Source organism: Eptesicus fuscus, chromosome 11, assembly GCF_027574615.1.
Source record: "Eptesicus fuscus isolate TK198812 chromosome 11, DD_ASM_mEF_20220401, whole genome shotgun sequence".
Lineage (NCBI taxonomy): Eukaryota > Metazoa > Chordata > Mammalia > Chiroptera > Vespertilionidae > Eptesicus > Eptesicus fuscus.
Genome location: NC_072483.1, coordinates 43934060 through 44078238, shown reverse-complemented (window position 1 = coordinate 44078238; position 144179 = coordinate 43934060). Strand labels below are relative to the sequence as shown.

The window sequence follows — 144179 nt, the reverse complement described above, 5'->3', positions numbered from 1 at the left end:
ACTAATGCTGATGTTGTTGTTTCCAGACATTACGTGCTGCTGGGAAAACATACATGATCTTTTTTGTGCTGGTCATCTTCTTGGGCTCATTCTATCTCATAAATTTGATCCTGGCTGTGGTGGCCATGGCCTATGAGGAACAGAACCAGGCCACCATGGAAGAGGCAGAGCAGAAAGAGGCTGAATTTCAGCAGATGCTCGAACAGCTTAAAAAGCAGCAAGAGGCAGCTCAGGTAAATTCATCAAATGAAATATGTCCTGTCTCATGATATGATATTTTTTATTGTTATGGTTGTTACAAAAATACTGGAAAGAGAGAGACAGATGATTTGATTGTATTTAAGAGAAGTTGGTAGTAGAGGAGATTAGTAAAGATTTCTACATTTTTGAGCATCTATATAGATCCTTTAGTTTAGTCATTCTACATTGTTTAAAATATTAAACACAATCGAACACTCTCATGCTATTTTAATCAGCTGAATATTTTTAGAATAAAAGGGAAATATGATTTTTGGGTCTTCTCAAGTGAGAGACACTTACTGAATGAGTATACTGGCATTTGGAAAAAATCCTAAGAAATCATCTTTTCTTAGAAAAAAAACTTAATTGTTTATTTAAAAAATTTATTGGAAATTAAAAATTTTCACCTCTTTCTTAGGAGATAGTCCATTCTTTCAATAACCAAAATTATATTGTTTTAATGTGGTTCTTAATTGCCTTTCTTAAGTAAATAAGGAACTCATCAAATAATATAATGTTCTCTGATATAGCAATATCCAATAGTGATATGGAAGTTATCAGTTCTTGTGGTGATCAGGTAACCTAAGGTTTACTTGTTCTTATAGGGAGGTGTCCCTATTCATAGTTCAATAAAATTCCTTTTCTATCACTTCCATCTTTCCTCACTCTTTAGTTTAGCATACACACTCAGTGTCTTTACCCAAGTTGATTGGGTAACATTAATTTACTTGAAGGAATCCCTGTATTGAGTGCACTCTGGAGACAATAATAGTAATCAAACACTGCCAGCTTCATACCAGTACAATCTACAATACAAAACTTTGTTTTGGTCCCATGCTCACATGGCCAGCAGGAACCAGTGTGAGCTGAAGCTGGGGACTCTACTGGGGAAGTGAATGTTTTGTCTTGCTTGGTAGGAACTATTGCCCCTCCCCTCTCTAGTCTTCTGATAGAGCATGATGCAGGACTGAGGAAGGGGTTTTACTACCTTCCATGGATTTTATTGACAATATTTTGAGGATATTGGACAGCACAGTTTCAATAACTGGAGAGAGGACCTCAGCTCTTATCACATTTTTCCTGCCTTTGGATATGACCTCAACTAACTCATCAGCTTTTCTCACAAGTGCCAGTTTCTTTTTCAGAGAAGAGAAGACAGTGCTAAGTAAATACCAATTTTTAGAGTACATGAAATCCCCAAAAGTACAATAAATATCTGTTCTTGTTGATGCCTGATTGATCCTTTTGAATATGTGGTCTGTGAAGCACAACACAGACCCAATAAATGTTAGCACAGAGAACACCAAGTTAACTCTGCAAGCGTTCATTGGGTGGAAAGAAAACATAATTCCCTCTAATAATGGCAGAGCTGCTTCTATGTAAGATCAGCTTGAGTCAGCCAAATGTATTTTTTAAATGTCATGCAAATAGTTGGGCCACTTTTTAAAAAGATAAAGTCTTCTCTAGCGCCATGCTAAAACCATTTCTCCCCAATGTAGCAGGCAGCCACTGTAACCGCCTCAGAGCATTCCAGAGAACCCAGTGCAGCAGGCAGGCTCTCAGACAGCTCATCTGAAGCCTCCAAGTTGAGTTCCAAGAGTGCTAAGGAGAGAAGAAACCGGAGAAAGAAGAGAAAACAGAAAGAACAGTCCGGTGGGGAAGAGAAAGATGAGGATGAATTCCAAAAATCTGAATCTGAAGACAGCATCAGGAGGAAAGGGTTTCGCTTCTCCATTGAAGGGAATCGCTTGACCTATGAAAAGAGGTACTCCTCCCCACACCAGGTATGGCACTACTGAGTTCAATGATGCCCGGATGAAAATGAGAATGCTGAAACAGGGGGAGAATCAAATCAGACTTATGAATCTTCATCAACTGAATTGACTGCTATGTTCATTATACTTAAACCCATCCTTTCTTCACATAGTTATGAGAAAATTATTCTCTATCTATATGGAAGTCTTACAGCCCGGTGTAGTTGAGACAATACTGAGTTGAAAGTGAGGAGCCCTGGATTCTCATCCTAATACTGTCTGCTGCTATTTGTAACTAATGACATTTAGTAGTTCTGATCATCAACTTTTTAAAATTAAATTTATTGGGGTGACATTGGTTAATGAAATTATATAGGTTTCAGGAGTACAATTCTGTAATACATCAGTAAATTGTATTGGGTGTTCACCACCCCAAGTCAAGTCTCCTTCCATTACCATTTATGCCCCCTTTCCTCGGCTTGTTGTTGTTGTTGTTGTTAATCAACAGTGATTTTTAGAGAGAGTGAAAGGGAGGGAGGGGGAGAGAGAAAGAGGGAAAGAGAAACATATATGTAAAGAGACACATCGATTAGTTGCCTGACACACGTACCCAGACCGGGGCTGGGGATCAAACCTACAACCCAGATACATGCCCTTGACCGGGAATCAAACCCATGACCCATTTGTGTGAAGGCCAATAACTCCAACCACTTAGCAACAGCAGCCAGGGCTCCTCAGCTTTTTTAATGAAAAAAAAAAAGTGGATTTTGGACTAGCTAATCAGTCTTTTTGGTCATTTTATACTGGTCCCTCCCCCCCCCCCAAATTTCTTTATAAAACATCATGTGTGCTTCTGAAAATATGAGTCATGGTATACTTTATCGAAAAGTTCATCAGTCTGATTTCAGAAATTTTGACTTCAAGTTCCAAGATATTGAGCCTTATAGATGAAGCAGACATTATGATTAATTTAAAGTGATTTTAGAAAGATGTACTAAAGCAATTTGTGAAAGGTGATGAAATTCCTTGGAAGGAAAGAGCAATGAAAACAAAGGTAGCCTTATTACGGCCATGCTACTGATATTAATCGATAGTTTACAATGTCCATAGTGATATTCCAATGTTTCCTTTTCAATTTGAAAAACGGTAGCTCAGGGTTCTGTTTTTCAATATCTTTAAGTTGCAATCTGTCTCCCCATTCATTAATCTCCAGGACTCGAAACCTTCTCTTATAAAACAAATTTCACTTAATCTGAAAATGCACATAAAATGAAAATGTTATAAAATGAAAATGTTATTAATCAAAAGGAATGAATCATGTTATGTCATGAATGCTAAAATCTCCTTCAACTTAATCTTGCAAATTAAAAACACATTTCAAATGGCTATATTAATATGATTTTACTTATTTTTTTCTATTTGGTTTCCAACTTCAGTCTTTGTTGAGCATCCGTGGCTCCATCTTTTCTCCAAGGCGCAATAGCAGAACAAGCCTTTTCAGCTTTAGAGGGCGAGCGAAGGATGTGGGATCAGAGAATGACTTTGCTGATGATGAGCACAGCACCTTTGAGGATAATGAGAGCCGGAGGGACTCCTTGTTTGTGCCCCGACGACATGGAGAACGGCGCAACAGTAACCTAAGTCAGACCAGCCGGTCATCCCGGGTGCTGGCAGTGTTTCCAGCGAGTGGGAAGATGCACAGCACTGTGGATTGCAATGGTGTGGTTTCCTTGGTTGGTGGACCCTCGGTTCCTACATCGCCTGTTGGACAGCTTCTGCCAGAGGTGATAATAGATAAGCCAGCTACTGATGACAATGTAAGGAAGTTTTAAACAGTTCAGGCATGGCTGGCCTATTACTGCTGCACCAGCCAGTGTTTCTACAGAATGGAACCCCTTGAGAATGATTCCTGGTTGGTCAAGCTGTGAATGCACCTGCATCTTGTAATACCTTTATAGACTAACCGACTAAAACTTAAAGCCTCAACACTCTCTTGCATAACACGTGAATGCACTTACTTATTAAACACGCTAAGGATAAATTAGACACAGTCCTAAGTTAATGGCTCCAGTTGGAGGATTTGCTATATACCCATGCTGAACTTAGATAGTAGGGCATCTTCTAAAGCCTGGTATAAAAGTGAATGGATGATGTCCATGTTTAAGTGTAAAGGGTGTATAATAAATCTTTCCAACAGTGTCTTCAATATAGCCCTGCTTTAGTTTAGAAGATTTTTAAGAACACTGTGCCTAAATACATAGCTTCATTGTCCTCTTAAAATTTCTAGTACTCATATTTGTCTTACTAAAAAAAAAAATGCTGATATAGGCTTTCTCAAAACATCTTAGTGAAAAGAAACAAATAAATGATCAATACAGACAGGTGAAATAATTGTCTGTGTTCAAAGGTATGTTATATGTTTGTAATGCATACCCTGCTGATGAGGAATTTCTAAACACATGCTGCCTCATTAGACTGTTAACTCACTTGGAAATATATCAGCATGATGAGGCATGACTAAGTCAGTATCAGATGACTTATTGCTTTGGTACCCTGGATGAAACTGTTGTCCATGCAGCATGTGTGTGTGTGTGTTCTTTAAACATACATTTTGTGTTGTCAATGACCATCTATGTCTTGTGCCCAGAAACTGAGATGGCAATTACATGTGTTATGATCATTTGTATTTCTTTAAAAATAAATGGCTTCCTTTCTCAAAAGAAAATGCCCTAATCATTTATATGAATTTTTCAAGTTGTTGGTTTTTCACTATTAGTTCTAAAATAAAGGGAACTGTTAAATATGTCTCTCAAGAGATTATCAACTATATCTAAATTGCATCATGTCTCATAAAATTAAGAAATGAGAAGTTTAAAAAAAACTCAGTTTTTGCTGTATGGCTAAACAGTTGACAGTTTGGACACTCCAGGTTAATTATACAATAAGTCAGCAATATCTGCCATCACCAACTAAATATGAAAGTGCATGATGCATGTGTTTCATGCAATTCACTGTGTCACGTTAGTTGTTTACTCATCATATTGTTTAAGTTAATTATTTAATACATCAGCATTTTCTTTACAGGGAACAACTACTGAAACTGAAATGAGAAAAAGACGGTCAAGTTCTTTCCATGTCTCCCTGGATTTTCTAGAAGATCCTTCTCAAAGGCAAAGAGCGATGAGTATAGCCAGCATTTTAACAAATACAGTAGAAGGTTTGTAACAAATTCCATTCAATTCATTTTACTAAACTTGTAGTCTCTTTGAAACAAGTATCTTTATTTGTGCATTGGAAGCAGTATATTCTGGGGAGAATATAGTAGGTCTTATTCAAGAGTTATTATTTGTTATACCTACTAAGAAGTCCTAGAAGCTTTAAAAAAATCTTTAAACTCAGTGATATTGGACCTCTAACAAATGTTTTCCTGTGTGTAGAAAATCCTTGAAAATGCAAAATAAGCATTTCTTTTTTAAAAAGAGTTAATATAAGTTTATTTTATTTTATTTTCAATCTTTATTGTTGAAAGTGTTACATAGGTCCTCCTTTTTCACCCATTAACCTCTTCCAGCCCACTCCCGTCCTCTCTGCCCAGGCCCCCACCGCCCCATTATCTGTGTCCAAGAATTATGCATATATGCATACAAGTTCTTGGTTGATCTCTTCCCACCTGCCTTCCCCTGCCTTCTCTCTGAGGTTCAACAGTCTGTTCATGCTTCTATGACTCTAGGTCTATTTTTTGATTACCAGTTTATTTGGTTCATTAGATTCCACATATGAGTGAGATCATGTGAATAAGCATTTCTATTAGGGGTTTCTAATCCCATTAGTCATAGTGATCCTCTCTTCTGTTCTACTTAGTTTAAGACTTCCAACATCAACCTCAATACTCTCAAGATTGCAAGAGAGAAGTAGGTCATTTTTGCAAAGTAAAAACAAATTTAAAAAACTATTCTTGGCTCATGTTGATCCCTACCCTTTTTCTTACAGCCAGAGGATAATAGCTTAGCCAGATATTAACACAGAATGACACTTCCCCAATCCATGTTTCTATTGAGACTTCATTTAAAAGATGATTCATTTAAGTTAAAGGCTGAGCCACATTATCAATACATACAAGAAAAAAAAACTATTCTTTGCTACATCTGTTCTATGTTATGTCTAAAGAAATATCTTCAGGAGTCTAAATACTTTAGGTTTTTGTTTTGTTATAAGTACAAAAGGGGTTGACTCTGTAGCAATGGGAAACGTGTTGATTTCTGAACAGAAGTCTAGTGTATCTGAAATAAATGTGTGTATAAAATAAATCTTTTGGTGGTTGTTCTTTTTTTTTTTTTCCATTCTAGAACTTGAAGAATCCAGGCAGAAATGCCCGCCCTGTTGGTACAAATTTGCCAACATATTCTTAATCTGGGACTGTTCACCATATTGGTTAAAAGTGAAACATATTGTCAACCTGGTTGTGATGGACCCATTTGTTGACCTGACCATCACCATCTGTATTGTCTTAAATACTCTTTTCATGGCCATGGAACACTACCCCATGACAGAGCAGTTCAATCATGTGCTTACAGTAGGAAACTTGGTAAGCATATTAGAAGGTAAATGTGTTCTGTCTTTGATTTTTTTTGTTTGAGAAACTGTTTACATTTAATAGCTTATAGCAGTCTTTCCACCACACTTCCTACTCCTGGCTCCCAAAAGATAGGAAATATATCTAGCTGGCTACACTATATATTTTGCCAACAATAATAGCCCTTGATGTCAGAGCAAAAAACAGAAATGTAATAGGCATAGGATTATTTGAAAAGTCAATATTGATACAGTACTTATAATATTTTTAAGATGCAGAAACAGTTTAAGAACACACTTTTTGAAATAATATTATCATAGTTCCCCTACCGGTAGAAGACTAAAATAAAATTGTAGATCCTTTTATCTTGCCTGGCCATCATCATTATAAGCAAGAATTTAACCAGTCAAAACATCTCCAGCTTTTCCACTTCCAGGATCTAGGTAGGACATATATTGTTTTATCCATTTATTCTATATCAAAACTATAAAATATTGAAATTGTCCAGTACATTTTGTGTATTATATGATTAACAAGGCCATTTTGGTTGAAGGTTGCCACTTGATTCTCTTCTGTGCTTAAAAAAAACATAAATTATTAATTTGTTTGTCAATTGACTCAACTTAGGAATATTAACTTTTATTTGCTGAAAGAGGGCTCTAAAGTAATGCATGCATTTGCCATATTTGTTTTGAGATTTAGGATTTTTGATGGTAAAAGCAGAACATGTAAAATGTACTGCATTGTAGTATTTACATTTTCAAAGCACTAGGGTTTAGACTATGGAAGTAAATTTATTTTTTCATGTGCTTAACAAATTGATAATAGTAATATTATATTATTATAATGATATTATATTATTATTATATTATTATAATAGATATGCATGTTTAATAACTATCTGATTTGAGGGAAATGAGAATAAACTTATAGATAAATAAAATTGTTCCTGGGCAAAATCTTGTCAGTACTTGTGCTGTATAAAGTCTGGAGAAAAGGCAGGTTGATTTAATGAGTGGAACATTGGTTAAAAATAGATTTTCACTCAAATCTTAGTTTTCCCATTTTCCAATTGTATGTTACCAGGCAAGTCATTGACCCCATCTAAAGTCCATTTTCCTCAACAATAGGTAATTATAATACTTGTCTTAGCCATTTAATAAACTTCTGTGAGGCCCGGCCAGCATGGCTCAGTGGTTGAGCATCAACCCATGAACCAGGAGGTCATGGTTCAATTCCTGGTCAGGGCACATGTCCAGGGTGCGAGCTTGATCCCCAATGTAGGGCCCGCAGGAGGCAGCCGATCAATGATTCTCATCATTGATGTTTCTATCTCTCTCTCCCTCTCCCTTCCTCTCTGAAATCAATAAAAATATTTTTTTAAAAACTTCTGTGAGAATAAAATGAATTAATGTCTGTGAGAGCCTTTTATCAATTATAATTGGGTAAGCTAGCAATAGAATCATTATGGGGAAAGTAGCATAAGCATTTTGTTCTAAGAGCAAATATTGTGTCATTCTACTTTATCATTATTTGATGGAATTACAGTAATTTTGTTTTGATCTTAGGTTTTCACTGGGATCTTTACAGCAGAAATGTTTCTGAAAATTATTGCCATGGATCCTTACTATTATTTCCAAGAAGGATGGAATATCTTTGATGGTTTTATTGTGACCCTTAGCCTGGTAGAACTTGGCCTCGCCAACGTGGAAGGATTATCAGTTCTCCGTTCATTTCGATTGGTAAAAACAAACAAATAAACAAAAATAGCAACAACAAAATCTTTCCAATAACCAGGGTTTTTGCATAACACTATTATAGATTTGAACACACAACCACTAACATTTTCATTTTTTTGTGTGTGTAACATTTGCATTGTCAGAAACTGTTCTTAAATGGATAAAATTTCCTCACTTATTTCAAAAAGTGTTTATTGCAAAAAGTATAGTCATGTAAAGTTTAATATAGTTCTCAGTTACCATTCTGACTAATTATTGTTTCTAGAGATAACTACAGTCAATATTTCTGGATCTAAAAAATATTTATAATGAAAATCTATCTCATTTTAGTAGTAACTTAAAATATAAACACCCCTTTGTAACAATGAATGATGATCAGATACAAGATGTGCAAGCAGAAACTTGTTCTAATTCTACCTCTGAAAAATGAGCTTCTTCACAAAAATCACAGGAAAGAAAGCTGTAGGGTTACTTAACATGCCCATTGATTCACATATATGTTCTTACACATCAGGGAAAGAATTATAATCATGGGAAATATTCCAAATTTTAAAATGCAGGCACATCTAGCTATGGCAGTGCCTCAAAGGAGCATTAATAAATAATAAATACTTTTCTCCACTTATAGTAGAACTCAATATGATGTTACTTTGCATGCTGTTAACAAATAAGTATCAGCAGAAATCATTGCAATTTCTATGTTAATATTAGTGTCAGGCCTAGTTTGGCTTATAACCACCTTCACTAAACAAATTAAGCACATTTGAACCCCGCATAAGCATTAAACATCTACTCTTAGGGAAAATGATCTACATGGTTAAAATATGTAAGAACCAGATTCTTGTTAGAAGGTCCAAAATTACCATGAGCCTGAGAAGGTTCAAAGACAGGGTAGATGTTATAACAGATTCAATATTAATCATAATTTCTTGGTAAATCATAATATATATATAACCCTCTTAAAGGTCATGATAACTTTTTATTTTTTATTTTCCAGCTTCGAGTTTTCAAGTTGGCAAAATCTTGGCCAACATTAAACATGCTAATAAAGATCATCGGCAACTCAGTGGGAGCTCTGGGTAACCTCACCTTGGTGTTGGCCATCATTGTCTTCATTTTTGCTGTGGTTGGCATGCAGCTCTTTGGTAAAAGCTACAAAGATTGTGTCTGCAAAATCAATGAAGACTGTATACTCCCACGTTGGCACATGAATGACTTCTTCCACTCCTTTCTGATTGTGTTCCGTGTGCTGTGTGGAGAGTGGATAGAGACCATGTGGGACTGCATGGAGGTCGCTGGTCAAGCCATGTGCCTTACTGTCTTCATGATGGTCATGGTCATTGGAAACCTGGTGGTATGCACCCATTTAAGATATGTGTTTCAGAAATAGATTAAGAGCACAATAGAATGGTGACATTTTATCCAAAACAAAAACTATGATTAATAATTTTGAAAGTCTCTTACCTTGTATATGCTTATAGTCTCAGTTTGACAACACAGCAATATAGCAGGGACTCTACAGTAATACTCAACACCACTTTGTCAATCATGTCATCACATTTATTATGTGAATTCCTATACAGTATCATATTGAAGACAGGCCTAATAGGATATGTTGGGAACATTCAGAGACAAGAGAAGGAAAAGTCTGGAAGCAATTTAGAGAAAACCCACTCTTACTTGCTAGTTTAGAACTAAAGAGTAAAGCCTTTAAGTTTTCCTACTGATTTTACCATTTTCTTGTCCCTTCATGGCAATAGTAACAGTCACTCTCTGGATTAGCCAATTCTCTAGTGGCTCTCAGTCAAAACAAGGGTTGGCTAATAAGTCCTGAGGTTACCTGAATTGAGTAACTGATCAACTCTTCTCTCTCTTTAAACTTGGAATATTAATTACTTTTTATAGTATAGAAATAGATAATATATTCCAAAGGACATATACATTAGTGTGTCAGTCTTATGGAAATATTAGGGATAAATAGTTCTTCTAATTAATAAACAGTTCTCCTAATTAGTTAATTAATTCAACTAGTGAGGTATGAAAAATGTAATAGATTAAGAAAATAAGTGTCAATGCCTATGTTAAACCCCTAATTCTCATTCTGGGTCATAATGGTCATAATTCAATTAATGTCCAATGCAATATCACTTTCTATCAATAAAGAAACCATAGAATGTATTTAAATTCATAATTGCAAGCATTAGTGATGTTTAAGTTCAGAGCTCTTGTATAAGTACACACATCAATCTGTTTTCTTATAATCACACAGTTTTAAATTTAGCTAAACCTTAGGGCATGTCATTCAACTTCTCATTCTATAAGTGAGAGAACTTGAGACCAACAGAAATCATCTATTTGCCCAACGATGTATGTGTAGGGAAATAGTTATTGAGCAGGATCAAAAACTCAAATCGCCCAATCTCTAATCACTGTACTGTGGTGTTCCTTTCTTGTCTAGTTGTTAGAACTTATAGTTTCCTGTACACTTAGAGGAATAAGTGATGTCCATCTGCTATTCTTTATATTGGGGTGAAATCACAATCATGTTTATATTATTTTTAAGGTCCTGAACCTCTTTCTGGCCTTGCTTCTGAGTTCATTTAGTGCAGACAACCTTGCAGCCACTGATGACGATAATGAAATGAACAATCTCCAAATTGCTGTGGAGAGGATGCATAAAGGAATCGCTTATGTGAAGAGAAAAATATATGAATTTATTCAACAATCCTTCGTTAGAAAGCAAAAGATTTTAGATGAAATTAAACCACTTGATGATCTACACAATAAAAAAGAAAGTTGTATGTCCAATCACACAGAAATTGGGAAAGATCTTCGTTATCTTAAAGATGTAAATGGAACCACAAGTGGAATAGCAACTGGCAGCAGTGTTGAAAAATACATTATTGATGAAAGTGATTACATGTCATTCATAAACAATCCCAGTCTTACTGTGACTGTACCAATTGCTGTAGGAGAGTCTGACTTTGAAAATTTAAACACAGAGGACTTCAGTAGTGAATCAGATCTGGAAGAAAGCAAAGAGGTAAGATTTTGTAGTTGTGGGTAGATATGAATATGTATGTGTATTTAAAATTATATATTTTCCATCTAGATTTTTTTGCCATCATATAAAGTTTTATTTCACTGAGAAATCAAAGATTTAAGACCAGGAAAATGGTTGATAAATTGAAGAATAATATAGTTTTTGTGTGAATTTTCTCATTTTTATTAATGAATATTTGTTAGATGGTGAATAAGTGAATGATCCCAGAAATGAATAAGGGTCATCTGATTTAATACATATGATAACTTTGAAAGGAATGTGTTATTAATTCTAACTTTTCAGATACGAATATTAGCTTATGTAGCTTAAAGTCATATAACTAATGAGGGGTATAGATGAGAATTAAACTTATAGTCTTTGTTTACAGGGTTTGTGTATCTTCCATTGCATCACATTGTCTCATATACATGGAAGAGAACTTAACAAGAAGAAATATCCAATATAGATCCTCCAATTAAAATTATAGTGACCTATGTGTTAATCTTCCAGGATGCCATAGAATATGTCGTACACTGCATGGCTTAAAACCTTTTGTACTTGGATGTCGAGTGTGACTCGACACGGTTAGCATTAGAATAAAGGAATTGAGAAAAAAGCAAGCGAGTGCAAAGGGTTAAGCAACCAAAATATATTCTCTCACATTTCTGGAGACTGTAAAGTTCAAGATCAAGGTGATAGCAGGGTCAGTGTCTGGTGAGAGTGCTCTCCTGGGGTTGCAGATGGCTGCCTTCCCACTGTGTGCTCACCTGGCCTTTCTTTGATATGTATGTGTGGATAGAGAAAGAGCTCTGGTGTCTTTTCCTCTTCTTGTAAGAGCAACAGCCCTGTCGGAGTAGGACCCCACCCTTAGGGTCTCCTTTAACCTTTATCAATACCGCACAGGCCCTATCTCCAAATACAGTCATGCTGGGAGTTAGAGCTACAAGAAATTAATCATGGGGGCACACAATTTAATTCATAGCAACTTAATTAGAAACATTAAGATAAAACTCTAATGGATATGAAAGATAATTCAAAGGAAGTCTAGAATAAAGTGCCTTCACTTCCCATTTATTGTGGGGAAATCTCAAAAACAGAAAAATGCTCTTTAGTGTACATTGTCTAAATTATTTTCCTTTTTACTTAAAATATATTCTTTTATTGATTTCAGAGAGGAAGGGAGAGAGAGAGATAAATAGAAACATCAATGATGAGAGAAAATCATTGATTGGCTGCCTCCTGCACACCCCACACTGGGGATCGAGCCCGAAACCCAGACATGTGCCCTGACTGGGAATCAAACTCTGACCTCCTGGTTCATAAGTTGACGCTCAACCACTGAGCCATGCCAGCCAGGCTAATTAAAAATTTTAATGTTGACATTATTGCAAGTATCTTCCTTTTTCCCTTCCTTTGCCTACCTCAATCCACTTTCTCCTTTCCCTCCTTTGGCCTTCACCACACTCATGTCCATGGGGTTTACATAAGTGTTTTTTTTAACTAATCTCTTCACCTTCTTTATCCAATCACCATCACCCCTCTCCCCTCAGGCACCCACCAGGCTGTTCCATGTATCCATTATTCTGGTTCCACTTTATTCATCAGTTTATTTTGTTCATTAGGTTCCACATATTAGTGAAATCATTTGGTATTTGTCTTTCTCTGATTGGCTTATTTCACTTAGTATAATACTCTCTAGTTCCATCCATGCTAATAGCAAAGGATAAGAGTTCCTTCTTTTTTACAGCCATGTTATATTCCATTGTGTAAATGTTCCACAGCTTTTTTAATCCACTCACCTGCTGATCCGCACTTGGGTTATTTCCAGATCTTAGCTATTGTAAATAATGCTGCTATGAACATAGGGTTGCAAATATTTTCTGGTTGGTGTTTCAGGATTCTTAGGATATATTCCTAAGAAGTGGGATCACCGGGTCAAAAGGCAGTTTCATTTTTCACTTTTTGAGGGAACTCATACTGTTTTCTACAGTGGTTGCATCAGTTTGCATTCCCACCAATAGTGCATTGGGGTCCCTTTTCTCTGTATCCTTGCCAGCACTTGTTGTTTGTTGATTTATTGATAGTAGCCATTCTGTGAGGTGATACATATATTAAAAACTATATAATACTGTTAAAAATTATTACCATTTATTCAGTAAGCACATGCCAAGCATTCCTCATGTGTTATCTGATTTGATCCCTATAGCAACTATGTGAAATAAGGATCATTTTATAAATTAGAAACTAAAGCTTAAGGAATCTAGTTAATTGCCTAAGGTCTATAAAACAGTTATTGTGACTCAAACCCAAGTTTGTCTGACTAAAAAGAGAACTAAACACTTTCAGTAGGCACATTAAATATTTGTTAACTAGAGGTCTGACACAGGTAGGGTCCCTAGGCCTGGCCAGTGATCAGGGCCGATCATATTCCCTGCCTCCCAGCCTCCCAACCTCCTCCTTCCCTCACTTCCTCAGCACCCAGCCGTAGCCGCTGGTCGCCCACCATGTTCCACGCCGTCCCCTGGTGGCCAGTGCATGTCATAGCAAGCGATTGAACTCCCAGTCTCCCAGTTGAACTCCAGAGGGGACAATTTGCATATTAGCCTTTTATTATATAGTACTAGAGGCCCAATGCATGAAATTGGTGCAAGGGGCTTGGCCTCCGCCACGGCGGCAGCTGCCTCTGCCTCAGCCCCTGTCACCGCAGCTTCGTCCAGAAGGTCATTCGAAAGGTCATCAGGAAGGTCATCAGGAAGGTCATCAGGAAGGTGGTCTGGACTAATTAGCATATTACACTTTTATTATTATAGATTATGTTATTTAACTTTAAAAATTAATGTCAAAACACTAGTGACTTTGCTCAATTCAGCAAAATGAATTTAACAATGGAAATTACTCATTTGGTTTACAATTTTGTTTTCTAGCCTGAGGATTATTAATAAATTTTGCAGATTTTTTTTTTTTTTGGTGTCTAACTTATTTGCGTTACAATAATTTCCTGTTGGTCTAATATATGATGGAATGTTATGTTTCTTTTGTTACTTTAAAGCTAATCATTGATACAAAAATTCATGTTAAAAAGCAGAATTTAGAATATATTAGAATTTTATTCCTCCACCATCACCTCTGCTCTGGGCAAGTGTTTGACTATCACTAGATTTCACAATAAGAACAATTCAATATTTAGTAATTGTGAATGATTGTCATTCTAATACACAGATTGATGAAGAAATCACCTGTGTTTTAGGAATGATGTGGAAATTAATGACAATATTTAATCTTTCTAGCTGCTCTGTGAAAATACTAAATCTCTATACAGTATTTTTTTCTTTGATATTATATGGGTGTTTTGTTGAGAGTCTTTAATAGAGGCTATTTTAAATTTTAATATGCTTAGTGTACATTGGAAATATTTACTAATGCACAATATACACAATGAAATATTAATATTGTTGAGGTTGTAGAACATCTCATTTATGTATGACTTACGATTATATATATATATATATCTTAAATATATAACAATAGTGAAAAATTCACCTTTAAAATAGTATATGCTTAGCTTTAAAATTAAGTATTTTTTTCAAAAACAATATATGTAGACACATACATATTCTGTACCCTTTAGAACCCCTAAATTTCAGATTTATTTTTTAAAATATGTTTTTATTGATTTCAGAAAGGAAGGGAGAGGGAGAGACAGAAACATCAATGATGAGAAAGAATCATTGATTGGCTGCCTCCTGCATGCCCCCCACTGAGGATTGAGGTCAGGCATGTGCCCTGACCTGGAATTGATGTGACCTCCTGGTTTATAGGTCAAAGCTCAACCACTGAGCCACACCAGCTGGGCCCACTTTATTTTTAATATATTTTAGCACGTATTATCAATTGAACTTCTATTAAACCCTATAGATAAGCTCCCTCTAACAAACCAAGTCTAAAATAAGAGCAAAAACATCCTAAGATCAAGTCAGAGAACAAGAAAATACTATTTAATCATGTACTCTTAAAATAATATCATGGAGTATTTTATTTGCTTTATTTGTTTTCATACTCAGGGTCAAAATAATTTGCTTCCATAGCAAACATTTTTAAAAGGAAAAAATGTTGCATAAAGCCACTGAGAAGAAAAATGTTCTTACTATCAGGCTTGTAGTTATTAAATGGTTATTGTACGAGGCAAAATGGATGCCTCAGGCACCATGTGTTCCCTGCATTCTCTAGGTTCCCTTGTTAAGTCAACCTGCCAAAAACCCATGGAGAATACAAGTCAGTGTAGACTGTAGTTTAGCTACTGAGAGTCATGTGTGGAAACATACCTGTTTTCGAATAAACTAGCTCATTTGGAAGTTAGTAAATTAAAGGCTGATTAATGGTTTAGTAAACATTAACATGGGTTTTTAAAACAGTCTATTAATCTAAATACTATGAGAACCAGAGGCTTTATTAGGTGAATTTCAAAATAAAATAAAATTTTAATTTAAGAACAAAAAATGAAAAGTTAATTGACCTTATTGGTTTTTAAATCAATAAAACACTTTTTTGAGGATGTTTTATTTTGCTGTTATTCAATTTATTTAGCATTTTATTTGAATGTATATCTAATGTACTAATGTAGAAACAGATTCTTTCCACAAATCTTTCCCTTCTCTTTTTGTATAATAGTGTTATTACCCCAATCAAATAAACTACTCAGAGCAACTTCATCTTTTATTTCAATAATGAGAACTATACGAATATATTGATAAAAGTAATGTGTACTGACTAGAGGCCCGGTGCACGAAATTCGTGCATGGAGTGGGGGTGTCCCTCAACCCAGCCTGTACCCTCTCCAATCTGGGACCCCTCCAGATATCCCTCTCACAATCCAGGACTGCTGGCTCCCAACTGCTCGCCTGCCTGCCTTCCTGATTGCCCCTAACTGCTTCTGCCTGCCAGCCTGATCACCCCATAACCACTCTGCTGCCAGCCTGATTGATGCCTAACTGCTCCCCTGCCAGCCTGTTTGCCCCCAACTTCCCTCCTCTGACAGCCTGGTCACCCCTAACTGCCCTCCCCTGCAGGCCTGGGTGCCTCCCAACTGTCCTCCCCTGCTGGTCATCTTGTGGTGGCCATCTTGTGTCCACATGGGGGCAGGATCTTTGACCACATGGGGGCAGCCATATTGTGTGTTGGAGTGATGGTCAATCTGCATATTACTCTTTTATTAGATAGGATAGAGGCCTGGTGCAGGGGTGGGGGCCAGCTAGTTTGCCCTGAAGGGTGTCCCGGATCAGGATGGGGGTTCCCTTGGGGCATGGGGTGGCCTGAGCAAGGGGCCTGTGGTGGTTTGCAGGCCAGCCACACCCCTGGCGACCCAAGTGGAGGCCCTGCTATCTGGAATTTATTTACCTTCTACAATTGAAACTTTGTAGCCTGGAGCAGAGCCAAGCCTCCTGCTCTCTCTGTGGCCGGCAGCCATTTCTGTTTGGGTTAATTCACCTTCTATAATTGAAACTTTGTAGCCTTAAGTGGAGGCCTGGGCTGGCCAGGGTATGTGGAAAGCTTTGCTTCCTCCATTGCTGGGGGCAACCCTTGCCTCCCGCTCTCTCCAGCTCCATGGCTGCCGCCATTTCTGTTTGGATTTGTTTACCTTTTATAATTGAAATTTTGTAGCTTGAGTGGAGGCTTAGGCCTGTAAGGGCAGGCGGAAAGCTTGGCTTCCTCCGTTGCCTGGGAAACCTTGCTCTCTGTGGCTGTAGTCATCTTGGTTGGGTTTATTTGCATATCTGCTCCTGATTGGCTGGTGGATGTGGCTTGTGGACGTGGCTTGTGGGTGTAGCAGAGTTAGGGTCGATTTGCATATTACTCTTTTATTAGGTAAGATTGTGAGGGTTTTAATAATATTCTTTTAGCCTTTGATAAAACAAAGAAAAATTTTAAAAGGACACTAATAACTTGAATATTATCCTATATAATAAAAGCGTAGTATGAAAATTGTCCCCTTGACCGTGAGTTCATCTGGGAGTTCAGCCAGGGGGTGGGGCCGGCCGAGGGGAGAGAGGCCCTGGCCAGCAGCAGTGGCAACAGGCGACCAGGGGAAAGGAGGGAGGCACTGGCCAGTGGCGGTGGTGGCAGCAGCAGAATGCCAGAGGGAGAAAGGGAGGCCCCAGCTGCCGGCCACTAGGGACCCTACCAGTGCACTAATTTTGTGCACTGGGCCTCTAGTAAATAATAAAAGTAAATATGGTATAAGTGTTTATTATCTCAAAAATTATACGTACAGAGAATTCTTACTTTCAAGTGCCCATGTTACATTTATGTAAATTAACAATATATTCTATCTCAAAGTAAACCTCAATAAATTCAGAATAGCATATACTGTATAGTGTTATTGTCTCCATAAATTCAAAATAGAAGACATCATGTAGGTTATTATCTAATCACAATGCAGCTAAACTAGAAAGTAATAGTGAAAGGACAGAAAAAAATTTCTAACCACTTGAAAATTAAAAGATTTGCTCCTAAACAAATATCGGAGCTTCTCTAATCCATAGAACAGTGGATTGCTTAGTACATGTTTCTGGTGGCTATTTGTGACTTCATAACATAGCAATCTGATTTCACATCTACATTGGGAATTATGGCAAAGGAGTTCATATCGGCAATTTCCCTATTTCGTCTTCCTATTCAATCCCACTTTGCTTCTAAACAAAATCTGTTCATTTCAAAGAGAATTCAAAATCAGTTTATAGTACTAATCCTTTCTTGAGGGGCTACTTATTAGGTACCAAAATTAAAGTGGTTTACTAATTATGTCCATCTCACGCACAGAAACTTAATGAAAGCAGTAGCTCGTCTGAAGGCAGCACCGTAGACATTGGCGCACCCGCAGAGGAACAGCCTGTGGTGGAGCCTGAGGAAACCCTGGAGCCTGAAGCCTGTTTCACAGAAGGTGAAGAAAATGACCCTCATGCTAATCTTCCATTTGTAGAGTGAAGTTTTGTTTTGTGTGTCTGTGTGTTTTTAGCTCTTGATCACCCAAAATAGACCACTCATAACAGGATAGAACTTTGTAGTGGATCTATTTCAATGACCTCTAATATGCTAATGAATTTTCAGTCTGTTATGTTTCAGTTATCTCTGCCCATTATGTGGTAGGGATCATGAATATGGAGAAAAATATTTTAATATAATTAAAATTAGTAAGTAATGTATCATTTTTAAAATAAAATGATTTCACAAGTTGGCATCTTTGTTTTCCCCATGGTCAGATTTTCTGGAGAACTTGAGCTTTGAAGAAATGAATCTGTTTGATATTCTCCCTTCTTCAAAGGCCTGATATCTAATATCTCCCTCTAATTCCTATATAAATTATACATATCACTCAAAGTCTTTCTCAAACTACCTTCATCTGACCATAGTGGAAAAGAGCTCAGCAGCTATAATCAATATGTCCGTTTAACTCTCCTGATAACTAGTCATATATTCTTTTATGAGAGCTCTTCTCTCTTTTGAACTGTAATATGTCTCTTCTCTGTCTTTTTTTCTCTCCCCCTCAATCCCTCTCTCCCTTCCTTCCCTTTCCTTTCTTTTCCCCCTTTTTTTTAGCATACCTGACTTTTTTTTTTCCCCACTTGAGGCAGGGTTCCTGTGTTTATATCTTTTCTTGAAAACCAGGGTATAATATTATTGGGAGCAAGGTCCATCTTCTTTTCTTTCCCCTTCCTTCCTTCCTTCCTTCCTTCCTTCCTTCCTTCCTTCCTTCCTTCCTTCCTTCCGTCCGTGTGTGTGTGTGTGTGTGTCATCCCTGGTGCTTACAAAGTCATTTACAGTTTCCTGTTGATTTAATGCTTATGTTAGAGTGAGTGGAAGCAGTGTAAGAAAAAAAAATGACAAATAAAGCAAGGCCATGCAAATCACACTTTAGTGAACAAAATTAATTTTGAAAATTATGTAAACTCTTCTAGGAACACCACAAGAAAACCTAAACAGTAAGAAATTCAGCATTGTTGGGAGAGATGTAGGTTATTACCCTATATCATCTTTAAAAGAGAAGATTTGTTTATTATTAATTTGTATTTTGAAGTCCTTTTCTAGTAAGAGTGGGCCCTATAAGACCCACGGGCCCTATAAGACCCACGAAATATTTTGGTTTGGCCCTGCCAAGGCATTAGGGGTGAGTCAATTAAATATTTGACCAAATATAGCAGGCTAATTTTTAAGTTGATAATTTTGTATGGCCCTGGAATGATGTTATAAATATCCAAATGGCCATTGGCAGAAAAATAATGTTCCCCACCCCTGCTAGAGACTTTAACAGAGCACAATGGGATGATAGAGGAAAAGGCAAAGCTCCTTGACCTTGATTTTCACTTTACAAAGTTCTTTCTTGGAGAATAACAGTTGAGTCAGAAAAAGCAGATATTATTAGCCAGGGAACCATTTAAAGAGCCTGAATGATTTTATAACTTCAGCTAATAAATGTGCTCTTACTACTCAGGCTTAGAGAGTTATCCTAGCAAGGTAGAACTGGCAATAGGGAAGAAAAGATGGATCTGGGACATGGCAGAAGTTATTATGGAAGCAGCAGAATTATTTTTATCTATTTGAACATTATACTTGCAGGCTGTGTACAAAGATTCAAATGTTGTCAAGTCAGTGTGGAAGAAGGGAGAGGAAAACAATGGTGGAACCTGAGAAGAACATGTTTCCGAATAGTTGAACATAACTGGTTTGAAACCTTCATTGTTTTCATGATTCTCCTTAGTAGTGGTGCTCTGGTGAGTGAATATTGAGCAAAAGTGGTATAATACTAAGTTTTAGAATAATCCAATACTGATGACTTATTAACCCTTTCTGCTGCATTGTTTTAGTAAATGCACGTTTCCCCCTCAACCTTCATTGTACATCCATTTTCATTTCCACAGCATCAGCCATTTAATTAATCCCTAACTATTATCTCTGCTTCTGACTTCTTCCTGAAACATAAATACATTTCTATATCGACCATCCTACCCTTGAACCCATTTCCAAGGCATTTGCAATTACCCCCATTTCATATCTTCCAGACTATAGACTTAATGTATAACTATTTATTTCTGAATTTACTTTTACTATATATATATATATTTCTAATAAGTTATTTAATTTTTGCTTATTCAGTAACCCAAAAATTTCTCCCTCCAGTTTATTTATTATAACCAAATAATATGAATATTTAATTACTTATATTTTAACAAGAAAGTAAGCATGGCAGCTGCAGTGAAGTTAATGATAATCCTGTGATTGGGAATTTATAACTTCTAAATCCTGGTGAATTGTTTTCCTAAATGGTATTATTATTATTATTATCTCTTTATGGACAGTCAGTAAGTCCTTAGGAACCACTTCTCTGACCCTTTTGAATTGTGTAACTATTCTTATGCTATTTAGGAAACAATGAATATTGGTAACAAATATTGGTCAGTGTGCCTAAGTGATTAATTTAAGGATTGGTTTCTCTTTATATGATTCATTTAAGGATTGGTTTCTCTTTAAATTATATAAACTGTAACATACAGATATCATTTTAGAAAAACACTAACACAAATGGAATACTTAAGCCATTAGATAGTTGATGGATAATAGATTGATGATAGATAAATAGGTAGATGGATGGATCTTAACATTTATTTCATGTAAGTTTATAATTAGAATATAGGCCTATATTTTCTGAATATTTCTCTGGTAAAATCAATTTCTCTATATGCTACTAAGACAAGAAATAATATTTTACCATTAAAATAAATGTGACATATATGTGAAATATCAAGAGAGGTTCATATTAGAAGAATATATTGTGGTCTCAATAAGAAGTAATTTTATCTAAATGAGAAGTAATGTAGACTAGAAATGTATCATAGACTTTGTCTCTGCTGAGAAATATAAACTATAAACAAAATGAAGGGGGAAGGGACAAATAACCAAACCATGAAGTAAAATTGGATAATGTGATTATCAGTTACAGTTCTACTTTATGTAAAATATAAGCTTTACTTTTCATTTCTTCAACCTCCTTTCAATGGCAAAAAGCCAACAAGGGGAAGCAAAAGAAATCAAACAAAAGGAATAAATAACTTCAAGCTGGGGTAGTACTATCAGGATATGACATCAAGAACTATCTTCTATTAAGTCAAATTAATTCATAAAAATTTACTTTTTTTCTTTCAGCTATAGTATAAAGAGAGACAATAACTTTTCCCTTGATTCATTAAAAGATATTTAAAAGAAAAAAAAGCAATAGCTATTGTTCCTCTGTCCTCCTATTCCAATTAAATATCATATATATACTAGTGGCCCCGTGCACAAAATTCATGCACGTTAAAAGGGAATTAGTTAGAGGGGGCGGGGACACGAGCCTCACGTATCCGGGCCTGTTGCTGGGGTGGTGTCTTGAGCCTCATGTCTCCGGGCCAGCACAGGGGGCAGGGACGTGAGCCTCACATCTCGGGGCCAGCACATGGAGGCGGGGACTTGAGTCTCACATCCCGGGACCCATTACCAGGATCGAGGACGTGAGCCTCATGTCTCCGGGCCAGCGAAGGGGGTGGGGATGCAGCCTGCTGATCGGTCATTATGTGACGGTGTCCTGACCAATTGGCATATTATCCTATTATAAGTATAGATATGTATATACATATGTATAAGATCAGAAAAAAATAGCTTATAGAGTACAATGGCTTTAGAAATCTAAAATGTATAACTTTTTCTTATAGGCATTTGAAGATATATATATTGACCAACGAAAGACAATCAAGACAATGTTGGAATATGCTGACAAGGTTTTCACTTACATCTTCATTCTGGAAATGCTTCTAAAATGGGTGGCTTATGGCTATCAAACATATTTCACCAATGCCTGGTGTTGGCTGGACTTCTTAATTGTTGATGTAGGTATTCTCCATATCTTTATCTGCCATTTAAGGTAGTTTGTCTTATGTATATGCTAATTCTAAAATAGGGAGTCTCTGACCACTATGTTGGGTTGACGGGATGTGCTACATAATAGTCCCTAAAATAATTCGTTGAGTGTAACTGTTGTTTTTGTAAGAATAGGCTAATTCAGTAATGATTGAGCATTAGAAGGATGGGATTTATGGTGATTATCTAGGAAAAAGCTGAATATAAAAAACAGCACTTTGTAGGGACAGTGGTAAAACTGGGCATGTTGTTTAAATTTCTTATGTTGTGAATCAGGCAGTTGTGCTTGAAGACCGGACCCACTTCTACTTGGTTGTGTGCCAGTGAGAAATGTACTTGGCTCCTAACTCTGTAAAGGATGATATTAGTACATATAGTCTTAAAGGCTCTCGATAAACAGTCATGATGGTGGGAGCTCCTGTCAATTTTTTAAATTCTCTTTGATCTACTCAAAGTTTTTAAAGGGTAGGCTTAAAGAGTATATAATAAACTTCATTATAGGAGGTAAGGTACAGAGTATAGGGAAAATCTATTTCATGCAGTGAAGAGAGTTCCCCTAGAGCCTAGACTATAAACTAGTAATGTACCAGACCTTCACAGATTTCTACACATAATGATTAATAATATGTCATTTGCCCTAAAAGATATTACTGTCCTAAAATTTGTTAAAATTAAACATCATGTTTCATATTATCAATTTGGCATAATTGCAGCTTTAGAAAAGTATATCCAAAATATCACAGATTTCATAGGTAATGGTTTAACCCCAAAAAGATAATCCAGCAGGAAGATGCAGGCTTCTTGTGGAAAGTATTTCTAGGCTAAGAGTCCTGCATATATTATATCTTCTTAATTCTAAACAAAGGCAAAGCCAGAGCTATTTGAGAAGCTTAATAATGTTACTATGAAATTAGTAAATTGAGAGAAAAGCTCAAAAAAATTGCTTCATCATATCATAGAGAGAAATAGTTTCTAATATTGAGGTTTCAAACATTAGAAGTTATATTTCAACTCTTACAATTATTACAAGTTGAGTTTTAATCACCATTTATGATATATTTTAGGAAAATAATTCTATAGAGCATTTTGTAGTTTTGCAATAATAATACTTTTATTTTCCAATGGTTCTATTTTCATTATTTCATAAGGATTAGCAAATCAGTCTAAAAAAACAAAAGGAATTATAGTAAATCTAAAGTAATATAAAAATTACAATAAATATAAGGCAACTTAATTCACTTAAAAATAGAAAATTTTACAAAAACAGTGTCCAGTGTATTTGGAACTGTCCAATACTAGCCATTTTCAAATGAATGAAAACTCTGTTTGGACATGGAGTTTTGGTAAACTCTTTATTTAGAGAATTAGACACCTAACATTTTTATTTCTTAGTCTTTGTATATAAATTTATTTATTTATTTATTTATTTGATAAATATTGATTGGCCATTTTGGACCAGGTACTATAGCAGAAGCTGTAAATTAGTATAGAAAAAAGCTGAGAGTTTCATAGTGAAATAACATTTTAAGTTATATTTACTTACTATAAGAATGAACTTTAAACAAGTGAAAACACAGCGTATTAGCAAGACAAAGCATCCCCTTCCAAAAATAAACAGCAAAATCAATGTGATTTAGCACCTTAATTTAGGAGCGTATCAATTATAGTTAGGTGAACATATGAATGCAGGATAGAGATTTCTTGCTTTTTCTGATACAATAGCAGTTTTTGTATTTTATTTAGCCATAGGCAAAACCCTATATTCAGCAGTGACTTAATAAAATAAAGGAAGGATAGCCAATGGCATTTTCTTACACTTAGATGTCTTTCTTTGTTAAATTAATTTTTATTTAGTTTTTTAAAACTAATTGGTGTACTAACAAATTAATTGAACAATTAATAAATTGTATGACATTTGAGGTATTTTTATTCAACTAGCTTTTAATTAACATCTTCAAAGCTACTTTTTTTTCATTAAACTGAAAATGTTTCCTTAAAATTTTTAAAGGTTTACTGAAAATATGCAACCATTTATCTTCTGAGTAATTATAAGCAAGATCATATTTGTTGAATGACATAGTAACTAAAAATTGAATAACAGTTACCTTTGTTTGTGTTTGTTTGTTTATTGGTGCAGGTTTCATTGGTCAGTTTAACAGCGAATGCCTTGGGTTACTCCGAACTTGGTGCCATCAAATCTCTCAGGACACTAAGAGCTTTGAGACCCCTAAGAGCTTTATCACGATTTGAAGGGATGAGGGTAAGGAAACTGAAAGAACCAGAAGTATTGCCTATAGCCAAAATTAAATTATACTGAATTTTAAAAACGAAAAAACAACCATGCATGCAAAGGAATGGCAAATCCTTGCAAAATTGCTACTTTATCTTTTTATCTGTTGCATATTTACTTCTAGGTGATATGCAAGAGAATTTAGGCCACCCTTGAAATGATACAATATCATTTATCTGCTGTGCTTATTAAAATGACTTTATTTCGTAATCTATCTTGGGAGTTTCCTTACAAACCTGTATGCAAAAATGCAAATGCACTATTAAAAGTACTGTGTGTAATGATACGATAATAATCAACTAAAGTGAATTTGACATCATGTGCTTCTCATTGTGATGATCTAAACTGTACTTTGAGTTTTATTGAAAATAATATGAATCACACATGTGCCTAAGAATAAACATAAAGGAAAAAATAAAAAATTGACAGAGTTTTGTCTGTATAATGCCAAAGCTTGCATTATTGTAATATATTCAATGGTAGATATTAAATATTGACTAAATTTTAAACCTTTTTAAAAAGTTATGTTTAATATAGCCTCAATTTATAATTGTATTAAATCTTCATAATTTTTACAAATAGTAATAGTAACTTAAATATTTTACATATAAATCCACACAATTTTTCATGACAATGTGGTAAAACATTTACAGCATAATGAACAGAAAATGTAATTTTGACTCAGTACATAGATGATTTATAAATTAACCATAACTTAAATATCATTTATCATAATTACACAAAACTTTATATTACTTCCTCTAAGGAAATACTAAACCATTCCCTATGGTTCATAACAGATTAGAAATTTTGCTGTTATTTACTTGTTAATTTTCCAAACCTTTTTAAAAAGCATGAAGCATTTATATATAAGATATATAGCATAGAAAGTAGTTATTTATTAAAAAATCAAATTTTTTAACCAGAACAAAGATTTTTAATTAAGTATGATTTAAATAGAAAAATATTGCTCTTTTATTGACTAAGATTTAGTTATGTTTGTAGAATTTAAGCAGACTTGTCTATTTCCATTTGCATTTTCTAGGTTGTTGATAGCCTTATAATATGTTCTTCTAAAATAAAATTTATTTTAAATGTCACTTTTTAAGAACATAAGACTTGTCTTTAGTTTCCCTAACATATATAAATAGCTCCCTCATTAGAAACAATTTAACACAATATAAATAGTCTTATTTTATTTCTCACAGAGATTCTTATGTTTTTACCAAAATATTAAAGTCAATTCTCTCCAGGGTATGTGAAAATGAAATTTATTTTCCAATTAAATGTCACTTTCTATTGTTTAATCCTGCCAGTGTCAGTTCTGGAGAAAAATATTACTTTAATACATTCTACTTGAAAATTTGTCACCTGAATCAAAGTATTCTTTGATTCAGGTGACAAGTTTTCTTTGATTCAGGTGACATCTCCCTTTTATTCGAGGTTTCACTCCATGGTTTCAGTTATCCATGGTCTGAAAATATTGAATTAAAAATTTCAGAAATAAACAACTCATACATTTTTAATTGTGTGCCATTCTGAGAAGGCACACACCTCCAGCTATGTCCCACCCAAAGCATGACTCATCTCTTTGAATAGTGAGATAGTCACTTAGTAGCCTTCTTGGGTATCAGACTGACTGTCACAGTATCACAGTGCGTGTGTTCAACTAACCCTTATTTTGCTTAATATGGCCCCGAAACTCAAGAGTAGTGATGCTTTACAGAGCATGTTTCCTTTCAGTGAAAAGGGCAGTACAATACAGTAAGATATTTTGAAGAGAGAGACCACATCACATAACTTTTATTATAGTATGTTGTTATAATTGTTCTATTTTATTCTTAGTTATTGTTGTTAATATCCTATTGTGCCTAATTTGTAATTTAATCTTTATTCTAGGTTTGTATGTATAGGAAAAAAACATAGTGTATATAAGGTTTGGTACTACCCATCGTTTCAGGCATCCACTAGGGGTCTTGGAATGCATTCCTCCCAGTTAAGAAGGGACCATGAATCAAATGGAAATTGACCATGAATCAAATGGCCAGATACTCCCGTATTTAACATGTTATTTTTTTTAACAATGTTGGTCTTGTGCGTCTACCTGCAATTTTTACAGGAATAACCTTACCTATACTTTTTGATCAATGAGGCTTTTTATAATATAAGAAGAGATTCGTTTTTGAATCTTGGAATTTCAAAAGCGAAAACTCCTTATAAATACTGATAGAAGATGAACTAATCATTTAAATTAACAGATTTATGAATATGGTTTCTTGCCTCATAATGACAGCCTACACACAACCTAAAATGGCTGATCATTTCAGTGTGTATTTGGCATTGTAGAGACAAAATAATCTGATTACAGATTCTGTTTTTTTTTGTGTTTCTATGTGTTTGGATCTTTTGACTTTTTATAAAATGTAATCATGGATGGTGGTGAGGATGGAGATAATAATGACAATTATAATTGGGAAGTGAGATTTGAATATACGTAGAAACTCTCATTTTATTCTTTTTCCTACTAGCATAAAATCACAATAAGCTGTGTAAAAGCGTAAATCAGCCATTCATTTTCTTTTTGTTGTCTTGTCACATTTCCAAAGCATGTGCTTTTATGCGACATTACCAAGTAAAGCATGTTGCACAATGCTTGATAGGAAGTTAGAAAGTAATAAACAAATTATCATCATGTTGCACTTTATGTTTTGCATGTTTTATGCACATTCTGGCTGAGAGCTTTTCAACATTTATTGTATTTCAAATTTCCAGTCCAAATTTTTCAACTTGTAAAATTGAACTGAGTGAATTGATGTCGTGACTATCTAGAGTAAAATAAAATTTGTACTTAAATTTGTGTTTTTAATTTCCTAATCTAGGAAATGGTAAAGACCTTTTTCAAATAACTCAAGTCTTGATTGATAGGGAAACAGACAGAGAGCATCATAAAAAAAAGTAACACCAAATGTTCTGTCATATCAGATTTCTAACTAATAACAAACTATATATTTCTATTTTATATAGGATAATCTTGCTCCAACTTGGATGGGGTGGAGCGCTGGTTCCTCCCCTCAGCCCTTTATTATGGGTACTGTATTACCCCTTTTGCTACCTTTCATCCTTTCACTGTGACTTTGTGTAGTGGGATGAGGGAGGGATTGGGAAGGGTACCACAGTAGGGAAAATATAGTACTTACATTCTAATTCCCAATTTTCAACTGTCTTGAATTTTCTTTTGAGAAAAGTAGCTTTGAGTATTTATTTACCCTCTGTGGATTTGAACCCCAATTGTTGATATTTTTATTAAGTTTCATTGAATATAGTTTAGTTATGTATATATTGAGCTATCTATTGATGGGGAGATTGACTGATTGGTGATGGTGGGGGACCTTGGTTTAAAAGGATTGGGTGAATATTTTAACTTGTCAAGTTCATGATGCTCTTTGAGACATAAAACCCTTGGCATTTTTTGCATTGGTCTGGGTCCTGAAAATTGCCAGCAGTTGATTCCTTGCCTTGTTGACTTACATGAGCAGATGTGAGGGTACAATATTTCTGGTTTCTTAAGATTGGTATTGACTGTGTGACCATTCTCACTCTTTTATTAAGTGTAAGTTTATAGGGTTACTTTAAAAATGTAACAAGGCAAATATATATTATGAAAGAGTTGAGTAAGCACATGTGATTTATATTTTAAATGAAACTTAACATACAAGGACTTTTTTTAATTACATAAACTAACACACCCACCTAGAAATAAAACACAAACATCTTAGCCTGTGTAGTAAGATAAGATGTTTAAATTAATAAATTTAAATTAAATATTCATTAAATTTAGATGTATTAATTAAATGAATTTAATGCATGAACTCACTCTTAGAATAAATCACTTTGATATCTTCTAAGATACAACTAACTGCTTAGGATCTTAGAAGACATCACAGTAAAAACATAAATGAAAATAAATCTACATTTTATGTATCACTAAAGTTTAGAAATAATGTACAAGGAGGAGAGTTTTTATTTTTGAGGCAGAAAAAGGTTGGAATATTTGCATGGATAATTGATATATCATATCTTTCAAAAATAATAACCTTAATTAAATTCCACAACAAATATAGGCATTAGATTTTAAAAAGATTATCTGACTCTTCTTCATACTTAATAATGTGATTTCTACTTTACCTACTTTTATTTTTTATTCACATAGTTATTTTGTATTTGGATTAGAGAAACATTAGAATCCATGAGTAGTATTGATTTCAAGTTCAAAGGCAATTGGTTCAGATAAGAGGACATTTCTTCATGTATCAAAATTCCTAATATTAATTTGTATATTTAATTGTCAATTCCTCATTTCATATTGATTTAATCAAAACTGCAGATAAGGAACCAAAAACAGAGTTTTTTATAAGAATGGATTGTGCCAGAATAGTGAAATTGTATTTGATGATGTTTTACAAAACATTTGTGAGAAGAAGCAACCTCTAATGTTAATTCATTAAAATAATTCCTTTCTTAGATATCTCATTTTACACAGCCTGAAACCTCAATCCATTCTTTCCAATTTATTCAGGCTAGTGCTGCCTAGCGCCTTTACCAAATGGGAAACAATTACTGCAGTTCCCTGGAGGCTGAAAAGAGTTAATGCACCCCCTTCTGTGCTGAACCAAGAGCTGTCTAGGGGCTCTTGGAAAAAGACAGTCCTTTCCCTCCCTATTCCTTTATTGCCTAATTTAATAAAATTTTGAATATGAATGGACCTTTGTCTAGTAAATCCCCTAATACTAGTGGAATATTTTCTTACATATACTTATTTTACCTTCATAAAAATAAACCTTTTCTCTGGGCCAAATGTATGCCAATATTGTAATTATGTCTGAAAGGCACTGCTGCAGAACACTTGTACCGTAAATTCCATTGGGTTAATTTTAATGCCAAACAAGTCCCCTTTTTCAAAGTAAATCTCTCAGACATATTAACTAACCCTCAATTTTTTGTTGTGCCCAGCTCTTTTTTCTCATTCCATATCCACAATGAGCACTTAACAATTATGCTTTGATCAATAAATGCTAAGCTAAACTTCATTCATTCATTCAATGAACCATTTTTGTATTCCTTTATTCAAAGCACTCTGTTATATTCCTATTTTCATGGCACTCAAGGCCTTGGAAAATTCACAAATATATTTTTCCATCTGAAATTTTTAAAAATAAAAAGCATATCATCGTTGAGGGTTATTAGAATGTAATTAACTCTAATGAAGAGCAATATGAGTACCAGATAAGTGCAAGAACTCTAAGGAGAATTAGTGAAGTTGAGTGCAAAGAGCACTAGATGGTACTTCCTTCTAGTCTCCTTTCTGAACTTGACCTACCTTAGCCTCATTCTTCTCATTTACCAAATGAGAACACAATACTAAATTATTTCTATGGCCCTGACCAGCACTGGAATTCTAATTCTTGAAGTCAGAAGAAGAAACATTCACCTTTATTTTGGAAGCTAAACTGAGGGGGTAAAGTTAGGTTCCATTTTTAAAAAAAAGTTCTGCTTGAAATAAAGCTTGGGAGAAGAAAGAGTATTTAAGTAAAGAGGATTCTGGACAAGAAATGGCAACTCAATTCTAGGGTAATTCTATTAGTTGGCTTGCCATGAAGAGTAGGTGGCTAGCGAATTTAAAACTAGAAATGTAGATTGTAGAGTACTTTTAATATCAAGGTAGGGAAATTTTTGATAATGAGTGGGAAGCCATTAAATAATTTTAAAGTGATACTTGGAGAAGATTAATTCATCTTACATGGATCAAAAGAAGGAGAAATTAGAAGGCTCTAACGATAGTCCAAGTATAAGCTCTTAGAGGCCAGAACTAGGATGGTGGAGGGAAAAATGGAAAAGAAGTGACAGAGGTGATAACGGTTTTGAAGAAGTGTGACACCTATAGATTGATATGGAAAGAAATAGGTATAGGTAACCAGTGCTCTGGTCATTCTCTAAATTGGCTGTTGGTAAAAATACACATTTTAACATGTACTCTCCGGTGTACACAATAGAAATAGCTTTTTTATCTGGATGGTAGGCAAAGTATTTAGAAAAAAGAGGCAAGAAAATAATAACTTGACTTCAGCTTTCAAATTTTGAATCCAAGAGAAATCTAAGTGTATCCATATTTAAAATGAAGTATAAAATAAATATTTTTCAATGAATTATATTAATGTGGAGAGCCAAATGAGATAAGGCAAGGTGCCATGTGTCAATGAGAGTAGGCTGCATAGATGACATCATTCGGATCTGCCTGGATAACGCAACTGATTTACTTTTTCATGCTCATGTCTCCACCTTTGTCATTTGTGGTTTTATCATATCCTTTGGCCCACTTACTACACTATTTTGAAGGCCTACAGTTATTTAGAGACTTTAATAAATAGCTAAATAGCAAGGTTCAGAAGCATCTGGAATTCACTATGTTTTTTCAGAAACTTTGTTCTAAAAATACTCTGACATCATATGGCAGATAGAGGATATTTAGAAGCCTGTTGTTTGCCTTGGACCAGATTGACAAGAATAGTTGAGATTCATAGGTAGAATTAACTTAGCTATTAATGTTCAAGTCTGAGGTGCCATCTGCCACTGAGGAGCATTTTAGGGGCTGCTTTATTTTCCTTCTTAGCTACTCATATACCGTTCCAATGGGAACTGTGGAGGAGAAAGCAAGGACAGTCACCTCTACAATGCTGCCAAATATGAAAACTCAGATTTTGAATTTACGATAAAGAAATAAAGACAAGGGGAGAAAACATGTTTGAGTAGGAAAGAGTAGATAATTAGCACAGAACCTGATGTAATCACATCAGATTTGAGAACTATATATGGCATCCCTTCTTTTCTTATTTTCCTAAGAAACTGATTTCTATTATGTTTCATTTAAAATAAGTTTATTGAATTAAACTCAGTAAATGAAACAACTGACATGACTGGAGCTTGAAATAAAGATGTGATGATCTAATGAAATACATAATGCTAAAGTGTCTTGCTTCTTCTGCAAAAATTATTAGTCATAGCAATGCATGAATAATTAAGGACAAAATTATGTTAGGTATTTAATATTTTTATACTTATATATCTTAATTTTTAATCAATTAGAGTATATTCGTATATTCATCCAAATATTTTAGTTTTGTTTTTTAATATATTGCCTTTTTTTAAGTGAGTTAGTCTGTATTAGGATTCCCTACTTTTTTTATGATTTTTTTTCCCCTAATAAATGGCACATATTCTGACTTCCTCTGGCAGCAAATCCTCTAATTTTGCTTTTTCTTTAACTTTTGAGTACTTACCCTTCTCTATTTTTAAACTTTTTGTTTCTTTGTCATATTATCTATATTTGTTTCCCTAAATGTATTGCTTAAGAAATAATAGATTTTATTGTAAGATTGTTTTACTTTACTTTTCCAGTATAGACTCAATAGTGAAAAATTAAAGACTGGTAGGGGGGTGTCTTATTTTTTTAAACAACAAGAATTCTGACTTTTCTTTTTTTCCATTTGTGTATTAGGTGGTTGTGAATGCCCTTTTAGGAGCAATTCCATCCATCATGAATGTTCTTCTGGTTTGTCTTATATTCTGGCTAATTTTCAGCATCATGGGTGTAAATTTGTTTGCCGGCAAATTCTACCACTGTATCAACACCACAACTGGTGAAATATTTGATATCAGCGAAGTGAACAATCATTCTGACTGCCAAAAGCTAATAGAAAGAAATGAAACTGCAAGATGGAAAAATGTGAAAGTGAACTTTGATAATGTAGGATTTGGGTATCTCTCTTTGCTTCAAGTTGTAAGTGAACATTCTTTTTCTCTGAAATTTGTTTATTGTTTAGAATAATAACAAAGTAATTACATATATCCATTATTTAGCTACTAAAGAAGGAAGTTTATAACATTTATTTTTTCTAATTTTGTTTTATTAGTATCAGTTTATGAGCCCAAGTGGGTGGAAACTCTATATATTTAAGCAATACAGACATAGATAATGGTGGCCAGGTATTTCAGTTCATTCCAAAGGTCTTTTTCTTCTCATATTGCTTTCTCTTCCCAAGTGAAAAGGTTGATTAATACATCAATAAGTTTATTATTTTTTTCTATTGCAATTGAAAAGCTTGTTTCACTGAGGGATCACCTCCCCACCGCCCCACCCCCCACCCCCTTACACACACACATACACACACACACACACACACACACACACGAAAGCACACAGACTCAATACACCTGATTAGACTGACTCTGGTGGGCATTAACTGCTACTGAGTTGTATCATTTGAATTGAAGGTTGGGGAATGATATTTCGGTTTTAGGATCAGATTCTCACAATGAAATGGAAATAATACCAGATAATGCCTGGATACAGAAAAGCAACATAAGCAGCTGTTGTTACACCTCAAATGACCTTTCAATACAATTACTTAAGCCTATTTTATCTTAATAGTAATGTTTCCACTCCTGGGTCTCTAAAACTGATTCATACAAAATAAAAATATAATTTATGAAAATGCAAAAGATGGTGGCCCTTTAAATATTTTCACATGATGCTGCTTTTAGCTGCAGCTGCACATCAACAAAGCAGCGGATAAAGGCCGTGGAAATGCCACTTAAAGTTTTTAAGTTGTATAAGTTCTCCCCTTGTGATTTTACAGAGTTCTTAGGGCAGAAGTCTATTTCTTTTCATCAAGATCATGATTTCAGTTGTTCAGCCTGAAGACCAGACAAGCAAACAAATCTACACTGGTCTCTTGCATCTCTTTCAGAGGTGTCTGTACTACTATTTTTTTTACACCTTCTTGTTAGAATTCTTATTTCTCTTGTGGATGTTGCTGACTTATTCTGAATGCTCATGCAATTAAAATAGGGATTTAAAAAATATGGCGTGTATGATTTATTTAAATATTATAGTAGACGCATTATATTTCCTTGGGCATTTAGCCTAACCGTTAACTAATGGCCATACTTGTAAAAGTGTCTCGCTTCATAAAATTGAGAAAATAGAATTTAAAAACTTGAAGTAATTCCTTAAAATACTAAACAATTCTGAAAATATAGGATAATGATCCTGCACAAAACTATAAAATAAATTCTGCTCTTTAATAAACTAAGTTTTATACTTAGCTTTAAACAGAATTGCCTCTCTGTTGTTTAGTAATTCACTGAAGTGGTTCCTTGAATCACCTTTCCCTGTTTATGTTCCCAATGTGTAATGGACATGTTCTATCATTGACCACAGCCATTGATACATTCAACATTTCCCTCTTTGATATACAAATAACTTCTATTTTCTAGCTAAAAGTCATTTCATGATTTTCACAGCCATCATACCCATATGTGGCTTTCTTCCTACAATAGCCACCACTTCAAAAGTGTTAGTGTTGTGAAAATATGTGTATTGTGTTGCAATACAGATGCTGAAAGCTTAGTTAAAATTACTAGCTAACAATCCTCTCAGGCTCATAGGCTCAAAATTTATTTCCTGGGAAAAATAACAAATGCTATAAGTTATTAGACTCAGGATCCTTCTTGAATTTATGAAAGCCAAGTGTCTACTGTACCTTTTTTCACCTTTCTTACCTATATTAACTCACTCTCCTAAAATAATTATAGAGAACAATGTATTATTTCTGGATGTTATATTCCAAAATTCTTAAAAGGATAGTTGCAACTCTGACTTTATACACAGGGATGGGCAAAAGTAGGCTTAGAGTTGTAATACAAATAAATAATACAATAATTAATAAATAATACAAGAAAAACTCTTTCATATACTCACAACTGTAAACCTACTTTTGCCTACTCCTGTATATCTGCGTGATCTTTAGTGTTACAAATAAAAAGAAATCCTAAACTTTTGGATACTTTGTTCACCTTACAAATAGATTTCAGTAGATGATCAGATCATTGTAATTGTTTTGCTACTACAGACATTGCCAAATGTGGTGGTATTTGTAAAGCTTCTAAAAGTATTCTACCAAATTTTGATAGCACTTTAAATTGTATGATTTCATTAACTCTAAAGAATTGAGAAATATTTGTGATTTCTCAATCACAAATATCACAAGTATTTGATATCCAATGACCATTTTGTTCATTATGTGTTCTAGAAGTGAAAAGACTTACTAAGATATTGTGTTGGTCCAAAACCCATGTCAAATTTGTTTTGAAAGTCTTTTGAAAATGTTCCTTTGTAAAAAATACATGAGTAAGAATATTTATTATAAGTTAGATCTCAATTATTTTTATGCCAAAGTAAAGCATGTGTGTCCTTTTTTATAGGCCACATTTAAAGGATGGATGGATATAATGTATGCAGCAGTTGATTCCAGAAATGTAAGTATTTTGTATATAATATCTTTTTATAATATTTGTTAGGTGCTAAAATTAAATCAGCAGAGTATTACAGCCAAATGGAATGATTCTACAATGATTAAAAAAATAAAGAAAAAAGTTTGACTCAAATTAATATTCAAGTATACCAATGTTTATAAAAAAAGATCTTACAAAGATAAATCAAAACTATTTTGAAAGGCAAACTACATTAACATATTCATATAGTTAATAACTAACAAACATCTTTCTACTAAATATTTCCTATTTTTCTCCTCTTATCTACTAATTATATAATCAGTAATAATTTTGGTGTGCAGGAGCAAATGTGAAAATATATGTGATTGCCAACTACTGTCCAAATATCAAGAGGTTGAAATATATAGTTACTCCCCATATTGAATGGTATGAAAGTTTGAGATGTTGTTGTCCAGGCAACCTTAAATTTCTATAACAGTTACTTTCAAATTAATTCTTTTATATGACTTCAGTATCCATACTTTACTAATGCTGTTATCACTTCTATGGCCAACAGATACCTTTAAGTGTATATCACCAAAGTAGACCTACTTTATTAGATTTCTCCTACCACAACCTCTTTCCGGCCTCAAGAAAAGAACTAATATCCATGCTCATTTCAACTCAAACTTTGCAAAATTAAGGTTTACTAAAAGCCTTGATTTTTTATTCTGAAGCCCAATCAGTTTAGTCTATCATTATAGACTGTCCCGATAATCTTTAAACTGACCTGATAGAGCTCACTTTTATCTTTCTTGATATGTGGCTTTAGTTTTATATTAAGTACCATCCTGATATGCTCCAGAGTTGTGTTATTTCACTTGGTTACTTATTATTTTGTTTTGTGTGTTTAGTTGGCTTTTAACTCTATTGTCTTTAGAAGGACATAAACCTATGAGTGAACTATCCATAATGACTTCTTTACTCCTTTACTAAGTGATAGATAATAGTTCAATGCTAATTTACAATAAGCACAATCTAGATATTAAATTATCAATTGAAGATTTATAAGATGGAGTTCTAGTTATATCTAATAAATCTGAAAAATTCAGTGAATGTTGTAATGTTAAAGATATGATGCTGAAAATCTAAATGAATAACTCAATTACTATTTGCTGAATAAATTCATGTATGCACAAATGGTTGCTTCTAAACATTGTATACATATTAACTCAAGTAAAACTTTTTCACTGATTTTTAAATTGTTAAAATTCAGTACCTTAAAATTTTTTCCAAATTTTGCATACTACTGTCCAAATATCAAGATGATAGTTGTATTTACACTTATAAAAATAGATCCTTAAGTGTCCTGATAACTATATTTTTTTACATGAATACATCCTTAAAGGCCACTTTCAGAGATTTTTTTTAGAGGTAGTTGATTTGAAGAGAAAAGAAGTACTGCTTGAGTATTACTAGAAATTTTCTTTTCTATTCTCATGAAAAAAGTACCAATGACTTCTAGTATCAATATGTATTGTGATATTTTACAAAATATTTTCCTTTGGTAGGTGGAATTGCAGCCTAAGTATGAAGAAAGTCTATACATGTATCTTTACTTTGTTATTTTCATCATCTTTGGGTCCTTCTTCACCTTGAACCTGTTTATTGGTGTCATCATAGATAATTTCAACCAGCAAAAAAAGAAGATAAGTATTTCTAATATTTTCTCTCTCACTAAAGATAGTAAAATTATTTGAGGTATTCTCACCACCAAAGTATACTTTAAGTCAGAGACCAAATGGGTGTGTATAAGGAAGTCTTTTTCTGTATCCTCTCCCTTGCCATATACTGTTCACATTCCTGGGAATAGACTTACAAATCCTCTCTCCCTTCTGTTTTTTTTTTTTTTCTTGATCAGAAACTAAATTTTCTATCTTTTGAAAGAGAATATTAGAAAGGAACCCAGTCATATGCCCTTTTCCCAAAGTCAACTTGTTGTTTTATCTCTGCAACTCCCCTCCTAAAAATATATCTTACAGCTAAAGCCCTTCATTAGTTCCTTTTATATATTCCTACTTCATTCTTCCTAATATTTAATTATAAACTACCAGTTCCCATCTTGAATTAAACAGCTCTTTATATTACTAATTATCATCTTTCCAAATATATATGCATATTATAGAAAATATAGAAAGTAAAGAAATATCATTACCATGAGTAACCACTATTCACATTATACATTTTCTATTCAAATTTTCTCTATACAGATTCTTGTTATTGAAATTATTTTATCTATAATTATAAATTCTCTTTTTACTATACTTATGTATTTTGTTAAGTCTTCATTTATACATGATCATAATTTACTTAACCACTTCCCATTATATTAATGATTTAGGTTGCTTCTAATCTTTAATGATTTAAATAGTGTCTTGTCAAAAGTTTTTGTGGGGAAAAAATTTTAATTATTTCATTAAGATAAATTCCCAGAGTAAAGTAGTTTGCTTCCCCCAAATAACACTCCAAATAACTTACATGGCCAATAGCTATGTACAGGTGTGCCCAGGTCACGGCAGCTTCACTAACATCAAACACTCTTTGTTTTTATTACTTGATATTTGATAAATGGATTTAGTGTTTCATTTTATTTATTTATTTATTTGTTTGTTTTTTGTTGTTGTTGTTGTTAATCCTCACCTGAGGATATTTCCCATTGATAGAGTGAGTGGAAGTGAGGTGAAGAGACAGAGAGAGAAACATCGACGTGAGAGAGACATTCATTGGTTGCCTCCTGCATGAGCCCCAACCAGGGTCAGGGATCGAGACTACATCTGAAGTATGTCCCCTTGACTGAAATCAAACCCAGGACCCTTCAGTCCATGGGCCGATACTCTATCCATCAAGTAACACCAGCTAGGGCTTTTATTGGTAGGTTTTGTCTTTTATTGGTAGGTTTGAATGTGTTTTCAAGTGCTTTTTTGCCATTTATTTTTCTTTCTTTGTGTATTGCTCTTTCATTTCATCTGCTCAGTATGTTTTCTTATTATATAACTAGGCCCAATGCATGAGATTCATGCACTCTCGGGGGTCACTCAGCCCAGCCTGTGCCCTCTCAGAGTCCAGGAGCCCTCAGGGGATGTCCCACGTATGACTCCCCTCTAGGGAGTGGGCCTAAGCCAGCAGTTGGACATCCTTAATGCTGCCATGCTGCTGCTGCTGCACTCCTTCTGTGGGAGCACACTGAATACCAGGGGGCAGCCCCTGTGTTGACCGTCTGCCCCCTGGTGTTCAGTGCACATCATAGGACTGGTTGTTCCACCGTTCAGTCAATTTGCATATTAGCCTTTTATTATATAGGATGAGTCCTTTTGTTATATGAGAGTCTCACTCTTAGAACATTCCTGCCCCATCCATCCCCCCTTTTTTTATTTTTTTTAATATTTTGTATTGCCCTAGCTAGTTTGGTTCAGTGGATAGAGCATCTGCTTATGGACTGAAGGGTCCCGGGTTTGATTCTGGTCAAGGGCACATGCCTGGGTTGCAGGCTCAATCCTCAGTAGGGGACATGCAGGAGGCAGCCGATCAATGATTCTCTCTCATCATTGGTGTTCCTCTCTTTCTCCCTCTCCCTTCCTCTCTGAAATCAATAAAAATATTATAGATAGATAGATAGATAGATAGATAGATAGATAGATATTTTAGAGAGAGAGAGAGGAAGGGAAAGGGAGAGAGAGAAACATCAATGAGACAGGAACATCATCCATCAACTGTCTCCTGCATGTCCCTCATTGTGGATCGAGCCCACAACCTAGGCATGTGCCCTGACCAGGAATCGAACCAGCAACTTCCTGGTTCCTGGGTGAACATTCAACCGCTGAGCCACACTGGCCAGGTCCATCCCCTTTTATTATTACTAATATTATGTTGTAGTCAATATCAGGCCTGAGTTCCAAATCCTCTCTATCTACTGGTCTATCACATACCTGCCATACTTATGATCTCTGACTTATCCCTTAACTCTTCTACCAACTCATCAGTTTTCTTTCCATACTTTTGCACCAATTCTTGGCAGAGTGAAAGTGCCTTTCTATGAGTACTCTAAACCATCTTGCAATATAAATATGCTAACTCTTTACTACATTTGAATAAAAAATATTGTCTTTAACTTCAGGAAGGCAATGTGTATAGTGTAATGAACCAAGTATTTTGTTCCTAAGAATCAAATTTTACCTCTCACTTAGTATTTGGTCTGGAATAAGTTAGCCTCCCAGTTTCTGGAATTTTTTCCTTCATAAAGTAACTAGAGGCCCAGTGCATAAAATTCATGCACTCTGGGGGCTGGGGGGTGTCCCTCAGCCCGGCCTGTGCCCTCTCACAGTCCAGGAGCCCTCAGGGGAGGTTCAACTGGTGGCTTAGGCTCACTCCCCATGGGCAGCAGACCTAAGCTGGCAGTCGGACATTCTTAGTGCTACCCCGGAGGTGGGAGAGGCTCCTGCCACTGCTGCTGCACTTGCCACCCATGAGCCCGGCTTCTGGCTGAGCAGTGCTCCCCCTGTGGGAACGCACTGACCACCAGGGGGCAGCTCCTGCATTGAGCATCTGCCCCTGGTGGTCAATGTGTGTCATAGTGACCAGTCGTTCCGCTGTTCAGTTGATTTGCATATTAGCCTTTTATTATATAGGATAATGAAAATAATAAAGTCAATATTGGATGATTGTGAGAATTAAATAGGATTATAGTACCTAAAGTGTATTTTTAATTTTTCAAATTTTAAGTCCCAGGCATAATTATCCTAACTGGTTGAAGTTTGCATTTCCTTTTTTAACTACCCCTTTCCTATTTTAAGTATATCATTAAAATATTGTGTGCAAAGGGACATAGTTTTAACCAGTTTTGTTTTTTTCTTTTCTATACTTTGGAGGTCAAGACATCTTTATGACAGAAGAACAGAAGAAATATTATAATGCAATGAAAAAATTAGGATCGAAAAAGCCACAAAAACCTATACCTCGACCAGGAGTAAGAAATACCAAATGACATGGGGACAAAATATACCAAAAAACAAAAACTTGCATGGGTTTTCTTACAAGATCGATAGCAGCTAGCATTTCTAGCCTCAAAGATTTCTTTAACTTTTTAAAACATCATTAATTCATATATTTTATGGTAATGGTAAAAATTATTTTAACCCTTTGCACTCGCTTGCTTTTTTCTCGATTCCTTTATTCTACTCGGGATTTAATTTTTTAAATACCCCAGATTTTACAAAGCGCGGTAGTAGAATAAAAAACTGGAGTTTCTTTTCATACAAACTTATTTCTTTGGATTTTTTTATATTTCAAATTATTGATACATTCAATACAATTCGACATACGAGCTGCTACCGATGCTAACCGTGTCGAGTCACACTCGACATCTGAGTGCAAAAGGTTAAAAAAGAGAGAGACCAAAAATAAAAAGAAGGAGAAATAGAAAATGTGCTCTCAATTTCAAGGGATTTAGAATTATACAGTTAGAATCCAAACTAAATGGCAAAGGACACAAAATACTAGTGAACTTTCATAATATGCTAGCCAGCAGTTGCATTCTTGAGAATGATGAGTAATATAAACTTTCCCTTGATAAGCCTCAACAGTGGAAGTAGAAATGGGTCAATTGTGTCTAGGAAAAATGTAAGATAGAAGATGTCATCAGAGTTCCTCAGTGACCTAGGGAAATGAGCCAGACAACGGCCGGCAGTGACTGACAGTGGCAGAACTGGGGAGCAGAACCATGGATCAGTGACAAGGGATGTGAATTTTTTAAAATATCTTTATTGATTTTTAGAGAGAGGAAAAGAGATGGAGAAAGAAAGGGAAACATCGATGTGAGAATGGAACATCAATCAGCTGCCTCCTCTACACCCCCTACCAAGAATGGAGCCCGCAACCCAAGCATGTGCCTTGACAGGAAATAGAACCAGCAACCTTTTGGTGCATGGTAGGATGCCCAACTGAGCACCAGCCAGGGCTGAGGATGTGAATTTTTTACATCAAAGAATAAGGGAGTGCTTTTCTGGTCTGGTTATATCTGTGTAGACTCAATCAGAATTCTGTGTCTGACAATGTCAGCAAAGACTGTGTGGTGGAAGAACATCAATACTGCCATACATGAACTTTAAATGCAAAATGTCCTAGAAATCCCAAGTTCCCTTGAACAGTTCTTTGAAAATAAGACAAATGATTATGTTATTAGATACTGAATTTTGAAATGGATGCATGGTTCAACTGATAATGGGACATTTTGGTAAAACAAAATAAAGCAGATTTCTTACCTTCTCATAAACTTAATACATTAATATGCATTTGTATTACTATGCAATGTTTCTTATCAGAAATCTCCTTTTGAGAAGAGATTGTTATTCTGTGGAATACACATTGGTAAACAGCAATTTAGATAACTGAATTCAAAAAATTAATGTATTGCCCAGTCAGCATGGCTCAGTGGTTGAGCATTGACCTATGAATCAGGAGGTCATGGTTCGATTCCTGGTCAGGGCACATGCCTGGGTTGTGGGCTCGATCCCCAGTGTGGGGTGTGCAGGAGGCAGCCAATCAATGATTCTCTCATCATTGATGTTTCTATCTCTCCCTCTCCCTTTCTCTCTGAAATCAATAAAAATATATTTTTAAAAAGTAGTGCATTATAAACCACCTTTTATAAAATTCAGGGCCAATGATTACTCTGTACAATACTAGAGAGTCAATGGAGAAAGTGCATAATATAAACTTTTATTACATATTACATAGATGTTAATATGTTCAGGAAAACTATTCTGTTGCTAAAAGCGTTTCTGTTTCTCTACAGAACAAGTATCAAGGAATGGTCTTTGACTTTGTAACCAGACAAGTGTTTGACATAAGCATTATGATCCTCATCTGTCTCAACATGGTCACAATGATGGTGGAAACAGATGACCAAAGTGAATATGTCACTAGCGTTTTGGCACGCATCAACCTGGTGTTCATTGTGCTGTTCACCGGAGAGTGTGTTCTGAAGCTCATCTCCCTCCGCCATTATTATTTTACCATAGGCTGGAATATTTTTGATTTTGTGGTTGTCATTCTCTCCATTGTAGGTAAGAAGCATTTAAAGTCTCTTAAGTTCAGCTCAATAAAAGTAAAAGTGGGAACAATCAAGTTTAAATTAGAGGTCATCCCCCCCACTCAGAGATAACCATTAAGAAAATGTTAATGTATTTCATCCAGGTGGGTTTGTTTTTCTTACAAAATGAGGCTCCTGCTGCACATACAGGATTGTATCCTATTCTGTCCGTTTTAGATACTAGGTGTATTATTTGTCAACATAATAAACTTTCATTCATTTGAATTAGAAATGTACTATTAACTAAGATCAATTAGAAATGTACTATTAACTGAGATGTTGAGATTGAATAGCCTATACAATATCTAGATGGCTCTATTGAGAAGAGGACTAGAAATTTAGTCTGGTATTTTAGGAAATACATTGCATCAGAGATATGGACATAGAGCCATCAGCAAGTAGATAGGAGTGGAAGTTGATGACAAGAGAAGGTAAAGCCTAGAGTGAGAAGAGAATAAAAATAAGAACAAAATGTTATCAAATTCATATCACAAGTTCTTTAAGGGTATCAGGTAGAGATTTTCTAGATTACCCTGAAAGGGTCTATAGTAATGATGTACAAGGGAAAGTGCAGGTGGCACGGGACATTATTTGATGTTTGTTCAAAACCCTTCAACAGGTCACATGAGAAATAGCTCATCTTGTTAAAGATACAACTCCAGCTCCAGTGAAACAAAAAAGTCTGTCTGTGGGACTGAAGCATTCACTCTTTCCTAAACCAGATAATATGATTAGGTCAATATTTAACCATCCAATATGGGGCACCTCTATTGGGCAGATTTTTATGTCATTCCCCTCTCTGAAGAAGTTGATTGATATCCAATTCACATTTGTATGTAGCCTTTGATTCCTACACTAATCCCTCATGTAATCCTTTGTGCATACTGAAGTTGTATGTGACCCTCTTCTTATTCTCTCTCTCTCTCTCTCTCTCTCTCTTCTCTCTCTCTCTCTCTCTCACACACACACACACACACACACACATGCACACACACAGATACACACACACACAATTATGTAAGCTTACTTACTCTGTACAGAATGAGACAATGTAACTAAAAGGCACTTGGTTTCTTGAGCTCCGCTTCAATACAACTATTATTTCATTATTTAAATGGTAAGTGGAGAAAGAAGCTTAAAAGAAGAGGGCTGAGACCAGTATCAGCTACAGGAGACCAAAAAGATCATCAGCCTTAGATTCCTTTATACATGCACCAGAGCATCTGTAAATAAATATATAAGAATATTATAGAGAAGATGCAGGAAAGTATTAAGTTCATGGAGAGATGAACATAGCATCACACACTGCAGATGCTTTTAGATGGTTAAGGACTGAAAAGAGGATATGTGGTTTGCCAATTTCAGGAAAAAAACAAAGTATATCCATGTAAATTTGTTCTTATACTGTTGTCCTACATTATTCAGCCAGAATTGAGAATTTTAACTTATTTTTTTAGATTCAGTCTGGAAATTTTAAGTAAGCTAATAAATAGTTTATAAAGTCAGAAGGTACTATAAAATTTTTATTGAACTGAATGTTGTTTTACCTCAGACTGCCATCACAGAACAGATGGCTTGAACAACTGAAATTTATTTTCTCAAAGTTCTGGAGGTTAAACATCCGAGTTCAAGGTGCCAGCATCGTGGGGTTCCGATGAGAGCTCCCTTCTTAGCTTGTAGACAGCCACCTTCTCACTGTGTCCTCACATGGCTGTGGGGAGGGGGGCCTGAAGAGGGACAGAAAGCTCTCTGGTGTCTCTTCTTATAAGGGAAGTAATCCACCATGAAGGTCCAGCCTCAGGATCTGTTGTAAACCTAATTATTTCTCAAAGGCTTTATCTCCAAATACCATCACAGGGAGGATGGTTAGGGCTTTAACATATGAATTTGGGGCTGAAAATATTCCATCTGTTGCAAATATTGAGCTAACTTAATACTGGATGTCATTTGTCATTTTGGTTTATTTATAATCTATATTATATACAATTATATATATGTGTGTGTGTACGTCAAATTTATTATTATGTAACTGAATATCAATACTCTGAACTTTATCTTAGAGCCTTGACAGAAACTTAAGTGTTCTTTTAATAGATAACTTCTTCATTGGTTGACATTCTCATTTTTTTATCTACAGGCATGTTTCTGGCTGAGTTGATAGAAAAATATTTTGTGTCCCCTACCCTGTTCCGAGTGATCCGTCTTGCCAGGATTGGCCGGATCCTACGTCTGATCAAAGGGGCGAAGGGGATCCGCACGCTGCTCTTTGCTCTGATGATGTCCCTCCCTGCGTTGTTTAACATCGGCCTCCTGCTCTTCCTGGTCATGTTCATCTACGCCATCTTTGGAATGTCCAACTTTGCCTATGTCAAGAGGGAAGTTGGAATTGATGACATGTTCAACTTTGAAACCTTTGGCAACAGCATGATCTGCCTGTTCCAGATCACCACCTCTGCTGGCTGGGACGGGTTGCTAGCACCTATTCTTAATAGTGGGCCCCCAGACTGTGACCCTGATAAAGTAAACCCTGGAAGCCAAGTTAAGGGAGACTGTGGGAACCCATCTGTTGGGATTTTCTTTTTCGTCAGTTACATCATCATATCATTTCTGGTTGTGGTGAACATGTACATCGCTGTCATCCTGGAGAACTTCAGTGTCGCTACTGAGGAAAGTGCAGAGCCCCTGAGTGAGGATGACTTTGAGATGTTCTACGAGGTCTGGGAGAAGTTTGACCCCGATGCCACCCAGTTCATGGAATTTGAAAAATTATCGCAGTTTGCAGCTGCTCTTGAACCCCCTCTCAATTTGCCACAACCAAACAAACTCCAGCTCATTGCCATGGACTTGCCCATGGTCAGTGGCGACCGGATCCACTGTCTTGACATTCTATTTGCTTTTACTAAGAGGGTTCTGGGGGAGAGTGGAGAGATGGACGCTCTCCGAATACAGATGGAAGAACGGTTCATGGCTTCTAACCCATCAAAGGCCTCCTACCAGCCAATTACTACAACTTTAAAACGAAAACAAGAGGAGGTGTCCGCTGTTATTATTCAGCGTGCTTATAGGCGCTACCTTTTAAGGCGAACTGTAAAACAAGCTTCATTTATGTATAACAAAAATAAAATCAAAGGTGGGGTTAATCTTCTTGTAAAAGAAGACATGATCATTGACAGAATAAATGAAAATTCTATTACAGAAAAAACTGATCTGACCATGTCCACAGCAGCTTGTCCACCCTCCTATGATCGGGTAACAAAGCCAATCGTGGAAAAACACGAGCAAGAAGGCAAAGATAAAAAAGCCAAAAGGAAATAAACAAACACAGATAAAAATAACCGGGTTACTATTTGTTTACAGCCTGTGAAGGTGATGTATTTTTGTCAACAGGACTCCTTTAGGAGGTCAATGCCAAACTGACTGTTTTTACACAAATCTACTTAAGGTCAGTGCCTACAATAAGACAGTGACCCCTTGTCAGAAAACTGCAACTCTGTGTGAAGGGGAGATGACAGGAGGTTACTGTTCTCACTACCAGCTGACACTGCTGAAGACAAGAGACAAAACGGCTACTCAGAATGTGAGGACCAGTTCCAAGGGGTGCAAACCTATGATTTGGGTTGTCTAACATGAAACACTTTAGTGTAGTAATTGTATCCACTCTTTGCATTTCAACTGCCACATTTGTCACATTTTTACGAAATCTGTTAGTGGATTCATCTTTTTTTTTTTTTTAATCCATATGTTGTTTATTATATGTGACTATTTTTGTAAACGGGGTTTCTGTTGGGAAATAGATTAAAGGACCTCTTTACCAGGTATGCCACCGGGGGTGATGGCAATCACATCTCCCTCCTGACTGAACAAAGACGTGGTTTGCACGGGGGCATGCAACACTTAGAGATCATGCATGAAAAAAGGTCACGAGGAAAACATTGATTTCTTAAATTCCATCCATGTTTCCGGAGCGGGAATTAGGTGATCATTGGAGGTGCTTTGCTCATCTTGTTTTGTGTTTTTGTTTTCAAATCCAGCCCCTAGACCAAGTACATCACTTTGGGGGTGGTAGGCCATTAAATGTTAGTAGGTGCAAACGTCATTCAAATGTCTGGAATCATAATGTTATGTTTTTGTTTATTGTATTAAAAAAATTAAACAATGAGCATTGCTTCTCCCCTGAAGACTGAATTGACCAAAAGAACCCTTTATAAATTTCTGCTTAATCCTGCACTTTGTTTAGCCATCTTCAGCTCAGCAAGATCAACGCTGTATATGTTACTGTAATGCTATTTATTATGTAAATAGTCATTTTACCCTGTGGTGCACGTTTGAGCAAACAAATAATGACCTAAGCACAGTATTTATTGCATCAAATATGTACCACAAGAAATGTAGAGTGCAAGCTTTACACAGGTAATATAAAGTATTCTGTACCATTATAAATAGTTTGGATGCTATAAATGCATGTTTTTATTACCATGCTGCTATATCTGGTTTCTCCCACGGCTCAGAATCTCATTTATGAGAAACCGTATGTCAGTGGTAATTGTTCAACCGACTTCATTTCTTTATGTCATTAAGCAATAGTTTGCAGCACTTTAATAGCCTTTTGGTTATTTTTAAATTTTAAGTGGATAACATATGGTGTATAGCCAGACTGTACAGACATGTTTAAAAATAAACAAACAAAAAAAAAACACCTTGCTTAACCTGTTAAAAATGTGTTTAGAATTTTATAAGCAAATATAAATACTGTAAAAAAAAAGTCATTTTATTTTATTTTTCAGCATTATGTACATAAATATGAAGAGGAAATTAATTACCTTCAGGTTGAGATCACAATCACTTTTCTTACTTTCTGTCCATAGTACTTTTTAATGGAAGAAATTTGCTAAAAAAAAGAAATGAAAACAAGACTGGGTAGTTGTGTATTTCTGCTTTTTATTACATTTGCTAATTTTAGATTATTTCATAATTTTAAGGGCCAAAATGGGTTCACAATTCACATCCAAATTATGCTTTGTAATTGGAAAAGGGTATAAAATTTTATTTACATTTTTTGGTGGCTGATTGAAGATAGTGTTTATTTTTCATTTTTGTCCTTTTTCCTAACTTTTTTTTTATTTCTTTGGACTCATGCTGCTTTAGATTGCGGTAAATATGATGTGGGTTTCACATTCTCCCCCCCTCCCCCACAAAAATAGAGTAGTGAACTTATCTAGGCAATTACATCAGGACATTTTGTGTTTCTTACAGAAGAAGCAAACCGTAGGCTCCTCTTTTTCTTAAAACTACTTAGATAAACTGTATTCGTGAACTGCATGCTGGAAAATGCTACTGTTACCCTAAATGATGCTAACCAACATTAAAAATGTGCAAAACTAATAAAAATTACATTTTCTATTTTATTGTTTGCCCGGGTACTTTTTGTTAAAAGTATTTTATAACAAAATGAAGCTATTTTTATTCAACAAACTGGGGGAAAAGGGGAGCTAAACACACACACATACACACACAACTGGTTCTCCTGTCTTCAGGAGGAAACGTAAGGAAACCCAAATATTGACGAATGGCGACTTAAAGCACAAAAAGAATCCCTTAAATTTGTATTTTAAAAAAGTAAAAGTTGTTGTATGTGAGTTGGATATTTTGTTTGTACACCCAGAGCCACACTTCTCCAAGCTTCTCCACGCTGCTCTGTGTGAGGGTAATTGTATGCATTTCATCAGTCTCATCAATCAATCTCTTACTCTACAGCTCACAACTGCTTTGGCCAATGGGCAGCAGCATCAGGAAAGCACCGATGGGAGAAGAGTGAATTGAGTATTTATCCCCGGTTCCTTTGTTGAGCTGCTCTGAGCTGGCAGTGGCCGCATTTGATAATCTCAGTTATGAAACCAGAAGGGAGAATATGACCTTGACAAGAAAAGGAGCAGTAACGTACAGTGCTTCTCTCATCCTTCTACAGGCTTGTCTTTCCACATCGTAGCCCTAAAATACCACGACAAAAATACTGATTTATCAATGGCTGAAAAGAATTTCCTATTTCCAATCAATATAAATAAGAATTATAGAAAAATTCTTGCCGATTTTTTATATTCCACATTCATACCAGTACTAAATACAAAGAGAACTGGTGAACATAATTCAAAAGATCAACATATTCATTTTTGTATTATTTTGCATAATATTTTTGTACCAAAAAGTAACTTAATGCTCATGTAGACTCTGGAAGAAAGGGCAGAATTGCAAAAGTGCTGGCCAGGCGCCCAAAGACAGCAGCTGAAGTTTTGGAAAGATATCTCAGGTGTGGAGGGTTCCCACTGAGAACTCTGGATCATCATCCCTGGGCAGAGAGCACCAGAACTGAGAAAAGTGCCCACATAACATCTGACTGAAAAGCAGCAGGGATGCTGTCTGTGAGGGAGAGATGGCTGGAAATGCAGGCACCCTCTTAAAGGGCCAACACACAAAAGTTCATGTGCAAACGCTCACGCTCACGAAGCCAGGGTTGAGGGCTCTGGAGTTAAAGCTCAGAAGGCAGACACCACGGTTTCTTGCTGAGTCATTCCCTCATGCTGGAGAGGTCATCTTTCTCGGGAAGACTTTTGCTATCAAGGCAGCTTTTGCCTGGGGGGAAGACAGTTGCTCCACCCTATTGGAAAACACCTTGCCCCATGTTGTGGAGTTTCTAAGGCCCATTAGGAGACTGAGAATGACAATTAGCCTCCAGGCAGAAGCAATTGCCCCAACCTGTTGGAAACCTCTCTCCACACCTGTGGACCATTGGCTGAAGTTTACTCAAGAGTTAATCCAATCAGTCTGCAGGCAGAGGCAGGTCTCTAGAGGCTTTGAGTCTTTGCCTGATCTAATTAGTCATAAACACTGTTGGACATTGTCCTGCACTACAGATTGAGAGGCATAGCAGATCTACCTAATACATATTCACAAATCCAAAGAGGCAGCCAAAATGGGGAGACAAAATCAACCCCCAAGTGAAAGAACAAGAGAATTGTTCAGAAGAAAAGATAAATGACATGGAGATAAGAAATTTACCTGATATAGAGTTCAGAATAATGGTGGTAAAGATGCTCAATAGCATGAGAAAAGTTATAGTAACTATTAAAAAGAACAATCAGAAATAAAGGCTGACATAGCACTAATAAAGAACACATTTGGCAGGAGTAAACAGCAAATTAGAAAAGCTGAGGATTGGATCAGTGAATTAGATTACAGGGTGGTAAAAAATCATTCAATCAAAGAAGCAAAAAGAAAAATCAAAGAAAAAATAGGAGTACAGCTTAAGAGAGCTGTGAGAAAAGGAATTTTTTCAGCCTTACAGAATTTCTCACTAGGGTGCTGTTTTCTAAATTTCCACAAGAGGGTGCTGTTCTCAGAATACTCACAAGAGAGCTCTATAAAAATAATTTAAAAAAATAAAATTAAAAAAAAAGACTAAAATTATTTTTATGTTATAAAGCTCTTTTAGAAATTATGGTTAGAAAAATTTGTAGGGGTTGTTTAATACTTTATTTAGCCAAATTAACTATTTGTGTTTTACTGGTACATGGAATCTAGAAACCACTGGGTTACACAACCACTCATCCTTTTAAGTTAGAGGCTTCTATGTGTGTACCAGATAGTTCAGACATTAGAACTGTATAAACTACATTAAAGACAGAAAAATATGTCCTGTAATTGCAATTCATATCAATGTGCACAGAAATTTCATGTAATTATGTAAGAAAATAAATGTTTCTGATTCACTGTGAATTTATTAAAAGGTTCATAATCAAAAATATTACTTCAATCAGGTGCAGCTGATAATACATTTCTTCCTGGTACATGGGAATAATCTATGAGGTTGTCAATGAATATTTATTCAACCAGTGTGGCAGCAAAGGCACTTGCAGAGGAAAATATTCCAGGCAACCAAGTATTGCTAGGGAAGTTGCATCACCAAGAAATTCTTAACATCACAAATGGATAATCTGCAATGTCAATTTAATGTTTCTCAAGTTCCTCATCATGCCTTCAGAACTCTCATATTTTCAGATAACTGGCTTTTACTTCACCAAGAAACATGAGGACATTGTCAAGAACTTCTTCAACTTCCTTCCTCTCCAATAAAAAATGTCTTCCTTCTTTTCCTTTCCTTTCTATTCCCTTCCCTTCCTTGACACTCTCTTTGCTGTCCTTTCTTTCCCTCTCTTCTTCTGCCCCCCTTTTCTTTCCTTCATATCTTTCCAGAGATCATTTTCCCCCATTCATTTCTTCATACCCTTGTATCTATTCTCTCTCTGACTCTTGATTAATCCTTTTTGTCTTGATTTGCATTTTCAAAACTGTTTTAATTTTATTCTTGCGAAATAATTGCTCAAGTCTGATGCATTTTGACCCACAGTCCCATTATCTCATTCCTTTTAAAAATTACCTTCTAAAATCAGGGTTCTACACTAATCACCTTCTATCTCAGGTAAAATTCAATGAAATATAGGTCCCAATGATATTTATGTGAAAAATTGGCTGTGAATAATCTTATTAACATAGCACTTTGAGTTTTCAAAATGCAATTCTGGCTATTATCCTTCTCAATAACATTAGGAGGAAAGGACTAGAAAATACCAAAGGTGCATATATGAACAAAGATTGTTACCCATGTGAAGCAAAGCTGTACTCTGTTACTGGTTATCATGAATTACGTCTCCCCTGTTTAATGCTTACTTAGAAAGGCAAGATGTTCATAGAGCTATTCAATCTTAACTGCAGCATTTAAAAATTTTTTTTTCATCGTTGTTGTTTGTTTTCCAGGAATGTAACCTTTTTTAAATGAAGATCTAGGGACCAGAAATTTCTTAAAATAAATCTATAGGTAACTATATTTTGTCTAAATTCTTCATGAAAAATATATTGTGATAGAAAATTTAATTTTCTCACTGAACTATTAATGACTTCACTACCCTGTGTTAAACTTGCCACAATATGTACACTGAGTGGTCAGATTATTATGATCTCTGAACGCATAATAATCTGGCCACTCAGTGTATATCCTATATAATAAAAGGCTATTTTGCAAATTGTCCCCTCGACAGGAGTTCGACCAGCAAGCAGGCCGGCCAACCGCCCATGTCTCCTCCCCCTGGCCAGGCTGGCTGAACCCCACCCATGCACGAAGTCATGCACCAGGCCTCTAATACACACACACACACACACACACACACACACACACACACACACACTGAGTGGCCAGATTATTATGCATTCAGAGATCATAGTAATCTGGCCACTCAGTGTATATATTTCATGGGAAATGGGCAAGCATTAAGACACAGGTTTTTCTTCTTTTTTTCAAGCTGTATGAAAGAACTTGTGACTGACAGATTCAAATATCAAACAGATGCTGAATTTTATTCTTCCAAAGCACCTTCTTCCTCTCTTTAATGCTCTCAAATCCACCTCTTACTTCTACCAGTCTACAATTAGCCTAATTCAATCACCTTTATTCTGTTGTCATCATATTTCGTGGATTTTCAGAATTTGATGTTAATGATCATCACCACCTCCTTCATTAAATTGTATCTTCTGCCTGGCTGGCATGTTTCAGTGATTGAGCATCAACCTATGAACCAGGAGGTCAGGGTTCAATTCCCAGTAGGGGCACATGCCCCGGTTGCAGGCTTGATCCCCAGTGTGGGGCATGCAGAAGACAGCTGATCAATGATTCTTTATCATCATTGATGTTTCTCTCTCTCTCTCTCCCCCTCTCCATTCCTCTCTGAAATCAACTATATATATATATTTAAAAATTGTATCTTCCTTTGCTGTCAATAAAACTAAATAAACTATTCTAGGCCTCTTGTATTTTAGATTCTTTGCCTTTACTGCTTGTTAACTTTTCCTCTCCTTTTAGTTTTGTACTGCAGCATTCGCTTTTTTGCCAGGCCTATGTTGCAATTCCAAAGATTGGTCATTTATACTTGAATACTCAGCTATCACTGCCAATTACATATGTGTAAAACTGATCTGACAATATTCTATTCTTCTCAACCACCAATAGCACTAAACTGCTTTCCCAACATCTGTTATGGTTTGGATTATTCTTGTAGCTCAGCAAAAGAAGTAAGTACAAATTTTCTCTATGGGAGAATACAGGGATAGTTATAACAGGGTAAATTCTGATCTAGGTTAGAAGAATCAGAGGTGTAGGGCAGCCCGAAAACATCAGAAATTTTCTAGAATAGCAGTCAAAAGCATAGTCTCTGAAGCTAGATTATCTGGGTTCAAATATCAGTTAAACTAATTACCAGCTGAACAACCTTAAACAGTTTCTTAATCCCTCTTTGCCCCAAATTTTCATCAGAAATGGTAATATTAATTCTTGAGAGCATGGAATGAGTTCATACAAGTGAAGCTTTCAGATCAACAGCTCCAAGCATATACTAATTACTGTAGTATGTGTTTGCCCTGATGATGATGACCAAGGACATATATGAGAATGAGAAGCAGGACGGCATGTTCAGAACATCCACAAACGTTCAATTCTGCTGAAGTGAAAAGCGAGCATTGAGAGTGCCTGGGAGGCAAGCAGGGGTCAGATAATGAAGACTCCTAATGGCAGTTGGGGTTTGGCTTTAACTTATGGTGATGAAGAATCATTAAGGCATTTGTAAATAAATAAATAAATAAATAAATAAATAAAAAATAAACAAACAAATTTGAAGGTGCTGGTGAGAGCAGATTTTTACTTTTAGGAAAAGGAAATAGAAAGCAGGGACATAATTTAAGCAGCTACTGGGGAAACAAGAAAGCAATGATGAGACATAAGCCTTGACCACCCTCCTCATCTCTGTTTCTACCTCCACAAACAAACCCACCTTTTAGGATTCGGCGACAGCTTCCTTGTTTCTTATCACTGGAAGATAATTTTATCTCCTATGAACTCCATGGGATTTTGATGTACATGTCCAACCCCAGACACTTTTGAGAATGAAGGAGAGGACTGTTAATAATTACACTAAAACAGCAGGCATAAGTGCAGACCCTTCTAGGCAAAACAGGACCTCACATATGCCATTTGTATGTAAACTGCCTCTGTGCAGTGGTTGGAATGTGGGCTTCTTCCTCTCATTGCCCTTCTCCTCCACTTCTGCCATGAGAACACACACACCACATAATGTCTGATAATCAGAAACTGGCCTTAAGTACTTTGTATTCTTTACAGTATTTTGTGCACAGGAGGTGCTCAGTAGATAGTTCGTAAATGAGCAAATTAGTTAATTAATTGTTAGCATTGCTTTAAATTGTTTATCTCTTAAGTTATTTACTTCTCTAAGATCTTTTCATCTCGTATACTATATTAGAGGCCTTGTCATTATATGTAAAATATATAAAGTAATAACATCACAAAAGTTACCAATGAAACTCAGCTTTGGTATACTATAGTAATAATGGGTATCTATAATAATAAAAGCATAATATGCTAATTAGACCGGATGTCCTTCCAGATGACCTTCCAGATGAAGCCAGGGCTGCGAGGGAAGCCCGGGTCCCGGGTGCCAGAGGGAAGCTGGTGCCAGCAGCCAGGGGAAAGAAGGCCTACTCTTGCATGAATTTCATGCATTGGGCCTCTAGTACATATAATAAACATTTAAATAAACATATATGACATCCATAAGAACACATACACTTCCTCTCTATTATATAAGAAATAAACATAGTGTAAGTGTAGTTATAGTTATACACCGATATATACATAAATATTTCCAAGGTATAGGAGTCTATATATTGATATTTAACTTTTTGGAACTTAAGGGTTATACAATACTCACCTCATTCTTTGTTATGTGGAACTACTGAACTTATCATTTTAAATTTATTTCTCTAAAAGGAATTAGGGCTTCTGGACCTTGTTTTCTCCTCAGCATCGCTTGGCCTGGTTCTTATCTGCATTATTAATGTTCATTTTTCATCGAGGATGGTGAAGAAATGTCTTGTTCAGCAGTATCTCTGGAAGTCATTGAAAACACAAATTTCTAAAGGCAAGCAGATTGCACCTTTGTTCAACCGCAGTGTTAAGTGCAGCCTTTCGCCTTACCTTAGGGAAACTATCTATTGAGTTATACTGACTGATAACCTGAAACAGGTGCAATGCTCAGGCAAAATATAGTAACCAGAAGATTGTGAACTTACAAATATGTAAGAAGCTAAATAATAGGATTTATGGAGAATGGTCAGAGTACCTAGAAATATTTTGCTCAGAAAAAAAGAGAGTGAGGAAGGACTTCATTCAAAAAGGCAGAGGTCATTCTATTTGTCATATATAATGTTCGCTGAAATAAAACTCATTTGGCAGTTAATAGCATTAAATATAGTATGAAACTAGCCAGGTATGTCTTAGGACTTTATGATATTCTGCTTTCCCAACCAAAACCTAGCTATTTCCATGGCATTCTCCTGGCCTTCCTTTAAAGATCCAAATCAATCCAACCATGACCTCAGTATGGTGGGCCGCAAGTCTCTGGACCTATTATATAACCTCTTTCAACAATCTTAGAACAATTAAAAAAAAAAAAAACTCATCTAATTTAAAAAACCTCCCAGGGCAATATATAAAAATACAGTTCTAAGTATCACCTGAAATTAAATCAGAATCCCTACAAATACATATATACAAACACTAGAGGCCCAGTGCATGAAATTCGTGCATGGTGGGGGTGGGGGGGTGCCTCAGCCCAGCCTGCACCCTCTCCAATCCAGGACATCCCTCTTGCAATCTGGGACCACTGGCTCCTAACCGCTCACCTGCCTGCCTGACTGCCTGATCGCCCCTAACCACTCTGCCTGCCTCCCTGATCACCTCTAATCGACCTTCCCTTCAGGCCTGATCACCCTTAACTGCTCTCCCCTGTGGCCTGATTTCCCCTAACCGCCTCTGCCTCTGCCCCCGCCACCCTGGCTTTGTCCAGATGGAGGACCACATGACGGGAAGATGTCTGGTTGACCTGGTCTAATTAGCATATTACCCTTTTTTTTTAAAAAAATATACTTTTTATTGATTTTTTACAGAGAGGAAGAGAGAGGGATAGAGAGTTAGAAACATTGATGAGAGAGAAACATCCATCAGCTGCCTCTTGCACACCCCGCTACTGGGGATGTGCCTGAAACCAAGGTACATGCCCTTGACCGGAATCGAACCTGGGACCCTTGAGTCCTCAGGCCGACGCTCTATCCACTGAGCCAAACCGGTTTCGGCAGCATATTACCCTTTTATTAGTGTCGATACCTTGGCTGGTGTGGCTCAGTGGTTGGAGTGTGGTCTGAGCACCAAAGGGTCTTGGGTTTGATTCCAGGTCAGGGGTGCATGCCTGTATGAATATCAATGGAGAAAAGATCCTTGGGTGAGGATTAACAATAAAATAAATAAATAAATAAATAAATAAATAAATAAATAAATATCTCAGTGAGTAGCTTGATCATTTTGTGCCTTTAACCATGCTCCTGAGACATTTTCTTCCAGATGAACTTTTCACTTGGATGCAAAAGCATCCAGTTAAAGATTACATTCTTTGATGAGCATGTTGGTTTGCAGTGTTCTCTTCTGCATACCAAGTGCAGATTAATCCACTGCTCTCAATATCAGACCAGCAGCTATTACCACAGACATTTAGCTTGACTATAAATGTTGGAAACAAAAAGAACAATCCTTATGGAAATAATATGTGCTTCCTTGGGTGGAATATCTTTCAAAAGGAAGCCAATGAGAGATATTGCCTGGCCTTGAAGCCTGGGAGAGTAGCCACCCCCTTCCCTCAGGGTGTCACTACCCAATCTACTGGCACCAAGGAAAAGCCAATGTTCATGGACTCACTCCACAACAAACTTACAACCAGACTCATGCACCTATCAATCACACCGACTAAATCAGGTAACACTAGGATCAAAATTTGGAATTCGTGTAAATGACCTCAAAGATCACTGACTACCTCAAATCTTAACTGCTATTTAGAAAATATCTTTAAGGAAAAATAGAAAATCTCTTAGTCCATTATATTTTAATTTAATGTTCTGAAAAAGTGAAGAAACCTACGAGCAGTTAACAGAGTTGCCTGATGGGTACAGACATAAAACTCTGCCTAAAGATTAATTTTATTGCCAACTTAAAATCAGTTGTATCATTTAAAAAAAAAACACAACAAAATAAATTGTTCCTCTCATTATCAGGGCTGTAAAAAAAAATTTAATATTCATTCTAACAACAATCTCGGGATTGCAGCAATGCCTGTGAAGATGAGCCCAAGAAGCGCATCCCCCATACAAATTTGTGATTTTTTTCCGCGCCACCTTGTGGCCAATATGCAACCACAAGTGACACTTACAGGGTTTTTTCCCCCAAGCTGGCCAGGCCTTCAAATAGCCGCATTGCTGGAACCGGCCTCAGCACAAACTTGCCGAAAATGGTGTCCTATCCTGTCACCATAGATGAGACACAGATTGCCCGTTTCCCTTCTTCCTCCCCTATTTTCTTTCTTTTTTAAAAATGATTTTTTATGGATGTTTAGAGGTCCATTGGTTGGGCGTCCTCCCTATTTTCTTTCTTTCTTTTTTAATATATTTTATTGATTTTTTACAGAGAGGAAAGGAGAGGGATAGAGAGCTAGAAACATCGACCAGCTGCCTCCTGCACACCCCCCACCAGGGATGTGCTGCAACCAAGGTACATGCCCTTGACCGGAATCGAACCTGGGACCCTTGAGTCCGCAGGCCGACGCTCCATCCACTGAGCCACACCGGTTTCCTCCTCCCTATTTTCTTTATTCCTTAATTTCATATCCTCGGGCCCGCCACCCACTGTCCTCCTCGGGCCGCCTCTCGGTCCGTCCTCCTTTGTCTTTCCCACCAGCCGTGGCGCCCCCTTCTCCACCCACAGCCCTCCCCGCGGGTCGGGGCTCCCAGTCCCCCCGCCTCCTCCCTGCAATCCCTGCAGCGAGGACCGCCCTCCCCGCGGCAGCCAATGGCGGCGTGGCCCCGCCCCGCCCCGCCCCCTCGCCCCTCCCACCGGGCCCGGGAGCGCGAGCGCGGTTTGGGCCTCGCTGCGGCGCCGGGACCCCTGCTTCTCCCGTGCGGCTCGCGGCCCCGCCTCGGGAGAGCCATGGACTCGCAGGGGCTGAAGGTGAGCGGGCGGGACCTGGACGTGGGGCGCTTCTGGGGTGGACCGGGAGCCGGGGCGTGGGGAGAGCGCGGCCGCCTGCGCCGGGCGTTGGTACCTGCGGGGCCCCGCGCCCAGCCCGGCGCTCGGTCGCCTGGTCACCGCCCAGGCGCTGCTTTGGGAGCTTGAGGTCCGGGCAGCCGCCCCAGCACGGCTTTCCGAACTGCTTGGCCCGCCCCGTGCGCTGTGTGTCCTGTTACTTTGGTGCCCGGTTTGCTCGGAAACCTTGGTCAACACATCACTCCTCCTGCGCCTCCCGGGGTGATGTTCAGTAACTGCCCGCCAACTAGTGTCCGCTCCCCGCTCCCCGCTCCCCGCTCCCCGCTCCCCGAAAAGGGGCGCGGAAAGATGAAATGGGAACAGTGACAGGCACAGGCTGGAACATGGAGGCGTCTCTACGTTAGGGGGGTGGTTTTCTCTGCTTATCACCGGTTCATCGGTTCGGCATTTACTGACAATCCACTTAAGAAATGGTGTGAGCTGAAACCGGTTTGGCTCAGTGGATGGAGCGTCGGCCTGCGGACTCAAGGGTCCCGGGTTCGATTCCGGTCAAGGGCATGTACCTTGGTTGCGGGCACATCCCCAGTAGAGGGTGTGCAAGAGGCAGCTGATCTATGTTTCTCTCTCATTGATGTTTCTAACTCTCTATCCCTCTCTTCCTCTCTGTAAAAAATCAATAAAATGTATTTTTTTAAAAAAAGCAATTGTGTGAAAACAAAGGCATGAGACTTGAAAGTAAGTTGCTTTTAGGATGACGGTGCTCTCTGTACATTTGTGCCCTACATCATCCGTCCAGCAGCAGATAGTGCTGAAGGGCGCGCACACAGTGTGTCCACTGGACCCTGGAGATGGTGATGGGCAGAATGGAGCAGTCCCTGCCTTCACACATGGTTTGGCCAGTGCCGGAGAAAAACCTTAATTAAATTAATGCATTATATACACTGAATGCCTTCCTTGTGTGTCTGGCATTATTCGCTATAAGCCCTGCAATAATAAAATTAGATAAAAGCCTCTCAATCTCGGATTTTACATTTGACTAGGAGACGTTAGACCCTAAATAAGGAAATAAAATGGGTGCCACGTTAGATGGTGGTAGGTGGATGGAGGACAGTTGGGCAGTGGTAGGGAATGCTGCAGTGTCGATATTTTGCCTAAATTTTTTACATTATTGTATCTTCCTGTGAAGCCGACTCCCAACCCCTTAAATTTTGGTCATCACTTGAAATGTAACCTTTGTACTACCACCCAAAGGAATTGTTATAATAAAAACACTTCTCATGCTAAAAACTGTTATGTGGTTCCTCATCACTTAGACTAGAGCAGTGGTCGGCAAACTCATTAGTCAACAGAGCCAAATATCAACAGTACAAGGTTGGAATTTCTTTTGAGAGCCAAATTTTTTAAACTTAAACTTCTTCTAATGCCACTTCTTCAAAATAGACTCGCCCAGGCCGTGGTATTTTGTGGAAGAGCCACAATCAAGGGACCAAAGAGCCGCATGTGGCTCGCAAGCCGCAGTTTGCCGACCACTGGACTAGAGAATCAACTTAATATAAGACACTTCTTGACCCTACTTGCCTCTCCAATTTAGTCACCCAGTAATCCCTGTCTTACTTAAGGTTCTACAACAGGGAATGGAAAACCATGGCTTTGTTCCAATAAATTCTTATTTATGAATCCTGAAATTTTAATTTCGTATACGCTATGAAGTATTTTTCTTCTTTTTCCCTTTTCTTAACAATTTGAAAGCGTACAAACCATTATTACCTTGCCGGCCATAGAAAACAGGCATAGGCTAGGTATGGCCATGTGCCATAGTTGGCCAGTCCTTTCTCTAAATTATGGAATGGCTTTTAGTCGTCTGCATCCCACCCATCCCTACGTTTCATTACTGTGCTGTTGCAGTGCCTCTGCCTCGCTGTACTCCTGTACCTTCCTCACAAATCCTGAGAGGGACACAGGAAGAGTGTGTTTATGTGTGGAGGGGAAGTGGGAGTTTGCAAATCAAGAATCAGTTCTGAAGTCCTCTCCAAGGATCTTTCTCTTAGTTTTACTTTCCCCTGCTACCCACACCCAATCCTCATTCTCCTATATCCTCAAAGCAACTTTTCTTGTATTTAGTACATCGTATTTCAGTTTTCTTAGATTCTGGTCTCATTTGAAAAACGTTAAGTATTTCTGGGCAGGAGCTGCCATGTCTTACTCATCTTCATATTCATAGTACCTCGTCCAGGTCCTGACACTGGTAGGCGGTCAGTATATGTTTGACCAAACAACCTAACCTGAACCAAGGTAGGTAGTGGTAGTATGGAGGGTGGGGATTCTGCTTACTTAGGGGACTGGGCAAAAGGGAAGGGAGGATTCCATGACTTCATGTCTGGCTTGGGCAGTGGGGCAAATGGAAGGATGAATCTGGAACTTCCATGAGAGATCTTGGCTGGACACGTGGTGTTTTATTTCATCAGCATATAGGGTTAGGAGGAACTTTTTTTTTTCCAAATAGAATTCTTACAGTATGATATCTTAATCTTCACAGTGACCTGTAAACAACTAACAGCATTTTACAAGTGAGCATTACTCAGGAGCTAGAAGATGGATCAGAAATTTGAAACCAGGTCTTTTTGTCTTTAAGCCTTGTCCTCCCACCCCCTCCCCCATTTATTGATTTTTAGAGAGAGAGAAGGAAGAAAGGATAGAGAGAGAAAAACATTAATGAGAGTGGAACATTATCAGTTGTCTGCCTCCTGCATGCCCTCTACTGGGGATCGACCTTGCAGCTTGGGCATGTGTGTCCTGACGGGGAACGGAACCAGAGGCCTATTGGTTCCTGGGTGGATGCTCAACTGCTGAGCCACACAGGCCAGGCTGGGGCAGCCATGTCCTTTTTACAATGCCATGCCACTGCCTTTTCAGAGAGTTAGATTCTTAGTGATACTAACTGCTGGACAGAAGTCAAGTAAAATGATATTAAAAGTGTCCTTAGTGCCCTGACTGGTTTGGCTCAGTGGATAGAGCGTCGTCCTGCGGACTGAAGGGTCCCAGGTTCGATTCCATTCAAGGGCATGTACCTTGGTTGTGGGCACATCCCAAGTAGGAGGTATGCAGGAGGCAGCGGATCGATGTTTCTCTCTCATCGATGTTTCTAACTCTCTATCCCTCTCCCTTCCTCTCTGTAAAAAATCAATAAAATGTGTGTTTTTTTTAAAGTGTCCTTAGTGTTGGGAAACTAAGCTCATTTGCTACCCTAGGAAGGGGGCACTGGAGGACAACTGCATTTTATTTAGATGTGCTGTGGGGGGCTTGGAGATGGAGTATGGATCACACTTGCAAGAAATATAGCCAAGGAAGAGACTAGAGAGCAGGAAAAGGCAAAGTAAAAGTTCCAGAGAACATTCGCTTAACAATTTAGAAGAAAGGATTGAAATTATTAGAAAACACCGAGACATTTAAGTAATTTTGTGTTCATTGTGTTCTGTATTCCTTAGTATTGAGTGCTGTGCTTTAACAAGTTTTAGATTATTCAAGATTTTAGATTAATATCTGCGTAGATATTTCAGAACATCAGAATCTCCTTGTAACATTTCGTTCTTATTTCCCTTTAGACTTTGATTAATTACTATTGTCAAGAGAGGTATTTCCATCACGTGTTACTTGTTGCCAGTGAAGGAATTAAGAAGTATGGTAATGACCCCGTCTTCAGGTTTTATCATGCCTATGGTACATTAATGGAAGGTATGTGCAAATTATTAACCGTGCTGCATACATTTTGAATTCTTGTTTTGCACAAAGAATAATTTTTCACATCATAATTTTGACTTTCAGGTAAAACTCAAGAAGCTCTTCGAGAATTTGAGACTCTTGAAAATAAACCAGATGTCTCACTTTGTTCTCTGCTTGCACTGATATACGCCCATAAAATGAGTCCTAATCCAGGTATAGTAGGACAATTTTTCCTACTCAGTTTATTTTTTTTTCTCAATTACCATAGCATTTAGTCTGATCATACTGTATTACCTATTATCTCTAAGTACTGTTTATATCATGTATGTTTTATCATCCCGACGAGATTGTAAGTTCATAAAGCAGAATAAATATGTATCTTACTTTCATACTCCTTATATCCTTCAGGAGAATTTTCATTTGTTTGAGTTATCATAAAGGTGAACGTATATTAGCAATTGTTAAGCAAACAAACAAAAAGAATAGCCCCAAACAGGTATGTAAATAAATTGCTCTGCAACAGCCAACTTTATAACCAGTCATGTTCAAATATATAGCTATAAGCAGTGTCATTCTTCTACTATATCTTAAGCTTCTTAATGGCCTTTATGTCCCCAAGAGGGCTAATCCTTGGAAGATATTCAGTAAATTTTCATCAAGTAATAGTTTGGAAAATATTATAGAAAAACTTTATGCAAAACCAGCAATTAAAATTGTGTGAACTGTCTTTATATAAATATTTATTTATTTAATATTAAACATATAAGATGTGATCCATAACATCTTATATGATCTAGTTGAAAAAAGAAATGTAAAAACCACCAAGATTAGGGGCAGGGGTGGGCTGCAGGGGGTTAATGGGGGGGAAAAGGGGACATATGTAATACTTTCAACAATAAGGATTTTTTTAAAAACACCAAGATTAAATTCTAATGTTACTATTAAATAAAATGATAAATAAAACAAATGAGTCCCAAATTAATGGAAAATAGTATGTACTATTAATCCATAGGAGTCGCCTGGGAAAGCTTCGTGAAAGATAGGAACATAATCTGATCTTTGAAAGACGGGCAGGATTTCAGTATAAAGCATATTTGTCAGACGGGAGAAATCCATGGGCAAACATATGGTATTGGTTCAGGATTCGACTCTTCTGTGGATCCCCTCTCTCTGTGCCCAGGCAGGAGTTTTAAGCTGGAGCAGAGAAGTTTCATAGGAGAGCTGTAGTCAATAAGCCTTTAAAAAAATTAGTACAAAATATTTTCTTCCTAGAATCAGGTTTTCATTTAATTGATTATTCCCAACAGTATTGATTCTGTTGGGAAATGTGATTTCCGGGACACTAAAAACATGGAGGCAGAAATATTGCCGAGGGACACTTGAGTACTGACTCTGCTTTTCACCACATATGATGCTGAGTAGTCTTGAGTCTAGGAGGGGCCCAGAGGTGTGTCAGTAGTGCCTAGAAAAGGCCTGGATTGTTCATGTACATTCTTCCAGCGTTCTGACGTAAGTCCTGAATATAAAAGGGCTGTGATGCAGTAAGAACTTGAGCTGCGAAGTGGCAAGAGCTAACTTTGTGCAAGTGGTGTCCCAGCTAACTGATGCCTCAATAGGGACCCGATGGAAGTCTGGGCAGAAGACTACAGTGCCTGCTCCTGCCCGGATGAGTTCTTTTCTGTCTCCGTATCGTGGTTCTTTAACAAACATTTCTGAAGGGAGGTGGGCAGCAGGCAGAAGCAGTCTTCTTGCCAAGCAAGCTGTAGCCCACCAAAGATGCTTCTATTTCCTAAAGTCATGAAGTGATACCTTGGTAATTCCACATTTAAATTTAAATTTGTGTAATTGGAGCTAAAAGGAAGGGTCACTTACCTTTCCTTGGTAGCCATTTCCAGAAAGGTAGAGTCTATTAGAATCACCGCCCTCAACTTGGACATTTCTTCTTCCTTACTGTATAACTGACCCTGCTCCGCTTTGATCCAGGATTTGGATCTAATTGACATTTGTGTCCTAAGACATACTCTCATATGATAGATTTGGTAATAATGATTAGAGTTGTTGGAAATAGACTATTTAAGGGAGCAATCAGGCAGTCATTAAACTATGTAAGGAACAACCATTATACTACCTTTCACTGGTCTGTTACAGTAGCCTCCCATGTTGATATATTTTAGAAATGGATTAGGGAATTGGGTAATTTAAATACTAGTCCTGGTTTGCCTCTAATAATTACATCATTTTAGAACCATTGCTAATTTTTTCAAGTATTATTTTAAAAGTTGCATTTATAGCCTTTATATCTTGGGGATGGCATTAACTTTAGAAGTGTATATTACAGTGATCATTAACCACATGTGGCTATTGAGCAATGGGGCTTAGTTTGAGGAACCAAATTTTTAATTGAATTCTAATTACTTTTACATTTTAAACTGATACTTGATTCAGCTATTAGAAGTTATGTTTAGAACAATGAGTAAATGAATGTACTTTTTCATAAATTTTATGAAATAGAAGTACAAATTAAGTGTTTCTGTAGAAAATTTAGTAACTTAATGAGATGTGTATATAAAATATATACCACATTTTAAAGATTTAGTAAGAAGAAAACAAAGACTCTCAATGGTTTTCTTATCAAATTACAGGTGAAATAATTTGGATATACAGGACAAACTAATTTTACTTGTTTCTTTTTGCCTCTTTAATGTGGCTACTAGAAAATTTTAAGTTACATATGTGGCTTGCATTGTATTTCTATTTGACAGTTCTGCTATAGAGAGAAGAACTTAATTCTCTCCCCTGTTAATCATCTGACCTATTATAAATACGTGATCTAGAATTTAATTTTCATTCATGTTTTCTTTTTCCATTCAAGATAGAGAAGCTATTCTGGAATCAGATGCCAAAGTGAAGGAGCTGCGTAAAGGAGCAGAACCGAAAGCTTTGTACCACGCAGGCTTATTTTTATGGCACATTGGTCGTCACGAGAAAGCGAGAGAGTACATTGACAGAATGATCAAAATGTCAGATGGTAGTAAAGAGGTAGCTGGTTTTCTTATTGTGAAATAGTGACATTAAAGGAAACATGTTATTTATATATTCAGAGGTAACTGCTGTTTAATTCTTTGTTATTGCTCACTCTATTCTCACTTTATAAATAATAGCTTTATTTTAATATTTTATTATTTTGTAAAGTTGTGGTTCTCAAAGGCTGTTTATTTTTATGCTATTTATTAACTCTGGAAATAATCTTTCCCTGTTCCCTTTCTTTCTTTCTTCCCCTTCCTTCCTTATTCTCTTCCTTCCTTCCCTCCCACTCTCCTTATTGAGCTTTTGTAGGTACAAGGCACCATTATTTGACCTGTTAGTAATACAAAGATAAGGAATGCATAAGCTTTACTATCCTGAATGGATCATGTAGCAGTTGTCATAGGTCATATACCCAGCCAATATGTTGAGAGAGGTGTGATTAAAGTGTGCAGGAAAATAATAGTTGACATTTATTGCTTGCTTGCTTTGTGCTAGGCACTATTTTAGGTACTTAAGGAAAGATAAGATCTGTAAGTATTAGAATGAGAAAGAATTTCTTGAAGTAGCATTTGAACTAAAACCTGAAAGATGGATAGTTTCCATAGGCAAAGATTATGGAAAAGGGAAGTAGATACTCCCAAGGAGGGAAGTAATAGATGGAAATCAGAAAAACAAGGAGACATATCGGTTCTGGGTACAGTGAGACTCTTCATATTTGATGGGAACATGGGGTACATAGATGAAGAGGATGGAAGGAAAATGTGGAGATGTGGGTTGGGGCAAATTGAAGGATCTTGACAGCAAGGTACAGTATTTGTATCTAATTTGATAGGCATTGAAAGACCATCAAAGGTTCTTAATCTCTGCAGTGATGTTATTAGAGTACAGATTCAGCTGATTAATTTAACAATGCTGTATAGGGTGGACTGACCTGGGGGGGGTACTAGAATGCAGCCAAAAGGGTACTGCTTTCTGGCAGAAGACTGAGGGCTGATACTAAAATACTGTAGAGGGGTACAAATTTGAGAATTGTTAAATATCCACAATACTTGTCAACTGCTTGTAAATAATGGGGGGAACATACTGAGGATATCTCAGGTTTTAAGCCTGGACAATTCAGAGACCAGTTAACATGAATGGAAACTACGTTGAATTAAGAAGGTAATCTTAAAGAAAGCTGTGTTTAGCTGAAGACATGCTATATTCCAGGCTCTGGAGAACAGTGAAATAGATAGTAGATGAGCTGTTGGAAAAAGAAAAAATTAAAAGAGGTACTGGACTGCAAGTAAAGCTTGGGAATTATCTATCCAGAGATAGTAGTTGAAACAATTCAAACAAGCACAGTGATCTAGTGAGTAGAAATAGCACTATTTGAGTAGTATTAACTGTCTTTTCAGATGAAATACAGAGAGCTAAATATAATCTCAGTTAAAGATTTATAAGTTTATGAATTAACCTATAATTTTTTGTGTTAATCCTCACCCAGGGATATTTTTCCATTGATTTTTAGAAAGAGTGGAAGGATGGGAAGGGGGAAAGAGAGGAGGAGAGAGAGACAGAGACAGAGAAACACTTATGGGAGAGAGACATCGATTGGTTACCTCACTCATGTGCCCTGACCACAGCCAGGGATCGAACCTGCAACCCAGATACATGCCCTTGACCAGGACTCCAGCCTGAGACCCTTTGGTGCACGGGCTGATGCTCTAACCCAGTGGTGGGGAACGCCCAGCCCTTGGGCTGTATATGGCCGGGCCCTGCCAAGGCATTAGGAGTGAGTTAGTTAAGTCTTTGGCTGATTTTTAAGTTGGTAATGTTGTATGTCCCGCGAATGATGCTATAAATATTCAAATGACCCTTGGCAGAGAAGGGGTTTGCTATCCCAGCTCTAACTTAACCATTTAGCCACACCAGCCAGGGACTATAAATTTGATAAAAGAGCAGATTTCATAATTTTTATTTGAAACTAAAAAGAAAAGTATTCGACTTATGTCCATCTTCTTTTCAGTGCTATAAATCTTGCAACCCATTGGCTCACTAACATTTCTGAAGGTAAACATCCATGACTTCTTCAGTTTTTAATTTCTTGGGCCATATATGCTTGCATTTGAAACTCACTGGACTAGTCACAGATTAAAGAGAACATTGCCACATTATCTTAATTTTTAATATATATGCAGCAAGGCACTCCTGTTTTCCATCTTGGTTCATTTAGTCTGATTGCTCCAAAAGAGGTAACAAATTCTTATTTAGGTCTCAAATTACATTTTTAACTATTATTAATAACAATTTGCTGGCAAAGTCCGAAATAAGAATATTGATTATTTAGCATTAATGGACTTTTTGATAAGCTTCTTCATATTAATATTGAGCAGACTAGTAAGGCTGAAATTCTAAATACTTTTCCACACTCTAGGCTGGCAAGATTTGGAAAGCATTTTTACTGTGCAGTTTTATTTTTCATAATATTATTTGATAGAGTGATTTTTGTTATTAATTACAACAATGAAAAGACATTAGGTTTACTTCTTTTACCCATTTCTCCCCCAAAGAATTGGAAGTATGATTAGAATTTTTTATTTTACAGGGACAGATCTTGAGAGCATGGCTTGATATTACAAGAGGAAAAGAACCTTATACTAAAAGAGCACTAAGATCTTTTGAAGAGGGATTACAAAATGGAAATGATATTTTTGCTCTGCTGGGTAAGGTAAGTTGGAGTTAGGTAAACAAATCATGTTTCAAAATTTATTCATAATATAGTTGAAACCCAACAAAACTAAGTGGATCAAAAATAATTTTCATGTTACTTTTATCAATTCTCAATTGTAGGAGGGACAAATGTTTATACTAGAGGCCCAGTGCACGAAATTTGTGAATGGGGGTAGGGGGGTCTCTCAGCCTGGCCTGTACCCTCTCGCAATCCGGGACCCCTCAGAGGATGTCCAACTGCTGGGATTGGGCCTAAACTGGCAGTCAGACATCCCTCTTGTAATCCGGGACCGCTGTCTCCTAACTACTTGCCTGCCTGCCTGCCTCATCGCCCCTAACCACTCGCCTGCCTGCCTCATCGCCCCTAACCCCTCTGCCTGCCTGCCTCATCGCCCCAAACTGCTCGCCTGCATGCCTCATTGCCTCTAACTGCTCATCTGCCTGCCTCATTGCCCCTAACCACTCGCCTGCCCACCCCTAACTGCTTGCCTGCCTGCCTGTTTGCCCCTAACACCTCTGCCTGCCTATCTGATCACCCCTAACTGCTCACCTGCCTGCCTGATTGCCCCTAACCAATCTGCCTGCCTGCCTGATCACCCCGAATCACTCGCCTGCCTGCCTGATCGCCCCTAACTGCTCGCCTGCCTGCCTGATCGCCCCTAACCGCCTCTGCCTCAGCCCCTGCCGCTGCGGTTTTGTCTGGAAGGATGTCCGTAATGACATCCAGAAGGTTATTTGGTTGTCTGGTCTAATTAGCATATTATGCTTTTATTATTATAGGTAGGACAATGAACAGTAAACTAGAGAAATGTATTCCCTACCAAATTCTTCAATCCTAGATCAATTTTAATTGGTTTTGTTGTTATTGGTGTTGGTGGTTGTGGTTCCTATGTTATTTATTCACCAAACATTTACAGCCTGTCTAATATATGTGAGGTATCACTTTAGATATTGGGGATACCCAGGACACTTCAGTCTGTAGACCGACACTCTATCCACTGAGCCAAACCAGTCTGCGCAGATTTCATTCTTTTTATGGCTAAGTAATATTCCATTGTATGTATATACCACAACTTTTTTATCCACTTGTCTATTGATGGGCACTTGGATTACTTCAATAACTAGGCTCTAGATAAGTAACTCTGCAGTGAACATACAAGTGCATATATTCTTTTGAATTATAGTCAAACCTTGGTTCTCAAATGTCTCCCATTTTCCCACAATTTGGTTCTTGACCCAAAAACTCTTTCATGCTGATCCCTGTACAATTAGTCATGCATCTCTCAGGCGATAAACAAAGGAGAGAATGTGTGAGTATGAGTCAGTTTACTGCTATACCTCATGTTAACATCTCAGGAAATTACGCTGTGACTATTTCTAGTGGGAAAAAAATGATTCGTTTTTTTTTTTTTTTTTTACTAAATTGCTTCTCAAACAGCCTTCCAGAACAAATTAAGTTCTAGAACTGAGGGTCCACTCTAGTGTTTTGGGTTTTTTCAGATATATATACCCAGAAATGAAATTGCTGCCTCATAAGGTAGTTCCATATTTAATTTTTTGAGAAACTTCCATACGATTTTCCACAGTGGTTGCACCAATCTGCATTCCCACCAACAGTGCAGGAGGGTTTGCTTTTCTCTACATCTTCCCCAACACTAGTTTGTTGATTTATTGATGATAACCATTCTGACAGGTGTGAGGTGATATCTCATTGTAGTTTTAATTTGCATTTCTCTGATGATTAGTAAAGTTGAGCATCTTTTCATCTGTCTATTGGCCATCTCTTTGTCCTCTTTGGAAAAGTGTCCATTTAGGTCCTCTGCCCATTTTTTTATTTGATTGCTTTTTTGGTGTTTAGTTGTATGGGTTCTTTATAAATTTTGGCTATTAACCCCTTATCAAATGTTTTATTGGCAAATATGTTCTCCCATTCAGTAGGTTGTCTTTTCATTTTGTTGATGATTTTCTTTGCTGTTATTTTGCTTATTCTTTAAAATCTTATCTTCTTTAGCTTAAAAATAATTTTTTAAAAGGTACAAAATCTCTTAGTTTTAGATGCTGCTTGTGAATACACAGGAAATATTTTATTCTAAAAGGAAACATTATTTTATGGTGTTTCTAAAAACATTTTTAACATTAATTATATTTCTCAGGTATTTAAAAGTGGAATTTAAAACTTTTATTGTTCTGTGATGTTTTAAACTTTTGTTATAAAAACTATTTTTTTTTCTTATTATAAAAGTGATCACTTCCTTACGGAAAAGTCAGAGAACAAAAATATAGAAACTGCTAAACACTAGTTTTCTACCTACTTCAGGATAACTGTTGTGAGAACCTTCGTATATATGATCACATTTTTGATACCACTTCTTTGTTCTCCCTCCCATTAGGCACAATGCCTTGAGATGCGCCAGAATTATTTAGGTGCTTTGGAGACTGTGAACCAAATAATTGTGAACTTTCCAAGTTTCCTCCCTGCTTTTATACAGAAAATGAAACTACAACTGGCCTTGCAAGATTGGGACCAGACGATTGAGATTGTGCAGAGGTAAAGTACAAAAAGGTGACACCCAAACCTTTGGATCTGGTTTTAATTTTGAGGAAAAACAAATCTGCACATAATTTTTCATCGTAGGACTTTTTAAATTTGATTTTTCCAAAAATACGGAATTGAAAAGTTTAATACTGCATTATTTAAAACTGAATTTATTGGTTTACATAAATATCTGACTAGCTGTTCTAAGGCAGACTTTTTTTTTTTTGCAAGCAAATAACCCTGTCCTCATGAAGCTTATATTCAAATGAGAGGAACCATATGATAAACAGAACAAATAAGAAATTATGTAGTATGTTCGAAAGTTGTAAGTGCTATGGGGAAAAGATAAAGCCAAAGCTGGAAGGTGAAATGGGGAGTGGGGTGAGGGAGTAGATTTTATGAGAATGGTCAGGGAAGGCCTCACTGAGAAGATGGCATTTGAGCAAAGGAAATAAGCAATGCAGCTATCTGGGAAAAACTTTGCAGAAAGGAAAAGCAAGTGCGAACACCTTGAGGCCAGAGTATGTGTCCTATGTTTAAGGAATGGGAAGGAGTAACATGACTAGGAGTGAAGTCCCAGCAGGAAGGTCGGAGGGAGCAGGGTGCCCGGTTGTGAACATATGTAAATTTATTTCGACAAAATGTTTTTCCGCAGGTTAATGCTTCAAGACAAACAAAATGTAGAAGCACTAAGAATGCTGGCTCTTTACTATTTGTGTAGGGAAGGGGATATAGAGAAGGTAAGTTGCATTGTGCTAATTAAGTTTCCTATATTCATAATACAGGAAGTACTCTTTTAGAATGTATGTCACGGTAGTTTTTAGTTGATTCTTGAAAATACACCTTAACAAAGAGGTGAGCTTCTTAATTCAGCTAGTAAAGTAAAAACATTATGAAAATTCCTTTGATCATGAATTACGGTATATGTGGTATTTCTGTATAAATCTCCCACCTGGTAATATGTTTGATTAATATACTGGGTATGGAAGAGTACATAGAAAAAATACAATTTATAATATTTCTTAATTTTATTTTAGTTTGGATAGGTTACATGGGCTTAGGATAAAATCCCATTTGACCTTACAGTAAGGTAACATATTTCTCTAGTATCGAACATACTCACTATATACTAGATTACAGAATATCATCATCCAGTCTTAACTAAATAGTATTATAAAAAGTAGTAGATTTGGATTGTGTTGAATTTGGTTAAATTAGTTAATATAACAGTGCCTAATAGGTACTTAGTAAATATTAAAAGAATTTAGTAGAGGCAACTATTCAGTAAATATTCCAGGCATTGAAATTATTTATACTAAGTATCTTAGTGGTTTTTCTATTCGGGATAATTTTAAATATAAGCCAGGCTATATATGTAATCCAAGGGCTGATGTTATATAATATTGGTATTTGTAAATATGTTATTATTCATATCTCATTTGTGTCATGGATTCATTATTTTAGAGGGAGCTTGGCATGTACAGTTAATTGAGTATTATAGGTATCTTTATTTACCCAAAGGTTCCTATTCAATAACAAATATTAAAAAAATACATTCTAAAACTCTGTTCTTTATTGATAATTATTGAGCTTTTTAAAAGAAGTTTTAATACATCTTGCAACATATAAGATTTTATTGGAAGAGGGAGGAATTAGTAAAAGCAAATATCTTTTAAACAATAATAGTATTTATTAGTCTATGTCATATATTGTATTCTTTATTTCTTAGTTTATTTTAAAATTATACTGGTTACTTTTCTTTTAGGCTGCAACCACGCTGGAAAACTTGGAAAATGCATTGGATGCTATGGAACCACAGAATGCTCAACTTTTTTATAAGATCACCATAGCCTTCAGCAGAACTGTAAGAGGGTCCACTATGTACCATAGCTCTGTTATCTACAGCTGGAAATAGAAAATAAGTCACCAAGGTGGAGGCACCAAAGAGCATATGGCCTAGAGTGAAATTATGATATGTATATAAATATGTGATATATTCCTAAGAAGGGCAGTCCAGAGGAGATATGGGTTCCAACTGTAAGAAGCCATCATGAAGGCTTCTTGGAGGAAGTGGCACTTGTTGAACCTTTAAAGAGAGGGAAGTGCCTTCCAGGCAACGGAAATAAGTGCTTAGGATTTATGAGTAGGAATGTTCTTTGTTTTGTATGTTTAAACTATCTGAAAAAAATTTTAATGTGGGTAATAGACTATTTTGGTAGGGGAAATGGTTGGTATCTTACTTTTTTTATAATATTAAAGAAATGTTTGCATTACAAGTACCCAATTTTTAAAAGTTAATCAGGAATGGATTTAAAAAATCAGCAGAATCTTGAAATCAGAACCTGAAATGAGTGGATTAAAAAGTTAATTAAGCTAGGAAAAAGGCACACATGAGTTAAGTAAAATAATTAGTAAATATAAAGTTGAAAGGAAAAATCAAGGATGTTGTTAAATGACATAAATAAACTGAATTTTCTCATTTACAAACAAAGATTGTCAGATTGTGTGAAGTTTAGAGAAAAACAAATTCTGCTATTACAAAAGTTTAAGTTAAGGAGGGTATATTTACCCTTTTTGTTTGCCTGTTGCCAGATACCTGATTAGTTTACAAAAATTCAAGCAGTTTAGTATTTTACTCGTAAAAGTTGTTGTCTTCAAGTGTTATATACTTACTCTAGCAACATTGCCATTTCTTGAAATATTTTTGGAGCTTTTTAAGAAGAAGATTCTAAGGCATAATCTTTTAAAATAGTCTCAGTGGTGCCACCCTTGTCTTTAGGGGGAAAGCCCTACTTTTTTTTCCCCACTAAAATATATATATACAAACTTAAAGCAATAACTTTATTGTCTACTTTGTCAAACAACCATAGGGCACTTTGAAAAGAGGTCTATAATATCCTTGTATGGCAACATCATTAGGAGTTTACTTTTCAAGGTAGCTGTTTTTAAAAACACGACTCAGGATATATAAGTTCTCAGAGGATATAAACTCTTGCTGTTCTGCCTAGATAGTAAATAGAGAAGTTTTATTTTTCTTGGTTATTAAATCATATTGTTTCTTTGCATTTTTCTCCTGCAAAATATTAATAACATATATGTATATTTAGAGAAACAATCCTTTTGACTGGATAGAAGTGTTCTAGTCCAACTTAATCTTTTCTTCTTTTTAGTGTGGACGTAATCAACTCATTCTTGAAAAAATTCAAACATTACTAGAAAGAGCTTTCAGTTTAAACCCTCAGCAATCAGAATATGCTACAGAACTTGGATACCAAATGCTTTTACAAGAAAAAGTTAAGGAAGCATGGAAGTGGTATCAGATTGCCATAAATCTTGAAGAAACTAGTATCACTGCAGTGATTGGTATGACCTCTATTTCTATAAATGTTCTTCATATAGATGCAAGTCATAATTGCTTTTCATATCTGCCATTAAAAATGTTTTGTGATTTTCTAAAATTAAACAATTCTCCACTATCCCCAACAGAAAAAAACACCCATATATCTTTAAAAATAAAGTTTTTATTTCATAATTAATATCTTGAGAGAGTAGGTTTTTATGAGATAGTTCCTATACTAGTATATTATGAATTCCATCATAACAGATTTTATATGAGTACCAAGCCACCCATTTTCTTTTCTTTCACCTTTTCTTTCTTTTTTTTAATGCAAAATTTTCACAGGTTTATTGGTGGGGAAATCCATGTTTTATTAATGTTGTTGGTGTTAGCTTAAAGTTTGCATGCCTAAAACCAGATATGCAAACTTTCTTTTTGTTCTGTTTGGTTTTAGGATGTATCCGATGTCAATTAATAGAAGGGCAATTACAGGAAGCAGATCAGCAGCTAGAATTCCTTAGTGAAATTCAGCAGTCTTTTGGAAAATATGCGGTACGGTATTTTATTTTATTAGATACTAGGTCCCAGCTACTGTTTATAAAATATGAAATTTAAATTGTCTTATTTAGTAATAGCCTTAAAGGGAGTAATATACACTATTTTAATATGTAACTTCATTTATTAATTTAACTCCATGAAAAATTAGGCTTTAAATATTCTCCCATAAAATTCTAAAAATCTAAGCTAAAACTTAAGTATGAACAAATATTTAACATCAAGAGCACTTCTTATACATTTGAAATCTAAATAGAAAGAAATGCCTTTATAACTGAATGGAGTAATTTATAAAAACTACTGTTTTTTCAGGAATTAACATATTTACAAGCAATTCTTGCTATAAAGAAAAATAAACGACAAGAAGAAGTTATTAACTTGTTAAATGATGCCTTGGACACTCATTTTTCACAATTACAAGATTTACCTTTTGGCATACAGTATTTTGAGAAGTTAAATCCTGATTTCTTGCTAGAAATCATTACAGAATATCTGAATTTCTGTCCATTGCAAGTAAGTAATTTGGGGACTTTTGGGAGGGATAGGGGGTAACTGTTAAATTTATTGCAGTCACATTGATTAATAAAATTATCTAGGTTTCAGGTGTACAATTGACACATCATCTGAATATTGTATTGTGTGTTCACTGCCCAAAGTTAAGTCTCCTGTCATGTTGAGCCCCCCTTCCCCCTTCTGCCTCCCACAACCCCTTTTCCTCCTGGTAATCACAATACCAATGTCTGTGTCTATGAGTTTTGTTTGTGTGTTTTTGCTTAATCCCTTCATCTATTTCACCTGGCACTCTAATACTGCCTCTGGAAGCTGTCAGTTTGTTCTCTGTATCTGTGAGTCTGTATAAGTGAAATCATATGGTATTTGTCTTTCTCTGACTGGCTTATTTCAGTTGCAAGGGGAAAGATTTCCTTCTCTTTTTTATGACTGAACTAGAGGCCCAGTGCATGATTGAATCATGCATGTGTAGGGTCCCCTACACGCTTTTGCTTTCGATCGCGGGGGAGCTGGGTGCCTGTCCGCTGGTGCACCAGGCCTTTCAGAAGCCTCCGGCGCAGCAAAGGCTTCTAAAAGGCCTGGTGCCTGAGTGAACAGGCACCTAGCTCCCACGCTTTTGCTTTCGATCGCGGGGGAACCGGGTGCCTGTCCGCTGGTGCACCAGGTCTTTCAGAAGCCTCCGCCCCGCCGGAGGCTTCTGAAAGGCCTGGTGCCTGAGTGAATAGTCACCCAGCTCCCCCGCTTTTGTTGGTCCGGGGTGGGACGTGAGCTCGCTGCCCCAGAGGCCCCTTCTGTGCCGCAGCACAGCCATGGCGCAGAACCTGAGCTCTAGCCGCCGCTGGCGACACAAGCTCAGCGTCCCGCTGGCCCAATCAGCCATCCCGGCCACCCCGAGTCCCGCCCCCCCTGAGCCTACTGGCCAATCGTGGGCATAGCGAAGGTACGGTCAATTTGCATATTTGTCTATTATTAGGTAGGATAGTATTCCATTTTGTAAATATAACACAGCTTTTTTTTTAACCTACTTATCTACTGATGGGCACTTGGGCTACTTCCAAATCTTGGCTATTGTAAATAGTGCTGCAATGAACATAGGGAGCATATGTTCTTTCAAATCAGAGTTTTGGGTTCTGATATAGTCTCAGAAGTAGAATCACTGGGTCATAAGGCAGTTCCATTTTTAATTTTTTGAGGAAGCTCCGTACTGTTTTCCATAGGGGTGCACCAGTCTGCATTTCCACCAACAGTGCACTAGGGTTCCCTTTTCTCCACATCCTTGCCAACACTTGTTGATTTACTGAAAGCCATTCTTTCAGATATCAGGTGATATCTCATTGTGGTTTTAATTTGTATATCCATAATTATTAGTGATATTGAGCATCTGTTCATATGTCTATTGACCATCTGTATGACCTCTTGGGAGAATTGTCTGTTCAGGTCCTCTGCCCACACTGCCTGATATCAGACTATACTACAAGGCCATAGTAATCAAAACAGCAGAGTTCTGGCATAAAAACAGCCATATAGATCAATGGAACAGAACAGAGAGCCTAGAAATAAACCCACACCTATATGGGCATTAATATTTGACAAAGGAGGCAAGAATATACTCTGAGGTAAACACAATCTATTCAATAAATGGTATTGGGAAAATGGGACAGATATGTGAAAATAAAATGACCACCTTCTCACATCATATACAAGCATAAACTCAAAATGGATGAAAGACTTAAGTGTAAGGCTTGAAACTATAAAAACCCTAGAAGAAAACAGGCAGTAAAATGTCAGCCATTTCATGTAGCAATATCTTTTCTGATATATCTCCTCGTCCTTATTGAAGACATTTCCCCATTGTATATTCTTGCCTCCTTTGTTGTAAGTTTAATTAATTATATATGTGTGGGTTTCTTTCTAGTCTCTTCATTCTGTTCCATTGGCCTATGTTTCTCTTTTTGTGCCAGTATCATACATGTTTTTATCATAACAGCTTTGTAGTATAGTTTGAAATAAGGGAGAGTGAGGTCTCCAACTTCAATTTCATTTACTTCTGCTGTGGTCTTTATTATTTTTTCTTCCTTCTACTAACTTTGGGCTGTGTTCTTTCCAGTTTTTCTCTTATAATTTGTTTTTATTTTTATTCTGTTGTGGTTGGAAAAGTTACCTGACATGATTTTAGTGTCCTTAAGCTTTGTGACCTAATATGTGTTCTATCATGGAGAATGTTCATGTGCACGTAAAAAGAATACACATTCTGTCCTAACTGGTTTGGCTCAGTGGATAGAGCCTCGGCCTGAGGATTGAAAGGTCCCAGGTTCAATTCAGGTCAAGGGCATGTACCTTGGTTGCAGGCACATCCCCAATAGGAGGTGTGCAGGAGGCAGCTGATTGATGTTTCTCTCCCATCAATGTTTCTGACTCTCTATCCCTCTCCCTTCCTCTCTGTAAAAAAATCATAAAATATATTAAAAAAAAAAAAAAAAGAATACACATTCTGTCTATCCAAACTGGCTCAGTGGATAGAGCATCAGCCCGCAAACTGATCCCACGTTTGATTCTGGTCAAGGGCATGTACTTCGGGTGCAGGCTTGATCCCAGGCTGTGGTCAGGCCTCAAGTGGGAGACAACTAATTGATGTGTCTCTCTCACATCAATGTTTCCCTCTCTCTGTCTCTCCTCCTCCCTTCTACTCTCTCTAAAAAAAAAAAGAAAAAAGAAAGAATAATATTCTACTATTTGGGGATAGAATGTTCTGTGCATACCTATTAAGTCCATCTAATCTCTGTCACCTAAGACCAGTATTTCCTTTTCGATTTTATCTAAATGATCTATCCATTGATGGAAGTGGGCTTAAGTCCCCTATTACTATTAAGAACCACCTTTATTAGATGTTTGCCTTTACTAGTGAGATTTTTTGTGTGTGTGTGTGTGAATTTTTGGCTTTTTCTTTTCCATTTAAAGAGTTTCCTTTAACATTTCTTGTAATGCCAGTTTAGTGAAAATAAACTCATTTAGCTTTTGCTTGTCTGGAAATTCTTTAGCTCTTCCACAATTCTGAATGATAACCTTGCCAGGGTAGAGTATTCTTGGTTGTAGGTTTTCCCTTTCATCATATTAAGGTATCCCACTACTCCCTTCTGGCCTGTAAAGTTTCAGTTGAAAAAATCAGCTGATAGACTTATGGGTATTCCTTTGTACATAACTAGTTGTTTTCTCTTGCTGTTTTAAGATTCTCTCTTTAACTTTTAACGTTTTAATTATGTTTTGGTGCGGATCTCTTTGAGTTCATTACTGTGCTTCCTGGAATTGGATGTCTATTTCCTTCACCAGGTTAGGGAATTTTTCAGCCATTATTTCTTCAAATAGGTTTTCTGTCCCTTTCTCTCTCTCTCTTTTCCTTCTGGAACCCCTATGATGGGAATGTTAGTAGACCTGATGTTGTCCTAGAGGTCTCTTATGCTTTATGCTATCCTCATTCTTTTAACTTTTTAAAATATCTTTCAATTGGGTGATTTAAACTACCCTGTCTTTCAGATTGCTGATCTGTTCTTCTGTGTCATCTAATATGCTGTTTTCCTCTAGTGTGTGTTTTTTTTCCAGTTATATTCTTCAGTTTTTATTAGTTCTTTTTTACAGTTTTATATCTTTATAGAAGTTCTCCACTTGTCTGCAGAGTTTGATGAGCATTTTTATGACTAGTACTTTGAACTCTTTATTTAGTAGACAGTTTGCTTTTGTTTTGTTCTTTTTCTGGGGTTTTGTGTTTTTGTTTGTTTATTTGTTTGTAACATATTCTTTTGTCTCCTCAGTTTGCCTGTTTCTATGTATTCTGTAGATCAGCTACGTCCCCTGGTTTTATAAAAGTGGCCTTTTTTGGAAGGTGTTCTGTGGGGCCTAGTGGTGGAATCCGCCCTAGTCACTAGAACCAGGTGCTCCAGAGGTGTTCCCTGTCTGGACTACTGTGGCTTCTTGTTGTGGTTGGGCTACAGCTGCTAAGGTCACACTAGCAGGCGAGACTAGCCTCTGGCCCAGCTGGCTGTGAGGCCCAGCCTCAGCTGTAGCAGGCACACTGCTGTGTGCTGGTGCCAACTGAGGCTGCCCACTGAGTGTGGCAGAGTAAGAGCCACTTTGGAGAGATGCCAGTGGTGGGTCCTTAGAGAAATGCCAGGGTGGAATGAAGTGTTAATAAGGTTAATAGAGAATGCCAGAATTGGTTCCTGCCAGTGTCAGACCAGCTAGGTGGAAGGAAAATAAGAAAAGGAAAAAAATGGTGCCCACCATTTTCTGTCCCTGGAAAATGTTCCAACAGCTCATCGGTCCCTGGAAAAAGTTCCAACAGCTCTCTGTCTGTTCAGCACACACCTTAAAATTAGTCAGTATATCACCTTCATGTATGACTCAGATGCTTTTCAAACTCTTGCCCCTGCACTTGGACTCGGAAAGTGTGCCACCTTAGTTTCCTACAGCCCTTTGGCTTTCCCAAATGTAAGCCCTGTTGATTTTTAAAGCCAGATGTTATGGGCGCTCCTCTTCTTGGTGAAGGTTCCCCCAGGCTGGGGCTCAGACCCTTTGTTCTTCAGAGGGATATCCCTCCCACTCGTGGGTCACTGCATGGGGTGTAGGGAGTAGAGTGGGTCCTGACTAGACTGAGTCTCTCTGCCCCCTCCTACCTGTCTCAGTGTGGCTTTTTCTTTGTATCTGTAGTTATAGAAAAGCTGCTAGTCTGTAGATCATTCTCAGAGATAGCTGTTCTATACATAGTTGTAGTTTTGATGTCAATGAGAGGAGGTGAGCTTAAGATTTTCCTACTCCACCACCTTGAACCCGAAGCTGGGAACCTTGGTTTTGAATGCAAATTAAGCCTGTCCTCGAAATGTTGTTTCTTGTGGTTGGTGCCAGTCATTTATTTTTTTATGACAAGTTTGAGAACCCCGGTTGTGAGTTAGAGGATAGCCTTTGTTTTGTCAGTGCCTCTCGTTATGCTCACTATTCCACATATGGATTTGGACTGCAAGACCTCAATTAGATCCTTTTCCTCCCAATTCTGGATTTCCATCCAGGTTTCTTTTTGTGAATCATGTAACAGTCATTAGATCCTCTACTCAATGTAACTTTGGACCCCAGTATAGGACTCTACATTTATCCCTATGAAATTTTATCTCCATGATTCATTCCATAATTCAAGATGACATATCCTTCTAGATTCTGATTATCATCTATTTTGTATGGATCTTATTGTCACCCATCATATGCCTTAAATAGCTCTGAGTAAAACTGAGGATGGAACCCTCTGATTAATTACCAGAGAGTTTATTACAAATTGACATGGATCCATTAGTCATCACTTATTTGTTATAGGTAGTAAGTGGATGACTTAATTATACTCAACTCACAATGCAACACAGGGATGTCATGATGTGCACTATCTTCATTGCTAAAAGCATAGTTCTTAGCATTTTCCCTGATCTACAGCTTGTTAAACAACCAGTGTTGTTCAACAAGGAAATGAGAATAATGAACTTTCCTTGGGGAACCCATGCTGCTTTTTATTAATTGTCATTTTCTTTTCCACACTTTCATAATCTATTTTTTTAAGTATTCCCTCTAGAATCACACATGGGATTGATCTCAGTCTCCCCAGTCATGATCTTAGAAGTCGAAAGCACTTCTCAGTAGTCATGCAATATTCAGAATTCATTCAACAAATGCTTGCAGAGCATCCAGCACTCTGTTCAGAGCTAGGGAAATAGTGGTTTAAAAGCAAACTACAACCCTTGATCTCTTGAGGCATGTATACTATCAGGAGGAGACAGCTAATATAATCAATAGGTTATATAGTATTTTAAAGATCACAGAAGAAACTAACAGGGTAGGGAGGAGTGATTTTAGATAAATGACCTGGATAGGCCTTGTTAAGATGGTAAAATTTGAACAAAAACTTGAAAGGGTCATCTGGAAACTTGGTGGAGAGTGTTTCTGACAAACGGAGTAGTTGTTCAGTGGCCCGAAGGGACACTGGGAGGCGAGTGTGGCTGGGATGGATGAGGAGGAGAGGAGTTGTCAGAAAGAGGTCATAGCACAGGAGACCAGCTGTAACAACTCTGACTTCAATTCTGTTTGTAACTTCTTTGGGTTCAGTTCTGAGTACAGTGGGAAGCCATGAGAAGGTTTCTGGCATGACCATATTCAACATTTTTAAAGGATTTTTCTAGCAGCTGTGCTGAGAGTAAACTATAGGTAGAGCAAGAAATAATTAAGTGGTAGTTGGCTCTCCAGTCCACAGACATCCTATTTTTTCGTAATAACTTCTATCAGCATGATAGAACCTAATTAGCATTTATAATGCTGTTTTCATGGGGAAATATCAGAAAGGCAGACTTGTCTCTCTAGCTCTGTCCCTACTTCTTTGGCCCTTTTATATATACTTTTTTTTTTAATCAAATAGAGATTATCCACAAAAGTCCTGTTTGATTTATTCTGATTCATTCTGAAACTATAGTGAAAACAGTGCTTATTCTGAATAACTAATTCTTAGCAAGTGGCAAATAACATTATGAGAACCGCACCATGTCACCTATATTTTCATTATTTCCATTTGTGCTAAAAAATATGCTTTAAGAAATTTATTCTATATCCATTACTGTGTGAAGGAGTGTAAAATTCTGATATTCAAGAAATAAAGACCCTTCATCCTATAAAAGAGGCGAAACTAAATATGGAACTGCTATAGAAATGTTATCCTATATAATAAAGAGGTAATATGCAAATTAACCCTCACACCCTCACAAGATGGCTGCCTATGACCAGACTGGCAGGGGGATTAGTGAGGGATGACCAAACGACTCAACAGCAGGCTGCGTGGGGTGACCAGGCCAGCAGAGGGGGCAGTTGGGGGCAACCAGGTTGGCAGGGGCAGGCTGTTAGGGGCTACCAGGTTGGCAGGGGGGGGCAGTTAGGGATCGGGCCTAAACCAGCAGTCGGACATCCCCTAAGGGGTCCGGGATTGGAGAGGGTGCAGGCTGGGCTGAGGGGACCCCTCCCTCCCGTGCATGAATTTTGTGCACTGGGCCTCTGATAAGACATAAAATGCTAAATTTTATTCATAGAGTATAAGTGCTATAGGAATTTCAAGAAGTTGAAGTATTTTAGCCACCTGTGGTCATATTCTAAAAATGTTTTTGAGCACACATTTTTGTGTGCTTCAACATAGTGAGATAATGAGACACTTTTTTTTATCAGTAATAATCGCTTGTTGTAGGAGTTATGGTCAGTTAAGAGGCCATTCTCCAGTTAAGAATGTATATGTGTGGGATATAAGGGGGGATGTGGAGGGCCATCCTTTAAGTAAAGGAAACAACATTAATGGGGCAAAGCAGGGAGAATATTTGATATTTAAATTCTGAGATCACATTCTAAGTTGTGAGTGGATAACCACTGAATAAAGATTGGTTGAGTAGGCAACCATGGAAAGAATTAGCAAATGGCTTAGTACTTCTTTAGTTACAATATTCATTATTAATAAAAATTAAAAAAAAGATTGAGGGCCTATAACATGCTAGGCAGAAAAGAGGGAATATGAAAATATTCATTTGGTGGAGTACCATGAGTGTGTTCTACCTTCTGATTCTACTAGAAAACAAAAGCTGAATCCTCTAAAAACTGACCATACAGTACTCTCGGGGGTAGTGTGAATTATTGAATTGAGTAAATCACAGGGAAGGTTTAAAATTAGAACTCACATGGCCTTGACTCTTAATTCCAACAAGAAACACTGACTCTTGGTTATTTTTCCTTTGAACAAGATATGTACCTTTCATATGCTATTGAATGAGTAATTGTATAATTAATAATTATTTGCCTGAACAAAGTTATTATTTATGTAGTCTCTTCATAGGTCTCAGGAAAATAAATTGGTATTCAACTAACAGCAAAGATTTTGGACAATAAATAGAATAAGAAAAATTATAGAAAATATAATATTTTCGGTACTCACATTATAATTAATAAGTTTGTTTTTAGCTAAATTCCATTATAAACTTATAAAATGACCTGCTAATTTGTTTTGTTTAGCCTGCAAGTCCTGGCCAACCTCTTTCTCCACTTCTTAGACGGTGCACTTCAGTCCTGGAGGCTATAGTAAGAGCTGTGCCAGGTCTCCTGCAAGCTGTCTTCCTAATAGCAAAAGTGAAATATTTGTCAGGTAAGGTATACCTTAAAAGCTTAAAAGAAGCTTTATATTCTGATGTTTATTAAAAACAACATAAACAAACTAAGAATTTCACATATATGGAGAATTGTAATATAAAATGCACATTTTTCATGTGCACAAATAACTCAGTTTTATCCAAATTAAAGTTGTATAACTTGTGTTACTGTTTAATTCTTTTAAACTTACTATAAATCTTTTGTGATTCAAGTGAATAGTTGGGAAAATACAGTTTTAACACTTTACAAAAGTCCATCACATAGTACTGGGGCCTCTCAGTGGTAATTTACAGTCATTAATCCATAGTTATTGACTCATCAGCATAACAAAATGTGTGATGTTTACCAGGTTTCAGATCCTAATGGAATTTCTTAATTCCTGTTTAGTTTCTGTAACTGGTTACATACAGCCAAAAACAAACAAACAAATAAACAAACTTGGGGGGGGGGGGGCGCGATATCTGTAATAGTCTCAACAATCAAGATTTAAAAATAATAATAATAATTAATAGATAGATACATAGATAGCCAAACAAACAACCTCCATTATAGTCTTAGCTTTTTAGGACATAAACATATGTACGATATATACATAAAAATAGATGATCACATGGTGCCTATATATGTACCTTTGTTGGTTGAATACTGTGCTAAGTAAATTAAGTTTACAAAGTCCTAATGGGCAGAAACCAACTGTTTATTCTCATTAATAGTTATATCTTATATATAGTGGAAAGAATTAAGAGATTGACTTCACAAATTTTTTGAATGACAGTTTTAACTGTTAAAAAAAAAAAAAAAAAAAGACCTTAGATAATCTCAAAAGCTTGTTTCACCTCTAAAGTTCTCTGGTTGTGAGAAGTGACCTTCTTCTGAGCCACATGATATTTCTTTTTTTTATTTTTTATTGAATTTATTGGGGTGGCACTGGTTAATAAAATTAGAGGTTTCAGTTATACAATTCTACAATACATCACCTGTATATTGTATTGTGTGTTTTCCACCCCAAGTCAAGTCTCCTTCCATTACCATTTATCCCTGCTTTCCCTTCTCCTACCTCCCCGCATCACATGATGTTTGTTTTTTTTCTTCCCAATTACAATGGGTATCACATACTAGTTAATCAAACTGGAACTTTGAGTTCAGCTTAATTTATTATTTATTTTGAAATTTGATATAAATAAGTCTCATCATTGTAATACTTAATTGTCAAAGTCTCTAGGAATAAAAGTCTCAGATATTAACCCATTTTAAAAAGGAGCAGCCTGAAATCATTTGAAATGGTGCTGATGTTGCTAAAATTATCTAAATTCAGATTTGTGTGTCTGATGCACAGATAAGCCAAACACTGAGACACTGGTGCTCAGAGATAGAGAAAGGTTCATTGATTTGGCCAGAGTGAGAGGACAGGAGGGTAAGACCTCTCAAATATGTCTTTCCCAAAAAGCAAAACTGGGGACTTTTTTTGCAGCGAGGAAGTTAGAGAGAGGGGGTGTTTCAGGGAACCGAGGGAGACGTCTGTGTTTCTTCAGTCTCCCTCTCCTGTGACACCTTGTGTAACCAGACTTTTGGGCAGCAGCAGGTGGTCACAACTTTCTTAGAGGCATTCATTCCTTCTGCAGAACAGACTCATAAATTCTCCTTGTGGCCCTGGATTTATCTCCTGCTTGACAAAGAAACAGTACATCAGCAACTTACAATTATATTGTGAGAACAAGGGGTGCTGGGCAGGCAGAGCAGTTGGGGTCTGACTATACTGGCATGTGTCTAAATAGCAGTATTCTTGCTAATTTGCCAGCTGCACCAACTACCTGGATCTGGACCAAACTTGACAAGTGAAGGCCATACCCTCCATCAGAATGCCCTCACTCTAGACCAGAGGAGCCCTCTGCAGCTCAGGGCCCTCTGCACTCTGACCAGCTGGTCCACATTTCAGACTCCCTAGTGCCCCTTCAGGTTGGAGAATTTACCAGAATGACTCCTAGAACTCAGGGAAGCACTATACTTTGAATTACAGTGTTATTATAACAAAGGCCATTAATTTGAACCAGCAAAAAGAAGAGATGCACAGAGTGAGGTCTGGGTGGGTCCCAAATGTGATGCTGCCATTGTCCTCTTCCTGTGGAGTTGGGACACATCAACCTTCTGCCACAGTGATGTGTGACAGTACCTGCGGTACATTAGCAGCCATAGAAGCTCACTAAAGGTCTAATCTTCATAGGGTTTCATTACTTAGGGATGGATCAAATCATTGGCTGGCCTCGTGATTGAATTCAATCTCAGTTCCCCTTCTGCCAGTCAGGTTGATATCACAAGGTTCAAAGCCCCAACCCTCTAATCATGTGGTGGATCTTCATGAGGTGGGCAGCCCCCATCCTGAGTCATACTGTTATCATAAACTCTCAGAACCCACCACAGATAACAAAGACATTCCATGGAATTTGTGAAATTCCAAGATTTAAAGTCTCCCTCTCAGGAACCTTGGAAAAAGGCCAACTACTAGTATATTCTTTATTGTGCAGGACCCTGACAAAAACAGATCAGACAGCAAAGGCTTTCATTGTTCCTTCAAAAGAAATTGGACTGCTCTTACATAAGAATGTGATGTTGTTGTGATCTTTGTTTATATGGTCTTGTGTTTTTTTCCCAACAGTGATGACCAATTTCTCTATTTTTAAATACTTCTGAAATAAGTGGCACATTCTTCCCCTTGCTTTCAAAGAAACAAGATTCTTATCTCAGTTATTCATGCATTCCTCATTTTCTTCAGTCACTTTTTTGCAAATCCTGATTCTTTTCCATATAGTACTTTCTTCCCTTGGTAATAACCTCTTATTTCAAGTTACTTCCTTAATCCTCCTCCTTCCTAAAAGAACAGAGGAATGGTAATTCCCATGAAAATTCATTTGCTTAACCTTCACATTTCCTTTTTTATCTGTTCTGAGTGTCGGATTGCATCACAATTATGCTTGATGGTTAATGGACAAATTTTGACACTATATTTAATAAGTTTTGTGCTGCCTCGGCCAGATTTTTGTTCATTAATTCTCTGTCTCTAAAAAAAATGTTTTCTGTTTAAATGGATTTGTATTATAAGTAGGAATACTGGAGCCCTGGCTATAGCCTTGTCTGTTGAGGTATCAGGTAATGTTAAGGAGAGTAATTGAACCAAAAACAGTTGAGGATCTTTTCTTCTTTCCCCATTCTCCTAGCAAAGCTGAATGGGGAGTTGGCCTAGCTATACTTACCTAAGGCCAATTTATGAGATGGCTAATGCAGATGAGCACATGTTATCTCACATCAGACCACTAGCACCCAGAGACTACTGTTTAGAGGAAGAGCCTCTTTGTACCACCAACCCAGACTAGGCTCCACTCTTCCCGTCACTTTAATCTTGATCATTTGCTTTTTTTAAGACTCCCAGATGTATAGTAGATGTGTTTCCAATACCTTTAATATTTCAGTTGGTATTTAAAGGCATTTTAAATCTAAAACTCATGTTTCTAAATCTCTAGGGTATATCATTATGTCTTTTTGTAATTTTATGGATGGTATTAAAATTTCTAGATTTTTAAAACTTTTAGTCTAGCCGAAACCGGTTTGGCTCAGTGGATAGAGCGTCAGCCTGCGGACTGAAAGGTCCCAGGTTCGATTCCGGTCAAGGGCATGTACCTTGGTTGCGGGCACATCCCCAGTAGGGGGTGTGCAAGAGGCAGCTGATCGATGTTTCTCTATCATCGATGTTTCTAACTCTCTATCCCTCTCTCTTCCTCTCTGTAATAAAATCAATAAAATATATTTAAAAAAAAAACAAAAAACTTTTAGTCTAGAATGATAACTAGACTAAATCCTCTTTGTTACTATAGCATTCTACCTATTTAAATTTCTATGTTTTACATAACTTATTTAAATGAAATTGTAAATAAAATAAATTGACAAGGAAAATGAATAAAGATACATGCATAGGTCTCTCAGTAACAGTGGTGATTGATTCTGATTTTTTCACACTTTCTCTGGTTTGCTTCTTATGACCAAGGTGTGGTCTTACAGGTGTAGAGTACTCTGATTTACATGTAAATTCTTTCATGTGGACTACAAAGAAGAGATTAAATCATGGCCTTACGAACAGAAGACTTCAAACACTGAAACTATCCATAGACTGACTACTTTTCTCCCTCTTCTAAGATCTCCAGTTCTTAATCATTTGAATAAAATGGTGCTTTGTGTCCCTCATTAGGTGACATTGAAGCAGCTTATAATAACCTGCAGCATTGCCTGGAACACAATTCTTCTTATGCAGATGCTTACCTGCTGATGGCTCAAGTTTATTTGTCTCAGGATAAATTTAAATTATGTTCTCAGTCTCTTGAACTTTGTCTGAGCTATAACTTTAAGGTAAGTATCAACCTCCTGGAATCTTCAGCAAATGTTTATATATCAACTTTTAAAAAAAATTTAGCCTTTAATATTTTGCTAATAAATGCATTTTTTAAATTAAAATGATTTTGGATTCATAAGCAGTAGGGGAAGAAATGGAGCAACTGTGTATAGTTAAAAAATTATAGGGACTGGGCAACAAAGATCTGGGGTTAGTGTCTGGTGTTTCCACTTATCTCTCTGAACCTCAGTTTTCTTTTCTATACATCTCATAATACCCTACAGTTATAGTGAGTATTAAATGCAATAATGAAAGTATCAAAAATAATTGTAAACTATAAATATTTTTATGTATTAGGATTTATTTTATTGCCTGTTTCCTTCTTGGACCTTGTTTTTTTTTGTTTTGTTTTGGTGTGTTTTTTTTAAATCCTCACCTGAGGATATGTTTTTACTGATTTTTAGAGAGTGACAGAGCAACATCTATCGGTTGCCTTCCTTATGCTCATTAACCAGAGGTTGAACTGCAACCTAGGTATGTGCCCTGATGGGGAATCAAACCCACAATCTTTTGGTATACAGGGCCTTGGACATGGATTTTTAATAACTTTTCTCTAGATTTATCATCAAAGATGCTGAGTCATTTTGAAACTTAGTATGTGGTTTGAGGATATAAACACACTAGATTTCTACCCAAGGTATTCTGTGATACATATCATATCCCTCAGCATTAGGGGAAATCCAGGTTCAGGTGCTTCCTGAGCTACCTGGAGTCATGGAGGACCTCCTCAAATTTTCACTTGGTTTCACAGCATCTTAAGCCCTGTTATATGAGAACCCATTGATGGACTGGAGAATTAAAGTCCCAAGCAAGGTTTGCAGACGATAGCACCTGCTTCCTAGGATAGTGGTTCTCAAGTCTGATGGGGCCTTGGAACCCCATGTAGGTACTCTACCCCAGTCATTGAGAATCTCCAAGAGAAGAGATAAGCAGGAGTGTTCACAGAGTTCATAGGTGACTAAGACAGAACCACAGCCTTACAGAGGAGTGTAGCTGTCCCAGACATTAAATGGCTGCTACTTCACCTCATTCTGGATTATCTTCTTTGACTCATTCCTCACTCGTTTTTGTCATTTTGTTTTTCTGTATACACTGTTGCTAGCCACAATAAAGACAGAAGCTTTGTTTCATGTTTCTGGGTAGTACCAAATGGTAAGACCAATGTTTGATTAACGTATCCTAAAATTCTTAACCTTAAAAATAAAGAAAAGGGGGAAAACTTTGTTTCTAGAAATCTAATGACTTTAAATCAGTACCAGCAGTCCCAGATAAAGAAACTCCTTTCCTGAAAACTCAAATTATTTTAGAATATATTTTCTAGCCTTACGTACTTTGTTTGCATTTTCTCCTTTGTCATAGTAGAAGCACTTAATTACCAGTTGTTCATCCAGAGGGATGCTAGGTAGTGGCAGATTTCCTGAATTTGATTTAATACAATATTGGATCAGAAAGTTAATAAAAGGACAGAAATAGACCTTATGTATATAATCACAGGCTGTCCTCAAATATCCTATCATTTTAATGTTTGATGGACTGTAAATTATGTGTTGATGTTGTAAGCACTCCAAGGAAGTATTTCTGAATATTATTTTTTTCAGGTGAGAGAATATCCTTTATATCATTTGATAAAAGCTCAGTCACAAAAGAAAATGGGAGAAATAGGAGAGGCCATTAAAACTCTACATATGGCAATGAGTTTACCAGGAGTGAGGAAAATTGGAGCCTCCTCAAAATCAAAATACAAAAATACTGAAGTTGATGCAAGCCATCGTTTATCAATCTTTCTTGAGTTGGTAGAAGTTTACTGCTTAAATGGAGAACAGGTAGGTCAAATTTTAATTCATTGACTCAGATCTGAACTTTTTATTTAAAAAAAAAATATATATTTTATTTAAAAAAATAAATATATATATATGTGTTAGTAGGAAATGAAAAAGCTACCCTGACCAAGTAGTAAAATTTAGGAAATTTATTTCTCACCACTTTTCACCAAATCGTGTACTTTTTGCAGGTCCCTGAAGTTACACATAGTTTGCATGTGGAAGACATTAAGTATCAGTATACTTAGATTGGCTACCATAAAATGTTATAACATAGCATAACATAATATAGCATAATATAACATAATGTGAATAACAATGCAATGTAATATGACATATTATGAAATGTATTAATAAGTATAATAGCATTATAATGTATGATTACCCCAGCTACCATGAAAAGTAGCAATATGATATAGTTATAATTCTGTGAATTCCTAAAGGCTTCACACACATAAGCATACATGTACACACAAGTACTACTGAAATAAAATGAAAATACCAACCTGAAGTTCTAGTACTTGAGGAAACAAAAGAACCAGTGGATGAATAACAACTTTGATAAATTCATAGGACAGCCATAAAATCAAATGCTTTAAAAAATAATAATACAGATGGATGGATGGATGGATGGATGGATGGAAGGAAGGAAAATAGCAGGTAATTCTGAGAAAATTCAAGAAAATGAAGAACTTAATGTCATCGATACCTGGTTTTTGGATTGCAGCAGTTGCTAATTTATTTTTATATTTCAGTGGAAGTTAAGGCTGTCCTATATAATAAAAGGCTAATATGCAAATTGTCCCCTCAACCGAGAGTTTGACCAGGGGCAGAGCCAGCCAGATGGCCAACCACCTGCAGCCCCTCCTCCCAGCTGGCCCTGCTCCCAGTTGGTACCCCCGACCCGATCTGGGGCAGGGCCGTTCCACCAACTGCCCGCAGCCTCTCCCCCCGGCTAGCCTGGCCCGATCAGCCTCAATTAGGGCAGGCCAGCTGAACCCCACCCGTGCACAAATTTGTGCACTGGGCCTCTAATCTACATATATATAAGTCTAATATGCTAAGTGTCCAACCATTAGACCGGTAGCTATGACACACACTGACCACAAGGAGGCAGACGCTCAGCTCACAGGCATGGAAACGTGGAACAGACTGATGAATCTCAGAGGGGAGGGGAACGGGGGTGGGAAGAGATTAACCAAAGATCTTATATGCATACTAGAGGCCTGGTGCACGGATTCGTGCACCAGTGGGGTCCCTCGGCCTGGTCTGTGGGGATCGGGTCGAATCAATGCACCGGGCCTCTGACATCCCCTGAGGGTTCCTGGATTATGAGAGAGCGCAGGCCAGGCTGAGGGACCCCACAAGTACACGAATCTGTGCACCAGGCCTCTAGTGTCTAGATAATTGCCAAGTCTCAATTTCTGTTTCACTAATAAATGAACATAAAATGCATTTAAATAAGAAGAACCAGCTGCCATGCATAAATAGTTGATTCTAAGATATGCTAGTTTTTTCACTTCTGAAATCTGAATGTTCTATAATATTTAAAATTGAAATGGATCTTAAATGACATTTGAGATGAATCTTAAAATAACATTTTAGATTCATTGAGGTACAAATTTGGAAATGAATTAATATGTTCACGTGAGGTATAAGAAAAATGATGTCCTGACATAGGGAATAAAGTAGTACACAACTTAATGAGGAGCCATTGGGTGCAGTGAGTGACCGGACTAGATCGCATCAACGAGGTAGCGTGGCTAAGAATTTAGGCTTTGGAGTCAGGCTGCCTGAGCTTGAATTCTGGTCTATCATTTGTTAACTTCTTAACTCTCTAAATCTCAATTTCCTTACTGCAGGGTAGGGGTAATAATAGTAATTACCTTACAGGTTGTTTTGTAAGAATTAGGTTAACCCTACCAGACCTGAGGCCCTGAACCTAATTGTCCCCTTAAACCACACAAAGTCAATTCGAACACATGGGGGCAGACATTTGCAATGGCTAACTATGAGGTTTGACCACGATTAGTTGGTTATTTTTAGTTTGTGATGCATTTTTTTCACGTACTAAGCAAAGTACCAAAAACTAGGTACAGAGGTATAGCGGCAGATTCGGAAATTACCGAAAAATCGGTACAGCGGTCTGGTTGGGTTAATACAATGCTGGGTGCAAAGTAAATGCTTATCTATAATAATAAAAGCATAATATGCTATTTAGACTGGACAGCTGAACTACCTTCCAGACATCATTCCTGACATCCTTCTGGATGAAAGCTGCCACGGCGGGGGCCAAGGCAGAGGCGGTTAGGGGCTATCAGGCAGGCAGGCTAGCGGTTAGGGGCGATCAGACAGGCAGGCGAGTGTTTAGGGGAGATCAGGCAGGCAGGCAAGTGGTTAGGAGCCAGTGGCCCCAGATTTCGAGAGGAATGTCCTAAACCAGTAGTCAGACATCCCCCGAGGGGTCCCGGATTGTGAAAGGGTGCAGACCGGGCTGAGGGATCCCCCGCTTCCATGCATAAATTTCGTGCACCGGGCCTCTAGTTAAATTATAGTAGTGGTGTCTCTTGTGTAGCAGCTGCTGTTGTCTCAGTTATTTAAACACTTCTCAGCTAACCAGTGTTTATAATGTTATCTGAATTTGGTTTCTGCGTTTAGTTTTAAATATCTGTGCTTTTTAAAAAATCCATCAGTATTTCATGAATATCCTAATTGTGCTAGCATTTATTGTTCATTCTGTTTTCATAGAAAATCCTCATTTCTAATATAATTAGTTGAATATTTTGAATGTTATTTTTATTTCATCCTTACAGCATGAGGCAGCAAAAGTGTTACAAGATGCTATCCATGAATTTTCTGGGACATATGAAGAATTGCGTGTTACCATTGCTAATGCAGACCTAGCTCTGGCCCAAGGAGATGTTGAGCGGGCTTTAAGCATGCTTCAGAACGTTACATCCGAACAGCCTTATTTCATAGAGGTCAAAGAAAAAATGGCAGATATATACCTGAACCATAGAAAAGAGAAAATGTTGTATATCACTTGCTATAGGTAAATGGTTATTTTAATGCACTTACTTCCTAAAATTAATTCCCAATTTTGTTTTACTTCTCTTTTAAGTGTTTTGTAGATACTGTATATATCCTTGCCTTCATGTTCTCACTTCTCCTACCATCAACCACAGTCACTCTAGCCAAGCTACTCTCTCAAAAACATAAAGCATAATACTTAGGATTACTTCAGTCTGTGGCTCATTCTGGTTTCTCAGTTCTCCTCCCTCATCAGATGTTACTTTTAGACATCTTTCTGTTGGGGAAGGGAAAGAACAGTTATATGTATTAATAATTTAAGTCAATTATGTAATGTAACATCAATTCAGGGGCTAGATGGTCATGTTTAATTCCTAATATAATAGACTAAAGGCCCAATGCACGAAATTCGTGCAAGGGGCTTGGCCCTTGCAGCCGCGGTGGCTTGCCTTGGCCCTCGCAGCCCCGGCTTCATCCAGAAGGTTGTCCAGAGGACATCTGGAGGTCATTTGGCTGTCCGGTCTAATTAGCATATTATGCTTTTATTATTATAGATACAGAAAAAGAATTATGGTTTAGTATGTACTACACTAAGGTATAAATTACTAATGTTCCTTGGTGAAAGGACAGGGACTTTAAAAGTTATATGTGGCCCTGGCCAGTGTAGCTCAGATTTTTGAGCGTCATCCCATACACCAAAAGGTGACAGGTTCAATTACCAGTCAGGGCACATACTCAGGTTTAGGGTTCAATTCCCTAGTCAGGGCATGTGTGGGAGGCAAACAATCAATGTTTCTCTCTCACATTGATGTTTCTCTCTCCCTTCGTCTCTCTCTAAAATCAATAAAGATAAATTAATTAAAAGTTATGTTCTGATGCCCTTAGGAGTTATTGGGATATACAACACATACACATGGACATATACACACATGCACACACAGAGGTTGCTTTGACTCTTCTACCTGAACATGCAGGTAAACATACATGCACACACTCCACGGAAGAGAAAATTAACATTTTTATCTCTTGAAAACAGTAAAATACTGATGAATTAAGTGGTCAAACCAAGTCAAATTGGTTCATCTAATATGTATATATCAAGGCTCAGAAATCTGCTCAGATTCTTTTTTTTTTTTTTTGTCTCTTTAGATCCTTTTATTTTTTAATTAAATATTTATTGTTGAAAGTATTGCACATGTCCCCCATTTTCCCCCATTGATCCCTTCTAGCCTGCCCCCATCCATCGACCCATGCTTAGAATCTTTGTAGGTGCTGTGTGATTCAAAGAAAGGGAGCAGTACCCTAGTATAGATAAATAAACTAAAGTTCTACATCACATTTCTTTAAGATGAGCACTAACTATCATCTCTAATGGTGAAAGTATTTCCAAATAAGGTTGATTTGTTTGAATGCAGTATAATATAGGAGTTAAAAGCATAGGTTTCTGTTTCAAGCAGATCTGACACATTAGCTGTAGACAAACTCAGCGTCATCAGTAAAATCAAAATAATAATTCTCTTATAAGAATTTTTGACCAATTAAATGAGATACTATATGTTAAAGATTTAGTATCATGTTCTTATTTGAGTAACTTTGGTATTTTGACCTTTAGTAGTTAAATTTTGCAGGTAAAAAATAAACAGGAAATATTGAAGTAGAAGACTGGATATTTTTTAAAGTAACTCATTTTAGCACATGGTTAATGCCATGAATACCAGAGCTCAAGATACATAGGAGTGTAAGTGGTATCCCTCCTCCAGCCTCCCCGCCCCCCCCCTCCTCCCCGCCCATCCATTTTGGTACCTTTACTTCCATGTCATTTCAAAATTAAACATAACAGAAAATATATTTCTGGATACAATTTTTCCACCTGTACTGTGTTTCCTGCATTTCAGAAAATGCAAAGACTTAATGAAAAACATAAACAGTCTGGTTATGGGTATGGTGGTTTTGTTTTTTGTTAGTGTTTTTCACAGTGTTACACTGTTGGATATGTAGAAGGTACTCTGAAGGTTATTGGTTAACTGAAATAAATGTGCTTACCTTTTACAAGAAAATATTTGTATTCAATATGCTAAATAGTGTTGGTCTGATTTCCAGAGAAATTGCTGAAATGATGCCCAGCCCTCATTCTTTTCTTCTCCTTGGAGATGCATACATGAATATTCAAGAGGTAAATTTCTGATGCTACTGAACTTAGACTTTTAAAAATCTTTGTGATTAGTATAACATCCCAAATGAAAAGGAATTTGGTTTTCTAAATAATGTTTACTTAATATTCAAGATTCAGTCATCACAGTGAAAGGGGACAACCATTACAATAAAAGAACGCTTTTCTTTTCAAATTGAGATCCGGTAATTCAACACTATCATTATTTAAAACAGAGATGGTGTCAGACTCGAGTGAAGAGGCTCCTTTAAACAGAAGATGAAGAGAACTGTTGGCTGTGTGGTGTTTTCTTCACAGGGAAGCAGTCCTCTGACTCTCTCTGGTTTTCGTGATGACTGCCAGAAATGAAAAGTCAACAACTTTTCTCTTACTGCTCAGATTATTATTTATGAAGGCAAGAGAACAATTAACATGGGTGGGAGTATACTGATAAGTTATACCTATGCTAGTGACTGTCACCTTTCTGAAATTATTAACATTTCTGGACTTAAATACATGCTTTATTAATCTTATTAAATATTCCAAATGAAGCCCATAATTATATAAATGTTGCCATTAGTGGGATCCAGCCAAGCTCTTTATCTATTGCTTATTTTTTGTGTCTGTCAACATTAGCCTGAAGAAGCCATAGTAGCATATGAGCAAGCATTAAATCAAAACCCAAAAGATGGAACACTGGCAAGCAAAGTTGGGAAAGCGCTTGTGAAAACTCATAACTATTCAAAGGCAAGTACTTTATAGTTTAAAATATATCTATTGGGTCAATTTTTTCAAAGTCTGCTCTATGAGAGGCCTTCAGCAAGCACCGTTTGTATCTTGATGGTTGTAAAACTCCAAATTGTGTCCACAAGCTGGAATTTGTGCTAAAGTCTTTCTCTTGTCTCACATTCTTATTCACTGCATTTTGCTAAGACTATTTGGACTAAAGTTTACTTCAGGCCTCATCTTACACCTAAATTCTTATCACTAAACCAGTTGCTATTAACATCTCTGTCATTATAGGACAAAGCATAATAGATGTCCTTTCTCTGGAATGAATTTTGATAAGCTATGTGCTTTGAGGGTTGGGTTTGGGTTTTTGTTTTTTATCTTGTTTTTTTGCCTCTTAGAGTAAATGAGTATTCTTTAGTTGCTATATTTTTGCTCTACTCCTGGTAACTTGAACATTTATACAACAGCTAGCAGAGTATTGCATTTGATAAAGTTCACTGGCTTCTGGAATAAAACCATTAATTTTTTTTTTCACCAAGCACTCACTCTATTAATAAGCTACTTATACAAGAAATGCTAGTTGCCTTGTGTGATTTTTGATTCTCTGAGGAAAATGGCATACTTAACTGGTAGTGCAGATACATGCCTAAGCTTCTCCTTGGTTATTTTCAGTTATGTATATGTTTTAAATCTGTGTGTAAATTACCTGTGCTTGAATGCCATTCTCATCGCCTCTTTCTTCCTAACAAAAATGGATTTTGTTTAGGCAATCACTTACTATGAAGCTGCACTGAAAAATGGACAAAATTATCTTTGCTACGACTTGGCAGAGCTTTTATTAAAATTGAAATGGTATGACAAAGCAGAAAAAGTTCTTCAACACGCTCTAGCTCATGAACTTGGTATGAAAATATTCATGATTTGAAAAAAAGTATACCTGATATACCTTATCTTTTCATTTTTGTATTATATAAATGTGTATTTGTATTCCCAGTATTTTATATGTGAAGTTGCTTATTTCATTGATCAGAATATCACTCTATTAAAATAAGACATTTGAAAAATCTGTAACAGATTTATGAAACAGTTAATTGTGTTATAGAAAGATACTTCCCAAAATGATGTAAAGTTCTTTTAAATTGCAATTATGTCTGATGTTTAAACAAGCAAACATTTTTATTATAAGTTTTTAAAAAATATATTTTTATTGATTTCAGAGAGAAAGACAGAAACATCAATAATGTAAAATTAAAGAAATAATTTAAATAAACCACTTCAAACAGACTGGCACAGACCATGTACTTCTTAAATGGTGGAAGAAACATATTTCTGTTAATTAGTATTTAGGGTTCTTTTACTGCTCTTAGATCACAAAGTAATAATACTAAATATTTAAATCGCTCTCAACCACATGCCACACTTTATTTTAATTGCTTTGCATATGTTAACTTACTTTGTACATATTAACTTTAAATATTTTACAACCCTATGAAATAGGTACTATTATTTCCCCTTTCTTACACATGGAAGGGAGGCACAGAATGGTTAAGTACTTGTTCAAGGTTAAATAGCTAATAACTGATGAAGCCTAAATTTGAAACCAGACTGGTTAGCATCACAAGCGATGTTCTTACTGACTACAATTCATAGCCTATCAAATAAAATAATATGTTATTTTAAAAAACAGCACTTCTTCATTACAGTGCAGCAGATATTCTATCTTATCTTTTAATGACTTCAATAAGCAGAAATTTTATATACTTAAGAATGAAAATTGAAATTATTAACTAAGTTATTACATTGTTATTTCTAAATATATGTCTTAAGAAAAACCTCCAGTTTTTACCCAGTTCTTTATTTTTTCTTCCAACCTGTTTGTATCTTTTTTTAAAAAAACAAACATGGCCATTCCTCAGTTAACTGACTGAAAAATTTTTAACTTTGTTCACTATTTTTCAAAACCATTCTTTCCAAAGACCATTTTTTAAACTGGTTGAAAAATGTAAGCATTTGTTTAAAATTAATATTTTCCCCCAATGTATTCAATTCTTTCTTAGTAAATGAACTGTCAGCTGTCATGGAAGATGGACGTTTGCAAATTCTTCTAGCAAAAGTTTACAGTAAAATGGAAAGACCTGGTGATGCAATAACTTCATTACAACAGGTAAATGCATTTGTTTGTGAGGGTGGTTGTGGGTGGAGGATGGATGCAGAAGGAAATATGCCACATGTAAGAGTAAACCAACCTCATTCACAGAAAATAAGTCAAAATGGAAATGATTGAATGCCTGTGGATTGTACGGCTTAAATATATTATTGCTAATTATTATAACAAATAGGGAAGTTGATTTTTTAATTCTGTCTTACAGCTGATAAAGTTTGGTTTAAAGCTTTTGTACAGTCATATGACTTATTTTATAGGTGGGATTTGACATCAGTTTTTTTTTTTCTTTCTTTATTTATATCTTCTTTAATTTCTTTTAATATTTTGTTGTTTTCACTGTAGGGGTTTTGCACACTTTTCCTTTGAACTATTCCCTAAGTAGCTAATATTTTTAATGATTTTTAAATTTCTAGTGTGCTAACAATTTTTTTAAATTAAATTTTATCATAATTCACTTTCTGCATCTATCAGATTACTCATGTGATTTTTCTCTTATTTTTTTCTGTAAATTGATTTGCAGATGTTAAATCCCCGTGATAGCCCTGAAATATGTCATTTTTTTTTATAATTTTTTAAAACAATAACTGGAATTTAAAGATATTAGCTAGTATTTTGTTCAAGATCTGTACATCCATGTTCATGAGAGAGATTGATCTATAGACTGATGCTATTTTTTTAGCATTTGGAACAATTTGATATTAAAACCATTGGGACTTCAAAGCTTCTTGATGGAAGATTTTTATTAATGGATTCAACATCTATAATGGATCTTGGAGTGATCATTTTAAAATTTCGCCTTATGTTAGTTTGGATGGATATATTTTTAAGCAGTTTTTTATTGCATTAAATCGTCAAATTAATTGACATATTTTTTCATTATATCTTACCCGTTGAAAGTCTGGAAATGCTGTAGACATATCTTCTTTTATAGTCCTGATATTGGTCATTTTCCTTCTGTTATTAATGATCAGTTATGCCAGGGGTTTATTATAATAATATTTTCAGAGAACCAACTTTTTCCTTTTCTGGCTTCATTAAATGTTTGCTTTTTTACCTCACTAATTAGTTTTCTCTACTTTCTTTGGATTTGGTTTACTAATCTTTTTCTAGACTATTGAAATAGTCCATTAGGTAGTAACATAGGCTGGGTTAGCCTTTGTTCTTTTCTTATTCATTTAAGGTAATAAATTTATCTCTAAGCATTGCTTTAGATACACCCTACAAGTTTATTATTGTTCAGTTTATAATATTTCCTCACTTCTACTTTGACCACTTTGGGTTATTTATAAGTATAGTGTTTATCCAGGGATCTCACTTCTAGGAACATATCCTAAGAAGACTGAAACACCAATCAGAAAGAATATGTGCACCACTGTGCTCATAGCAGCATTATTTACAATAACTAAGATGTGGGAACAGCCCAAGTGCCCATCAGTAAATGCGTGGATAAAAAAAGCTGTGATACATTTACACAATGGAATAGTATGCAGTAGTAAAAAAGCAGAATCTCTTACTCTTTGAGACAACATGGAAGGACCTGGAGAATATTATGCTAAGCAAAACAAGCCAGTCAGAGAAAGACAAGTCTCACATGATCTCACTTATATGTGGAATCCAATGAACAAAATAAACTGATGAATAAAATAGATCCAGAGACATGGAAGCATACAACAGACTGAAGATTCTAAGAGGGAAGGGGGGTAGGGTGGGTGGAAAGAGATTAACCAAGGATCTTATATGCATACTAGAGGCCCGGTGCACAACATTCGTGCACTCGGCGGGGGGTTGAGAGTAGGCGGGGTGTGCGGGTACCTCAGCCTGGCCTGTGCCCTTTCACAGTCCAGGAGCCCTCGGGGGATGTCCAACTGATGGCCTAAGTCTCAGTCAGACAACCATAGCACTGCCTCAGAGGCAGGCCATTGCGCTCGCCAGCCATTAGCCCAGCTTGTGGCTGAGCGGCGCTCCCCCTGTAGGAGCGCACTGACCACCAGGGGGCAGCTCCTGCGGTGAGCATCTGCCCCCTGGTGGTCAGTGTGCATCATAGTGACGAGTTGTTCCACCATTCAATTGATTTGCATATTACCCTTTTATTATATAGGATATGTGTAATCCATGGACACAGACAAAAGTGGGGTGGAGGTCTGAGGAGGGGATAGGAATGAGAAGGAGGGGATCAATGGGGGAGAGATGAAGGGAACATCTGTAATACTTCCAACCATAAAGATAAATTTTAAATAATTTAAAGTGGCAATTATTGCATATGGAAATAACATAGCAAGCACTTAATATATGGCAGTTATTTTTCACAACCTATAGTTATAAATATAGTTTGAAGTAAAATCTGTTTATGTATCCTATCTAATAAAAGAGTAATATGCAAATTGACCATACCTCTGCTACACCACAAGCCACGCCCACCAGCCAATCAGGAGCGAGTATGCAAATTAACCCAACCAAGATGGCTGTGGCCATGGAGCGAACAGGAGGCTTGGGTTTCCCTGGCAATGGAGGAAGCCAAGATTCCTGCACACCCTGGCCAGCCCAGGCCTCCGCTCAAGGCTACAAAGTTTCAATTATAGAAGATAAATAAATCCCAGATACCAGGGCCTCTGCTTGGGTCGCCAGGGGGCGTGGCTGGCCTGCAAACCACCACAGGCCCCTCACCCAGGCCACCCCACGCCCCAAGGAAGCCACCACCCTGATCCAGGACATCCTTCAGGGCAAACTAGCTGGCCCCCACCTGTGCACCAGGCCTCTATCCTATCTAATAAAAGAGTAAAGTGCAAATTGACTGTCACTCCAACACACAAGATGGCTGCCCCCATGTGAACACAAGATGGCCGCCACAAGATGGCCAGCAGTGGAGGGCAGTTGGGAGGGACCAGGCCTACAAGGGAGGGCAGTTGGGGGTGATCAAGCCTGCAGGGGAGGGTGTTAGGGGTGACCAGGCAGGCAGAGGAGGGAAGTTGGGGGCGACTGGGCCTGCAGGGAAGGGCAGTTGGGGGGGACCCAGGCCTGCAGGGGAGAGCAGTTGGGGGGGACCAGGCCTGCAGGGGAGGCAGTTAGGGGGGACCAGGCCTGCAGGGGAGGGCAGTTAGGGGGGACCAGACCTGCAGGGAAGGGCAGTTAGGGGCAATCAGGCTGGCAAGGGAGTGGTTAGGGCGTGATCAGGCTGGCAGGCAGAAGCGGTTAGGGGCAATCAGGAAGGCAGGCACGCAAGCAGTTGGGAGCCAGCAGTCCTGGATTGTGAGAGGGATATCCGACTGCCCTACCAGGATCGGGCCTAAACAGACATTCGGACATCCCTCGAGGGGTCCCAGATTGGAGAGGGTGCAGGCTGGGCTGAGGGACACCCCCTACCCCCATGCACGAATTTCGTGCACTGGGCCTCTAATAAAAAATAAAAATAATAGTGTTCAATTTCCGGGCAGTTCCATTTATTGTTATCTTTTTTCATAATTATTTACTAGAGGCCCGGTGCACAAAATTCGTGCACAGAGTGGGGTTGTCCCTCAGCCCAGCCTGTACCCTCTCCAATATGGGACCCCTCAAGGGATCGGGCAGTCGGACATCCTCTCACAATCCAGGACTGCTGACTCCCAACTGCTTGCCTGCCTGCCTTCCTGATTGCCCCTAACCGCTTCTGCCTGCCAGCCTGATCACCCACTAACCACTCTGCTGCCAGCCTGTTTGCCCCCAACTTCCCTCCTCTGCTGGCCTGGTCACCCCTAACTGCCCTCTCCTGCAGGGTTGATCACCTCCAACTGCCCTCCCTTGCAGGCCTGGTGCTTCTCAACTGCCCTCCCTTGCAGGCTGGGTGCCTCCCAACTGCCCTCTCCTACTGGCCATCTTGTGGTGGCCATCTTGTGACCACATGGGGGCAGGATCTTTGACCACATGGGGGCAGCTATATTGTGTGTTCAGTGATGATCTATCTGCATATTACTCTTTTATTAGATAGGATAGAGGCCTGGTACAGGGGTGGGGGCCAGCTGGTTTGCACTGAAGGGTGTCCCGGATCAGGTGGGGGTTCCCTTGGGGCGTGGGGTGGCCTGAGCGAGGGGCCTGTGGTGGTTTGCAGGCCGGCCATGCCCCCTGGCAACCCAAGCGGAGGCCCTGGTATCTGGAATTTATTTTCCTTCTACAATTGAAACTTTGTAGCTTGGAGCGGAGCCAAGCCTGGGGCTCCCTCTGAGGCCGGCAGCCATTTCTGTTGGGGTTATAATTGAAACTTTGTTGCCTTAAGCAGGTGGGCCCCGCCAGGGTGTGCGGAAAGCTTTGCTTCCCCTGTTGCCGGCAGCAACCCTGGCCTGCTCTCTCAAGCTCCATTCTGCCGCCATTTGTTTGAATTTGTTTACCTTCTATAATTGAAACTTTGTAGCTTGAGTGGAGGCTTAGGCCTGGCAAGGGCAGGCAGAAAGCTTGGCTTCCTCTGTTACCTAGGAAACCTTGCTCTCAGTGGCTGTAGCCATCTTGGTTTGGGTTAATTTGCATGCTCGCTCTGATTGGGTGGTGGGCGTAGCTTGTGGGCATGGCTTGTGGGCGTGTCAGAGGTATGGTCAATTTGCATATTTGTCTATTATTAGGTAGGATAGTTTAATTTCACTGTGGTCAGACATGGTTTGAATGATTCAGCCCTTTGAAATTTGTTAAAACTTGCTTTATGCCCTACATTGTAATCAGTTTTGGTAAAGTTTCCATGTGGATTTAAATGATGTTGTTGACTGGGTCATTTGTTAATTGATTTGCCCCACTTCTTTGCTGAGCTTGAAGTAGAGCATCTCACTATTTTTGCTTTCTAGAATACCACTCTTTTGACCTCATTTTCATGTACCCAGAAGAGTTCTGCATTCTGTGCAACTCATTTATCAAATGTTTTGGTTTTGAGCTTTAGCTAACAGAAGTTCTAATTCTTTAATTGCAAGAAAATTCTAGGGGAAATCACTTTTTAGCAAATTATCTTTTCTGTGAAAAAATATCTAAATAAATCAGAAATAAAGAATCTATATGCCATAAAGCACTTAACAATTTTATAATTCTATAAAATTATAATTGATAAGTACAGACTTATATTTGGTTATGCTCTTTTCACTTAATATTCATTTCTGTGGATTTTACTAGCATGTCTATATAGCTACATCTTAATCATATAAAAGTAAAATTTCATGGAACAGTCTTAACCTTCACCATATGCTGCATCTAATAATATTCTCTAATCCATTCTCTTCCATTTCCAGAAGAATGCTTATTATAATGTCCTAAATTAATGTTAGGACTTGTGATTCCCAAACACACTCAGCTTTAGACCATCTTCATTAAACACCAGTTGTCAACCAACATTTTGACAGGGGTCTCCAAAAGGGCTCCCTGTGTGTAGCATAATGTGTGGCAGATGGTGAATATTCACTGTTTGTTACATGAACGCATGAATGCATTAGTGAATGATTAGCTCAAAGTTAAATTTTATTGTGCAGGCTGAAAGCACAGGAGTTCTCTGTCACTTATTAAAGGAAGGTCTCAATGTGTCAGAAAACATATCTGTGGGTGGAAAGGCTAATGTTCTTCTAATTTAGCCACCTGCTCTACATTCTTACCCTGAGGAAGACCCCTGCCTTCCTCCCGGTTGTCTGTGCACAATGTAGGACCATATGTATGTATACACCAAAAATTGATTAGCCATTTTCCATTCTTAGACATGGGGCTATTTCAGATATTTTTTCGTTTGTTTTTGTTTTGCTTTTGCGGTTTCTTCGTTTTTACAACAAATAACAAAATGTGTTTTTTTCTTTATAACAAATAACATGCTTTAAGTCATTTCTTCAATACCTTTCGACAAGTGGAAGATTTTTTCAAAATATTGGTTTTATGGTTGCATTGTTCCCTAGTGAGCTTCCTGTACATATCCTTATAACAGTGGGAAAGACTCAGTAATTTTTAGTACTTCAGTTGGAAAGTATAGGCATGCTGGCTCATTTGCAAACAAGTGCATGTTTAAGACCTCAACTGAGATATTTTCTTTGGGTCAGGCTTTGTTAGCTCGGGGGCCAAAAATGCTTTAATAAATCTTCTGTAAAGTTTATGCTATGTGTTCACTATTGAGAATTGTTAGTTTCTACTTATTTTTTTTTAAATCTTTTTTATCCTTATTTTTTCCTAGGCTCGAGAATTACAAGCTCGGGTACTAAAACGTGTTCAGATGGAACAACCAGATGCAGTTCCTGCACAGAAACATTTAGCAGCTGAAATTTGTGCAGAGATTGCAAAACATTCTGTTGCTCAGCGAGACTATGAAAAAGCAATTAAGTTTTATAGAGAAGCGCTTGTTCATTGTGAAACAGATAATAAGGTCAGAACCTTCATAAAAGTTTAAGCACCTTTTATTCCAGATGTCATCTAATTTCTCCAAATGTAAAATTCTTATCAGCTTATTAAAGATTTGAAAAGAAATATAACAAAAATACAAGTTAAAAATTAATACTGTGTCTAGAAATCCTTCAAAATACTTATGCCTTTAATAATACTAGAATCTAAAAATCATGATGGAATAAGTGATTTAAAGTAAATCTGTAAGCTCTTTGATGTTCAATATTCATTTGTGTTTTAATAATTACTTTAAAACAATTTCTCAGTCTCAATTATCTGGCTCTAGATGACTCAATTCATCTTACTAAACAGCCCTTGTACACCTCTTTTTCAATTACTGGATATGCAGAAATGACTAGATTGAATCTCTTACCTCAAATGGCACAGTTTGGGAGTAAATGTAAAGATAATATTGATGTAGAAAACATATATAAACTAAAAGTGTAATTTTTCAGATGTTGATAGGTGATTAGATATTTTTCTTAGAAATCTCTAAAAATAGCTAAAACTTAAATAAGTGATATAGAACAAAAGGCAATTTTATTCTAGAATTTAAAGTTTAGGGTTGAGCATTTTGAAGTTAATACAGTTCTTTCAGATGTAAGGCAAAAATAACCTTTATTAAGGCATTACCAAGTAGGCACTTGGCTTTGTGATGGCTGAAGGAGCTATAATTCCAGTTTCAGTGTAAAGCATATCTTGGGAATTGTCTGCTTCAAGCTTTTTATTTTACAGCACTGAACCAGAGGCCAGTGCACGAAATTCGTGTATGGGGCTGGGCGGTCCCCTCAGCCCAGCCTGCACCCTCTCCAATCCGGGACCCCTTGGGGGATGATCCCTGGGATCAGGCCTAAACCAGCAGTCGGACATCCCTCTCACAATCCTGGGCTGCTGGCTCCTAATAGCTCACCTGCCTGCCTGCCTGGTTGCCCCTAACTGCCCCACCTGTCTGCCTGATCACCCCTAACTGTCCCCCCACCGGCCTGATCGCCCTAATTGCCCCCCCCCCCCCCGCTACCGGCCAGATCACCCCTAACTGCCCCCCCTGCTGGCCTGGTCACCCTTACTGTCCCCCCTCCTGGCCTGGTCGCCCCAACTGCCCCCCACCCTGCTGGCCTAGTCGCCCCTCACTGCCCCCCCTGCCAGCCTAATTGCCCCCAACTGCACCCCCCGCCGGCCTGGTCTCCCCTAACTGCCCCCCCCCCCCCCGCCAGCCTGGTCATCCCTCACTAACCCCCCTGCCGGCCTGGTCGCCCCACGCAGCCTGCTTGTTCAGTTGTTTGGTCGACCCTCACTAACCCCCCTGACAGCCTGGTCACCCCACACAGCCTGCTTGTTCAATCGTTTGGTTGTCCCTCACTCACCCCCCTGCCAGCCTGGTCGCAGGCAGCCATCTTATGAGGGCATGATGGTCAATTCTCATATTACCTCTTTATTATATAGGATGAGAAAACAGGTTCCGAGAGGTAAGAGAGACTTGGCCCCATCATGGAAAAGCTTGGACCAGAATCTAATTTCCTGATTTAAGCAAGTGTTCTTTACACATTTTGTGACTCTCTTCAAGTGGGTTACCACCGTTTTTCCTTTTTTTTTCCTCAGGTATAAGAGAAAAGAAAGATGAGTGTGCCTATAGTTTTCCTATCTATCATGCTTGGCATTTTTATTCCCATAACTTTGATCAACTTAAGTTTAATGTGTATTCAGACAATTTCCTCAGTCACTGTTTATTCTAGTCTCTCACTAATCTTGCCCTGTTTGTCCATAGATAATGTTGGAGCTGGCACGATTATACCTGGCACACGATGACCCTGAGGCCTGCCTGCGGCATTGTGCTCTACTTCTCCAGAGTGACCAGGACAATGAGGCTGCCACCATGGTTAGTCCTAGAGACTTCAGTGCTGTAAAGGCGGCTGTGTTTTAGGTTCCACACAAAACCAATGCTAGATGAGAGGCCTGTCTCGTGTTGGCTTTTGGAAAAAGTAACATTTTTAACATTATTGGTACATTTTACCAAAGAAGACTAAGATTCTTTTTTTATTTTATAAAAACGGTAAACCTGTTTTTCTAAATAAGGCCTGATTTGCTGTCTTGGGCCTAGTTAAATTTTCTTTATGCGTAAGAGGATGCATGGTCAGTCATGTGGTAAGTCATAATTTGCTAAAGACTGACTTTTAAGTACTTACTCAGACATGCTGGACTAATTTATAAGTTGCAGTGGGACTTTTGGAGTTACATAAAAAACTTCCTTTATTGTTTTAAGATGGTGAGTTTTAAACAGAAAATTTTTTTTCTTTTTCATTTTTACTGGGACTGAGGTATTTGTTAGCTTTTCAAACAGCTATATAGATGACAGTTTGTGAGGTTTATTCAAAGTTACTACAAATGTAACTAGAAATGTAAGAACTCTCCCTTTAAAACATATGATAAGAAAACCTCAGTAGGTCTTGCTTATTTGAAATTCCTTTGAAATATTAAGAATTTAAAGAGTGTTGTTATTTTTTTAATCTTGTCATTTTAGCAAGCCCAATGAGGCATCTTTCTATAATGGCACACATAGAGTGTGCAGTTTCCTAAAATCTCTGCTTTTAAAATAACCTCTTGAAACATATTTTCTGCTAAAATACAGTTTGGGAACAGAGCATTCTGTTCACGTCCCGATAACCTTCTGATACACTGATCTCAGGGCTAATATGTGTAAGGGGCTCCTTTCTGTAAAACTTCCCTCCTGTTCTTCAAATGTGTCTTCCTATGCTAAATCTTGATAGGAGGAATATGCTTTGTCAAATATATGGCCATATTTTTAGAACCAACTTTTATTTTTATAGATGATGGCAGATCTCATGTTCAGGAAGCAGGACTATGAACAAGCAGTGTTTCATTTACAACAGCTTTTAGAACGCAAGCCAGGTAAATATTCATTGATTGTATTGGCTAATGCACTCAACTCCTTTTCTCCTCTTGGCTGTTATGCCATTTCTGCCTTGGTTCTAGATTCTGTTTTGTCTCTTTCTTCTTTTCTGAAAGACCGTTTAAGGTAATGTACATAATATTTTCATTTTATCTTAAGCTGTTCCCATATTGCAATATTTCTCTTCAAGCCAATAATCCAACCTGATGTCTTTAAAAAACAGACCTGTCCCCTTGTGAGTACATGTGTGTGTAAAAAGCAGACCTCTCCCCTCATGTGTGTATGTGTGTAATATGTTTTTATTGATTTTAAAGAGAGAGAGAAACATCAACGTGAAAAACATCAATCGGTTGCCTCCTGTACGCACTAACTAGGGATTGAACCCACAACAATTTCAGTGTATGGGATAATGCTCCAACCAACTGATCCACCTGGCTTGGGCCCCTTGTTAATATTTTTAAGCCATTGATGACAATTTTGCCCTCACGTGAAAGATTTGAAGAAATGCTCATCTAGAAGATGAATTTTGTCTCACCCAGCATCTCTCCAAAATGGCAATAACATAATTGGCTTAGTAGACTGGCTACTTTGGACTGTTCATAAGCACATATAAAATGAATTATTTGTAAGTTCAGTATAACAACCTTGTACTGTAGAAGTACCAAGTGACACACAACCACACCTCCAAGCCTATACACGGTTTTTTCCTTTTGCCCATAATGAATTTTGCCTTCCTCATTCTTCTGCTATGTCTTTCCCCACACGTAATCCAAAATATACACCCTTCACTAAATAAAAATCCCAACCCACTGCCACCACCTACATTATAAAATATCTCATGTGAAGCTGAGTAGGGTGACCACCTACCTTGATTTGCCTAAGACTGAAGGGTCTCCGCGAAGACAGGGCTTTCAATGCTAAAACTAAAAAAGTCTCAGCAAATCGGGATGAGTTGGTCACACTAATAATGAATCACTTCACTCAGGCCTCTTTATCACAGAATTCTATTATTTTGCTAAAAGTATTTGTGCATATATTTGTCATCTCCATTAAACTGCAAACTCCAAGTTTGCAGGGATCATCTCACATCCATCTGATATCCCCACCATCCAACACGTTGTGGTGTAAGGCACACAGATGGTACGAAGTAAACGTTTATTGGTTGAATGGATTGGTGAATGGCTGTGCAGTACTAAGTCATTTAAAAATGCAAAATAAGTAAGTTTTTACTGCCTATCTGATATTTTATGTTTTGAATCTTGTGTTCTATTTGATTTCTAATAGGACTTTACAAACTCATCCACTGATCTGCTTTGTAAGAATTATTCTAAAACCTATGATCTACTTATTTTATGTGTGCATTATTGCTCACCCTCAGTAGCACATTTAATACTTTAAAGTAAGGCTGCGTTTTAGCTTACTTGAGAAATGTACTGTCCAATTTGATAACCTAGCTGGTTAAAAATTCTCCTTATAGATCTAATTATTGCTCTCTTGACAGATTACACCTTTTCACTCATAAAATCTCCGAATCTTCCCAATTTCTCCCCTGTCCTCACAGCAATTGATTAAAAAGTCCCATCAGTTGAGTCTGTTTAATAGCTAAGTGTCACATCCAGTCTATCTTCTCCTAGCCCACGGCTCTAATTAAGGCCTGTGTCACTTCTCACCCACGTTAGTGCAATTTCCCTACTGATCTTCCAGCCTCTAGGTTCTTGTAGCTCTGTGTTATGGTAGGACTGCTGTTAATTCTAAAAATCAAAAACCATCCCTCTGCTTAAAATTAAGGATGGCTGTCTAGGGTAAAGTCTAATATAGCATTATTTTGATAATGTGGCCCAGATGATCCTTCCATTCATATTTCTTATCCTTCCTCCAATGTATGGCTAGTAACATCAAACTTAGCAGCAATCATGTTCTCTGCTCTGTCTTTGCACATGCTGTCTACCTCTCGGAATGCCTTTGTCTAGCAAAATCCTCCTCTCCTTCAGGTTGCTCAAAGGTCCAGTCCTAGATGAAATGTCTCCAGCTTCCCCAAAGCAAAGTTAGGAATTCTGTACATTGTAATTCCATAACACTTCATTCATGCCTTGTCACATCACAGATATCGCCTCACTATCCATCAATAAATATGGACTATGTTTTTTCAGAGTGCCACATATTTCAGTTTTCAGTAGATTCCTTAAAGTGCAGAAATTTGCCTTCTGTCAAATTTCATGTTTAACTAAAAAAAACAAGTTAATGCAATTTAATCTATCACTGGTAATTATAATTTGAACTAATAATGAATACCTTTCAGTAGTATTGTCTGCAGGCTGACTCTCTATCCACTGAGTCAAACCAGCCAGTGCAAGGAATTTTTACAAATCCCCTACTATGAGTCCTGTGCTAACTGAAACTTGAGAGTCCAAACACCTAAAAACACAACTACAGAGAAATAAAATGTGAGCCATCAATAATTATGCATCCATATTAAAATTATGTTTTGGAAGAACATTTAATGACAATTGAGAAATGTTCACTGTGTAATGTTGAATCAAAACCCCAAGTGTGGCCCGGCTGGGGTGGCTCAGTGGTTGAGTGTTGACATATAAACCAGAAGATCATGGTTCAATTTCTGGTCAGGGCATATGCTCAGTTGCAGGTTTGATCCCTAGTAGGAGGTGTGCAGGAGACAGCAATCAATGATTCTCTCATCATTGATGTTTCTATCTCTCCCTCTTCCTTCCTCTCTGAAATCAATAAAAATACATATATTTTTTAAAAACCCAAGTGTGACTTCAATTTTGTATATATGTAAGCAAAAAAAATATTCATTTGCTTATGTTTAAGTATTTATAGATTGTTTTTCACTCATAAATATATAAAAGGAAACCAAAATGTGGTCATCTCTAGCTTGTGGGAATATGAATGTGTTTTTTCTTCTTTATATTTTTTGTATTTTTCCAAATTTTCTAAAGTTTCCATACATTATTTTTAAAATCTTATAAAATATTTATTAAATTAGTCTCAAAACTGGATAGAATTGAGAGAAGAAGGCTTTCTAGGAGTGTGCCAGAAAATTATACCTGAGACCAAATAACTAAATTAATTATTTTTCCTTAGAAGAAGGTAAAATAGGATTAAAACACTGGGACTGATATCCTAAAGTTATAGTATGGTGAGCTAGTGTCTAATATGCATGGACATACACATATGAAGGAAAGGCTGGAGTAAATTTCTAATTGCCTGCCCCAAACTATTGTCATCAGAATGTACTGTTCTTACTCCCTTGCGTGCTGCAGTAAGTGGAAAAGGTTGTCTCATAGACAGACTTGCCCTGCGCAATCACATCAATCCTTCTAAATTTTACAGTGGGAGTTTAGGTTATCTGCACAGAGACTGTTTCTAGAATATTTTGGTCCTAGGAATGATTGAAAAGTTAAGTTACAGCAAATGTGCATTTTTGTCTATTTGCCTATGTATTTAGAACCTCTCTCACTGTGATCAGACCAACCCACCCTTTATCGTTTGATTGATCATCAAGTTATTCACACAGTCTCTTTAGGGATTATAACCCCAAAGGCATTCCTTTGTTTAAATTGTATTTCATTTAAAGTAAATTATACTTTAATAAAGTAGGATTATAACTATTAAAACAAAAGATATAAAATGTGTATATATCTGAAATATTCTTTGTTTGTAGATAATTACATGACATTATCTCGTTTAATTGATTTCCTAAGAAGATGTGGAAAACTTGAGGATGTTCCAAGATTTTTCTTAATGGCTGAGAAACGTAACTCCAGAGCAAAATTGGAGCCAGGATATCAGTACTGTAAAGGACTGTATCTTTGGTAAATCTATTGGCAAATAAATCCAACATAATAATTTTTTCCCTCATTGTGAATAAAGTAGAATATGCATTTCTTTGTTTTGAAAAATATCTACATTTTAGAATATGTTTATTTAACAAACAAACTATAAATGACTTAAAGTTTGTAGTCAGTGATTGAAATAAGTTTTTGCTTTTTTTTAATATTTAACCAGGTATACTGGAGAACCAAACGATGCCCTTCGACATTTTAATAAAGCTCGGAAAGATAGTGAATGGGGCCAAAATGCCCTTTATAATATGATAGAGATCTGTTTGAATCCAGATAATGAAACTGTTGGAGGTGAAGTGTTTGAAAATCTAGATAGAGACCTGGGGTGAGTAGTGTTTGACAAATTACTCTTTTTTAAGAAACACATTGAGGATAATAAACAAGGATACCTTACAAAAGAGAACTAAATTCTAGGATAGCACTAATGAAGGGTTAGATTAAAAACAATCATAGCTAGAATAACTGTTCTCTGTAGTAAGCATGTATTACTTTTAGTAGGTTTCCTAAATCAGAAGGAACTTACAAAGACACTCCCCTACTCTATGAAAAACAGGTACATTATAGAATTTGATTACTTTCACAAAATTTATCACCCAATAATAGTAACTCTTTAAGAGATGGTGGTTATATGCCATACCCTTGTTGCTGTATACTGCCTTGTCTTATTTATTCCCTACAGCAGTATTGTGAAATTAGCTCAGAGTTAACTTGTCTAATGTGATAGATTAGTAAGTGGTGGGGGCAAGATTTGGGCTGAGTTCTACCTGACTTCAAAGCCACTGTGTGCACTGCTGGTAAGTGGTTATATTTCTCTGAACCTGTATTTATTGCTTGTCCTCTCCTCAAATTGAGCAAGTTATGGTGGGGGATGCATAAGTATGTAAATATATACTAAGGTATAGGGGTAGTTTCTGCCTTCAGAAACATGTAATTTACCTAGGAGACAGGACAGTATCTGAAAGCATTCAATCTCCGACGAAACAGATCTGAAGTGTTGCAGGAATTCATAGAACTCATAGCAGTGCAAAGCAATCAAGGGGAGATGCATAAGGGAACGGGAGTAAATTAGAACCAGACTGCTGAGACATTTCAATGACGGATTTGAAGGCTTGGATTCTAGAGACCATGGCAAGTTTTAGAGTAGGGAGAGACACGTTTGTCTTATGTTTGTTTTGAAAAGGCTAAGGTAAACTACTGTTAGGTGTCTGTAGGCTATTCTTCAGCAAGTAGTTGAAAATATAAAACTAGAACTCAGAAAGGAGGCCATAGCTAGAGATACAGATTTGGAGGACATGTGTACAGAGTGGATGGTTGGAACCCCATGAATGGCCTCTTTGCAAGTAGAATGTAGTAAGAGAAATATGAGAACTAAATTTGGGGCATGCTAACATTTAAGGGGACTGGATGAGGAAGGGAAGTCAGAAAAGGCCAATCAGTGTGGTGGAAAGAGAACCAAAAAACGTGTAATGTTACAGAGCGAAGGGAGGGGAACTTTGAAGAAGGTACCCAACAGTGTGACATTTTTTCGAGAAGATAAAACGTAAGCCCTGAGAAAATGACCAGTGACTTTATTGAATGGGCTTTGAGAATTTAATTTTCTTTTATTAATTCATATATATATATATATATATATATAGAGAGAGAGAGCGAGAGAGAGAGCGAGAGAGAGAGAGAGAGAGAGAGAGAGAGCACACTGGGTGTGGATGTGTATTTAAAAAATAAGAAAAATGCTAGTACATATTTAAACTGTCATTGCACTTACAATTTACAGCCTTTTGACAGATATATAGTTTCTGAGCATCTGATAAGCAACTGAGTGAGGAAAGTAAAATAGACTTTTTATATGTCTGACAAACTTAGATTCAAATCCCAGGTTTACCATTTATTAGCTGTGTGACCTTTGACAAATTATTTCACCTGTTTGGGCCTTAGTTTTCTAACATATAAAATGGATTCAACATAGATTGAATGACATAATCCAGTGCTTAGCACATAGTAGGTGCTTCAGTGATGTTAGTTACTTTTTGCTGCCTCTTTACTTTTTCTGAATAAGTATACCACTGATGATAGGATGATTCTACTTATTCTTAATTCTAGTTTTATATTAGCTGAAATGAAAACACCACATGTAGATATTGTCCAAATTTTGTCTTTACATTAGAGTGAATACATGTTTAATGCTATTTTATTGAAGCTATATTAATTTTGTTTAAAAAAAATGCATTATAACTGCACTTTGTGCTAGAAGAGAATGAGTGACATTCTTCAAAAGGATTACTTTTAAATTGGTGACAAAAAATAAACCATGTGTACCATAGATCTCATTCCATTCTCAATGACTTTGACTTCATGTGTAGCAGATATAAGAGATTTATTTTTCATTGAATACAGTAATTCAACTGAGAAGCAAGAGTCTATGCAATTAGCAGTGAGAACAGCAGAAAAACTCCTTAAAGAACTGAAACCTCAGACTGCTGAGGGTCACGTACAGCTTCGAGTACTGGAGAACTATTGCCTGATGGCTACCAAGCAGAAATCTAATGTTGAGCAAGCATTGAATAAGTTCACCGAAATAGCAACATCTGAGGTTCGTAGATCTTCTTTTTCAACTTCATATGTTACGTTTCTACTAGAGGCCTGGTGCACAAATTTGTGCACAGGTGGGGTCTGGCCCGCCCAGAAGGAGGTGGGGGGGGACCGTGGGAGGTCAGCTGGCCCCACACCCAGTTGGGGTGGGGGGGCAATCAGGGGTCCAGGTCGGCCGGGAGGAGGGGCCACAGGAGGTTGACTGGTCTCCCGGTCCTTCTGGTCATTCCAGTCACCTGGCTTTTATATATATAGATGATGGTATAGAAATATGTGTTTTGATTAGTTTGTTTTCTGAAAATTGAATTAATTACTTACTAGTATTAAAAATTAGGCATATAGCCCTGGCCCACCGGTTTGGTTAATTGGGCATCATCCAATGCACTGATGGGTCATGGTTTGATTCCCAGTCAGGTCATATGCCCAAGCTGCATGCTCAATCCCTGGAAAGGGGCATTCAGGGGGACAGCTGATCAATGTTCCGCTCACATCAATGTTTCTCTCTCTCTCCCTTCCTTTCTCTTTATAAAATTCAATAAAAATATTTTTTTAAAAAATTAGGTATATAGTTTGGCATAATTTTACACAGTGTACCTTTGTCTCCAGAGAGACACTTCACTGGTTTTATGTGTGGTTGATGTATTTGTCCCTGTTGGGATGGTGAATTCTGGAGAAAGGAAATTCTTCAAAAGGGCATAAAGTAATTCTCAAGGGAACAGCTTTATCCCTGGAGAAGTCCTGCATTGTAGATGTAGCCTAGGTTAACTTACTAAGGGAAAATAAACACCTGGCTGCCTGCATTGCTCACCTTTTCACTTACGTGAATTTGAAAATTTTCCAACTCTAAGGCTAAGTGAGATCAATACTGACAACCTATATCTTGCAAATAATGACATTGATCTCTAGCAACACTGAAATAATCCCATTATTATTATCATTATTATTGTTATTATTATATTAAAGGCTTCCTCTTTTTACCCGTTAGACCTACCTTCCTTCTCATGCTCTGGTGTTCTTTTTTCCTTTCCTCAAATGGTACTGTATTTCTTCAATTACTTGATATTAAGGAAGGAACTCTAGGCACCCACCCCATTAGCAGTTGGTAATAACTAGTTCTAAGCATACTTCATTAGGTTTCATGTTTTTCCACTCAACAATGTTGTAGGCCACTGGAAACTCATAAGTTTGTGTCTGTCATAAGATTTACAGAGTTTTGCTTTGTCTTCTTGTGGTTCAGAAGTCACAGTGGTAATAATAAACCACCAAGGACTCCTACTGTGCCCCTTTCCCCCTGCCTTCCAGACTCTGAAGCTGATTTGGGGAAACCCACAGCCCCATTTGCTGTTTGGTTCCAAGTGTCCTAGATGGCACTGTATTACCATCTAAGCCACCCTTGGAACAGATAGCAAGATAGCATCAGCAGCATCCCCACCCTGGAGCAGAGCCTTCTGCTGACATTGAAGTACTGTTCCCTGGGGTTGTGCTCATTGGAATTGGCTGTGAAGCTGCAGGTGATGACAGTGGCTGACTGAACTGAGACCAGAAATAGGACAGTCATGTCAGACCAAGAAAATGTGTAAGAACACGATGAAGCACCATTTCACCATCACAGCCACCGAATGTGAAGGAGCATCCTAGCATGTAATGCAAGGGTGGGGAATGTCTGGCCCGTGGGCCATATAAGGCCCACAAAATCATTTGGCCTGGCCCTACCAAGGCATTAGGGGTGAGTTAATTAAATGTTTGACCAAATATAGTAGGCTAATTTTTAAGCTGATAATTTTGTATGGTCTGTGAATGATGTTATAAATATCCAAATGGTTCCTGGCAAAAAAAAATGGTTCCCCACCCCTGAATGTAATGAGAGTTTAAACTGTGGGATCTGAGAGAGAACACAAAAGCAGCTAGTGACATCACAGCTATTTCGTAGAAAGACGATCAGTTTTTGTGTTGGTGAGACTACATTATTATTTTTTTTATTCTTACATATGTGATTAGTAATATACTCTCCTCATTCTGTTTACTGACCGAACTGTCCAAAGACTGGTGTGTGAACTGAAGTTTCATAAGCAACAAATTTTATCTTGCACTTTTTTCTTTTAACTCATAGGCTGTGTATCCTATATAATAAAAGGGTAATGTGCAAATTGACCGGACAGCGGAATGACCAGTTGCTATGACGTGCACTGACCACCAGGGGGCAGATTCTCGACTCAGGAACTGCCCCCTGGTGGTCAGTGTGCTCCCACAGGGGGAGCGCCACTCAGCCACAAGCCAGGCTGACAGCTGGCAAACGCAGCAGCCTGCCTCCGCTGTAGCGCTAAGGATATCCGACTGTAGCTTAGGCCCGCTCCCCTTGGGAAGTGGGCCTAAGCCAACAGTTAGACATCCCCCAAGGGCTCCTAGACTGTGAGAGGGTGCAGGCTGGGTTGAGGGACCCCCCTCCAACCCCGAGTGCACAAATGTCGTGCACTGGGCCTCTAGTATCCTATATAATAAAAGCCTAATATGCTAAGTGTCTGGTCGTCCAGCCGGCCATTCAACCAATCAAAGAGTAATATGTTAATGATATGCTAAGGCCACTCAACCACTCGATATGATGTGCACTGACCACCAGGGGGCAGCTCCTGAGTTGAATGTCTGCCTATACTCTGACCAGTAGGTTAGCTTGCTGCTGTGGTCCGGCCAATTGGGACTGAGTGAGACACGCCGGACATGCCCTGAAGCCCTCCCACAATCCCTCCCCTGCTGGCCAACCTCCGGCATCTCTCTCCAGCCCCGATCGTGCACCCTTGGGGTCCCTTGGCCTGCTCTGCACCCTCTCACATTCGGGACCCCTCAGAGGATGTTGGAGAGCCAGTTTGGGCCCGATCCCACAGGCCAGGCCAAGGGACCCCACTGGTGCACAAATTTGTGCACCGGGCCTCTAGTTAACTATAATGAATACTGATTAAGCAGCCAGTGAGTACAGTACTAAGCACAATGGGAGTCACAAAGTTAAAGTATAGCTCCTTTTCTTCAAGTTTCTTATAATATAGGGACCATGAGGTAAGCATACTGACTGTGGTACAATACAAAATTTATGACGTTCTATCCTAGAGTTGCAAATGAAAGTGCTGTAGGAAACAATATAAGGAGAGTTGGGAGGCCCGTTTGTGGAGAAGGTATGATTTAAGAAGAACCAGCATAACTTGCATTTTCACAGGCAGAGACGGAGAAAGTGCATTGCAGGGTAAGGGGAAATAGGAACAAAGACAGGGGGGCAGGGAAATGGCATGTTCACAGCACTATGCGGCATTCACATTATTGAAAAAGAGGTATGCGACAGGAATCGTGGGAGGAAATGGTGGAAAATACATTAAGCACAGCAGTGCTTCCACTGGCTTTCATTCCATCATCTTGAACCATAAAAGCATGTTGTTTATAACATAGCTGTATTGTCCTTTGTGATCCAAAGTGTTGCAGCTGAGCATGGACTGAGCATGAGAGAGGGAAGCTGGCTGAATGCCTTAGGATGTCTGCACCAGAGAGACATCTTGGGTCTGAGGCCGGGGTGAGAATTCAGATTTGCAGTTTTATTTTTGTTAATCTTCACCTGAAGATATTTTTTCCATTGCTTTTCAGAGAGAGTGGAAGGGAGTGAGAGAGAAAGAGAGAGAAACAGAGAAACAACAGTGTGAGAGAGACACATTGCCTGGTCGCCCCAGCCGGGGGTGGGGAGTGAACCCGCAACCCAGGAACATGCCCTTGACCGGGAATCAAACCTGGGACCCTTTGGTGCAAGGGCCGATGCTCTAACCATTAGCAACACCGGCCAGGGCAGATTTGCAGTTTTAGAAACTATTCTTGGGTTCACTCAGCCATGATCAAGCTGTGGGGAATTGATTCATTCTAATCAAACTTGAGGTGTGTGATTTTAAAATCAGAGGGTTTATTTTTAAATGTGTAGTGTGGGATATTTTTAATATGTGAAAAGATCTGGACATTCTTACAGGGTCCTTCTCTTTGTGTGCTGTCCTGGGATCTGACTGTCAAATTCATAGCCAGCCTCCATTTTCTTTCCCCTCTAGCCCACATAGGGTGAGGGTGAGGATGAGGCTCAGTAACTGATAACATCCACACACAGCTTCAGAATTTACGGCCAGTTGGGTGGATTTGACACTCAAATAAAACCTTTTTGCCACTCTTTAATGAGAACAAATTACATATTGGAAGTTTATTGAAAGATATAAAATTAGAGCCAGGGATATTTTATGTTCTTAAAAAGCTGTGTTCATCAAGCTCTGATGAGTCACATTCTCTAATCCAGGTTATTTCCGATTTTCAACCATGGTCGTGTTGGGCATTGAACATTTTACTACTCTGCTACCCTGTTTCTTATGGCTTACCTAAACCTGATGTCTTTCAGTGCATCTGTATTTTATCATCTACTATACTAGTACACTAACACCTCACTATAATAGCAATCATGTAGAATTTTACCACACAAAACAGAAGAAATTTCTAAATTCTGCACATTCTATTACAAGGAATGGGAGGCCAGATTAACTACATTGTTTTTCCTTTTGGACCCATGCACAATATCAAAACTCTATAAAAGCATGTTTTAAAATGAGTTTATTTTCTATAATTTCCACATGACTAACTAATTGCATGCCTTATTTATAACATTTCATTAATCTTTATTGGGAGAAGAGGCTGTTGAATAAAGTGAAAATGAGAAGGGGAAGAAAAGGAGTAATATAGATAAGGACTATCATTGTGGGTAAATAATTGTTATTCCTTTTTACAGATGAAAGAATGAAGGAGTCAAAATGAAAATGTTCAGTTAGGATTCCACTGAAATAGAATTTTGTTTATTTTTTTGTATCTGTGCAAAACCAAAACAGCCAGTCAATTCCATTAAAGACTGAGTCACCCGAATTGTCTGAGATTGTGTGGTTGTAGCATCTGCAAATTTATTGAATTATCTTAACCACGCGGCACCTCACCCAACTTCTACATGGTAGGGTGAGCTTACTTGATGTGTTAATTAATGACCCTATCACAGTTAGCTGTGTAGAGCCTGAAATAGAATCCATATTATGTGGCACTTGCTACTTTCCATGTGTTTTCCTTTTAAACATAGGACACTTACTTATGTTTGTGTATCTGAGGGTCTAAAGTTTGGTTTTCTTACAGAAGGATCATATTCCAGCTCTTTTGGGAATGGCAACAGCTTATATGATCCTGAAACAGACTCCACGAGCCAGAAACCAGCTGAAGCGGATTGCGAAAATGAACTGGAATCCTGTTGATGCTGAGGACTTCGAGAGGAGCTGGCTGCTACTTGCTGATATTTATATTCAGTCGGCCAAATACGACATGGCAGAAGAACTGTTAAAGCGATGCCTGCATCATAATAAGGTAGTTGATTGAGGGATAAAACAATCATTGTTAACCTTTATTGTATAAGCCTTCTATAATAGGCTATTACAGAGTATTGGTCCATTTCTAAGGATTCCTGTGTGTGTGTTTTGAAAATTCAATGTTTATTCTTACCATAATCAGGAAACCAACATCTATAATAATAAAAACATAATATGCTAATTAGACCAGATGTCCTTCCGGATGAAGCCGGGCCTGCGAGGGAAGCCCGGGTTCTGGGTACCAGAGGGAAGCTGGTGCCGGCAGCTGGGGGAAGGAAGGCCTACTCTTGCACGAATTTTGTGCATCGGGCCTCTAGTTAATAATAAGAAAGAATCCATTTGCCCTCGAAAATAAATATAAAAAACACAGATTTATACAGTTTTAACTTTCAGCTGTGGTATGCCCTTCTTATAGAAAGTGTTTTGGAATGTCAAGTATTTGCCTGTGATTACCCATGCCATCTCAGAACTAATGAAAATTGCAGAAGAGCATTAATTGCAGGCATCCATCCTTCCTGTTAAGAAATACTCAATGACTTTGCTGCAGCTGCATGACTTTCCACAGTATCATAATCCACTGTGTATAACATACTTTGTGGAGAAAAGTCTTTTCAGCATTTAATACGATTTGTTTAATAACTCTTTATCTTTAGGTATGAAATTGAAAATCTCAAAATCCTTAGAATTTAAGGCTCTTTACTTAACAGTGCATTTTGGTGTTTAATCACACATACACAAAAAGAATGTCTTATTCAATAAAACATTTTTTAACTATTTGTTAAGACATACTTGTATTCATCTTAGAAACTTGAAGATATTTATCTTTACACGTTCATATCAGTTATTTCAAATCTTTAATAACATAAAATCAATGTTTTATTCTCTTCAAGCAAATTAGATTACAAAATGGATCATTTGTTTTTTTAAAGAGATCATCTGATACTATTCAGTTATTTTCTTAGGAACTTTAAAAACCTAAAATATCAAGCCATTTATCAACTTATAGTTTATACATCTAATTCAAGTTATATTGCCTTGAAAAACAAGAGAGTGTTCATTAAGAGGCTTTGAAAAAGTAAAACTATCAAATGGCTGATTTCATGCCAAGAGTTTCAGTTTGCCAGAACACTGACAGCAATGCATTGCATGTTTGTACGTGTTGGCTGCTGTAGAGGCTCAGCCCTGCTGGTTAGGCTTGTCAGTATTGGAAACTTAAGATTCAGGAGATAGAGCTTAGAAATCTTGAATTATGTAATTTAAAAATGGAGATCATCCAAATCTAGGACAGGAAATGTACAAAATGACACTAGGCCATCCTGTCATGTCAGATGCCAATGAGTGAACCTTATTTTGATTCTCATCCTAACAAACAAAAATAAAATTATATTGAGGCCATTGATATTTCAATAGTGACTGGATACTTGGTGATGTCAAGTTGTTACATTTAGGTGTGACAAGTTGTGGTTCGTGGTTTTGTTTAAAGAAAGTTCTTATTTTTAAAGAAGCATAATAAAATATTTATGGATGAAATGGCAATATCTGAGTTTTTATCTGATAATACAGAAGGACAAGTGTGGGGGATAGAGGTGAAACAGTATTAGCTATGAGTTTATTGTTGAAAGATGTGGATTCATTACACTGTCATTTCTATATTTGTGTGTTGAAATTATTCACAATAAATTGTATTCATATATATGAATAAAATACAAATTCCCTACTCATCCAGAAATTCTGATTCCAGGTTTGAGATGGAGGCTTGGCTTCAGAATCTTTTATTAAATCCTTTAGATCATTTGATTGTGTAGCCGAGGTTGAAAACCATTGTTTTATGTGCCATATAAATTAGTTACTATGGGTGACCTCTATGGTCATAAGCACCTCAAAATCTTAGTTTATTGATACAACTTCCATTTTTCTTTAGTCTTGCTGCAAAGCTTATGAATATATGGGCTACATTATGGAAAAAGAGCAAACGTATACAGATGCTGCCTTAAACTATGAGATGGCATGGAAACACGGCAATCAGACAAATCCAGCAATAGGTGAGTTTAACAAATTAGACACTAGGTTTTTACAGGAAACCTGGGTTTTATTTGTAAACTAGTGGCCTGGTGCACGAAATTCGTGCATGCGGGGGGAGGGTGTCCCTCAGCTCGGCCTGCATCCTCTCCAATCTGGGAACCCTCAGGGGATAACTGGCAGTCAGACATCCCTCTCACAATCCAGAACTGTTGGCTCCTAACCGCTCGCCTGCCTGCCTGATTGCCCCTAACTTCTGCCTGCCAGCCTGATTGTCCCTAACGGCTCTCCTGCTGGCTTGATTGCCCCTAGCCACCTCTGCCTCAGCCCCATATCTGGAACCCAGGATTCCCTCCTCCAGCTGACCACAGGCACCTGGATTCCGGGCTTCCCTCCCTCTAGTCAGCCATAGGCGCCCAGGCCGGCTGTAGCCGCAACTGTGGGACCGTGGGGGTGGGCGGCTTCTCCGTCTCCCCGGCCACAGCCAGCCACAGGTACTGGTGCCCTCGACTGCGGGGTGGGCGGCTTCTCCATCTACCAGGCTGTAGCCAGCTGCAGATGCTGGCGCCTAGACCGCAGGCGGGCAGCTTCTCCGTCTTCCCGGGGATGCAGTGTGGGCGACTTCTCCGGCTGTCTGCGGCCTGGGATCATGGGGCAGGCGGCTTCTTCATCTCTGGGCAGCACCCAGCCTCAGGCGCTGGGGCCCGGTTTCTCCGTCTCCCCCAGGACATGGGGCAGGCAGACGTGAGGCTTCTGCTGCTGCCTGCGGCCTGGGATCAGGGAGCAGGTGACTTCTTCATCTCCCGGGCTGCAGCCAGCCTCAGGCGCTGGTGCCCGACTTCTCCGACCCCCACAGGCCCGGAGCGACAGGGGGTGGGGCTGCCATGTTTCAGCTTAATTTGCATATTCACTCTGATTGGCTGGTAGGGTAGTGGAGTGACGATAATTTGCATGTTTCTCTTTTATTAGTGTAGATTAGAGGCCCGGTGCATAAATTAGTGCATGGGTTGGATCCCTCAGCCTGGCCAGTGATCAGGGCCGATCGGAGCCGGCCATCATGGGGAAGGGACCGTGGGAGGTTGGCCGGCCACAGGAGGTTGGCTGTGGGAGCACACTGACCACTGGGAGAAGCTCCTGCATTGAGCATCTGCCCCTTGGTGGTCAGTGTGTGTCATAGCGACCAGTTGACCAGTTATTTGGTCATGTGGTCGCTTAGGCTTTTATATATAGAGATATTCATTTAAATGCATTAGACTTTCTTTTTAAGAACAAAATGCACATTAAGAGCTCACTTCTTTTGCCAGTCCTTCTGAAGAATAAGTTTTATATTTACAATAAATTATTAGCTACTAATAGTTATTAAGTATCATTTCCTGATATTCAAACTTGTCTTTAGTCACCTTAAGGACATCTAGTGTAATTCTGCCCTTTCTCTCCCTTCTCCCTCTGTTATTTCCAAAATGGAAATCCTGTGGGCAGAAGAAGTGTTCCATTGTCAAGAACATTAGAAAAACATGGCATTAAATCACGTTCTGCAGATATCTTGACTGTAGAACTTCTCAAAGCCTTTCAACCCTACTGTGTATTGTGACAGCTATCACGGAAGGGACATGTTTCCTGCAATAATTTGACCATGAAACGTATTTTTTCTCCCTGAGCATCTAGAAACATCATCTTATTCCAATAGTAGGCTGTTAGTTTGAGGACTGCCAGTCTCCAGCCACCCTGACAGATGAGTGGCATCTGAAGTTCACTTAGTGGCTCTGTCTCCCCACACTGTGAGGTAGCTCTTCCCCAGGCTCTGCTCCATGTTTACACAGAGCTGACACGTGCCTCATTGAACCTGCCCAGCCTGTGTTCTGGAGTAGTCCAGAGCCCTTTTCCTCTACACACAATGGCCCTCTGGTAATGCCGGACGTTGGGCGTCATTTAATACCGGTGGTCTTGATCCGGCATCTAGAAGGGTTCTGGAATCTGGAGAAAGAGCTGTGCATAGATTAAATAAGAGTCCAGAGACTTAGCATAATTTTGAAAGGCATATGGGGGAGGCAGAGGAGCCTGGCTGAAGAAACCAAGTTCTCCTAGTTTCAGGACCCCTTATTTTTTATTAGCACAATTTGTCCTAAGGCAAGGTGGAGATATACACTTCAAAGGGTAGGATTTTGTACAGAAGCATTGTCAGATCAGGGAATAGCCTACGGCTGTCCAGGTGTTTGGCCAGTCGGAGGCAATAACATGTAGATTAAGATGTCCTGAGCTGTCTGGCAGCAAACAATCAATTTAATGCATCCTTTTCAGGTTTGGGGAAATGCCTTCAGCCATTCCCAACAGGTGATAACATATGTGACTCAGCCCTTGTTGAGTCCCCAAGTTCCATCAACCTTTCGATGAAACCCTTGCAATTATGACATGCTGGAACTGGCTTCCGGCAGTCTGGTTCCAGATTTCTGCCACGTCTCCCCTCAGGTTTCTCTTCAAGCCATCCTCACCTATTGGTCCATTCCTCCTGAAACTTGTGTCCAAGTCTTTCACCCTTCTTGTTGCTGAACCCTGGAAACTCCACATTAGTGTTTTCCCAGCTATGCTTTGGAATACTTGGTGAGATAATTATTAAAAGAAAGAGAGCCCAGCCGATGTGGCTTAGTAGATGAGCATTAACCTATGAATCAGGAGGTCAAGATTCGATTCCCAGTCAGGGCACGTGCCCCAGTGTGGGGTGTGCAGGAGGCAACCTATCAGTGATTCTCTCATTGATGTTTCTCTCTCTCTCCTTTCCTTAAGGAAATCATTAAAAATATATTTTAAAAATTTTTTTTAAATAAAAGAGAGAGATGAGTATGAAGAGATTAGATTCCAAGGCAAATTAAGTTTGGGAAAGGGTGTTTTATTTGCCACGTCCCTCCTGACCTGTTGTACCAGAAATGAACCAGTTCTTAAGTATGATTTAAGATCGAATTGTATTTATAATGAAGCTGTTTTATAAATTAGGCATTTAGCAGTTGTTAATTCAGCCTTAGATGACATCTGTCTTTTTAGCAGCCATATCACAGTATGGATTCATTGCATTTGCAGTCAGATTATCTTTATTTATTTATTTTAAATCAATGGCTGACATTTATTGAAATTTCTAGATTCCAAGCACTGTTCTAAGCCTGCCTGCCTTTTGTTGTCCTTTATAGTTCTCCCTCCCTCTCCCCCTCTCTCTCTCTCTCTCTCTCTCTCTCTCTCTCTCTCTCTCTCTCTCTCTCATCTCTTTTTTTTTAATTACTTTATTGATTAAGGTATCACATATTTGTCATCAAACCCCCCCCCCATTCCCATCCCAAACCCCCCCACAATCATGCCCCAATCCCCCTGTTGTCCGTGATCACTGGTTAGGCTCATATGCAAGCACACAAGTCCTTTGGTTGATCTATCTCCCTTGTCCCCACCCTCCCCTACCTTCCCTCTGAGGTCTGACAGTTTGATCAATGCTGTTCTTGTTCTTCAGTCTATGTTGTTCATCATTTCCCCTAGATGAGTGAGCTCATGTGATACTAGGAATACACTTATAGGAACCGAAAATGAGACAAGCAATAATGGTTATGCTGAGAGGTAAATGAATCAGTCTATAGGGAGTTTCTTTCTGGGCCAACAGGTCTTTTGAGTCCCAATTTCTATGTCCAACAGTTGTTTATGTGTACATAACAGCAATGATATTTCAGTTCTGGATGGTGGACAAATGGTGGTAATGCAGGTCCGACCCTCTCGGGTTTGGTCCTGGGCAATCTGCAGTGACGCACATCTGCTGACTGCTAGTATGGCAAGGCATGGTCAGCGTCTTCCATCTCTGGACTGTTTCTCTTCTGTAGTCAGGTCATCTTTAACACTAAAGCCTATCCATTCAGGACACCCACCTGATATCTTTCTGGGGTCTGTTATCTTACTAGACTCATATAGAGCACAGGAACTAACATTTGCCAGTGGTATTTTTCCTTTTTAGGTATTCTACATCTTACAGAATAAAATCAACTAGCAAAATGAAAATTCCTTAAAATATATGAAATTTTGATACTTTATTCCACAAAAGGAGTGCATTTAGAAGCTAAATTATTTAAATACACTCTTCCTTGGAAGACTTCAGCAACTATAGATATTTCAACTCCCTAGTTCTTTCATTGTGCCATCTTTGTATTTTTTAGACTTCTTGAGTAAACATTCATCAGAGGCTCTCAATTAATTCTTCAGTTTCTTCCTTAGCATTGTCACTGCATCCAACTCCTCCAACCTGCCTGCCATCTTAATAATGCATGCCACCTTTCCATTTGTCAGGATATCCTTAATGTGGTCGTATTCTTTCCATGGGTGTCACGCTTCATTGTTGTCACCAGGAAGGGCACCCGGAACAGAGATCCTACAAGAGAAGAACACATTCATGTTTTTCCTTCAGACCCATTCTCAGGTTATCTGACAGTCACTAGGCTGTTCATGTCATTCGTGTTACCCTCCCTCCCTTCTTTTCTTCCCCTTTCTCTCCCTCCCTCTCCCGTTTTCCCACTAATTACAGAAGGTTGAATTCTTATAAGCTTAGCAGGTATAATGCAGCTTCCATTTTTTTTGTGTGTGTGTACCATTTTTAGTCCTTTGTTGTTTTTTTCCTAAAAATTTTTAACAAGGTAACCTATCAAGTTTCTTTCAACATTAAAACTTTGTACTTCTAATTTAGTGTTTTCACAGAAAAAAATGATTTTTGCAAGTATTTCTGTGGTGCTTTAAAAAATTTTTAAAGCTTTTCACAAGTATATTGTCTTTAAAATTATCCTAAGAGTGAAAAATTATTATCCTATTTTTTAGATAAGGAAGCTTGAAATTGACAGCTCAGGTGACTTGGCTAAGGTCTCAATCCTAGTCAAGAAGTCAAAAGTTAAATCAAGGTGTTTTTGGCTCTAGTTTCCATGTAAAGTGTGTTTGGCATGGCATCTTAAATTGTTTTTCATTTTAAATGTCACAAACTCTCTTTATTAGTCCATTTTAGAATTTCTTTATAAGGATACCAAGTTTACCTCTTGAAGCTTACTGTTTGCATCTAAGACAGTAATGTGTGCCTGCATGTGTGCGTGTGCGCACTTTTATATGACTACATTAGCCAGTTATTTTTTTCAAACGTATTTTGAAATTCTAAAAATGTGTTTTGGTACTTTGACTAGAGCCCAAGAGCAGACTGATAAATCTCTGAGGAAAGGCTTGGGTGGGTGCGGAGAGATTAACCAAAGAATTTATAACGCTTAGACACAGAGAGTAGTGTAGTATGGTTTAGGCCTGGGGGTGGGGCGGGTGCAGGGTGGAGGGGGTCAATAGGAAAAAGGGGGGGGGGGATATTTATAATACTTTCAGCAGTAAAAATAAATTTAAAAAATAATGTTTTTTTTTAAAATAACCCTTTTTTCTAAATTGTCACCATTTGAAACATGACATTTCGGTATCAGTAATTGCGATCATTGTTACTCATCAATAATGTGGAATATCTGCTGACTAATCTCTGTTCTGGGCCACTCTCCCACCTGCTCTGCCCTCTCACCATGTCCTCTAGGTCCCTTTGGTTCCTGTGTGTTCTTTCTATGCACAGTTCCCTCGGCCTGAAAGTGGTCTCGCTTCACGCCCTCTTGGCTCAGTTTATGCCTCCCTCAGATTTCAAAAGTTGCCTGACACCACCCTCTCCCCTACCAGGTTTCTCATTATAGCTCATTTGGCCTGTACCTTTATTTCATGGCATTTATCTCAGTTTTGAAATTATTCATTCACTTACATAATTATTTTAATAATGTGCTTTCTTTCCACATAGGATGTAAACTTCATGACTGTAGGAACCAGTCTGCCTGGTGTTTTAGTGCTGAGTAAATCTGTATTGAATAACTGAATAGCTGTTACCATTTACTGCCCTAGGATGAGTTTTTATTGTAGTCTGTAAGTTACAGAGTCACACTGGTGGGATGGCAGTCTCCTAACCCAAAAGTGTATTCGCTGTGGTCCTTTTTCCAACTTCATTTTCTTTCCTACCTGTTCTCCTTTCATGTCACTCCACCTTCTGTTACCTCGTCATGTCTGTCATAGTGCAGGCACCAGCCTCTAGGTTCTCTAATAAGTAAGCACATGAAGGAGGAGGCAAAAAAGGGTAATACTAGTCCTAACCGGTTTGGCTTAGTGGATAGACTCTGCAGTGGTTCTCAACCTTCCTAATGCCGCGACCCTTTAATACAGTTCCTCATGTTGTGGTGACCCCCAACCATAAAATTATTTTCATTGCTACTTCATAACTGTAATTTTGCTACTGTTATGGATCGTAATGTAAATATCTGATATGCAGGATGTTTTAGGCGACCCCTGTGAAAGGGTCGCTCGACCCCCAAAGGAGTCACGACCCACAGGTTGAGAACCATTGGGATAGAGCGTTGGCCTGCGGACTGAAAGGTCCCAGGTTCGATTCCAGTCAAGGGCATATACCTTGGTTGCGGGCACATCCCCAGTAGGAGGTGTGCAGGAGGCAGCTGATCGATGTTTCTAACTCTCTATCCCTCTTCCTTCCTCTCTGTAAAAAAATCAATAAATATATATATACTTTTTTAAAAAGCGGTAATACTAGCAGTGTGCTCTATAAATAGTACTGTATCATTATGGATTGTTGTTTTTGTCTTAACAGGGTACAAACTGGCATTTAATTACTTAAAAGCGAAAAGATATGTGGATGCAATTGACGTATGTCACCAGGTAACACTTAAATTTAGATTTCTTAAAATTTTTCAGATGCACAATTTTCTACTTTTAATTAATTTCAAGCTACATATATATAGTGTAGTATTTTAGTTAAGTGACTTATCAAATACATTCTGGACAGTTATCAGTTTTCAAAGTTTAGAAAAATTATACAATGTTTATTTCCATTTTAAAGACAGAGGCCAGACAAGAAGCAAGTGAAATAAAACATAGTCTTTAAGTTAGAAGATATTTGAACATTGTTATAGATTCTCCAGGTCATTTCATTGTTCTGAATAGAAATTCTGTGACTGTGTCTAAGTCTGGTTAATAGAGAATTCAGACTTTTAAGTTAGATATAAGAGATATTTCTGTGATGTAGAAGTCATTTGATTACTTTTCTGTGATTGATCCCCTATTAAGTGATCCCTTACTGAAATGACAAATAAGTTGCAGTATTAGAATTTGCAGTTTCTTTATATAAACATTGTCCTGTTGATATTCCATATAAAACATTACATTACGCATTATTAGAAGCTCCCAGGAAAGCTCCTTAGAAAAGAGCTGCGTAATGTGTCTTATCCCAGGTGCCATGTCAGCATCCTTAGAGTCAATACTGGTCTCAGCGATTGCAATTGATTATTGACTCTCTCTGTAACCAGTATTTCACATTAAGGTTAAGGTTGTACATTAATATAAGGTTATACATTAGAATCATTTGTGGAGTTTGGTCTTTTTTTAATGAGTATCTCCCCACTTCTAGACTCAGTAGTTCTGGAATTTTGTATGTTTCAAAATCACTCCAGGTAAATCTGATGTGTACTCCTGGTTAAAAATAATTCTCTAGCTGGTTTGGCTCAGTGGATAAAGTGTTGCCTTGCGGTCTGAAGGGTCCCGGGTTCAATTCCGGTCAAGTGCACATGCCCAGTTTGCAGGCTTGGTCCCTGGTAGGGGTTGAGTGCAGGAGGCAGCCAATCAATGATTCTCTCTCATCATTGATATTTCTATCTCTCTCTCCCTCTCCCTTCCTCTCTGAAATCAATAAAACATATTTTAAAAAATAATTCTCTAAAGGTTAATTAAATATTATGTATAATAGTTAAATTTTTAAAATATCTTAATTTATTGATATGTAGTTGTTTTCTGCAACTGCCTGTTAAGGAAGTAATTGTATTTGTTATTTTTCCACATGTAGTATTCATATACTACTGTTTTCATCTAATTACTAGTAATATGAATGAATCTTCATGTCACATCTCATCACATCATTTTTTAAATTGCAGTTATATTTGCTGTATTAATATAATGAAATCTCAATTGTAATGTTCATTACATGTAAGTTTTATAGTTCTCCAGTTCTGGATAATTACAAGTTCTTGTGCTTTTTGTCTTGTTTTTTGCTCTCTGTTTTTACAGGTTCTTGAAGCACATCCAACTTATCCAAAAATCAGGAAGGATATACTTGATAAGGCTCGCACATCTTTAAGACCTTGAAAATTATTTTAATTCAGATTGGTGGTTCCGTGGGAAACGGATTTGAGGTTCTTCCAGTTCAAAATAGGTTTGAGCTAATTTTTTGTAATACAAGCATTCTTTTCTTTCTCCAGCAGAGGCTGCTATTGCATATAGAGAAATGCTATAGCAAATGGGTGTTTTCTGAGGGAGAAGGTGAATGAGTAGATGCAGATTTGGTGTCTTTGTGGTAAAGATTATAACCCATTTATATAAAGAATATTTTATTAACAGCTAGGTAATTAAGTATCCTATGTCTTTTCTAAGGAATATGAGTTCTTTATTCTAGGAAATATATTTAAAATGCAACTATTCTCCATTAAAATTTTTTGTAACATTGTTTGTTTCAAAGATCTGAACAAATTTTCTTGTAAATAACTTATGAAAAAATATATATATTTTAATAAATATTTTAGAAATGTTTGGTTTGTATTCCTCTTCGCACTCAAAAGACACGGTAAGTTTTGCTACATTAGGGTGAGATTCCCCTGCAGTCTGGAATGTTATGAGTACCGTTGCAGAAAATGTGGCTTTCCTAGCAAAAAATCATTTTGGAAAAATATAAAAAGTGTTAGTTCCCTTTCCCTTTATTAAGCTCATTCTTTCTGCTCTCACTGCCAGTGTGATCTTAAGTACCTGAAATCAGTTTAAGTGGTAAACCTTTATAGCAGTATTTAACCTTTGTCCAAAGACTAGGCCTCCTAGTGTTATTTCAGCCACTATCCCAACACCACTCGGGCAGAGCAGTTCTCACCCTTGATGATAAATTTAACCTGATCTTAGAAAATGCAATTCTTAGCATTTAAAAAAAAAAATTGTCTACATCTTTTCCAGTTGTATAAAAATATAATAAGCAGCCTTCAGTTTCATTTGCATTTTTAGTAAACATATTATTTTTAAGTCACTTGCTGCTCTTTTATAAATGTCCTACGTTTATTTCTTTTGAGTTAAATTCTCTTGTGTCTGAGCTATTCTCCAGTTTTCCAAAGTCCTTTTAATTCCAGTTATATCTTATAAAGTTCTAATCATTCTATTCCACCTACATTTCATTTATGCCATTTCATGAAAATGACCTATATAATAAAAACTTAATATGCAAATCGACCGAACAGCAGAATGACCGGTCGCTATGACATGCACTGACCACCAGGGGTCAGACGCTCAATGCAGGAGCTGTTCCCAGCCCGCAGGCCCCAGGCCAGCCAAGGCGGGTGCCAGCGGGGGCCCCCCGATCACCCCGCTGGTTGCCCCACAGATTGGCCCTGATCGCCAGCCAGGCCTACAGACCCTACCTGTGCACGAATTTCATGCACCGGGCCTCTAGTTTAATAATAAGAGGAGACTTGACTTGGGGTGGTAAACACACAGTACAATATGTAGATGATGTCTTATAGATTTGTATACCTAAAAACTATATAATTTTATTAACCAATATCAACCCAATAAATTCAATTTTTTAAAATTCACAAAAAAATTTGAAGCATTTTGTATCTGTTAAAACACTTTCACATGTCTTATTACATTTGATCCTCACAGCCCTATAATACAGGTATTATCATTCCTGTTTGCAGTTCTAGAATTGAGGCAGATTATCTCTTTCTCTGTAATTCAGGGAAAAATTATCTTTCTGTCTGAATAGACATTGTTTAGGACCTCATATAACAGAATAGTTTTAGCAGTTCCAGTGAATTTGCATTATGGAATACTAGAATCGTGGAAATTGGATAGAGAAAGTAGAACATCTGTTCTCCCAGCAAGACATTTCCAAATCAGCTTCCCTATCTGTAAAATGAAGAGTTTGTTTTTTTTGTTTCTTAAGCAGCCCTTTACTTTGCACCTGCCATTGTTACATACCATTCTAGGAACTTGCCTTACATTCTCTCTTAATTCTCACTCAACTCTCCAGAGAAATAATATTCTTAGATTTCAGATGGGAAAGATGAGACTCAAACTAAACGATTTGCCCAAGGTCACAGAGAAAGTGTCCGAACCTGGATTCCATACTGGTGCACACGATTTCAAAGCCTACGCTCTAGTTCCTATATTAAGATACTTTTCCTAAGTAAGAGAGACTGTGTCTGTGAGAACAATTCTCGTGTCTACATCTGGCTAGCAGATGAAACTAGGTGTTCTGTCACAGGGATAGGTAAGAAATGAGGAACCAGATGAACTGAATGGAGTGTTACTAACGTAGACACTGTCAAGGAGAAGTCGAAGTGCACAGCAGAGGAGCTGTGGAAAACGTGATATGAAGTCAGACAAGCCGAGGTTTGAACATTGGCTCTACCACCACTACATGTTTCATCTTTCTCCAGTTCCCTAGGCTCCTCACCCCTAGAGAAGCATGTAAGGATAATAACCTGCCTCAGGTTGTTGTAAGGATTAAATGAGAGAACATAAGTAAAACCTCTAATGAATCTGATTCACTTAAGCTCTTAATAAATAGTAGCTCTACTTATTTATTATTATAAATGGAACAGGACCAAGTAGTAATTGCAACTGAGAAGAACCTTTGGACCAATTAAGCAAGATTTGCAGACCTCATGTGCATGAGAAAGGACAAAATAGGGACTGGGGCAAGGACTTCTGTGAAAATGAGCCAGCTTGGGGAACACACTTTCCAGAAGACCAGAGACTGCATTTCCCTGGCTAGAGCTGAATGAAATGCCAAAGATGTCTCTCCAGGTCAGGTGAGAGCAGAGCATCCATCAGGGAGTGAAGCAGAGCTGAGCTGCCGACCCAGAGGGCCTGGCCCCAGGACTGCCGGCCCCGGAGCTGTTCCATGGCCATGCTGTTAAGCTGTTTGCACTGAATAGTTTCCTTCTTCACCACACCCCAAATTAGGGGTTCCTGTTGGCATTGAATTGGTGCCAACCACCATCAGTTGACATAATAAAGTAGCAGATTTTTTTGTTGTTTTTTTTCTATTTTACTTTTTAAATTTTATCTTTATTGTTGAAAGCATTACAGATGTCCCCCCTTTTTCCCCCATTGACCCTCTCCACCCTGCTCCCATTCCCTCCCCAGGCCTTCACAGCACTATTGGGGTTTGTTTGTTTGAATATAGTTTATTGATTTTGGAGAGAAGAAGGAAGAGAGATAGAAACATTGATGAGGGAGAAACATACATATCAGCTGCCTTCTACACCACTCCCCCTTACTAGTTTTTGAGCCCACAACCCAGGCATGTGCCCTGACTGGGAATCAAACCAACGACCTCTTGGTTCATGAGTCAATGCTCAACCACTGAGCCACCCTGGCTGGGTGACCTAATTTTTAATAGTGGTTGTATCTGAGTGATGAACTATCTTTTTATTTCTTTGCCATTTTGTAAGTTAACTGCAATAGAAATATACACTAAGAACAAGTTATTTTTCCATTTTTATTTACATAATAGGACTTCTCAAACTTGCTTTTTGCTAACTTTTTAAAGCTTTTTTGCTGAGCAAAAATGAATAGAAGAAAAATAAAAGGTAGCGTTCTTTCAACTCCTAAACCCCACACTTATTATTTAAACAAAATGTAATCTCATTTATTTCAATTGTCAGAGATAAAGATTCAGAAAGTAGATGATAGAGTCTGCCAGAAAATGGTAATAGGAGTGGTAATAGCCCTCTTAACATGAGAACATAAGATTGTGAAGGAGAGATACTGGGCCCCTTGTCAAAATGAGTGAAGAGTGAGCAAAACCGGTTCTTCTCTCCACGTTTAGTTCATTATTGTAGCAACGATTTTAATGATGATCCTACCCAAGTTAATAAGAAGCCAGAGGAAATAAATCACACAGGGCCACAATATGTGGTTGTGCAGTGTGTGTCTTGGACAGTGACTGAGGAGAGGGAGGCTGAATTCCAACACTTCAAGTATTGCACCTGCAACTGCCTTCCCCCAGAAGAAGGGGACCCCCTCTTCTAATTTGAAGTTTCCTTGTAGGTTAGTGAGAGCCCCGTGAATGGAAGGTGTGGAAAATGTTTATTAGATTCAGGGCTGAGGGTAGGGAGCAATAGAGTGATGGTTACAGAGAGATTTAAGAAGTTTCTTTGTTTTATTAAGATAGAGGCTACTTGAGCACCTTGTAATATTTATGGGGAAAGCCAAAAGAAACTGACAGTATAGCCCAGCCGGCATGGCTCAGTGGTTGAGCATCGACCTATGAACCAGGAGGTCATGGTTGGATTCTCTGTCAGGGCACATGCCAGGTTGCAGGCCCAGTCCCCAGTAGGGGATGTGCAGGAGGCAGCTGATCGGTGATTCTCTCTCATCATTTATGTTTCTATCTCTCTCTCCCTCTCCTTTCCTCTCTGAAATCAATTTTTTTAAAAAGTTTTAAAAGAAAAAGAAAGAAACTGAAAGTATAAGAAATAGGAGAGAGGAAAACCTGGGTAGGAAAGGGGTGGGATCCGGTGGTATTTAGGAGAACTAGAGTTCAGAGGGATGTGTGAGTTTTGTTAAGGGAGTCAAGGAATAAAACTGCAGAAAAAGGTAATATATATGAAGGTAACCTCAGGGGCCCTTATGCTAATAGGCTCTGGTAGTTTTAAAATAAATAAAACGGACGCTGACCTGAGGGCAGTACTGCTCCTTCCTATGCATGAAATTTGGGGGCCTGTATTTGCCTTGGCCCCTGAGGCATTTTTTACTTACCTTCCAGGTTCCTGGTTGTGGTTGCTGGAAGTCGGCCTGCCAGATTACAAGGGGGGTTACTGTAACATAATAAATCTTAGTTATGACCGAAAAAAAAAAAAAAGTGCTACCCACTTTTAATACTCTTCCTAAGAACCAGATGTTTTCTAGACAAATGCTTCGCTCTACAGCCTGCCTTACAGTGCACATAAATGAATCTGGCACAGTGCCCAAAAAAGCAATTTGATCCCATAAATGAGGAAAGCTGAGTAATGAGCAGGTTCTAAATGTCTTCCTTCCGAGTGGCATAACCTTAGACTCCATGGCAATCTTTAAACCAGGCTGTTTTCAAATACTGTGTATGTTATTTTTATCTTTCTTCAAACAAATTCTTTTGGCAATGTAAAAGAAACTCTGTTTTAAACAAACAGAAGGGTATTTTAAGAAGGTAATTACTATTTCAGTTTCTGCCAAAGGCGGACTAGTTTTATTTTCAATGGGCAAATGATGTAAGAACCTTAAAAGTAATACACGAGGCAGGAAGAGCTGCACTGTGAAGTATTGTGTAGTATTCTCACGTATAATGGGCCAGGGTAACAGGTCTTGTTTCCCAGATAGAGTTTATACTTTCTTTGAAAAAAATCATGAAGCTTAGGAACAGTGAAAGGGGGCGGGGGGGGGGGGAAATATGCTAAAATGCTAAGTAGTTACTATGAATGCTCTTGTCGAACAGTTGAAGTTAAATACTTGAAGGGGCTCTAGTCAATGAATGAAAGCTTCTCCCTGATATATAATTTCTTGAAAAATTCCTGGCCAATTTTTTCACAATGGCTTCAGTCACAAACTGCAGAGGATGGTTTGAGGGGATGTGGAAAATCAGGAAAATTCAGGATATTGAGAACACCCAAGAGCACAGTTAAAATGATTGAAAACATACCACACCAAGAGGCACGGGGAAGAAACAGGACGGAGCCGAATCTAGATCCTGACGTCACTTCACTCTGCTAAACACATAACTCTACCGCTGTCCCTTAGGAAGTGTAATATCTTTTTGTAAAATGCAAACATTCATTATTCTTTAAAACCTTTAAAAATAAAACCTTTTTTCCCTACAAAAACAAACAATTCTTTTCTGGTTGATTTTTTTCAAGTTTCATTTGGAAATCATTGCACACTTAACAGAAGTTGCATGAACAGGAAAAGTCCAAAGAGCACCCACATGCCATTTACCCAGACACACAGTGAAGTTTTGCTAATACTTTACCTCATTTGTGCCTTCTCTGTGTATAAATTTACAAATTTTGGTATATATATTTGTGCACTCACACATGTATATACATACACCTACATGTAAAATATTTGAGCATTTTGAGAGTGAGTTGCGTGTCTCTGTACACCTGAGCACTTCAGTGTGTAGTTCCCAAGAATAGGGATATTCTATAGTATAATCACAGTTCAGTTCAGAACTTCAGGAAATTTACCATAGATGCAATACTTTTAATCTATCACTCTTTACTGCCGATTGAGCCAATAAATGTCCTTAGTAGCATCTGTTCCTCCAGCCAGGTTCCACCCTGGGAGCAGGTATTGCATTTCCCTGTCATGTCTCTTCCGTCTTGTTTAATCTGGAGCGTTTCCACAGCCTTTCTCTGTCTTTTATGACATAGCTATTTTTGAAGAATACAGTTTTCCAGCCCCACGTTTTTATTTTTAGTTGAGTGTTTCTCTGTTTGGGGTTTGTCTGCTATTTCCTCATGATTCAATTTGCGTTGAGCAATCTTTGGTCGTAATATTATGTAAGTGAGGCTGCATCCTCGCGCTATCACATCTGGAAGCACAGTGTCCATCTGCCCTCACTGGTGATATTAATTTTGATTACTCTGTCAGTTTGTTCACTATACAGTTGCTATTTTCTCCCTGGAAAGTAATAACCAATCTCTAGGGAGACACTTTTAGATCATACAGATATTCTGTTTCTCTTCAAAAGTAGCCACTAGCTTAGCATGATTCTTGCCTGATCTAATTAGGATGGTTATAAAGGATATTTTAACATCAACATTTTACCCACATGTACCACCAGCCAGCCCCTTAGCATTTTACTGTAAGCAAGAGCCTTCCCTTGCTTATTTACTATTATTTACTTTCTATATACTCCATTTACTTACTCTTTAGCATTTAATATCACAGGGGTTCATGAATTCCTTTTTTTCAATGGCTCATAATTCATTAATGTCCTTAATTATTTTGGTGCTTAAATTGTTTCAGATTTGGCCAACAGGAGCTGCCTGCCTCAAGCTGGCTCCTGCTGTCCTTATGACTGCCCCCATCATTTTATTTTGTAGCACTTTCTACTTTCTAGCTTAACAAAGTGCTCCAGGTTCAACTTCGACATAACCTGCCCCAGGCCTGGAATCAGCCATTTCTCCCATGATCCCTGGTTCCCTTTAGTACGGAAATGGTGTTAGAAGCTTAATGCCAAGTGTGCTCATTGCTACTAGGGTTATTGCTTCTAAATCCTTTCAGCAAATAGAAAACATGCATGCACATACAGACTTACATACACACTTATGCACATATATGTGTGCACAGATACATGACACACACGTATAAATACATGATGACGCATTTTAGAAATCGCAGGATTACACTGATTCTAATTTATCACCATGGGGTTCTTTCTTGTTTTCCCCCAGTTCTCACTTGTCTCCTCTTCTACAGCAATACCCTGAGTCCCAACAACCTCAGCGTACTGTATTGTTCAATTCTTCAATCCTGGAATCCATGTAAAATCGTTTCAGAATCGCTTCATCCAAATGCCCATAACAAAAACACCCCTACTCAAGTGAGCTCAGGATTTGTGTGCTGTCCCCCATCCTAGCAGCACCGATTTTGATTGACTATAATGTTGGTAAACTGAACATATCTTGAAATGTTACTGAAAGCATTTTCCAGTGGTATGAAGTATTGTAAAGATCAAACTAAATAATGTATTGCTGACAGGAGCGCACACTGCTTCAGAGGCCAGCTTTGCAGTTTCCGCCCAAATATCCATCTCCCTGCAAAATAAATGCCATCCCTTCCCACACCAACCAGTCATATTCATGATGTAGTGGCAGGAAAGAGAGGAGGAGACTGGCACGGAAGAAAACATCATGTGCTGAGGATTCACGGTTGAGCTTCTTGTTAAAAAATATGTGGGAGATCTATATGTTCATAAACAGATTTATTTTTATGTTTGCCCTTAAGTATTTTCAGACCCTTGCCTGAATTTACATGGCAGTTATAAACATTTCTTAAGAGCATAGGAAATTTTTCTTCTTTCCTAGATTATTTAAAATACAAGTTTCTGGTTTGTAGCAACCAACACCATTTTCCCCTCAACCTGATTTTTCAAACTGCTGCCTTTTCTTTATTGCATGAATCCTGGTCTTGTTTGGAAGGTTAGGTTTATTTCCCCTATTCTTTACTTTTATATTTATATTTTATATATTTTCTTGCATCCTACGGCCTCACAAAATGGTTTTGAATAGCAGAGCTGCCCAGAAGATGGGAAGGTCAGCTATGTTAATTTCAAAGCACCCCAGCCTTCAGTGTGAGGTTGCCTAGCAACCCATCTCTCAGGCCTCTTTTGTGGATGCGAGGAGGCAATTCTTCTATAAATTCTCAAGCCGAGATGGTTTTATAAAGTGAAAAACCTTTCGCAAAGGGTCCAACACGACCCCTGTCTCTCCTTTTCTGCTAACTTTGTGCACTCCACACATGATGAGAGAAATATTTCATCCCTTCAGGCCTTAGATCTGACACAGATAGAAAACGGAACTACACACGCTATGGTCAAACATTGGAAGTGACCTGTATCCCTGTGTTAAATTCTGACACATGAATTAAACTACTCGTGTTTCTCTTTCTCTTACATGAAAGCATACTTTCCCCTCAAGTTCTTCTTTTATTGAATTTATTGGGGTAACATTGGTTCATAAAAGCATACAGGTTTCAAGTGTACAATTCTATAACATACATCTGCAAACTGCGTCGTGCAATCACCACCCCAAGTCAAGTCTTTTTCCACCACCATTTATACCCCCTTTTGCCCTCTTCCACCTCCCCCACCCTCTTTTCCTCTGGCAGTCACTATACTATCGTCTGTGTCTGTTCTTTTTTCCTTAATTATTGCTTTTTAACCCAGCCCCCTAAAATCTCCCCCCTTTGGTAGCTGTCAGTCTATTTAATGTATCTATGAGTCTGTTTCTATTTTGTTTTTAGTTTCTTTTGTTCATTAGATTCCACATATAAGTGAAATCATATGGTACTCGTCTTTCTCTGCCTGGCTTATTTCAGTTAGCATAATGCTCCCCAGGTCCATCCATGCTGTTGCAAAAGGTAAGATTTTCTTCTTTTTTATGGCTGAGTAGTATTTCATTGTGTAAATGTACCACAGCTCTCTTATCCACTCATTTGGGCACTTGGGCTGCTTCCAGATCTTGGCTATTGTAACTAACGCTGCAGTGAACATAGGGGTGAATATATTCTTTCAAATTAGTGTTTCAGGTTTCTTCAGATATGTTCCCAGAAGTGGAATTGCTGGGTCATAAGGCACTTACGATCCCCTCGAGTTCTAAAAGCCAGTTATGTGCTTTTATGAAACTGCAACTGCCTGCTGAGCACTAGTTACCATAGCGACGTGAGGCAGGAGTGGTGTTTTCCTCCTTGGGCACAGGATGGATGAAATGTATTCCACCAGGGACGCAAGCAGCATGCCAACGAGAAATCAGACATCTGGGAAGAACCTGATCTATGTCTTTTTCTCCACTCTAACTTGAAAACATAAGGAATCCTTGTGATCGTCCCCCGAAGCTATTAGCTTTTTAGTAGTGAACTTCAGTGGGAGGCCGGAGTGCCCTCCCTTAGGGTATATATGAGCAGGGAGAACAATGATACATGCCAATAAAACCCACTTGAGCAGCTGAGCGCTGGAGAGAAGAAGGCTGTGGAAGATAGGCTGCCCTTTCAGACCCTCTGAAAACACAAAGTGAAACCAACAACTAGAAATCCATGTATTTTCACATTGTAAAAACACTTACGTGTAATTTTTTGAACTATTCATGACCTCCTAACCTTGTTTTCTAGGCAGCTGATGCTATTCAGGAGAGCATTATGATTCAGATCAATATTAATTTATGGAGAGTCTTTATCGAGAGTCTTTATCATTGGTAGTTAAATCGAGTAGAGGGTAAAATGCTTTGTGCCATTCTCACTGGCCTCCATTTGTGGCTGAGAAGAGAGAGGCAGTATAGTATACCAGGCCTCGGGGTCAGACAACCTGGCTTTGGCATCCTCTGCCACTTATTAGCAGTGTGATTGGGGCAAGTTCCTTAAGCTCTCTAAGTCCCAGTTTCTTAACATTTAAAATGGGACTAAAAAGAGGAGTGTTGATGGTGAGAAATATAGGAAAAGCCCACGGCACTAATAAGAGTGCAAACACTGAAGCTGTTATGATGAATTTGGCTTAATCACCCACCCAGTGCTGTGAATGCCTGGGACATACCCAGCATTGTGCTTGATTGATGTGGGCGGGATATTGAGGTCCCACCCACAAAGAGGGCAGCCAACTTTGGGGATGCCTTTTGGGGATGCGTCCTGCAGGTGAGTTACCTTTTAGACACTTCAGTTTGGTATGTTATTCTCACCAACATTCCATCCATACCTACATGGCCCTCATTGTGGGTCTGCCCTCAGGGCCAATTCATGGGGGGAAAACCTCACCACTATTTTATAGCTACGTTTTGCTTTTCTTTACAAACTTGTGTTACCAGCAACCTTAGTCACTCTATTCCTCAGACTGGAAAGCTGCCCCCACTGGTGGAGTTAAAATAATGTGCTACCACCTCTGAATGCACTTCGCTACAGAGCTGCCAAACTGTCTTCCTCGATGGGACAACATGGAAAGTATATGAATTCCCAAAGTGCCTGTGTTAGGCTCTATTTTCTGTCAAGGGTTTACCTTCTGGTGATTTACTAACAAATCATTGACAGCATTCCTAAAAAACATTACCTCTTAAACATTCAGATCATTTTGTCTAACCCCTTCATTTTCGATATAGTATAAGGAAAGGAGTTCAGGGATGCTGATTAATTTACCCAGTTCATTTGGATATATTCACTTATACATATATGATACTACATACACATACCCATGCACAAATAGACACTCATGTAGTATACGCATATAAAAATGGAATACGTTCTACAGATTTTTTTTCATGTTTATCTCAAAGAAGTCTCAAGTTCCCATTATTATTAGTGGTTACAATTTGCAAGTAACAGAAACCAACATAGGATGGCCTGGGTTATATGCAGGTTCCAAGGATCTCGTGGAGCTTACTAAGGTCAGCACTGGAGATAAGAGGCAGAAAGCAACTGGAACCAGGGACTGGAATATAGACAGGACTCTACTTCTTTCCTCCGCTGCTCTCTGCATGGCTATACTCATCTATCCACCCACTCACTAGTTCAAGTCATTCAACAAATACTCACTGAAGGCCTATTCTGTGCCAGGCGAGAGGAGAACCCTCACACTGGGCAGACAAGCTCGCCTCCAGTTCTCACAGACATTTCACGGCTCCTCTGTTACAGGGTTAGCCACATGCAGAAAACTATGTGCAGCCCCTTAGTTCCAATTCCCTCCAACTCTGGCGGGGAGGGAGGCCACCCAGTGAAACAGGTTACCCAGGTCTAACGCTGTGGATCAGAATGTTGCTGAGCAGACAGTCCCAAACGTTCCTACAAGCATGCTGTCTGATTCTTTGCACTTCTCTCTCTTCAATACCTTAATACTTAATCCAGCATTGTAAAAAAAAAAAAAAAAAGGCACTCAAGGCACTGGCATAGCTGAACAACTACATTTAAAAAAAGCACAAATTTCAGTTAAATACTGGAGAAAGTTACTCAACATGGTAAATTATTTGTTCAAAATTATAATTCTTCTGTTTTCTTTCTACTAGATGTCTAAGAAACCCAAACCAGAACATATCAAGGGCTACACTACTTCAGTGTTAATTAAGAGTTTAGTGGGGCCTGTATTGCTTAGAGTCTCAACAACCTGATTGCTGCCCAGGCCTGCACTTCTCCATAAAGACCAGGGATTCTCCATGTTGATTAGTAAGCCATTTCAAAGAGTGTGTTGACAGTTGACAAGACCTTTGGCCTCCATATTCCTTCCTCTGTGCAAGATGGCTTTTATATTTACACATTATTTTGTTGTCATGTAAAAGAAAGTCATAAATCACTATCTCAGCTCATGTGACAGACTGGGAGATCCTGGGAAGGTAACAAATGCCAGTTCCATCCAGCTTCAAAGGATTCCCTGTTCTGCCACCCCATTAAGTGTCCAGGACTCCACCCCCCTTTTTTGAGCTCACATATGTCCTGGGGCATTGTGAGGTGAGAATAACTCTGACAAACAAAATTTAAGGAAGAGCTGAAGCATTATTTCTTCAGGGAGGCCCCAAACAAGATGCTAGCTGATGGGAGTAGAATCTTCAGAAGAATCAGAAGCAATGACAGTTGAGGCCCCAGGGGCAGGAGATGCTCATTCAGATAAAAGCTAAAGCTTCCCAGTGATGACTCCATTCCTATGAGGTCAATGGCTGTAGAACTAAATATTTCTGTTACATGCTTGGGGCAAGAATAGCATTGCAAATGTGCTGATGGTTTCATTTGCTTAGCTATAACCACCTCCTCTCGCCCCCTTCCCCTTACCCACCTACTCATACACATGGTACTGAACAGAGCAAGAGCAGAGAGGGCTTTTTGGACACCATCGACAATTCAACATGGAATCACTGACAGCCATGACAGTTATATCAAGTGCTATGTCAAAATTGAGATTATGGGTGTAATGGGAACACCCTTAGGAGGGGCCAGAAATATCCAAAACCTCAAGTCTGCACACTTGGATAAGGACTCCATCTGGACATCAATACAAGTGGGACCTCCATCCCTGCTGGAACAAAAGAACTGAGAACTCTGACTAGCCAATGCTCAAGCCTGGCTGTACCATGGGCCACACTTGAATCCCTTTCCCCTACACCAAAAGCGTACCACCACTGTAGCTGCCTGGTTTGAGACCCACATCTGCCTCTACACCTGCTGACACCACCACCAGAGACTAGGACTTCATGCCAGACACTCACTCTGCTGACTTCTATCGCATAAGCTCCCTCTCTCTGTATGTAACCTGCCTGTGATTCTACCGGCTTACAGGGGAGGTTTCCCCTAATGAGCCTGGCATTGTGGAAAGACACCAATGTGTGTGACTCCTCTCATGGGTGCTCCCTTGCTCATTCCTCTCTCTTCTTATCTGTCTCCATGTCAGAAGCCCTTACTCACCTGGAGTGAAGCCCTACTCTCTCCTGTTTCTATTCAATATATTAATGCCCCAAATTCTCTTGTTCTGGCTTCTAGCTAAAGTATCTTTTCCTCTTTCTTATAACTAATCTTAAAAAAAAACACACACACTAAAATATTCAGGGTTTTATTTTTAGTACTAAACCTTGAGAGCCTATCAGAGCCAAATGTCTAATCAACATTAAGGGGGAAAAAAAGTCTATTTTTGCTCAAATTCAGGAGGAATTTAAGCTCCAAACTCTTCAAGTGCAGCAAGGAAAGAGAAGAAAAACAGAACACTTGGTTCCATATTAATAGCAATGTAATATCCATAATTCAAAGGCTATTACTAAAGAATGAGAAAAGTAAAAAGTGGGCTTTGAAGAGTTACTGAATCTTGCTGGCCTTTCTGTATCAATCATTTCTCTTCTTTTTCATGTAGCTGGGCCCCGCCTCTCTTGGACTTCCATCTGTCATCAGCAGAACACAACCATCTGGACTTAGAACAGATCATCAATCCTTCCACAGATCCAAGATCTTTTAAATTTGTAAAAATAAATAAATAAATAAAAAAATCAAAAATATATATATATATATATATATATATATATATATATATTCCTATCTAATAAAAGAATAGTATGCAAATTGAACATACCTCCACTACACCCACAAGCCATGCCCACCAGCCTATCAGGAGCGAGTATGCAAATTAACCCAATCAAGATGGCTGCGGCCACAGAGCGAACAGGAGGCTTGGGTTTCCCCAGCAATAGAGGAAGCCAAGCTTCCCACACACTCTGGCCTGCTGTGGACTCCACTCAAGGCTACAAAGTTTCAATTATAGAAGATAAATAAATCCCAACAAAAATGGCTGCGGCCACAGAGTGAGCAGGAAGCTTGGGTTTCTCCCATAATGGAGGAAGCCAAGTTTCTGGCCTGCCCTGGCCTCAGCTCAAGGCTACAAAGTTTCAATTATAGAAGATAAATAAGTCCCAGATACCAGGGCCTCCACTTGGGTCGCCGGGGGGCATGGCTGGCCTGCAAACCACCACAGGCCCCTCGCCCAGACTGCCCCATGGCCCAAGGGAACCCCCAACCATGCACCAGGCCTCTGTCCTATATAATAAAAGAGTAATATGCAAATTGACCATCACTCCAACACACAAGATGGCTGCCCCCATGTGTCAAAGATGGCTGCCCTCATGTGGACACAAGATGGCCAGCAGAGGAGGGCAGCTTGGAGGGGTCAGGCCAGCAGGGGCGGGCAGTTGGGAGGGACCAGGCCTGCAAGGGAGGGCAGTTGGGGATGATCAAGCCTACAGGGGGGGGCAGTTATGGGTGACCAGGCCAGCAAAGGAGGGAAGTTGGGGGCGACCAGGCCTGCAGAGAAGGGCAGTTGCGGGGGACCCAGGCCTGCAGAGGAGAGCAGTTGGGGGAGAACCAGGCCTGCAGGGGAGGGCAGTTAGGGGCAATCAGGCTGGCAGGGGAGCAGTTAGGCATCAATCAGGCTGTCAGGGGTGTGGTTAGGGGGTGATCAGGCTGGCAGGCAAAAGCGGTTAGGGGCAATTAGGAAGGCAGGCAGGCAAGCGTTTGGGAGCCAGCAGTCCTGGATTGTGAGAGGGATGTCCAACTGCCCATTTAGGCCCAATCCTCCCTGAAGGGACACACACCCCTGTGCACAAATTTCGTGCACCGGGCCTCTAGTATGTATATACAACTGAGAAAAATCATTGTTAAATTCCTCTGGTGGTTCTGTCTGATTTTCATTAGGGATCCATTACAACTCGGAGTGTTGTGATTGGTGCCATGAGGTCAGGGCAAAAACTGTGCCTTAGAGGTCTGCATTAGTTTCCTAGGTAACCAATGTGTCTTAAAACAACATAAATTTATTTATATATTAGTTCATTTATTCATTCATTTATTTTCAAGCACAGTTTACACTCAATACCATTCTGCACCAGTTTCAGATATACAGCAACATGACTGAAAAACCATGCACTCCACAGAGTGGTTCTCCCACTGCCCCAAGCACCCACCTGGCCCAATACCCTGTCATTCAACATTATTGACTTTATTCTCCAAATTTATTTTCTTATAATAGACAAATATGCAAATTGACCGCACCTTTGCTACGCCCAAGCCACGCCCACCAGGAAACATTGCAGGGGCGATGGGTGCGGCCGAGCCCAAGGCCACCGCCTGGGGCCAAGCCCCGACCCTGAAAGAAGGCAGAAGGCGGTGGCCACAGCCAAGGCCTGGGTCCCAGGTGCCGGCAGAAAACTGGTGCAGGCAGCCAGGTGAATGAAGGTCTATTGCACGAATCTTCGTGCAAATGGGCTACTAGTTTTCTTATACTTCTAGAGGTCAGAAGTCCTACACAGGTCTTACAGGGCTAAAATCAACGTGGCAGCAGAGCTGTATTCCTTCTGGGGTCTCTTGGGCACATCTATTCCTTAACTTCTCCACTTTCTAGAGGCTGCCTACACTCTGGTTCATGGTCACATGACTTTAACCTCTACTTTCATCATCACATCTTCTCAGACTTTCCTGCCTTCCTCTTTCCCTAACATAAGGACCCCTGTGATTATATTGGGCCCACCTGGAAATGGTCCCATCTTAAGATCCCTAATCTAATCACATATGCAAAGTCCTTTTTGCTATGAAAGTTAAAATATTTATAAATTCTGGGGGTCAGGATGTAGATAGCTTTGAGGGGTGAGCTATTATTCTGTCTGCCACAGGGTCTGACATAATCAGAAGCTTACTTCCTGGAAATCAGAGAGCCTGATTTCCAATCAGTGATTAAGAATTTCAATCAGAAGAGTGCATGGGGACTGTTGATACCTGGGTTTGACCTTTGGCTTACTTGACTGTAGTCCCCGATTCTGGCACTACTCTACAGGGTGTTATAATGAGAGGCACTGGCTTTGAATTAGACTAACCTGGGTTCTCATCTCTGCCACTTAGGAACTCTGAGAACTTGGGCAAATCATTCAACCTCTCTGAGCTTCAATTTTCACCTCTCTTTTAGGGGGACGTTTTAAAGGAAATGGACTCCAAGACAGAGACTTGACTGCAAGGATGCTTTTGAGAATAATGTGGTGAGGGAGCGACAGAAGTAGGATTGAAGTGTGATGAAGTCACAAGAAAGGCTTCAGGTGAGCTTACAGGAGCCCTGGAGCTGTGATGACTCTTCAGTATTGTCCCCCTGTAGGGCCAATGTCCAGGCCCGGGTACCACCTGCTTGGGCTAGGACTAGGGTGAGCACCCACCTCAAGGACACAATTTAGGGGTGCCAATAAACTCAGTAACCAAGATAAATACTTTAATGTGCTATTCTAAAAATCTAAATTAATGCAAAAATCCACCATGAACAAAATAGTGAACATTTTAAATAAAGATGGGATCAGTTAGAGTGCTGTGCTGTTCAGAGCCATATTGGAGCTTCAGGAAGAGGAGGAATTGGTAATTACTGATGCTATCTTTATCTAAAGGGTGATATGTTGCTCATCATAGATTCTTTGCATTTTTAATTTTTTTTAAAAAAAGAGCCATAAAATATTATTTAGCTTCATTACATCTAT

General features: G+C 38.0%; 2 protein-coding genes across 8 annotated transcripts in view; both read left to right on the top strand.

The window, feature by feature from the left end:
* Positions 1-45374, top strand: part of LOC103283505 (sodium channel protein type 1 subunit alpha) — a 72997-nt gene extending 27623 nt beyond the window's left edge. Inside the window, exons 9-26 of one of the 7 annotated variants that reach the window (XM_054722810.1) lie at positions 27-233; positions 1743-2024; positions 3431-3811; positions 5079-5211; positions 6341-6579; positions 8136-8309; positions 9304-9660; positions 10870-11349; positions 18166-18286; positions 19960-20114; positions 22089-22262; positions 24431-24553; positions 32136-32417; positions 34904-34957; positions 36484-36621; positions 39831-39935; positions 41763-42033; positions 44197-45374. In XM_054722810.1, the coding sequence (XP_054578785.1) occupies positions 27-233; positions 1743-2024; positions 3431-3811; positions 5079-5211; positions 6341-6579; positions 8136-8309; positions 9304-9660; positions 10870-11349; positions 18166-18286; positions 19960-20114; positions 22089-22262; positions 24431-24553; positions 32136-32417; positions 34904-34957; positions 36484-36621; positions 39831-39935; positions 41763-42033; positions 44197-45374 (4854 nt within the window). Of the gene's footprint in view, positions 1-26; positions 234-1739; positions 2025-3430; positions 3812-5064; positions 5212-6340; positions 6580-8135; positions 8310-9303; positions 9661-10869; positions 11350-18165; positions 18287-19959; positions 20115-22088; positions 22263-24430; positions 24554-32135; positions 32418-34903; positions 34958-36483; positions 36622-39830; positions 39936-41762; positions 42034-44196 lie in introns of all 7 variants that reach the window. The other 6 variants (XM_054722811.1, XM_054722809.1, XM_054722807.1 and 3 more) reach the window with 6 other exon arrangements.
* An 11772-nt stretch (positions 45375-57146) lies between these two features.
* On the top strand, positions 57147-127921 carry TTC21B (tetratricopeptide repeat domain 21B). Its single transcript, XM_008138614.3, has 29 exons — positions 57147-57225; positions 60864-60993; positions 61084-61194; positions 63854-64020; positions 66596-66718; positions 69111-69268; positions 69912-69996; positions 71022-71120; positions 72427-72619; positions 73048-73145; positions 73461-73661; positions 81726-81855; positions 86098-86255; positions 87897-88121; positions 90932-91170; positions 93249-93321; positions 93934-94044; positions 94796-94931; positions 96087-96193; positions 102351-102539; positions 104322-104432; positions 105382-105463; positions 109150-109300; positions 109494-109655; positions 111722-111917; positions 117098-117322; positions 119246-119366; positions 126020-126087; positions 127489-127921. Exons 1-29 carry the CDS (start codon positions 57205-57207, stop codon positions 127564-127566), a joined length of 3948 nt encoding a protein of 1315 aa, XP_008136836.2. The 5' UTR covers positions 57147-57204; the 3' UTR covers positions 127567-127921.
* Positions 127922-144179: the final 16258 nt, after the last annotated feature.

Excerpts from the sequence above, each read along its gene's own strand:
- TTC21B (XM_008138614.3), top strand. The coding sequence starts at position 57,205 with ATGGACTCGCAGGGGCTGAAG. Across the intron at positions 60,994-61,083 it reads CTATGGTACATTAATGGAAG|GTAAAACTCAAGAAGCTCTT; the intron begins GTATGTGCAAAT and ends TTTGACTTTCAG. Across the intron at positions 104,433-105,381 it reads ACAATGAGGCTGCCACCATG|ATGATGGCAGATCTCATGTT; the intron begins GTTAGTCCTAGA and ends TTATTTTTATAG.